Below are 144,179 nucleotides of genomic sequence, written 5' to 3' on the forward strand. Positions count from 1 at the left end.
AATGAAAGGCAGTGTAAAAATTCTTTATGGGGTTGTTATCTTGATTGCAGCACTTGGGGAAGTAAACTTCATCCCTTCACTCTCCATGGAATCAGGATGGAGATCATTTTCCATTGCTAAGGGCATTACAAAAAAGTTATGATTGGTGTCAATGAGAACACTTTTACTAACCTCTTTAGCCCTAAGAGAGATGGGCATTTCCATCCTAACAATGGCTGAGAAGGGAAGGGATAAACTTCCCCTCCACATGCATTTTAATAAGGATGACAACCCTCCCAGCACCTATACATGATTAAGGAAAAACAGAAGGCATAGCTGCATGCTACACATTAATTGTAACAGGTAGTTCGGTCCTTAGGAGATGGCCTTTGAACTCCTCCCTGAGACAGCTGGTATGTAGCTCAGTGTTTTTCAAGGAAGTTGGTACCGTATTTCTTCTGTTCTAAGACGCCATCGATTCTAAGACGCACCCCATTTTTAGAGATGTTTATTTGGGAAAAAAGGGCATCTTAGAATCAAAGAAATACTACTTCCCTCACCGCCCAGCCAACCTCCCTCCCTCCGCGCTTTCTTCTAATGGTTGTGTCCTTTTCTTTTTTCCCTCTGTGAGAGAAGAAACTGCCGTTTGCACGGGAAGAAGGGGGGCGTTGAAACAAAGAGTAAACTTAACTCTTCAGTCCCGCTCTTTACTTGTCTGTGCACCAGGGGACGACGACATGCGAGTAAGTCCCATGGAAATCGATGGGACTTACGAATAAATTCGCCTAACAAAAAACCAGGCGCTTACCCTCCCAGCTCCTCGCTCGCATGGCTCGAGGCTGCTGCAGGAGCTTCCTCTTTTCCTCTTACCGTATTGCTTCGATTCTAAGACGCCATCGGTTCTAAGACACAGTCCATTTTTAGAGCTGTTTATTTAGGGGAAAAGTGTGTCTTAGAATCGAAGAAATATGGTATATGAAGCTGTTGGGTGTGATCTTTCAGAGTTTTGGAAACTGAATGTCATTAATATGCTGATGACACCCAGTGCTGTGTTTCATCAACAAAGCATCCAGGAGCTGCCATCTCAGTCCAGAACCAATGCTTTGTAAGCTGTCATCAAATGGATCAGGATGAACAAACTATATCTGTGTTAACGTTAGACTGTAAGCCCTTCATGGCAGCGACTTTTCCTCTTGCACTTTGTAAATCACCATGTGCATGGATGGCACTACATAAATGATAAAATATACAAACATAGGAAGCTGCTTATCCTGGGTTAGATACTTGGTCCATCTAGCCTAGTATGGTCCGACAATGAGTGGCAACAGCAACCCAGGGCTTCAGGCAGGAGTTTTTCTTGTCCTACCTGGAATGCTGGGGATTGAACCTGGAACCTTCTGCATGCAAAGCAGATACTCTACCACTGAGCCACGACCCCTCCCATAAAATAAAGCTTAACAAAAGAAAAGGAGTAGTATTCTACAGCAAGATATGCATTGCATAGGTACATTGCAAATGCAAAGATGTGCAAAGTGAAACGCATTGGGACCAAACAGAAGTCTTGTAAGTATAATCTAAAATGATCTTGAATTTATATTCTTTTTTATCAAGTTTTATACATTAAATAGTCAGAATATAAATAATATGAAATGAAAGCAATGAAAGAAGAGAGAGAGAGAACATGCAAGCAAATGAGAAAGAAAGGCATGCACATAATTCCAGGAAGAACATTATCATATACAGTAGCCAGCCTCCCTAAGCCTAATGCCTTCTAGATGTTTTGGACTACAATTCCCATTATGCCCAGCTGGCCTGGCCACTGGCTAAGGAGGATGGGAGCTGTAGTCAACACATCTGGAGAGTATCAGGTTGGGAAAGGCTACCGGGTAGCCAATACTTAAGTTTAAGCTTCTCAAAAGATTTTACTCTGTTCCAGTAAATGATAAACAGTCTCCATTGTTCCCTAAGTAAGGAATGTGTATTTTCCCATGGTCTTTTAAAATATGCCATCTATTCCCATTGTTCGACATACTCTTCTTACTCAATCATCTGGAGTCCACAATGCCTGTCCCCCCACCACACCCAACACTATACAACGTGTATATGTACTGTAACCAGAACATCATTAAATCAAATTTGGGTGGTCTTTTTTATTGCTTGATTGAGATGTCCTATCAACAGCATCCTGGGTTCATACTGGTTCACAAACAGCATTATTTTAATGTAGTAACAGTGTCTTTCCTAATAGTTTATATATATCTACAACTCTACCATCTGTAGCAGCAGGCTGTAGTAAGGGAGAGGAGAGTGGGAAGCTGGGTCATTCTACCAGAGCTTCTGAAAGAATTTTTTTACTCTTCCTTCCCCACTCCTTTTCCTTGTCTTTCTAGACTCCAATTCTGCTGGCAGGGACAGTAAGCTGCTTCAGGAATCTTTTGGAGTGAGATAAAAATACTTCAAATGAATAAATAAATAAAAATCCACATTTATCTGTTTGCAAAGCCAGCAATTTTGAACTAAAAGAGCTATACATTCTTCTTATTTTAAATGACATGTTGCATCAGAAATAAAATATTTAAAAAGAATTTTTCCTTTGATTTGATATCCAATGCATATTTAGAAATTCCCATGCATCTGCATGAAAATTGCTTTATTAGAGTTAGCTAGAACTCTATTAAGGGCAATCCTATGCAAGGTTAGTAAAAAAAAAAGTCCTACATCTGGCTGACTGGGGCACAACTGGGTGTTGTAGGTCTTTTTTTCTGTCTAAACATGCATAGGATTGCATACTTAGTTTTTATGTCTGGGGTTGGATCCAGACATATTCACAGGATAAGAGCCTGTCCTGTTGATTTCCAATGGAAAGGAACTGGAGTGTGTGGTGAGGCAGAGCTGCACCTACTGTTAGGCAGGATGAAGCAGCTGGGGTAGCAGATATTGGGAGATGGCAGCAAAGTGTTGGACGAGAGACCAGTGTACCATGCAACCACCTCTAAGTTAGCCTGCTGCCTTCAGGTCCAGGGAAGGATAGTGTTGAAGAGAAGTTCATCAGTGTTGAAGTCAAGTTTGTCTCCCACTCCAGTTGGCTGCGAGCTTGTAGAGGGGTGAAGTGGGCGTACTGGTGGGTGGAAAGGGGAGGAGACGGGGACATAGGAATCTGAGTTATCCCCAGCCTACTTCCCTTCTGCCTCTGCTAGATGGGTGAAACCCCAAGTCTAGCTAAAATGGATACTCTGCAATGGAAACTTGTAAGCCTCTGAACTTGAGTTATGGGTACCCAGCACAGATCCAACAGATTTATTTATTTATTTATTTATTTATTATTTAGCCAAAAATGCCCTCAAAGAGGCTTACAAAAATATTTCTTAAGACAGTCCCTGCCCACAGGCTTACAATCTAAAAAACATGACACAAAAGGAAAGGGGATTGGGAGGGAAGAGGAAAAAAAGAAGCAGCAAATTCAGGCACTAGATTCTTAGTTGCAAAGTTCAGCAGCTGCTTCCTTTCTCTCTATTTGGCACAGATCCAATATAATTGCACCAAAACTGAGAAACAGGAAAGCTGAGTTCAATTCCTAATGCCAAAAGGTGTTGAGGATATCTCCTCTCCAAGGCAAAACCTACTTTTCTAATGTTATGCTAGCAACTATAATTTTGGATGGAAAAAAGAAAGCAGCAGCAGCAGGACCAGAGCCCATCTCTCCTACTTCAAAGAGAAAAGTCCTAACCATACCACCACAGGAGCAGGTAGGGGCAATGTATGTGAGGATGCGTCTGTTATTGTGTGTGTGTGTGTGTGAGGGAGGGAAAGGCTGTAGGAAAGCGAATGTATAACTTTCTGAAAAGGTACGATAGAGCAGCGGTCCCCAACCTTTTTGGCACCAGGGACCGGTTTCGTGGAAGACAATTTTTGCACGGACCGGGGGGTGGTGGTTGAGGGGATGGCTTTGGGAAGCCCCCCCTGCCCCCCCACTCCAGCGTCCTGGCTTCGCTTCAGCTGGGCAGGCGAGATGGCGCCCCGTGCTCAGGTACGCTGGGGTGGGTGAAAGCAGCTCACCTGCACGGCCCGGTTCCTAACAGGCCACGGACCGGTACAGGTCCGTGGCCCGGGGGTTGGGGACCCCTGCGATAGAGTGTCTGAGTGAATATATGGGATGAAGTGTGCAATCGATACAAGTTTTCTAGATGCCTCATTCATTGACTATGTAATGCATGCTGGGACTTGACCTGTGGTCTGTGATGATGCTGGCTCACTTCCTTGAGTGATGTGCCTTATTTTGGTCTTAAATTCACTTTGTGGATTCACCTGATCTATAGTTTCATCTGTACTCTGTGGTTTTGCTCACTTCCTTGAGTGATCTGTTTTGGCTCTGGTTTGAGTTCTCCGCCATAAATTCACTAATTGCCCTTCAAACTAGAGACTCTCAGACCCAGTGTTTTCTGCAATGTCCTCTAAATAAATATCTTAATTATATGCTGCATAGATATGTGTGAACACGTAATTTGAGATGGGAGCCTGCAGTTGGGGTCCCGGCTTTTGAACTTAACAGTTTTTGCTTTGTGCTTGTGACAAAGCTGACATGTGCGTTGGCCTGATACCTTGTATGGTTATACTGGTGGTGCACACAATGGATGTATAACTTAGATCAGCCTTCTCCAACCTGGTGCCCTCCAGATGTTTTGGACTACAACTCCATCAGTTCCAGGCAGTTTTAGCACTGCGTTCTATCCATAGGCGCTGCTACTTTACTGTGTGGGCTAAATCGTTGGATGCACCAATTCCACCCCTGGGTGCAAGACTACTCATGCCCCCCCCCCCTTATTGCTTTGCCCCAGAAACAAAACTCCACTCCTGTATCACTATGTGGTGCTCCTGACCCCATTTCATTTCATTTCATCTCATTGATTATAGTCCCATAGCCGAAGCTCTCTGGGTGGTTCACAAAAATTAAAACCCATTGCACAAGTACAAAAAAGACATTTGCATAAAAACATAGACAGATAACACACACATGGAGAACATATATCTAAAACCTATTTTTTTAAGCCAGACAGTCCTATGAGGGCAACATCCCATGCCTCAATCTACTGGGCTCTGCCTCTTGGTCTTACCAAGGTACTGCAATTGAATCTTTCAAGACCTGGAAACAGTACATCTGACCAAAGTAATATTTTAAAGGCCAGCAATAAAGGTTCTGATGGATGTCTTAGGGTGCAATCCTATGCATATTTAGCCAGAAAAAAAATCTATAAATCCTAGCTAGCTGGGAAATGCTGAGATAGTAGTGGTAGGCCTCCCCCACTTTTTTAAAATTTATCTAAAGGTGCATAGGATTGCACCCTTATAAAGAAATGGAAACACAAGCTGAGAGAAAACTGATATTTAATTCACGAATCACAGCAAGTATCTTTAAAACAGCAATAGACTAGAAATTGAAATAACTCCCTTCAATTTAATTCTGGATGGACAAATCCTAGTCATTTTTAATCGTATTTTAGGATGCAATCCTATGCATGTTTAGATAGAAAAAAGCCCTACAACTCCCAGCATTCCCAAGCCAGCCATGTTGGCTTGGGAATGCAGAGAATTTTATTTATTATTTATTTAGGGCACAATCCATGGCTGGCTGGGGAATGCTGGGAGTTGTAGGACCTCCCCCCTCCGTCAAAACATGCATAGGATTGCACCCTTAAACAGTCTTTTAAAATTAACATATTGTATTCAATACAAAGATAGAATGGTACAATCTGCAAGTACATTTGATCCCCTCCCCAGCAATGTATAGCATATCATGAAAATCATTATGGGTCTCAGTTTAAATGGTGGGAATATGTTTAACGGGAAGTAAGACATCTTTATTTTTTATATTCTTATGTGTGTTTTGCATAATTTTTTTTTAAAGGATTAGACAAAGGAAAGGAGAATCGGTCCTTTGGCCACTATCCACGCTTCATGACTAGTGGCCATCTACTTCTGTTTACCAGAGGCTGGCAGAAGGAAGAATAATGACCACGAAGAACCCTTGGCTTGAGTTGCCATGCGGGGGGAATTCGCCACTGCTGGAGCCCGAGTGCCAAACTGCATAGAGTACTAGACGATATCTCGTTTTTTCTCATCCAGCATGGCAATGCATATGCTGTTATGAAACTGCCAATCGACAAGCATGAAGTCTTGCAACGTGGTTTACACACCAGCTCTGCTAACCAATGCTTCTCTGCGGTCGCTGGATTACAGAGCAGAAAATTGCGAGCTGCCGTTTCCCATTCCCTGCTTACATTTTCACTCGCATCTCTGCCTCCCTCCCCATCAATTGTCTCCGAGTCGATGGCTCCGCCGCGTATCTTAATCCTCCCCTTCTCGAGCATCGAACAGATTCTCCTTAAAGAAGCCCCCGGTGGACGATTCGGAGGAACTACATTACCCAGAAAGCAACGCACTGTTCGTAGAAAGGACGTCTGCGCACTAAGACACTCGGATCCAAGTTTGGAGCTTTTAGCTGCCAGACCTGGCCCATCATGTAGGTGCAGCAGAGCCTTCCTTACCATTGCAATAGGAGGGGGGAAAGCCCACTTTGCAATCTGTTTTGCAAGGTGTGCAATTGCAGCTCCTTCCTCTGCAAGGAGATTTGCTGCAGGAAGTAAGAAAAACTCCAGTTGCATGAAGATTGAGCGCTTGCAGTTTGCATCTTTGTTGCAAAACTAGCTACAGAAGAGAGAAGGCAAAGTCTTTTGTGTTCCCCTCCCCCATCAAAGCAGAGGGGAAAATGTCTCAGCCGAGAGGTAAGGCTCCGACGTGTTTCTTGCAGATATGCAAAAAGTCGTCCATGCATTTTGAAATTGCATGCATGCAATTTTCGGGATGCAAATGCATTTTGAAGTTTGAGGCTTTGAATAGCTCTCAGTTGCATTTCCTGTTTAGTATATGCTTTTTTTTTTTTTTTTTTTGCAGACACACACTCGCGCGCGCACACACACGCACACACAGTTCCTGTAAGGCAGGGCTTGCAGTTCAGCTGTGCATTGACGTTATTTGCATTCTTCTGCTGGATTACTGAGCTCTTTTTGCCTTTTGCACAGTCAGGACAGATAAAGGGTGCTTGAGAGCTTATGCATGAGCTGCTGTACACTTTTTTTTTTTTTTTTTGCAAAAAAGAAAATGAGGCCAAATGCAGATAAATCTGCAGACAATTTGCAGTGCAAATTTAAATCAAACTTTTTCTTTTAAGTCGCTGGAGGAAATGAAAGGTGAAACTTGAGTGGACTTAATAAGAATTAAATATATGCCTCTGTTTCTATGGGAAAGTATTGTTCTGGTGCCAGTGCTGAGCTCATTTTCCACAGACACCCCCCCCCCCCCCGGTTCACAAGCAGTGTGTGTAGCTTTTCGGACTGGATTGGAGAAAGTTACGCAAGGGAGTCTTGCATTTTCTTATTGTGGAACATGGTTTTATTGGCTTTTGGTGTGTGTGGACTGACAGTAGATTTTTTAAAAAAAGTGTTGGAGAACGTTCTGTGTCAATTTAAGCCTGTGCATATATTTTAAGATTGGTAAACGTGGAAGGATAATATTTGGCATTCAATATCGCCGCTTGCAACGTCCCATTCAAACTTTAGAGAGGAATGGCTAAAGTAAGAACGGGTGAAGCCATCCTGAGGCTGTGCTTGGAGTTGGGACCTGGGGATCCATTCATGGTTTGGGGGTTAAATTCTTGATAGGGATGCAGCTTTCGGAGTTTGCATTTTTTTTCATTTCAAATGTACACTCCTGCATTATTCCATTCAAGCTGCAGGGTGATGGTGTGTGGCATTCGGATCTGTGCAGACTGCTGCAGACTGCCGTTGGGGAAGCCACTTGTAGGAGTTCCTGGATGAGTAAGAGGAGAGGATACCCTTTTGTGTGTGTCGAGGAAAAGGGGCGATAGGCAAACGTAGTAAACGTTATGAGAAACACAAAATAGTAATCCCAAACCTTTTTCCCCACCCCCACCCCCGCCTCTCCCACACAGTTGCACTTTGTGGCAGTTGAATTGCATAATTTATTCCCCACTTGCTGCAGTCCTCTCTCCCAGCCAAATGGAGGATTCCCACAGCAGAAAAAGTCCAGCCAGTTTTGCCAGCTGAAAAGGATGCCTACACACAATGTGGCACTCGGTTGGAGTTTCTCATCCAACATTTTGATCGAGTTAGCAGCCAAGAAGGGAATCCATCATTTGATACATGGAGGAAGAAAGAGGGAGGATGTAAGCCTGATTCTCCCTCCCCTCTAAATCCTTGGAAAAACTGATCAGGGCTGGAGCAGAATTGCAGTGAAAAAAAGATTCCTGTCTTGGACTGGGTTTGCCTAAATTAAAAGAAAAGTGCGGCCATTTATCCAGGTTAGATTTTGCTTTTACTTTTAATGCCTCTTCATTTGCCACCAAGCACAAATTACTTGCTCTGCCAATATACAGGAGAAGATTGCCTTAATCAGCCTAAAATTTTGTTTTTCTTGTTTCCTTTTCTTTCCAGCCCTCTTTCACCCCATCCATTTTCAGCTCTTCCCTATATTTAAATGTCTAATACCGCATTTTCAAATAGAGGATGTGGTTATTAAGGGACTCTAGAATGGAAATCAAACATGGGCTTTAAAAGTGTCTTGAGACTTTTCAATTCATAAAATGAAGGTGCGTGCATGTGTGTAAGTCTTATTGTAAGGCATGAAGTAAGTATGCTGCATTAATACAGCAGAAAGAAAAAGCCACATGCTGATTGTGAGATGACTCTTCTTATTTTCTGTTGTTTACTTAGTACCATCTGTGCACATGGAACTTTACAGAGTAACATTTGCAAAAGACAGATTCCTGTCCCGAGGACCTTACAATCCAAGGTTAGCGGGTGGGTTGGATAAGAGAGCAAGTGGAGTAAGGGAAAGGGAAAGGTTATAAGGATGGATATGAGTAGATCCCAGTTATGTTTACTTAGTCTTTATTTCTGCAGAAGATGAGAACTAAGGGATTTTGCAGAATTGTGAGCATTGGGATGCATTTAGAGATGCAATATTTTAAAAAGAGATTTTGGCAACTGTATTTTAGAGGATCGGCCAGTGTTTTTTTAAGCAAAGAAGATGATAAAAAGAGTGTGTAGTTTTGCCACCCAATAGTACAGTGTTGGTGTTACATAAATTACAGTGGGTGTAGTACTTCCCAAAGCATGTCTATAAATGAGGTTGTGGTCATGTTCCTTTATATCTTCTAGACCAAAATCATGGCACTTATTTTTGGTCTACAGCTTTTCTTTTCATAAAGTGAAGTTGTTAGTCTAGATTTATATAGGGATAGGAAAATTGCATGAAACCTCAGCCATGGCCTTGATTTCCCTTTATTTCAAGTCTTGCCCTCTTCCTTCACACTGTCCTATCTTAAATACCTCTGTTGTGAGAAACATCCTTTACTTCCAGAGTATGGGGTTGCCTGGAATGTCGAGGTTGTGGTCATGCAGTAAGTCCTTTGGGAATGCTAGTTTGCCATATGGATCAGTATCCTTCATGTTGATTTCTCTCAGTGCCACCTCATCCTATTAGCGTGGGTATTTGGCAGCAGCATGCAGACAGAACACATGATGGGGTGCTTTATTTATTAGATTCATATACCGCCCAACTAGCAAATGCCTTGGCACGGTTTACAATTATAAAACAAAACAATAAAAAATAACAAAAATGCAACAATTAAAAGCATCAAAATAATACAACATTAAACACTAAAAACATTAAACACTATTAAAAACATTGAGAAGCTAGCTAAAAATTGGAGCACCAGATGAAAGAATAAATAGCTGCTTAAAGAAGAAGATCTTCAAACTGATGACTAAGGATAAAATCCCATCTAAGTCTTACTTAGAGTAGGCCCACTGAAATGAGTTTGTTAGCCATGACTAACTTAAAACTCATTCTTTTCAGTGGGTCTACTCTAAGTAGGACTTTTATTGGATTTTACCCTAAATGTATACAATGAAGATGCCAGGCGCATCTCCCTTGGGAAGGACATTACGTAGACTGGGGCGGGTGGCTTATACCATTGTGGGTGATGCTACCCAGAGAAGAGCTTCTGAAGACTGTCTTTGCAACTGCGCAGGAACATATGAGATAAGACACTCCTTTAGGGTAATCTGTGAGCAAGCCTGTACTTGTAAAATGACTTTTCATGCTCAGCAGTTGGCATGCCGTGTGACCCCCACCTAGCTGATTTCAGTGGCAATTACTCACAACTAAGGTGGTTTTCATGTGTTTGCATCAGACATTGATTGTTGCAGATAAGACACCATCGACACAACTTTCACATCTTCTAACATCAAATCAGTCAATGCTTTCCAAATGAGAGTTCACATATTCAGCAGTGCGCTATCTAAGTAATCAAGTGATGAGCATTCAAGTGCCAGCTCCAGGTTTTTGAGGGCCCTTGGTTAAGGCCCTCAATGGGATCCCTCATTGAGTCAATCTTCTCACCACCCTTGTCCACCAGCTGCTGTTGCTCCTCATCCTTCCCCCCCCCCCCCCCCAGCATTGCTACGATTTATTTGCTTAATAGCAGAGAGTCAGCGAGCAAGCAGGCAGTGGCATTTTCTCACCATCACCTTGTCTGGGCCAGAGCGAGAGGCAGCTGAACAAGCATGATGCAGTGGTGAAGAGGAGGGGCAACTCCAAGGGGTCTTGCCAGTGGGCCCTTGCTGGGATTTCACCCTTGGTAGTTGCCCAACCTTGACACTGCTCCTGATGCCTATGTGTATCTGAAACTGCTGTGTGTTTCAGATTGCAGTGCTGAAGCTAGTTTACACATGCGAACTGCCTCTCTGTACTCCCTCCTGACTGGGCCTGAGTATGTTCTGTGAACAGCGTCTAAATGGATTTACTACAGTGGCACCCTTTCGAGGCTTTGTAATCACACTGCAGAGGAAGTTAACTTGTGGAGCGTGAATTCATACATGGTCGCTCTCTTTGCAAATCCTGATCTGGGGGTAGCTGGGAGAGGTTGTCCAAAGGCCATGTGTATTTAAGGTCTGATCCTTAGTCTGCGATTCTAAGCACTTACTTGGAAGTAAGTATTAAAATTCTCAGGCTTATTGCAGGTAAATATGCATGGCAGTAGGATGCCATATTGCAAGAGCCATGTCTGCTATGCCAGTTTTGTGTGCCAGATAACATTGTCTAAACACAATTATAGGTAAAGTATCTAGTTTTGTTGTCTACAATCTGAAAGATATCTCCTAAAACCCCTTTTAGTTTTCCAGGACCACAGGAGAGTGTGCCAGAGCCATAGGAGGTGTCAGAATCACTCTCCAGAGACTGTAGACACTCCTACAAACTCCGGAGGGGGGAATTTGACATTGGGCTGTTCTCCCTCCCCACAGCCACTGTGGAAAGCACCTCACTGGCTGCTTCTTTGAGGTCGCAGTAGTGACCTCGAAGAGATCAAGAAGGGGGCAGGATGATAGGTGGGGGAGGGGAGAGGGAAAGTCTCTGCCTGGTTATCTTTGCCATGACAAGGTAAGTCAGCTAGATGGTAAGTCATTTAGTGGCCTGTCTACCTGATTTTTTTATTTTTAAAGAGGGTCGGGAGGCGAAATAGCCTTCAACTGCACTTTCCGGCAGATCATAAGACAGACAAATGGCGCTGATCTCTGAGCCCTGTCTATCAACAGACCAATCCACAAGATAGTTGTCTTAATTAGAATGCTATTGATCCATTCACAACTCAGTCAATTTTTCCTGAAAGCCTTATTGAAACTTTTTGGAATATTTCGAAATGGAGTTCTTTAGATATTTGGTGGCCAGTTCTGAACTAACACTCAAACTGTGCCTAAGAATAACACTGTAAGACTTCTGAAATGTTGAAGATGGACTTTGAGACTTGGCTTGCTCTGTACGGAGAAAGGGGCGATGATGATGTTGGGTTTGGTTTAGCATGCAATGTTCATGTAGCTACTGAAATGGCAATATGAATTATTTACAGAGTTGGTAGAAAGAATATAAATGCTGAAGTAATACTTTCTATCGTTTTACCAAAGGATAATTAGTTCTTGGTGCTTACAAATTGGCACTTAGCTGGAATTAGTCACTTAAGAATTATTTTCAGGTAAAGAGTACAACAAAGACTAATATCCAAAGTGCCCTGTGCTGGAGTTGGGAGTGGAACGTCAGTCCTTTCCAATTGCAACTCTTCATGCTGAATAGAGTCCAGGGTGGATAAAAATCAATGATTTTTTAAAAAATAAAATAAAAAAATCAGATTTTTAAAATTTAAATCGATTTTTTGATTTAAGTTGATTTTTTTAATTTAAATTGGATTTTTTTAAATAAAATGCTTTTTGAGGAAAAATCTATCTAAAGATAGTCTCCTATTTAAAATACATTATAGTCCAAAGGTTATTCATCATGAAATAAGGATTAGTTTTTAATTATGTAGCATGACACTGTTTAAACTTTTTGGTAAATGAATTCCATTAATCCATTCACAATGTCATGCTCTTCCAGAGGTTTCTGTAAGATTATTTTTCTTCCAATAAAGTACAGCAGAAAAGTTGTCAAAATATGAATGATTAACCTATTAAACTGGAGATAGTTCACAATTATCTATCTATGATGTGTTTCTAATAGTATAACCAAATCAGTATTTTTTTTTATATAACTGTAAAGTTGCTATTCTAAAAATGAAACCTTCATCTGGTTGTAAATATTAAGATTATACCAGCAAGAATGAGTATTTGGTAACTCTGAGTTGTGTAAAATATAGCGAGGAAGAGTGCACTTTTGGCGGGCGGGGGGCGTCACATGATTAAATTGAGTCTTTCTGTGTAATGATTTAAATCAAATTGATTTAAATCAAATCCACCCTGATAGAGTCCCTTTCCAAAAGATCCTCTGACCTTCAGGAGTAGGTTTTTGAGGAAGAGAATGGAAGTAGTGAGAGACTGCAGTGGGAAATGTGGAGGGACAGGGACTAGAAATGTTCTGTTGTACACCTGGTATTCCCTGTGCATCCTGACCATTGCGTATAAAGGGCAGAAATCCCTGCCAGATAAAATTCCTTTGCCAATTTAAAGGTGTTCTCATTTCACAGCTCTAAATATAGTGATAGATGTCCATATTGGATTACTGTTCCACTCTGGATCAGAACTGAAACGAAACTGAAAAAAAGAAAATTAAATATAGGCTTAAAATAGTTAAACATCGTAAATCCTGTGTCTTATGGAACAACCACATGCTATTTTCATAGTTTATGACGTATGCTGTGTTTTTTGCCCTTATTTTGTGGTATTCTCTTGTTCCTAACTACCCTAGGGAATGCTGCTTAGCATGATTGTAGCAGCTCCTAATGATGTACCTTTGGCAGCTGCTTGTACAGTTGAGATATATTGATTTTAATTCATGCGGCATGAGGATGTGGGCAAGATCCTTGGTAGTGTGAGATCAACCATGTCTGCTCTTGATGCCTACTGTTCTTAGTGGATGAAGACAGCTAAAGGATGCTTGGTCAAATGGGTGGGTAGAGTGATGAATAGGTGAGTAGAGTGATAGGTTTGATTTCATCCAGACTTCAGATGGCTGTAGTAAGATGTCTATTGAAGCCCTCTCCAGGACTCCACTATGTTGGATCATTTCCAACCACTTCCATATTTGCCATTTTTGGACAAAGTACTTGAGCATCTAGTGTTGTGTCAACTCCTGTTTCATCCAAGAAACCCTTATTTACTAGACCCATTTCAATCTGGCTTCAGGCTCATTGAAACAATGTAGGCCACATTAATTGATGAGATATGCTGGAAACTAGATAGGGAAGTACATTTCTATTGGCTCCGCTGGACCTCAATGGCATTCAACAGTAGGGACCATGTTATCTTTCCTGTCTGTTGGGTGGCTATGGAACTGAGAGGCACTGTGGTTCTTGTCCTTCCTCAGTGGTCAGTTCCAGAAGGTGATGATGGGGGATTCTTGTTCAGCACACTGGCCATTGATGTGTCCCTTGGGGATTGATTCTGCCCCTGCCCCTATTATCTACATTTACATGGATCCATTGGGAGATGTCAGAGGGTTTGGAATGTGTTATTATCAATATGTGCAAGACAGACGTCTCTTTTTCTTCGGATGACATCATGTTTACATTTTGTGGGTGTCCCTGGAATCAGCTTCATTTTTGGAAGACCATGTGGTTGTAATGGCCAAGAGTTCCTTTGTTCAGGTTAGGCTGGTGCCCCAATAGCACCTATTCCTGAGGAAGTCATCCTAGCTGTGGTAACTCATGCCTTAGTTACATTAAGTTTGGAGTATTGTAATTTGCCATAGACATGGGGCTATCTTTTGATAATCATCTTTGGAAGCTGTAGTTGGTCTAGAATGTAGCAGCAAGGATGTTAGTGGATGTGTGCTCATGAGACCATGTCACACCTATATTGGAACATCTGCACTACTTACCAATTTGCTTCTGAGTACAATCTATTAAAGCCTTAAGCATCTTGGAATCACTTCTTCCCATACATCTGACTCTCTAAGACCAGAGATGGAGAACATGTAGTCCTCCAGAGGATGATTGAACTGCATCCATTCATTCATATATTACATTTCTATACAACCCAATAGCCAAACTTCAAGTGCAGCTCCTCAAATTGGCTATGGCTGATGGGAATTGCAATTCCCCAATATCTGGAGGGTCACGTGTCCCGTGTCTTAAGATGAGGAGGAAAGGTCTTCTCTCCGTCCCACCTAGGGTAGAGGAATGGTTGATGGCAACAAGTGATAGGGCCTTCAGGTATGGGTACAGACTTTGTGGATCACCTTGCTCCATGAAGCATGGATGGAATTTAGTGGAAGATGGCTAGCAGCTGTAATTGGGCATCTGCTGTATCAAAGGAGGTAGTATAAAAATTGTATACATGCCTTTACAATTTCATTGCAGCCGTTCGTCTTGTGATGTGTTTCTTTTGTAAACCACCATGGCGATATGCTTGAAGGGTGATATACAAATATTGAGAACATGGCTTTTCATGTTGAACATCCTTGATGTGTGGTTTATTAGATAACTTTCTACATAAGTTGGGTAGTGGGGTAGTGGTGGAGGATATGTTTTGTTTTACAACTTATCCAGTAGAATTTTAGGATATTTTAGTATGTTTTTAGTATATTTTTAAACAGTATATACCATGTTTTTAATCAGTGTTTTATGTATTTTATGCTTATTGTTGTTCCTCACCTCAATCCAATTGGAGAGGCGGGTAAGAAATAAATTATTATTATTATTATTATTATTATTACAACTTGGGGTGAAACCTGGTAGTGCATACTGCTGATTATGCACATCTTGTTCTGGGCAGCTGGTAGTTTTTAGACTCCAGGCACAGAGTGAACCAGTTACTCAGCTGCAAGGCTGTCAGTGCCAGTCTGTGGGCGGTTGTACCTGAATTTAGACCTTTGGTCCTTGCTGCCCATTACTGGCAGCTTGAACTGGAACCTGAAGTGCAGCAGCAGAAGATACTGCACTACTGATTAGGCAAGAACAGAAAGCCAGATTCTCTCATGCCTGATTCAGAGGCTTCATTTACATCTCAAAGGACTGGTGTACTTGCCTATTCTATTCTGTCCCTGAAGAGGGATCTGGTGCCTTGGGGCTCACTAGGCAAAGTCATGTTATCATCCCATAAAGTTTTGGGTTCAGTCAGGCCTGGATGCAAGTTTCAGGGTGCTATCTCCTATGACAGTGGACCAGTCCTGTAATGCAGAGTCCTCTGTGGTAGGCTTCCTGCTACTTTGCTGTGCTCTGGTGGATTTACTGGGCAGTGCTAGATATCTGGGAGACACCATTTAAAATCACTGCCCTGGAGTAATCCTTTATTGACATTGAAGGAAATTAAAATGGTGGCTCCCATCTGCTTTGGGCTGCCCAGCACCAAACCTGGACACTTCTTTTTTAAAAGGTGAGCCCAGGGCAGACCTTGGCCTGTGGGTAAGTGCCAGGCCTCCAAACTACCTAAGGATTTTGCATGCTGACTCTAGGCCCAGGTTCAAGCCTGGAATTCCCGACTAGGCAGTATCTTGGTATGCTGTATGGCTGAGTTACAGGTGAACTACCATGTGGGAAGTTTCTAAGCAGCTGTCATGTGGTAAAGTGATAATCCGTTTTCACTTTCAGTGGCGGGATTAAGGGAATATACCCTTTCCTAAGAATTATTTAAATATGTAGGAGTTACTTACAAAATACTGTACTGAATTTATATATTCCCTTTTTTGTTAGTTGCCATGGGCGTTTTAGGAAAGGCAGATATAAATATTTTCAGTAAATAGAACCTTGGGATGGGTGGAGGGAAGTGTTGCTACAAATCACCAATTTGATGTGGGCATAGATCATGCCTGCTAAACTTTGGTGTTTATTAGTGCATCACTGCACTTATTTCTACGCTTCTAAGAAAAAATAGATGCAAAAACCACCATGAGTTTGAGGATCTTGCAGCATTAAGACCTAGCACTTGAAAACAGAGTGACTCGAGTTGTCATTGCTGATAGTGATTTACAGAAAAAGGAAAATCCTTTTATTCCTTAATAAATTTATATGGTCTGACTTTCATGCGTTTAGTTAGTAATCTGAGCTAATATGTTTAGCAGAGCTTTGAACTTCATGGGTCTACTGTAGATGAATTATTGGAGTTTTCTGTAACTGTTTAAATCCTTCTGTATATAAAAACGACACCTTACGGATGCTAAATGCTTTTTAATGGGCTTCACTGAACAAATCTGATCAAAGCACAGCTTGCCAAATGTGGCGCTTAGTACAGAGTGAGAAAGTTCAAATTATATATATAGGGTATAGTTACATTTCAAAGCTTCAGTTCTATGACTAGATGTAATTATTGCCTTCTGTTTAATCATTTTGACACTGGAGAAAAAGTGTGCTGTTGTGCAGAACTGTTGTGATATCGCTAATACAATGCGCTTTGTGGAAATGTTATATAATGACAGTGTTGCAAAGATCATTATGGTGGATTTCTTGTGCGTCAGTGTTGGCAAAGCCCAATGTAGGGTGTGTACAGAGATGGTGCTGTCTAGCATCTGCCTTAAGTTTCTACTGGTAGGTATCCAGGGCAGACACTCAGTTATGTAATAGCTGGTTTGCCTAGTTGGTGCAGCTTCAGGATGTTTTACATTTAGCATCTTCTCCATTGCTGCTTGTGGCTATGTGAGAAACTGTAGGACGCTGCGTAGTGAAAATCTGGACAGCCAGAAGGTCACAGGATACAGAAGTTGAACATATTTTGCAAATGCAGGTGTGTATAGGATTCACTCCCTTCAAAATTGTAACTTTCTCTTCTGTTCTGCATCCGTTGGGCTAACTATTCCTTTTAGTGGAAGCATCGGTTTTGTCAACAGACTCACATGAGCCATCCTCATTGAAATAAAAGCACAACCCACATTGCAAGAGCTCCAGTGTACTCATTGGGTAGAATCCAACTATCATCCTCCTTAGAGTAGACCCCTTGAAATGAATGGAACTTAAGTTAGTTATGACTAACTTATGTCCCATTCATTTCAGTGGGTCTACTCTGAGTAGGACATTAGTTGGATTCTACCCACTTGTTATTCAAGTATGACTGGCTTCGAATTGGGGGAAGATTTTGCAGATCAAAGGCACTCTGTACCTTTCATTGTATATTAAGAAAGTTCTTGATTTTCAGGTTACCCCCCCCCCCCCAGTTTAGGTTTCTAGTCCTCATAACCTACACAGAAAATTGAGGGGAAACCTGTAACAGCAATCTCAGTGTCAGGCAAATGAAAAGATTCTGACATGATGCGCGTATGCATCATGCAAACCTCTTGTGAAAACATGAATAAAATGATATAGAATCATAGAATAGCAGAGTTGGAAGGGGCCTACAAGGCCATCGAGTCCAACCCCCTGCTCAATGCAGGAATCCACCCTAAAGCATCCCCGATAGATATCTCAATTAACTGTCTTGGTCTTACTAAGAATTGTCTCAGTAACCTTGATTATATTATCAGTACAGATTATTTCCACTTACCCCTAGCATATTTCTATGGCTGCAAGGCTCATTGAAAGCAACAGTTAAAATGGGCTGCACTGGAAACAGTAGGAACGCATAGCAGAAAAAGTTGAAAACGCCTGCTAACCAAGGCCCTATACTGGTCTGCAACTAGTTTTGATAGACCACCACTTTTGCCCACCTCCTGTGTCTTCACTCTTCATGGTTGGCTGCCATAAGTCCTGTAGCATGAGATGCTACTAATCAGTGTGGGGTGGGGTTGTCCAGTGGGGGACATAGCAGATGGTATCTCTTAGAGGGCTGGCTTTGGCCAAAAGGATATCAGCTGCTGACCCTAGGCTAGCGGCTGCCACTTTCATATGCATTGTAGAGTAATTGAGGTGAGCAGAGCAATCCTGTTGTAGGGAAATTCCATGGTGGAGCAACCCTGGCAGGTCGTTGTACCTAGGACAGGATATAGTGTGGTAGTTTCTTCTGTTTCTGCTTTCTTTTTCCCTCCCATTGAGGGAAATATCTATTCCTGCCCCTGGGCTGGTATAATGTGTTGGAGGAATGAGAGTTTTTAGGAATACGTGGCAGGACAGCAGTGGCAGCAAAGCTTGTAGCCACCACATCAGGGGAATCTCTGGTGGTAGATGTGCCATCCTGCCAGGATGCCTCCATCCGCTGGTGGAGCTTCACTTCTGCAATATCCTATGGTGTATTAACTGCTCTTCTGGGGAGCAAACCAGCTGGAACTTCCATAATATTTTCCATGGCTTCCATCACTGATACATAACTGTCTTTCCACTTGGATATAGTGGAATACTGTGTTTCAGAACTATACTTAAAAGAGCCAAATACGTTGCATGTTTTTAAAGAATATTTCTGGCCTTTAATGAGCAGAAAGGAAAAAATGCTCAGAGTTTTAAAACTAGAATATTAAGCTGAAGATTAAATGGTAAAAAAGTATCCTAAGCTATTCATTGCCTTTTGAATGCAGTGAGCACAAATAAAAAAGGTTGCTTTTGAGCTCATTCCTCCTATTAGCCTTCCCCATTGCTAAAGTCCACATCAAATTTTGATATTTTGCAAGAGAAGAAATGTCCTTTGTGCATGGTTATAGTCTGTTCTATGTAGCTAGCTCTGTATGTGCGGTGCTTTCTGTATTTCTTGGCACATGTCACAATTCAGCATGGAGGAGCTAGCAGGAAAAAAAAGGAGTCCAAAAGCTCCAGTGGGAAGAGACAGGCTGTGATGAACACAGCCAGTCACATTGGAAGTAGGTCATGAGCTGAAAAATGATGCTCGATTTTGTATAGCTTCTGTGAAGCAACAATAACCAAGAGGGGCCGAAAGCCTTTGTAGTCACCCCCAGGTACTGCTCTCCCAACTCTAGGGTTGGGGAAAAGGGCGAAGTAGAAAGATCTGCTTCCAGAAAGTGCTAAATAATGTACTGAAGTTGAGTAATATATTGGCATAATTTTATTTGGAAGAGTTTATTTACAAGCAAACACAGCTTCTAAGAATGACTTGACATGGCAATTGTTTCTGTAGCTGATGCAGTGTGAAGAATAGATGTACATATCCGGACACCCATGAATGTGCATTGAAGAGCAGAAGTCCAAATTGGGTCTTCTGAGGTGCATATTTATGTATACTTAAGGGTAAGGTCCACCATTTGCATTTGACATGTTTGCTGCAGGAGGCAGATGTGCAGCAGTGGTGATAACGATTACCACATCGGAAGTGGAGATGCCATTATAGGGGAAGAATATAGGGTATTTGGGTAGTATTTGGGTAGAATATAGGGTATTTGGGTAGAATATAGGGTAGCTTGAGCCATAGGACATCGCTAATAGTGGACAAAACTGAGAACAACTTGAAATTGTACTATTCTAAGATCTGCATTGGGATTGATACTGCCTTCAATTAAAAGCTATATATAGCATGAAAGCCATTTGGTTTCAAGATATTTATTTTCTTAATAAGTATGCTCAATATGTCGTGCTTCATTTGGAGTTTGACCATCTTGGTGGACTTATTTAATAGCTTGCAAGAAAAAAAACTTCAGTTCAAAGCAATGAATCATATCCCATAAAAACTTGGGGAAACATTTAAGGAATCCAGTTTTTGAATGCCTCTTGCATGTGCCCAAGCATAGGGAGGTCAATGAGAGGGTCAGCTAGAGAACTTTGTCCTGTAGCCACCTCCTGAAGAACAGAAAGTTGGAAATAACATTCTCTTGCACTTTATAGTTAGGCAACACCACAGTTTAGTTGTTTTAAGTCCGTCTTCCCCAAACTAGTGTCCTCCAGATGGTTTTGACTTTAACTCCCATCAGCTTCAGCCAGCATGGCCAATACTCAAGAATGCTGGGAGTTGTCATCCAAAACATCTGAAAGGCACCAGATTGGGGAAAGCTGTTTTAAGGTAACGGAGGCTGTATCTGTATATAAGCAAACAACATTGGGTACTTCTCCAGGTTCAAGAATAGGACTATAACAGCAATCATGTGGGAATTAATATCCCAGACTAATCCCCATCTTGTGTCAGTATCTAGGAGGCAGTGCTAGACGGCAGGTTCTTAATGTGTTCGGTACCAAATACGTGAACAAGGCTAGTGTAGGGGGACAGAAGTATCCGGGAAAGGAGCTAGCAGGCCACAGTTGTACTGGAACTGAGGAAACCGCATGTGGCAGGGTGCTTATGGAGACGGTAGCTGGCTGTCCTCACTGAGTATTAAGACAGTGAGCCAAAGACTTTTTTCAAAGTTGTGTGCATGTTGATGATTTCTTAAGGAAGCCGATGCCAAAATTTCAGTTTGAAGCAGGCTGCCAAAACCAAAAACAATTCAGCACATTTGGAGCTTCTACACGTGGATTCATAGTCTGAATTTTCATTTGGACCATCTTGCTTGCTGCTCATGCATGTTCCTTGGAAAGCAGCAGGACTTAGAGATTAAACATTAAATGCAGTTTCTCTTGCTTTCCAGTCCTGTTGAGTTACTCTCTGGAGACCATCTTAAAGGGGTGATTAGGGGATGGGGGAAGAAGAGGAGAAAAATGTGTGAGATATTTTCTGCCCATCTCTCCCCTTCTCAACCCTCAAGCTCTTCTATCTCCAGGCTGCCTGTGTGAAATTTGGGCTTTCCACGCTTCCAACGAGCCTCACAGATGAAACAGTTTGGTGTAGCTGACTGGGGAGGGAGAGAGGTTTTCTTCCCACACTCTATCCAAATTGAGTTGCTGGAGGGTCAAATGATACATTTTCATATGGAAATCTGTGATTAATCTCCAAAATTGTTTTCGTGGAGCTGTTCACACAACACATTTACCCACACTCAGTGGGGTTGTTTGCACAACACGCTAACCCTTACTCAGTGGTTGAGTGTGGGTTGATTTGGACCGTGGGTTGCTTGTCGAATACGCAGCCAGATGGCTTGTTAACCGTGCAGTGTTAACATCCTTCAATATGCGATTTGTCCACTTCCAATATCAAATTAGCAGCTCCCTGCAGGTGCATTTACTTAATGGCAGGAGATCATTTGCAGCTCTCCTTGTCATAACATGGAGCTGGACCAGCCCCAGCCCAAGGCAGGTTGCCGCCTGAAGCGGGGATGCGCCACCACCCACCCAATCTACCCACTCACTGCTGGTTTACTATTCTTGGTGTGTTTACGTGTACCTGCTGTGCTGTTCCAGGACCTCTTGCAATACTTTGCCCGACCTCATGCAGGCACGTGTGGCTCCTGAAGGTGGAAACACTTTACGGGCAGTGTGCTGGTGAGGCATGCGTGCATGCCCGCACCAAGAAAAGTAAACAGGCCAGCTGGTGGGTGGGTGGGTCCATTTGGGTTGGCTGGCCAAATGGGGTGGAAGGCAAGCGGGTGAGTGAGCAGCCGCTTCTTGGTCCTGCTGATTGGCCATGTTGCCAGCTAGCAGGACCAAGAAGCAGCAGACCTTTAGAGGGGGGGAGTGCCGCTCTTCCCATATTCCTCCGCCTGCAGTGCCCGCATCCTCCCGCTTCATGGTAGGGCTGGTCATGAGCTGGATCCTCATTTAGCTCTGATACAGCCCCAAAGAGCAGTAGTGGCCATAGGAAGCTGCCTAATACTGAGTCAGACCTTTGGTCTATCTATCCCAGTATAGTTAACACTGACTGGCAGAAGCGCTACAGGATATTTCCCACCCTTATCTGGAGATGACTGAGATTGAACCTGGGTCCTTGTGTATGCAGGGCATGTGCTTTCCTACTACCTTTCCCTGTGAATTAATAATTAACTACTGCTTATGACTGTAATAGGAGCAGAACCATCTCTCTCTCTCTCTCTCTCTCTCTCTCTCTCTCTCTCTCTCCTTTTAAACGAGCTTACTATTCATATGATGCACATTTCTTCATAAACATGTTTCTGATTTTCTTTTCTTCCTTAGTTTCCTAAATGAACAGAGGATCACTGTAGTTAGTCCTTTATATGTTTAAAAAGTTATGTTCTCTCTTCCACAACGCTATCTTAAGGCTGACCATAGCTGAAAATTTCCCTTTAATTTGCTTTAGGTTCTTTTTCTCGAAAAAGCTGTTTACTTCCTTCTGTATCCTCTAAATCAGGGATAGGGAACCACAACTCCTATCAGCCCTCACAATTGACTAATCTGGCTAGGGCTGATGGGAATTGCAGTCCAACAACATCTGGAGGGCCATGCTTTTCCCCACCATTGCTCTAAACATTTTGATGTTTGTCTTACCTCTTTGTTAAAATCTGGACACCAAAATGTCAGTGTACAATTTAACCTGCATGGTGCCTGTACGCTGGTGGAAGAGAAGGGAAACCACATTCTAGGAGAGTGGAACCCCCCTTCTTTTTTAGCAGAGCCATTAATGGGAGAAGGTTAGAATGCCATTCAGGAATCCATAACAAGTACACACATTGGGGACCAACAGGACACAAGGACTGGTGAAGGAACAGAGAGGGAAAGCTTATCAGCTGTGCTCTTTCTCACAGCAATTGCTGAATAGCATCCACAAACTTTCAAGCCTTTAAAGAGCTTTTGAAAGTTATTATTATTATTATTATTATTATTATTATTATTATTTATTTATATAGCACCATCGATGTACATGGTGCTGTACAGATAACACAGTAAATAGCAAGACCCTGCCGCATAGGCTTACAATCTAATAAAGTTGTAGTAAACAATAAGAAGGGAAAGAGAATGCAAACAGGCACAGGGAAGTGTAAACAGGCACCGGGAAGGGTGAAGCTAACAGTATAGAGTCAGAACAAACTCAAAGTTTAAAAGCTATAGGGAAAAGAAAAGTTTTTAGCTGTGTTTTAAAAGCTGTGATTGAGTTGGTAGTTCTCAGGTGTTCTGGAAGAGCATTCCAGGCATGAGGGGCAGCAGAGGAAAATGGACGAAGCCGAGCAAGGGAAGTAGAGACCCTTGGGCAGGCAAGAAGCATGGCATCAGAGGAGCGAAGAGCACGAGCGGGGCAATAGTGTGAGATGAGAGAGGAGAGATAGGCAGGAGCTAGACCGTGAAAAGCTTTGAAGGTCAACAGGAGAAGTTTATATTGGATTCTGGAATGAATTGGGAGCCAATGAAGAGATTTCAGAAGCGGAGTGACATGGTCAGAGCGGCGGGCCAGGAAGATGATCTTAGCGGCAGAGTGGTGGACAGAGACCAGCGGACTGATGTGAGATGAGGGGAGGCCAGAGAGGAGGAGGTTGCAGTAGTCCAACCGAGAGATAACCAGTGCGTGAACGAGAGTCTTGGCAGAAGAGACAGACAGTTTGCATGGTAAAGCAACAAATTCAGAAAATAATAGTGATTTGGTGATTTTTTTTAAAGCTTTCCTGAAAGATTCATGAAAAAACGTTTGATCTTTTCCTTGGTGTTTTTTTTCCACGAGTACTTGAAAAAAAATGTTTGTCTCCTCCATTCCCCTCCAAAGGTAAAAAAATATATATTTTGAGGAAAGGGAGGGATCGTAGCCTTCTTTTGCTCTGCTTTCTATGATAATTGTCTTGTTCAATCTCCTGCCAATTTCGTTGTTTTTGAGATATGAGTTTGAGTTCTTCGTATTTTAATATGTTCTGATTTAACTGATTTAATTTTGTTTTCTGCTTTATGTATTTTTATTCTTGGGCTGAAAAGATGTATAAAAATAAACTTACCCCAGATAAAAGAGGAAGAAAAATTGTGGTTACCCCCCTCTTTTCTTTTCTTTTCTTTTAATGTAAGAAAGCACTAGGTCACTATAGAAAGGGTGTCCAACTTGTGGCCCTCCAGATGTTTTGGCCTGCAACTCCCATGATCCCTTACCGCTGGCTGTGCTATGCTATCTAGAGCTGATGGGGGTCATGATCCCACCAGTGCACTGTAACATCACACCAGAAGCACAAGTATTCTCCCTGAAAAGGCAGGTAATTCTCCCCCCCCCCCCCCTTTTCCCCTCTGGACACAAGCAGAAATAGAAAATAGATTCTGCAGTGATTGTTGTCCACATTTTTTTTCCTTTTACTAAAACCTCGAAGTTCACCATCTAGAGCCAAGTGCCAAAGAATGGTTTAGCAGCACAGACCTCTGAGCTACATGCCCAGTCACAGGATTTTTTCCCAGTGTACAAAAATCCACTCTTTTTTATTCCAGCAGCCTAATTTAGAAAGAGAAAAAGAGATTTTTAGAGTGCAATGCTATGCCTGTTTAGACAGAAAATAGCTCCATAACACCTAGCATTTCCCAGCTGGGGAATGCTTTTTTTCTGTCTAAATGTGTGTAGGATTGCACGCTTTGTTGCTGCTATCATTAAACAATTGGGAGTTGGAACCCCTTCCAGATCTAAGACATATCATGTCCATGCCTGTACTTAGTGAACCAGCACGGGCAGTGTGTGTGTGAGAGTGTGTGTGCACTATGCAGTCTGAGTGCATCAAATCTTCATTGAAATGTACAATTTCCAGAAATTTTAAAGCCTGGGATAACACCCCCCCCCCCAACTCACCATTTTATTCCTAGAAAAAAAGCACATGTTGGGAAAAATTGAACTGTAAGCAATTGTTCTTTTTATCAAACCTGTGCTCATTTTACTGCCTTAAGAATAAAAATGCATAGTTGCTTAACATATAAATTGTAGTATTTGGCATATTAATGAAATTTACAAGGCAATTTTGTGAATTTATTTAAATATTTTTCTAAGGTGCCTTTTAGGGTAAAAATATAAAAGGAACCCTTAGGATGTTTACTCAGAATTACACCCCCCCCCTCTGTTTATTGGAACTTACTCCCAGGTAATTATGCACAGGATTAAAACCTCAAAAGTATAAATGTATTCATTCTGTACAAGTAAAATTATGAATATACCTCCAATGCTGCTGCATACTGTGCTACTGAAGCACATGTCACCTTAGTTATTGCTATCTGACAAGTACAAAAAATACACGTTCAAAATATAAACCACATTCTTTAAAGAAAACAGGAGACAGAAACAGTCACATACAGTCACACTAGTAGCATATTTGGATTTCAAGTTAAATTGGTTAACAGTGAAAATATCGAATGGTTCAGTATAGATATGAATTATCATGTAGATTAGGCTTGAGCAGCACTACAGGGTCTCAGACTGGACAAATTAGCTTATTTTCAGTCTGCAAGGTGTGACACTTTTTTCAGGTAAAAAGACGCACACAGTGGGGGCTGTTGCTCCCCAGTACAGGCCCCACTGTGTGCGTCTTTACCTGGAAAAAGTGTCACACCTTGCAGACTGAAAATAAGCTAAATTTGTCCAGTCTGAGACCCTGTAGTGTTTTGCTGCCAAATTTCAGCGGCAAACTGCGACTTTCCCTCCTGTTTTTGATGCACGGTAGTAGGAAGACAGCCTGTGGTTGGGGGTATTGGCCTCCAGATTGTTGAAAGTTGCCCACTCCTGCTGTAGATTGTCATATAATAATATTTATTCTATATTTTGAATGAGTAAAACTTTGTCTTGAAAAGTATTTTACTCATTCAAAAAGAGAAACTATTTACAGGGTTTTGTGTGTGTATGTGTGTGTTCCCCAAACCTTTTCCCTTAGAAAACCAGAAAATTAGTCCGAGGTGAGATTGGGGGGGGGGAAGCCCCCCTCTCCCTGGGCTTTTACCCATTTCCTCCCCAGGTATTCACATCTTTAGGTCTCACAAGGATGATGATGATGATGATGATGATAATAATAATAATAATAATATTTCTTACCTGCCTGTCTGTTTGGAGTGAGGCGGGGAACAACAGTAAGTATAAAATACATAAAATACTGATTAAAAACATAGCATACATTGTTAAAACATGCTAAAAACATCCTAAAAGTATACTAAAATTCCACTGGATAGGCCTGCTGGAAGAGATCAGTCTTTATAGCTTTCTTAAATGCTAAAAGTCTGTTAAGTTGACCAGTCTCCTCTGGCAGGCCATTCCACAGTCTGGGAGCACCTGCAGATATACAGTAAGGTGTGTACAGATTGAGTTCCTATGAACATACGTGTCCTACGTTTAGTTATAGGAGGCTGATTTATGGTAGCCAGTCAGATTGTAGGTCCCTGAGGATCTTTCCAACATCAGTGTCAGAGACAACTGTGAACACTGTTCAAGGACTAGTTTCCTGTGTGATGTTATCCTAATCATGGAGGGTCATGGGGATGTGTGTCTACTGGCCTCAGTCTTCCACCCATGACATTCTGAGTCTAAACAGAGGTTGTAAGTCTAAACTTAGTCTAAACAGAGCCTCCAGACCAATTGGGGGGGGGGCAAAGAGGGGAAGTTTAACTATTTCTTTCTTTGTCACAGTCACTACTCAAATCACCTTTTGAAGCTGCTGTTTTAATTTCAAGAGAAGCCTTCATTGAAAGCTGATTATAACTGTATTAGTTTGTAACTGGCATAAGAAGCTACTTTTCTCCTTTACTTTTCTCCTTCTGTGTGTGCATTTTGTGCTATGCTGCATTGCCAGCAGAGGGAGTGGGTGTTAATCTCAATCTAGGCCACCCAGATGAATCACTGATAATACTCTGCAGAATGGTCAAGTGCTTATTATATAGTTACCTGGACAAATTCAATTTTCTGAGACAACTTTTTTTTAATGTAGAATTCTGTACTTTATATGGCATAACTTAAACCCCTTGCCACTGTTAATCTAATAAATTTGTTTTTTTTAAAAAAACAAAGGTAGAAATTACTTAATACTATTAGGGCCCAATCCTGCAAACACTTCCTTACCATTTAAAGCAGGGGAGTTATCTTTAGGGATATGTTTCCCCTTAATTATGGCCTGTGTTTCTTTCTTTCTGTACTTGAGATGAAATCTTTGACTAAAGTGCACACACACAAAAGTTCTCTTATGAAATTTTCATTACATAAGTGGTGAAGTGGAAATTGCTGGCATTTTCTTAGGAAGATTCCTTTGCACTGAGGCTTTAATGCTACTACCTTGTACCCATATACCTGGGAGGAAGCCCTATTGAACTCAGTGTGATTTACTTCTGAGTAGAAGTACCACCACCCCACCGCCATGTCTGCAGATGATTAAACCTGCAGTTCTGCTTAATCTGAATCAGTAGGAATTTTCTATGGACTTTAGTAATAGCAAAGGTGGAATTCAGAGCCAATCCTGTGTAGTTATTTTAAAGTAGGGTGACCATATGAAAAGGAGGACAGGGCTCCTGTATTTTTAACAGTTGCATAGAAAAGGGAATTTCAGCAGGTATCATTTGTATATAAAGAGAACCTGGTGAAATCCCCTCTTCATCACAGCAGTTAAAGGTGCAGGAGCTATACTAGAGTGACCAGATTTAAAAGAGGGCAGAGCATCTGCAACTCTAACTGTTGTGATGAAGAAATTTCACCAGGTTTCCCATATATACAAATGACACCTGTTGAAATTTCCTTTTCAATAAACTGTTAAAGATACAGGATCCCTGTCCTCCTTTTCATATGGTCACCCTATTTAAAGGGTGGGCCCAGTCTGCTTTGTTATTTTTGGGTAAGAATTTAATCGGTTACTTGTTTTAAATTAACAGAAAACCAGAGAAATATTTAGAAAATTTCATTTCATTTTATTTTTATTTTAATAAAAAAGTTGTATTCCATAAATAAACCACAGCAGGCTCGAAAGCCATCAATTTTTTTAGGTGGCTTGTTTGGCTTGTCGATTGGTGGCTTAACAGTGAATGGTGGGCTGTGAGATGCCAGAGCTTGAGGAGCCCTAGTGACGAAGCGCCTCAGTTACGAAGTGTCAGCACACAAGCGAGTTAAGCACCCATGTGAGTTTAGCAATGGGTTGAGGAGGCTAGAGAAGTTGATTTCCCCCCTCCCTTCTCATAGTAAGTATAAATAAATAACTATAAATATAAATCAATAACTATAAATGCATTCCCCACCTTGTCCTAGTAAACAACTTAGTTTTTCAGGTGAACAAACCCAATAATAGCAATTAAAAAATAGTTGTGACGGTAGAAAGCCAGCAGGAGTGTGGGGATATCCAGAGTATTGCAGTGAGTGCCACGTCTATGACTATGTGCCTGCTGGACAGAAGCTGTAGTTATGTGCTCGGTGTAATGACCTCCTGGCATTCAGGGAAAGGTTTGTTCCCTTGAATGGTGAGGGAAAGCCATGTTATTTCGTATCCTCAGTGGGGAACTTTTTGAGATAGAATTCCTCCTTGAGTGAGAGTAGAAATGATTTATAATGCAGGGCAGAGATGGGAGAGCACAAATAGTGTGAGATAGAAACTGGTGGGTTTTGCTTGGTTACTGCTTGCATGTGATCTTATCCCACCCGGCAACAATAATGGACAACTACATAGAAAAGTTGGGAGGCCTCTCATAAAAGTGCTGCCAGACACAAGAAAAGTAACATGTTTCTTCATTTGAAATATTAACTAGTCATAGAATCTAAGCATGGCAAAGCAGCCTCTGTACTCTGCAGATATAATTTCCCCTGAGGATCTCTGGACATTGAAATGAAATGTCAGAAGCAGAAGCTTAAATGAGTTGCTGTGCTTCTGAAGTAAGAGGCAGCCGTTTTTTTAATAGAAATTTCTTTAATAGAAATTTGCATTGGAGTGGGAATGTGTAGCTCTTTTCCACAGCTGGAGCTTGTGCATACCTAACCTAGTGTGCAAACACACTTGTGCGCTTCATCACTTGTTGCTTAGCTAGAACTTCTAAAGCTACCCTAAGATAAGGCTTGTTCACACAGTTGGGATTCAGAGGTTGTCATCTCAGACTTGCTATTTTGTTGTTCCTCTTCTTTCTATAAACAAGTATTTCAGGACATTGTAAAACAATCCACAAATAATAGTCTCCAAATAATAGAATCTCTCTGAAAACTCCCCATTGGAAAGAGCAACCCTGAAAGCTTTTGTATAAATAATTGCTTACTCCAGGAAGAAAGAATAATCAGTGAGAGAGGTAGTTGTTTACTCTCTTACAACTTCTGATTCATAGAGCGTTCCTAAACCGTGGCCAGTCACAGACTCTCAGTCCAACCTACCTCACAGGGTTGTTGTTGTGAAGATAAATGGAGAAGAGGAGGATTATGTATGCTGCCTTGGGTTCCTTGGAAGAAAAAAGGTGGGAAATAAATAAATAAATAAATAGCCCGGTCACAGATAGGCTAGCAGAACGATGGCTGGGTGCATTCTATGCTCAGGCTGGCCTGGTGACATGGAGATGGATGCAACCATGTTGTGAGATGGATGCAGGCACAGATTTCACATTTCCACAGTAGATTAGATACTGTAACTTTAGAAAGCCAATTGTGATTTTCATGCTGGACGTTGTGAAATATTTGTTAAGAACTTTACATTGTTTTTTTGCATGGAAAATGCACTATAAAGCTAAAGCAATGCTTGCTAGCCTTGCATGTACCCTTGCATGTAGCCTTGTGAACCGCCCAGAGAGCTCTGGCTATTGGGCGGTATAGAAATGTAATAAATAAAATAAATAAATGTATTTGCTGTAGTTTTATAATTTCTGTATATATTCCTTATCTTACTGAGAGGACACAAACATTTGGAACCTGATGCTTTGTATCACATATGGTATGTTCTTAAGTTCTCAGGTTGACTGTACATCAGATTTTTCAGTGTCATAAATGAGTTTTGGTTACCTCAAAGCAGTGATGTGGGGCAAAATCATTTCTGGAAAAAATATCCAATGCTTTATTTTTCGGTAGAAATTGTTCTGTTTCTTAAGTTTATTAGTAACAATGAATGGATGCCAATTGCAAATAATATATGAGGCAAGCTTGGCAGTTTCAAAGATGTAATTAGTGTTTTTTCAGTCTATTTTTCCGAGCAAATATGTGAGAGAACGCATATATGTCATTGATTTGTGCTGGGGGATGGGAGGAATAAAAACGACAAATCAGGAATGATTATGTATTGTACCAGCTTTCAATGGTTGTAAAAGTTAAAATATATGAGTGGTTGTCAGCGTATCATGCCCAGTCCTCTTGGGCTGCTAATATCTATTAAAGTGTCTATTAACGCTTTTCAATTCCTTTGTTTTCCCTTTAGATTTAAGAAATGTAAGGGAAGTACATTCTATTGTCCTTAATTTTTTTTTATAAGTACTCCAGTACAATTTCTACATTCAAGTTACATTCACTGTGCTTTCATTTTTCCCTCAAATATTTTAGGTCAAATACTTGTGGTGTATTTGGGATGAAAAAAATAGCATGGGATACTTTTTTTTTAGCTTTGTTTACTATATACAAGAAAATAAACATGCTAAATTAAATCACTCTTTTGGCCTTAGAATCTAGGGCATCAATACATATGTCGGGGAACTCCTATGTGGGGTGGGAGGGAAGGGAAGTGATGGTTCTCTTTCTGCAAGAAAGAGCCATGTTTAAAAACAAAGGTCCTTCTTTAGGCCTGTGTTAATAACTAATGCTTACTTAAAACAAGCAGCCTTCTTTAAATATTTTGAGCACTATGTTAATTACTCTATACTGTTAGCAAATATATCTGGATCCGTGTGAAGGCAGTTGTATACTAAGTAGCCTTCAAAAGCAGTAGAGTTTGTTTAGTCTTCTTTAATTAAAGAAATGTAAGGTGCTCCCTCATTGTGGAGAAGCAAATTGATGCCTGCCTGCTGGGGAACAACAAACAGAGGTCACTTTCCCGGCTGGCCAGATTACTTCTGTAAAGTCGCTAGTGTGGCAGACAACAAGAGGCCTTTTCTATAGAGCTTCAAAGGGAGATCATGAGGACATGGATCTTGCATCTTGCTCTGTGCCCCGGGCCTCTGCCCTAACCCTGAAAGTATGCCAGATGCACTGCATTTCTTCCTAATATTAGGCATATTTGTAACTTAAGTTATTTTTGGAAAGCTTTAAAAGCACATTTTAAAAGTATGCCAAACAATGATGGGAGCGTTGAAATTAAACAATAATTATATTAGCAACCAAATAATGAAAACCAGTCTGTTTTTCAATGTTTTGTGATTTTCTCTCTCCCTGAATCCGCAGATATTTTTTGGAAGTCATTCAGAAATCTGTAAAGACCATTTTTGCAGTGTGTAACCAAGCCCCACAGTTGTGGTTGTAAATTGATGATGAAATCAGAATTGTTCAATTATTCCACTGAATCAAGAACTCTTTTGTGCAGGCAGAGGAGTGCTGTGCTAGATCCAGCACACAAACTTATGTGGCCGATCCCCCCATCTGAATCGAAAGCTGTGTAGGCAGCCCAGATCACATTGTTGGTCAGTGCTGATCACCTGCTCAGGGGATGGAGAGGCAAAATGCAGGCTTCTGGTACCTGGAAATTAGAACAGCCAGAGCTGACAGTGCTAACCTTTTGATGGGGCAGATAAGAGATGCACAATCTCTGTTCTAGAGATGAAATGTGTAATTCCATGCATGTCTACTCAGAATTAAGCACCATTGAGTTCAATGAGGCTTACTCACAGGTAAGCATACATAGGATTGCACCCTTCACAGGAGTCTCCAGACCATCATGCTCAAATGAGAATATAGCAGAGAGAGAGAGAAAGAAAAAAAATGCCAACAGCTATGAGGTGTAGTAGGTTAGTGTTCTCTAACCTGGTGCCCTCTAAATGTTTTGGACTACAATTCCGGCATCCCTGACCATTGGACATTCTGGATGGAGCTGATGGAAGTTGGAAGTCCAAAACATCTGGAGAGCACCAATTGGGAAATGCTGGAGTAGATGGTAGAAACTGCCCTGGACTTCTAAAAGCAACAGACTTTTAAAAGAAAATAATGGTACAGATAATCCTCCCCTTTCTCAAAATATGTTTACTTTGAGAGAATGAGATAAGTGGAAGCTGGTCTGACTATGCTGCATATTCAGATAGTCAGCCTGATATTTTAGTCTTCAGATTGGATATCTTGTTACAGTTTAATTTACTTTCCCCTGCTCCACCTTGAAGTGGGGATTGAGCTGGCGTTTAAATGTGGAACATAGAATTGTGTTTTATTGAATTTCGTTCTGACATCTGAATGTTCGAGGGAGATATGGTTACAAATAGGGAACATCAAACAGACGACTTAAATCAAAAGCTTTGCTTAGCTCAACCTGCTAACGATACTTCCAGCCTGCAGTTCCTTTCTTCCTGTTGTGCAGTTTATGTATGGCAGTTGCCTTGAGCAAATTATTTCTCAACGTAGGTTTGTCCGCATGCACACAACAGGGATAATTCTCCCCTCACTGCTCGATTCTTAGGACTGACGATGTTTTATTTGCCTTTTTGAAAAAACGTTTCGAAAGGCAACATGCAAAGAAAAAAAAAATCCCCTTGGAATCCAGTGACCTGAGAAGGGCTGGTCACAAGGATTAGAGAACGAAGCAACAGCTAAACTAAACAAAAAGGTCTCCAATGAAACTGAAAGGACTCAAAGCCTTTCACAGGCAGATTTTTTACAGCTTGAAATTCCTGTGGTTTTCCTAATTTGAGATAAGCAGGAAGGAAAACACTGTTTTGGGGATGAGAAGTCAGCGTGGCTACTGGACTTGGGTGGAAGGGAAATGCAAGTGTGATTTATGCGCCACATGGGGATACTAACATTGCTCCCCAGCTGCCCATGTCACAAGATTTTTATTGGTATTGGTTCAAGAGATAACTTATGACAGAGGTTATGAGGGCTTGTGAATTTTTTCTTAAGCTCAGTGCAACACTGATTCTCTCCTGCGAAGGATTTTCTTTTTGGTGGGTGTCTTGGTCTGTGAACAAACTCTGTACGTCTGGTGATAAGTGACCTGCTGTACTCCTCTTGAGTGGTTTTTCTAGATTGGCCATGCAGTTGACCCTCACTCACCTGTTTATATGAGAGGAGTAAGAGCTGCTTCCTAACAAGCACCTAAGTGGTCTCCACTGTGGAATAGTGCTGATTTATAGGGCTGATTTATGTTTAATGCCAGTGTAAAGCTCATGTCGCCATGGACGCTAGTGGTCTGAGCGTGAAATGTGCTGTTCGTTGGCTCTTGCTGTGTCAGTCCCCCAGAAGCTGTATGAAGGTTACTTTTCTTCAATGCAACCCTCGCTTCCTCACATCTGACTTTTGGCCCTCGCTTCCTCACATCTGTCACCACTGAACAAAATTTGCATCTTCCCCTCAGGCCTCAAGCTCACTTCCTTCCTTCCCCCCATTTTAAAACCCTCTTCCTCAGAGCATTTGCCACTGTCTCTACCATCATCCCTGCTGCCAATATGGCCGCTCCGAGAATGGGCTTGACTCAAAGCTGAAGGCCCTCTCTCCGTCCCCGCCTTTGTGCTTTTCTCACTGTGCCTGTGTGGCGTGGAGCTGTGTGGAAGCTATAGTTGCCCGACTGCCTCAGGCTCCTGGCCAGGGTGCCAAAACATATTGTTTGGCTATTAAAACTCACGCTTTGAACTTTTTCAAAGTTTCAGTTTTTTCAGCACATCTGCACTTTTCAAGCTTCCGTTAAAAATAAATAGCAAAATCAGTCTGGTAGATTTCTAGTAAAAAGCCTTACACTCCCAAATTCTTATATGTATATCCCCAAGAGTACCATGGAATGACAGCCTAGTATTTTTTTTAAAAAAAATTTCTGGATCATTGCAAATTTGGCATTGTGGTGGTGCACACTGTCTGATTGCTTCTGCTGAAAGCAGGAGCAGTTAAGCAACAGCATCCCCCTTGCTTGTTGGATATGATGTGCGAATTTAGAACCCTGGGTTCCAAGGCAGGATCTACACTACTGTTTTAAAGCGCTTTATAACAGTTTTGACAACTGTTGGGGCCCAGAACACACTCCATATACAGTTGTCAAAACTGTTATAAAGTGCTTTAAAGCAGTAGTGTAGATCCGGCTTAAGACTTTCTTGTGTCCTCCCTGACAAGCCAGATTTCCTGGTTTGCATATCATTTGAAACAACCCAGGGACACACTGTTCCTGGGTTGTTCAGCTGTTCCTGCTTGCAGCAGGAATGATTGGGCAATCATGCTCACTTGTTCCCAACAATCCAGGGGTTTAAAAAGCACTGAGTTCTGATGTGTGAACTGGCCCTCCTCTCTTCTCCTTTATTAATATGGTTAGTAACGCTCAAGGTTATCAAGAGAGTAGTGCAAAGATTTTTGTTTCGGGTCTATTGGACTCCACAATGCCTTTTCAGTAAGGGTTTGTCTAACTTGCATAACTGTTGGAGATACAATGCATCTAATGCTTCTTTAACTCATATATTTTGGCAATGCCCAGCAGTTGCCCCCTTTTGGGAGGAGGTTATAATAAGGATGAACTTTGTATTGAAACAATCTATAATATGGAATAATGTACATCTCCTCCTAAATTACCTACCAGCTTCTTGGAAGTTAACACATGGTCAGCGCAGATGGATCTTCAGAGCCCTTATGACAGCCAAAAGACTTATACTATCACATTGGAAGGACAAATTCACACTTCCCATAATGCAATGGATCGAGGACCTAATAACATTATTAACTTTTGAACGAGTGTTATATGGACACAACTTCCAAGTGGATAAATATACGGCTACCTGGTCTGCTTTTCTTGAAACCTTTGTATAACTCTCTTCCTTTTTACGATGGAAATGATGATAATTCTATATACACAATGTATGGGTTTTCCCCTGTTTTCACAATGTATTTTCTGTTCTGTTTGTTGATATTCACAATAAAAAAAAAATCAAGAGAGTAGTACATGGAGCTGTCATATAGCAGTGCAGCACCCTGTTCAGTGATGTAGGTGGGAAATTTGCCATGGAATTTCCCCCCTGCTGCTTTATTTTTCTTTGGAATTTTTTTCCATTTTATGGGTACGTTAGTAACAGCAAAAGGGTGCCAATTGCAAGTGCAATCTTAGGAAAGCTTTAAAGTTGTAATTAATGTTTTCCAGGTCATCATCCTAACAGGTATGTGAGGGGATACATATATTTCATTGAAATACATATATGTCTCAGTGTAAAATGGAACTAATGAGTAGTGACAGCCAAACTGAAGGTGCCCCCAACAACCTCGGTGGAAAAGAGTTGAATTCTGTTGAAACAGATGAATGGCTGTCAGCTAATCATGCAGAGTTCTTTGAGTTGATAAAATGAATTAATGCAGCATTCCACAGGCTGTCCTCCAGATGTGTTGGCCTACAACATCCCCAGCCAGCCATGTTGAGTAATGTTAAAATAATGTGTCAACAGGTCTTTCTTTTTTTCTTATAAACAAGGGAAGTGCATGTTATTGTCTTTAATTTTTTACAAGTATTCCAACAAAAGGTGTTCATAATTTACATTTAAATCATATTAAGTGTTCTTTAATTTCTCCCCTCAAATATTTTATGTCAAAAACTTGTGGTGTATTGGGGCAATACTAATAATATGGGGTACTTCTCTAGCTTGGTTGTTTATTTTACTTGTATTTAGTAAACATGCTAAATTGGATCACATCACTGACCATGTTATGGTAATGATAGGTATTTCTGGCTGTAGCTTTAGGCCTGGACAAATATATGGGTTTGCCCCGGAGTGGCAGGGGGGAATAGCCTTTGTTCAGTGATTTGTTCCTTATTTTGGCATATCACAGTATCATAGAATGGGGCAGGCAACCTTTGGGGGCATTTTGGGGCATTTGGCAATTTGAGGAACTGTCCTGGGCACCACCACAAAATGGCTGCTGTGGGAGGCATGGCAAAAGATGAGTAACCTGCCCAGAAGACTGAATACAAGACAGAGGTGGGGTCTGAGCCCCAACACACTAAACTGCTCCATTACACCACAGTTTTTGGCACCAACAGCAACCTATTTCACAGCAAATGCAGTTGTCAGCAATAAAATGTGTTATTTTTTTAATTTTTAAGAAAGAAGTAAGAATTGCAGAGCACAAAGAAAGGTGTCTTGGTTCGCATTGGTGCCCGCAAGGTCCACGTTGCCTGTGCCTGCCAAAGAATTAGTAGATGCTGTTTATTTTGTACGCATAGCAAATATGTTAATCATTTTCAGTTTTTTCTGTGGTGATCTTTTGTGTGGAGGCTCATGTTATTACAGCACATCCTTTGACGTGAATGAAAGAGTTCACCTTTGCTCCTGTCTGATAGATGAGTTCATCTGTTAGGAGATTTTCATGCTGCTCTTCTAGATTGGCTTTTATTCTTGAAACACTGTCTAGAAGAGGCAGGGATTTCTCATTACATGAGGTCAGAAGATGGCAGCTTCACACAGTTGTGTTACCAAGTGATACCTATAGAGAATGTAGTCCCAAGATTGCAGAATAAAGGTACCATAAATTTGATGGGTACTTTGCATCTATCAATTTGCATCATTTTCTCCTCCTCCTCTCACATTTTTTCAGCAGTGAATTAACTGCTCTTACCTTCTTCCTGAAGAGTTCCTAATTAAGTATTGCACTATATGTTTTTTGGGGGCGGGGTGGGTGGGGGGCGGCTTAGCAGAACAAAAATGGGAAGCTTCCAATTCCTCCTCCCTGCCTCATTGCTTCAACATTGAATTGTGATGTGAATTAACCTCAACGCAGAGTGGGTAATGAAAGTTCTTCAACTTTCTCTAAACACACAGTAGTAAAAATTCTGCAGCCTAGCTTTAAATGAGTATAGCAAATGTTAACACCTTCCACTGGTTCAAGTTAGAGGAGGGGTGCAACATCTCAGGCCTTGGGGCCAAAACTGACCCTCTTTGCTTTGCCAGTTGGCCATGCCCCCTTTCCCTGGCCCCAGCCTTCTTCTCCCTTTCCACTGATCACCAATTGTTTGGTAGTTTCACAGCATTTGTGCATTCCCCCCCTCATTCTAAAAGATTTAATAGCCTAAGGCTTAGTTACTGGCAGTAAGAGCTTTAAGTGAAAATACGCTGTTGTTGTTGTTTGTATTTTGTCCTTTTGCCTTTACCCCTGTCCGTCACTGGAATGCAGCCCCCAAGACCTTCTCCAAAATGAAAATCAGCCCTTGAGGTGAAAGAGTTTCATCATCCCTGGGTTAGAGCAACGCTGTTCACTGGCTGCCCGATAGTTTAGCATAACGAGCACCACTGGATAGGTATATTCTGTGCCTTACTCAGCAATTCTCCATGTCTTTCTGAGTAGCTGTATGGCGTCCTTTAGTTTCATTAGGATTGCTGCTGATGGAAGACTGCAAGCTAGATCTACTGTTAAAAATCTGTCATGGCATCACATCTATGAGCAATAGCGCATTCCTGGCACAGCAGGATTCTAAATGACACACACTTCTGTGTATCTGTCGCCAATCCTCTGCAGCCATTATGTTCTTTTCCCGTTTATTCCTGTATTACCCTGCGACTGATGGGACCAGGCTTGTACTATGCCTGTTCAGATATCTTTTTCCTGGTACAGGCGATGCTTTTCACGTGGCCATAGCATTGCAACAGTTTAGAAGAGCAGGTAATTTTCTCTATTGACATTTTTCAGCACCATCAAGGTGAAGAGCCCGATGTAACACAACTTGTCAGTTGAATATATAGAATGAATGCTTAGAAACGTTTAGTCTTATTTCCTGCACCAGATCAGGAAACTTTGTAACTAGCTGCCAGAATATATTAATCTGAATTAGTGTCGTCACTGAAGTTTGTAATTCTTTGATTACCAGAATATGAACTTCAGCAATTTGTCATGCTTGCTTTCATTACGAAGATGGATGTTATGACTACTAATTTCCTCTGCAAATCAGATTGTAACCTGATCCAGAGGAAAACTTTTCCTGCCCAGTCACTTACTTGGTGGTAGCTGCTGTGGAAATGATGGCAGGAGCAGGCAAGGAAGGAGGTTTTTCTCCTCTCCGGCCTCCTGGCACCTGTAAGGACCAAGACAGATGTTACTTTAAATCCATATCTAGCGGTTACAGCAGTTTTCTTTTTCTTTTCTTTTACTGTAGAATAGGGGCAAGGCCCCCAACCAGACCTGGATGGCTCCCTGTGTCTACTCTAGAGTAGTTTAAAAGTGTAGCTGCTAGATACAGATTTAAAGTAATGACTCAGTTCACACAACACTTTTCTCTACTCATTGGGAAAATTCCACTTAACAGAGGAGTTTGTAGGGGGTATTCACCACAACATGTTCCAGCTCCACCATTGTGTGGGTGTGGCCTCATGATGAGTGGAGTAAAAGTCAACGCAGCATTTGACATTTCCTCTCCCCTCTTTTCTCCCCCAGTCCTCCCAATGGTATCCCATCAGCCATTGCTACGAAAAAACAATCTCAGCGGCACTCCCTCTTTTTGCCGTTCTTGCCAGGGAACTCTATAGCCACTGGGAAACTCCATTCAACAGGAAACTCCACAAAGCCCTCCAAATAATATGCAACACAACAGTTGTGTAGGAACTCTCCTCTGCTCAGCGTGGAGATTCAGGGTAGAGTGTTCTTAAAAAAGAAAAGAAACCTCCACCTTGAGATGGAGTTTTCCTTCCAGACAACACTTCTCTCAATGGTGGTGTAAAAACTCCACCGTGGAGTTCTAAAACCACCGTTGAGAAAAGTTATGTGAACTGAACCAATGTCTGTTTTGACCCTAAAGTGAGGTGGTCGGGATTTTTGAGCAAATATTATTTCTTTTGAGATTGTATAAATATATGAGCACATTTGAAGTGTGTATATGAGACAGAGAGAGGGAGGGAAGGAGAGAGTGAGCTCTTTCACCAAGCATTTAGAGGAGCCCCAGCAGGTGCTGTGAAAAAGGCACATTCCAGGATCATTAGGAAAGAATTTTAACCCTAAAACTTCCAAGATCATCAGACCTCTATACAACTCTGTGATGTGACCACAATATTCTGTACAGTTCTGTTCACCACACCTAAAAAAGTATAATGTAGAGCTGGAAAAAGTGCAGAAAAGAGCAACCAAAACGATCAAAGGGCTGGAGCATCTCCCCTATGATAAAAGGTTACTATGTCTGGAGCTTTTTCGTTTGGAACAAAGGTGAATAAAGTGTGTGTGTGGGGTGCACATGATAGAGGTGTATAAAATTATGAATGATATGGATAAAGTAGATAGGATAATACTAGAATCCGGAGTCATCCAGTGAAGCTAAATGGTGGGAGATTCAGGACAGATAAAGGGAAGTACTTCATGCAGCGGGTAGTTGTGTGGACATATAGCCTTCTGAGTGTTATCCATACTCTGGTAGCCTTCTGGTTGGATTAATGCAATATGTTGTACATAGGGATACTGTTGAAAGGAGTTCAGAAATTACATTTAGTTCAAAACAGACCTGCTGGGATTGATTGATATGATTATGTGATGCCAGTGCTTTGTAAGCTGTAGTGGCTTCCAGCCCAATTCTGGGCCCAATTAAAAGTGTGTATTCAATGGAACATTTCCTCCTGTCTGGACTCTTAGGCCATTTTCAGAGGCTGTCCTCTGGATGTCCCCACCAATAGAGGGCCTTTTCAGTTGTGGTACTATGTTTAAGGAATGCTCTTGCCAAGGAGGTCAACCTGGCATCCATGCTATTATCTTTTTGGCGCCAGTCAAAGACATTTCTCCCAAGCATTTTAATTTTTTTAGATTTGTATTCCTGCACTTGTTCTTTTTAACCTGTCCTATATTGCAACGTGTCCCGAGAATGCTTTCTTATGGGGCGGCATATAAATATCACAAATAAAAACAACAGTTGAAAGTGTGGAATTCGCTACCACAACATGTAGTGAAGGCAACTGACATGGATGTCTTTAAAAACGAATTAGACAAATTCATGGAGAATACAATTATCAGTAGCTTCTTGATATGATGGCTATATATCAGCAAGATCAAGATGGCAGATATCTAAGATAGTATGTTTCTCAATCTCTGTTACTGGGGAACATGAGTTGGAGTTGCATTTACCTTCTGCTTGTGGGCTTCATAGGACCATCTAGTTGGCTAGTGAGGGAGTAGTACTGGACAAAAGAGGCCTTTGGTCCGATCCAGCATGGCTTTTCTTACACATTCTCTAATGTTGCTTGTAATTGTCAGTCCCTTTTCCAATCAAGCCTGCAGGAATTAACCCATCAGCAGTCTGTGTTAGCTAATCTCTAAAATGCTACAGGTGTCATCAGCCTCCAGCATGGCTTTGTTTTCAGAGTAGACTTGAGGACTCCTTCAAAGAGAAATTGAATATTATAAGGTTAATAATACAGCTTGAGATTTATTGACAATTTTAATAACTTCATTTAAATAAAAATAATATTAGCACACGGTACAAGATCTTGGAAGTATTAATCTCTTATATAATCTAAAGCTCCACAAAATCTTTTTATGATGACAAGTATTTTTCAGGGTGAGTAGAAAGTGTGTTCTTTAAGTGTGAAGAAGTGCAATCTGGTGAATTTGTTTTGAATATCATTACATAAATAAATTGCAGAAGAAATTACATCCTGGAACAGAACAAGAATACATGTGCATAAACACACACACACAATAAAACCTAAGAACACCTGCTTGCTTAAAACACACACATTAATCTAACATTCTTTCTAATGAAGAGACCCTCGTCGCCGTTTCAGAAACTCACCCTCCACAAGTAGAAGACAATGAAAACGATGGTGCCCTCGGTTTGTTTGTGTAGTCTCCCCAGTTTAGGAATGCCTGAAAAGGGCTATAGAGAAAGATAAAATTTGTGGAAATTAGTGTTTGCCACGTAAGGTGTTTAAGCATTGCACTACGGGAACAGCAAGGTAGGGGATTGGAAAACTATACGATCAAGGAAGCTCAGGTGCTGGTGACAATGTTGGGCCATGGGGGCATAAATGGATAAATATAGGAGGAATGAAGAAGAAATAGTACCTGTGCAGTTATACTTACCTGGCTTCAGAATGAAACGAACCCCAAAGGCTTCATTTCCTGGATGGTTGCAAGTAGTTAGCGAAAATATGATGGGCATAGGCTACCCTTGGGGTTTTCAGCTTTAGTTCTGAATTTAAAAATGGGGCACAAGCCCAAAGCTACTTAGGCACTACTGAGTACTGTGCTGTCTGGAAAGCGCAAAGGACAATGATTGGAAGGCCTAACGGAGTCTTAACTGTTAGGCACTGTGGAGCTACTACCATTTAGTAAACAATAGAATTTGGAGGCTGAATGTTAAAGATGGGGCTTCTCTTAGGAATTCCCAATAAGATTATAAATGGTTGTGCTCACCTTGAGACCTTTAGTAGCTACTTGCCAATGCTTTGGGTCCTCTACTTGTCCACCTCTCTTGGACTCTAAGACAGCAACTCAGATGGAGGATGAAGGCTCAACTTTTGTTTCTGCAATGTATGGAGCCTGGCTCTGGACTCAATGGGTGTTTAAGCAGGGGGTGAAGCTCTCACTCTGGATATATAAGATAAATAGATATGTCTGAGCAAACATGGAAATAAGTTGGTTCAGTAGGAAAAAGAGGGACTCTGGTGCTGGAAAAAAGAGTGGAGCAGAGAATTGTAGGAAAGAGTCCTGAGGGTATTGGAAACCAGTCAGACCCTGAGTTATTCTTAGGGTTAAGGCTTACATGTGTGAGTGATGTCCAAGCAGGAAGATGACTCAGAGACTGGACCCAAATGAGTCAAAAGAAAAAGAACAATAATTTGAAAAGCAAGTTCAGGGAGGTTTCTTGTCCCTTGATTAATTGAGATTTGGCTGGCTGCATAGGGCCATAATACTACCATAAAAGATAATTAGCAACAAGTATTGAGAACAAAAGGTATTATGAAAGTCTTCCAAATGATGTCTGAACCTGTTGACCTATCTGGTGGTGGAAATAGTTCAGGATTGGACCATATATCCTGCCAAAGATTGGGCAATACAAAGATACCATGGTTAGAAGAAGCACATCCATTTCATTTATTATATTTTTATCCCCCCCCCCCCCCCCCCCAATAGCCAATGCTCTCTGTTATTCTTTCCCTCTGGGGCCATCCAGAGTTTTATCAACATTCCTGGAAGTTTTCTCTGCTGCTGCTTCTGGAACAAAAATGGATCCTTCAGCCAAGGTGTCGGGGTACTGCTAATGAAATACATAGTACACAGTACTGGCTCCAGAGAGCCAGCACATCTGAAGCTGCTCTGCAGCACAGGCCAGAAGGGACATAGAAGCTTTACATTCAGGACTGGAGAGGGTAGTAATGGAAGAAACAGTAATTGAAGGAACTTATGGAATTTAAGCTCTTGCCTTTCTGGTCACAGGAATTCTTGCCACTTCTTCCCATTCTTCCACAGCACACCCCCATCTTGCATGTTTTCAAACTCTTCCCCTCAACTATGAAAAGCTTTTTTTGATGAAAATGTGTCTGCTGGAGACTCATTATTGTTTGCAAAATACCTGCATATAAATTCGAATGTTACTTGCTGTACTAAGTATTTATACTACCAAGCAAATAAAGCAGCATTGCAAATAGTAGAATTTGTCCAAGCGACTGAAGTTTCCTTTGTAACTTCAGCTTTTATTTATCTAAACACTTTTATTTACAGTGACACTAAGATTCATCAGGTTTTTAAAATGTTAAATTGGATAGTTCACAAGCAGATTTTATGCCTAAATCCTTGTAAAGCCACACCCTCCCTCCCCAGGAGAGGAGAATTATAATTTTCATGTTAGCTAAAATCTGTGTAGATCCTATTCGGATATGAGGAGCATCAGATGTGTGGTCTCAGGCCAGTATGTGTGTGTTAAACACATGAATGAGGTAACAACTCTAAGTGAGGCTTGATTGAAAAAGGAAGTCAAGTGGAATTACCGGGATGTGAGGCCTATTGAGGGGGGAGGAAAAATATGTGCCAGGATTTGTGCTCTTTAGAGATAGCCATTCCCTTCTGGGACTGAATGATTAATAGAAAAGTCATTTTTGCAGGATTTCCTGGCTTGCACTGGAGGGGTGGAGTTCTTATTTAGCCAACTCATGTTTGCAGGCTATTGATAGACGATTGGCTGTTGGAGGCCATACTGTAACATATGTTGGAGTGAGATTAGCTGAATGTCAGGAAGTAGTAAATGTGGCTTGCGGGGGGGGGGGGGGGCGGAAGTGGAGGGGATCTAGATTTGTTGACACATCGATACCTTGACATCTCTTAATTTTATAGAGCATCTTTGTCTTTGGACAATAGACTTTGCACAAGTCAGAGCACTTTAAAACAAATAGCCAAAATGGCAACAGGAAGGAAAACTTTATTTTTAAATAAATAAAGATCTTTTTTAAAAGAAAGAAAAGGAGTTAGATATGAGCAGAGACTTGCGCTTTGTATTTAGAGGGGGGGGGGGAGATTTTGATTAGACCATCTGAAGCCCCTTGGCTGCTTTCTTCCCTATCAGGTAGATTGGGATCTTTTGGTGATTTGCAGTAGATCAACAGTAGTTTCTGATGTCAGTCTAATAATAGACAACAAGTAAAAAAACTCCACCCCTACCCCCAAAATAGATTCAAAGAAAATGTAAGGGGGTGGGTGGGACCCAGTTGTGGGGTTTTTGTGTGTGTGAAAGGCTTTGTCATCTTTGTTCTGATACAAATCACAGATTCCTGAGCTGAGTGTGTGCTCAGAGGCAACATGTTCCTTAATTCTCAGCACATGTCTACCCACTTGAGCCACTTTTTTGCACCTGACTCTGGTTGGTAGATCTCTGGGTTTAGTAAAAGACAGAATGGATCCTGCAAGCTTGATGCTTGCCCATTCCATTCCACGTAAATGAGCTGCTTAAACTCCCACTGAAGAGAATTGCAATCTTTTCTCCTACTGTATATTTCTTCTGCAAGTAGTGAGTGGTCCTCATTAGGTGGGCTAGTGTTTTGAGGTGAAGGAAACCATGCCAAGAGCAGAACTGAGTCTATACAAAAATCTTCAATCTTTACATTTCTTTCAATACACTTCAGCCCTTACTACTCATGACCTTGTTATTTTAGTTTTGCCTCCTTCCCAAGCAGGTCCATCCTCTCAACACCTCCAGTCTACACTTTGTAGAATATAGCCATAAATGTATGCTGTGAACCATGGAACATTGCCACAGTGAAAACCCTGCAGGCAGCTGTTGCGCTGATAAACTGGGTACCGCTGTCTTTGCACAGAGAGAGAGAGAGAGAGCAGCAAATTGATTGAAATGCTTTATGACATCATTTTTTGCTCTATAATTTTCAGCCCAAGTGTCTATCTTGCAGTAGCTCCCTGGTAGAACTTTTGCTTAAACCCAGCCAAAGCTATGCACTTCATTGGTTCTGCCTTGTTAGTTAAGGCAGGGAACAAGACAGACTGAAGGAAAAGGAGCACAAGTAATTTGCCCACATGATGTACTCTGACTTCGGTGTTTCCTGAAAAGGTTATGAAATGAAGACTGGTTTGGTTGCCTGGACCAAACCAGTTAAAGCGGGAAATAAATCATGCCACTCAGTTTTCTCCAACATTCTAGTGAACATATGTTAAAATCTAAGAGTTTTACTAAGGCCTCAAAGCTCCACTTCTGTACAGAGATCCAGATAGTTGTTCACAAACCTCATGTAGTACAGCGCCTTTGGACTATACCAGTAGAGTGGAGGATGGCTTGTTTGAATACTCCCTCACATTATCGCCTCCTGATCTGTAGAAAGCTGGTAGATTAGGTAGAGGGGTTTTACCTGGGCCTTTTCCCTGGAGTGCTAGATTTCTGTGCACTGTTCTTTGGGGGTGTTTTTTTTACATAGTTGAGTATGAGCTCCCCACCTGCATTATGGTGATGTAGTCCAGGAAGAGCTGTATGTCATGCACAACCCCTAGTCCAACTTTCTAAATCTTTAGTTACAGGTAGTGAGACAGGGAAAGCTTTCTGCCTGAGAGGTCTTGTTGAGTTGCTACCAGTCACAGTAGACAATACTTGCGCTAGAGGCTCCAGTGGTCTGACTCACTCTATGAGTGTATGTAGGTAGCTCTTGGAAGCAGCATCCCAATGTATTTCATCCAGTATACCTGTATTAACAAAGGAGAATGGTATGAATAATGTAAGATTAGTCAGTGCCTCTATAATATAGCAGTAATGCTACATTCCGGAAGTTGCTAGGAGGGCCAATACCACCCAGGGTTAGCAAAGCAGAAATCTGGATTGAAAATGGACTGCAGCTTCTAAGGGTTTACTGTATAAACATCTAGGATTAGAGGATCTGCAAGCGGAAAGCCTTGGCAAGTCTCTCTTTGAAAGAATCAGTGCCTCCTCAGCGTTTTCAAGGCCTTCCCTTTGCCTTTCCTAGATACTCAAAGCTAGCTCATGCAGACAAAGGACTTTGTCTGATCTCTGGATTACATGGGCAGTCCTGTGGAGAAATACACTGTATGTCCTGACACTCCACAGGTACACTCCTGATATGGTTTCTGTGATAGTTGTGTGTTTTTTTTTTTTAAGGAAGAACTTTGCTTTTGGTTTATTGCCAGCTTTCTTTTTGGATTGAAAGGCTCCAGAATAACTGTAGGCAATACCATGGTTTTTGTCTGTCTCCCAGTAGCATGCATTTACAAAGCCAAAATCCAATAAGTACCATTCTCCTAAGAGCTCTCAACAACATACTGCTTTTCAGAATATCTTGAAATATGTATAAAGTCCTGTGGAGTGTGATGGGGCACCCCTGCTCTACAACTCAAATAACCAGTTTTGTATTATAATCCCAAGAGGACTTCACCTCTGCATTAACCATGGGTTTATTTATTTATTTATGATGATGATGCTGGCATGGTTTTTCCTTAAGGCATTCCATTAACCCTTTCCCCCTCTCTGATCCACCATGGATCTGTCCATGCCTGCCATCTTTTACTCCTCCTTTTCTCTCTGTTCCAGCATCTGGTAGTCCACAAATGCACTCATCAGGTTGCCAGTGGTGACCATATCTGGTAAACATGAAATGAAGAGCAGCTGGGAGAGAAGGGCAGGGAGGTCATTCTCAGAATTGCACCAGTCTTTCAGCCTTTCCAGCAGCTATTGAGCCAGAATAGCTGGATCCATACCACCAAAAGTGCACCAAAATCAGCTGTCACCTCCTTATTTCTCTCCTGCAGACTAACATTGCTTGTGCAAGCGAGCGACACGGCTGGTGATGTCGTTTGAGCCATGCTGATCACAGAAATTTGCTGCTTGATGTTTGACACTTCTACTTCACATAAAGGCCAGCTCTGCTTTCGCATCACGTTGGGCTTTTCCAAAAGCAAAAGCCCAGCATGAAGTGAAAGACTCCTCCCTCTTGAACATTCTGTAGTTCGTGGAAAACTTTATGCCAGATATCCTGAGCAGTCAGTAGAGTGAAAGGAGAGTCACCATTGGTGGCTGGATTTGTGGACCCCTGGTAGTGGCCTCAGCCTTGGAGGGTATGGACTATGCAGAAAGAGCTGTACTCTAGCCTTTCCACGCATGTGTACCAGCTCAGATTTTACATTGGCATGGGAAGGTTGGTCTTTGAAAGCTCCTCCATATTAAGGCATTCTGCTTCAGAGGGAAGACTAGGCTCGAATGAGCAACTTGCTACATGAAAGCAAGGTGATACAATGGTATGAGAGGACTGTACCATGCCAATGCCTGCATATTTAAATTAAGCTCAGGTATCTGGTGATGAAATGATGCCAGAGATTTATGCATGCATTTGCCCCTTGCTATTTGTTCTCTTTCAGAAATGTAGCTGGAGTTGCAATGAGTCTTTAGGAATAACACAGAGCAGGGAGAAACTCAGCAGGCTAAGAAGCACAGTAGTTCTGTGCCAGGTTCATCTGAGAGACAAATGGCTGTTTTGTCTCTCCGTTTATTTTATGTGTGTGTGGATCTGAAGATTTGGCCAGAAAGAGCCTTTCCTCAATGACTGCTGTTTAGTCTAAGGGTGGTAAATGTTTGCAAATGGAAGCTGAAGGAATGCAACAGGTCCTTATAGTCTTGGCTAATGTGAACATAAGAGCCTTGCTGGATCAGACCATCCAGGCCAGCATCCTGTTTCAAACTGTGGAAAGCCAGATTCTTCCGGAAAGCAAACCAAGTAGATTCTTACCCTCCACTCTTCTGCTCCTCTCCACCCAAACACGTATTTACAGATGCTATCACAGCTCACAGCCATTGGTATACCTATTTATTTTTATTTCTTGCACCATTCATGAATGATTCTCAAAGTGGCTGACTAGAGGTTGTAATAGTACAGACACCGCCTCCCCCCCAACCCCCAACCCCTCACTTCAACACAACTCAACAGCCATTAGCCTGCTGGCTAATGGATGGGACCAGACAGGTGTTCTCCTTGCCCTGACATTTTCCTGACCCTTGGCAAATTTGTCCAATTCCCATTTAAAACCAGTGGCCATCACCACACCTTGCAGCACTAAATTCACCAAGTTAATTATATTTTGCCTTAAGGAAAATGTTCCTCTGTCCTGATTCTAAAGACAACAAATATTGCTCTAATAGTTTCAGGAAAAGTAATGGACATGTTCCAGTATTATGAGAGAGGAGGTGTTACTTCTCTCTAATGGCTTTTTCCATAACACTCTATAAGCTTTAACACTCTATCACTGGGTATTATTTGAACATATCCCATTTGCAACCCTAAACACAAACGAGCTGGAGCACACTTTGGATTCCACCCCCCCCCCAAATTCCTGACCATATATACACAATCAAAAGTGACCACTTCTGAAAGTGTGCATATCCCCAAATCAGCATTTTCACGATTTTGCTTAAGAAGTGGGAAGTGCACATTTTGGGTGCACACTTTTGAAAATATGTGTTTCCCCCATCGACAATGTGCATTTCCCTTCATCTGGGTGGGGGGAGATGCTTGCATTTGGGAACACAAATGAAGCAAAAGACATTGCATGTTCGCCTATCCCCACATTTGAGACCTACTGACAGAGGCTAGGCAGCCACCAGGGAAGGAGGATGAAGATGTGGCAACTGGGGGCCAGGGGGAGGACAGAGAGACCTAGACATTGAGGGGAGAATGTAGACAGAAAAGGTGAAAATTCAAGCAACCAGGGGAGAGACAACAGAGGACAGTAACGGTACAGGGAGTACAAGTGACCAGGGTGCAGGGGAAGAAAGGAGCAATGGTGCACTAGGGGGGAGAGGGGAACAACTAGTGGGACCAGGGGGTAGTAGGGCAGAGCAACCAAGTGGGTGGTGGGTAGGAAGTGGGTTAGTGAAGGAGTCAGGAGAGAGAGAATGAAGTGTTAGAAAGAAAGAGTATGCGTGACGTGAGCAGATAACATGCACACAAACAGATAAAAGTGGGATCCAGAAAATGGATCCGTTTGAATTTACATGCTTTTTACATACATAGATTCTTATGACTCTTCTTGATTTTGACAAAGTATCCCCCCACCCCACCCCAAACTACTATCAAATCATAGTACAACTCTTTGCCCACCACTGTGTTCTGTGATGTGATGGTGGTTTTGTCAGCATACCATGTAGAAAAAAAAAAGACTATTCATCACGATCTGTGTTTTGGATCTATGGATTTGTACGATGGTAGTGCTGACAAGCTCTGTGCAGTCTATAGAGGCCAGTGCACACTTTACTTTGATGGAGATTTTGAAGTGAATCAGTGTAAAAAGAATGCATGTTCAGTGGTCCATTTCAGTTTTGCTGGATGTGATGTTTATGACTCCATGTGAGTATACTTTCTCTGTGTGCATGTGTGTGTGGGAGCAGCGGGAGGAGAGGAATGACTTGGGCTCCGAAAGGTTGGGGACCCCTGGTCTACTGTATCACTTTTATTTGCAAGTTCTTGATATTCTGAGAATGGTGCTTACATTCTTGCCTACTAGAAGAAAATATTGGTGTTATCAAGGATTCACAAATACAGCTCTTGCCAAATAACTCCATTTCTTTTTCCTTAGATGCCTAAGTAAATAAAATCATTAATACAGATTATTTCCCAAGACTGTTTGTTAATAATTCTAGCACAGCCAAGTTAAGGCCTGTTTTGGCCGTGCTGGAGTCATTAAGTAACAGCCCTGGAAAGTGATTTGTAATGATGGCCTTATTTTGAAGATAAGTCTCCTACCTGCAGGGCCTCCTACAATTTAGGATCTGCTCCACTTGTTTTCCAGTCCCTCTCTTTATGAAATACATTAGAGCATGTTGTTGGTTACGTTGCTTATTAAATATACAGAACCTTTAAGTCTGCACCACAAAATCTAAATCTGGCTGCCTAGATCAGAGTCCAAATAGCTCACCATAAGTCCTGGAACTCTGAAGGGCTTTGAAGTAGGTCAGATTATTTTTGCACAACCCCACCAGTCTTTCTAATAAGTTGACAACTGTTGAAATTGGGGAAGTGGGGTGAGAGGAAAGCCATGCCTGAAATCATTTATGATGATGATGATGATGATGATAATATATTTCTTACCTGCCTCTCCACTTGGATCAAGGCGAAGAAAAACAATCAATATAAAACACATTAAAAACTGATTAAAAACATAGCATACATGATTAAACATCCTTAAAACATTATAAAATTTCACTGGGTAGGCCTGCTGGAATAGATAAGTCTTTATTGCTTTTTTAAATTCTAAAAGACTATGAAGAGGGCTTTGGCTGTGGGGCGGTATATAAATGTAATAAATAAATAAAATAAATAAAAAGTTGCCGAATCTCCTCCGGCAGGCCATTCCACATTCTGGGAGCAGCAGAAGAGAAGGTCCTCTGGGTAACGGTTGTTAATCTAGTTCTTGCTAGCTGAAGTAGATTCTTCCCAGAGGACCTGAGTGTGCAGGGCGGATTGTATGGGAGAAGGCGATCCCGCAGGTAGCCTGGACCCAAACCATGTAGGGCTTTAAAGGTAATAACCAACACTTTGTGCTTCGCCCGGAAACTAATTGGCAGCCAGTGAAGAGATTTTAAAACTGGTGTAATGTGGTCACCCCTAGGTGTACCAGTAACCAGTCTGGCTGCCATATTTTGGACTAATTGAAGTTTCCGGACTAGGCACAAAGGTAGCCCCATGTAGAGCGCATTGCAGAAGTTGAGCCTCGAAGTTACCAGCACGTGCGCTACTTGGGGGGGATGTGGGAGCACTTGGGAATTTCAGAAACACCTGGGCAACACTACCAAATGGTTGCCAAAGCACAAGTAACCTGTCCAAAAGACTGAGTACAAGGCAGAGGTGGGCTCTGAGTCACTATGCACTAACCAACTCCTTTTTGGCACCAAAAGATACCTGTTTCACAGTGAATCCAGCTGTCAGCAAAAAAGGTGTTAATATTTATTTTAAAAAGTGGGAGCGATAAGAGCGTCTTGGCAGGCACCAAGAAAGGTGTCTTTCGGTGCATTGGTGCCCACAGGCATCATGTTGCCTACTCCTGTCTTAAATTTATCTCTATTAGGGCCAGCCTGTCCCTGCGCCTCCAACTCCAAACTTTGGATTGTTAGACTGCACTGCAAAGTTTCCTCTGGCCTAGCTTTTTAAATACTTTATTCCCCAATTCTCCTTTAAATCAATGTGACTTGGGCTTGTTAGTTACCCTAATTTGTAAAGATGCTAAGTCTTTGATTCAAACACTGTGGTACCTGGTTGAAGCAAATGATGGAGCCTAGCGCAGGCCTGGTGTTTGCGCTGGGGGTGTAGAGACCAGCTGTTTTTGGCAGTCTGGAAAGCAGTCCCAGGGCAGAGCCTGTCTGTTCACCAAAGGCAGCCTTCCCTAACTTGGTGCTCTCCAGATGTCTTGGACTTCAACTCCCATCAGCCCCCAGCCAGCATAGCAAATGGTCAGGGGTGATGAAAGTTGTGGTTAAAAATATCTGGAGAGCATGACGTGCCTACCTCTGACTGAAGGCGTACAAGTCAAAAAAGGAAAGGAAAGCAAAGGGGGGAAAACACATGAGGGGGAAAACCCTCAGCCTTGTTTTTCCAACAGTTGGCCCGTAACCAAATATTTTTTAAAAATTGCGTCTGCTAATATTTCCCATGCTTCTATCTGCTGGATTTCCTACTACAGTTAATCTTTGAGCATTTCACATTTTAATTAATTTTCATGCACAAACAGCACACATATTATTGCTTAGTACCTGAGATGGATGGATGGATTGGGCAGCTGACGCAAGTAGTGGCAAAAAATGGAGGCCCCATGTCTGGAAGTAAAAGTGACGCATGAAGCATTCCTTATGCCGAGTTCTAGCCCTACTAGCTCATGGAAGTTCACTGGGTGACTTTGGGCCAGTCACAGACTCTCAGCCCAACCTACGTCACAGAGTTGTTGTGAGGATAAAGCAGAGAGGCCGATTATGTACACCACCTTGGGTTCCTTAAGGAGGAAAAAAGGCGGGAGATAAATGTAGTAGTGATGATGATGATGATGATGATGATGATGATGATGATGATGATGTAGTAGTAGATGTAGATGTAGATGTATCTTCTATACCTCTGAATTGTTCGAACCTTTCCAACATCCTCTTAGTGGTCGCTAAGACGAATTGAAGCTTGGCTGAGCCAAGATCAGCTTGAACAAGCCTGAGGAATGTCTATCTGTCCTCTGTGGCTGTAATGCTGTGTGTGTGTCCGGTTGCCTTGTCAGTCACAGCTGGGCTGTCATACCATTGCAGTCTCTTGCTGAATTCATTAAGCAGGTCAAGCTGGTGTGTGTATGTGTGTATGTGTGTGTGTGCGGGGGCGAGGAGAGAAGGCTTCTTGTTGCTGCAGTGAAAAAGGCATTGAGCCAATACGCTACAGTTGTTAAGTGGAGGTCCTTGAGTTTGCTCAGAGGCTTGTATGCAGGTGTCAAGACATGTTGCCAGAGAAGGGGGATTTCTTTGAGTTTGGCAGTCTATCAGTGTTGCAAATCAAAACACGACCAAATGCTCTCTAGGGGATATCCTATGTCATATAATCACCTTGGATACCTCTTAAGGGGGAAAGAAAAACCCTGCCCCCGCTCCTCGGCATTTCATGGTATTGCCTGTTTTCTTTTTAAAGCAACAGTTTGCTCATTACTTGGTAGCCTCAAAAGAACCATAGGAAGCTGCCTAATTCTGAGTCACATCATGGGTCCATCTAGCCTAGTTTTGTGGGAACTGACTGGCAGAGGCCCTCCTTGGAAATACAAGGAGTTGAACCCGGGAACTTCTGCATGCAAAGCATAGGATCTTACCACTGTGCTGCAGCCCTTCCAGGAACATGCCAAGCATGACGGCTGAGGCGGAGAGCACCACATAGGTTATATATGGACTCACGCTCACAAAAGCCTTGGTATGGTATCTGGTACCAAATAATGCTTGCCCAAGTTGCTATTGAAAATCTCCCTGGAAAAAAGGTCCCACAGTCTGTTCAGAGCGGGCATTGATTTTTGTTCTTAGATCAGACTTCCCCAAACTGCTGTCCTCCAGATGTGTTGGACTGCATCTCCCATCATTCCCAGCTAGCATGGCCACTGCTGGCTGGGGATGATAGGAGTAGTCCTCCAGCTGTGTTGGGACTGCATCAGATTGGGGAAGGCTGACTTGATTGTAAGTCTCCAAGCAGGGTGTTCAATCGCCGTACAGTGGTTGTAAATAACAAGTGTAAATTTCACCTAGAAATAATTAGAGTTGAAACATAGATGCAGAGCCCTGCATGTGCATTGGGTTTCTGCATGGGCAGAAGCTTGCTGGTCTATTTTAACGGAGGCAGCAGCTCTAGCATAGAAAAGAACCATGCATGCCTCTGATGCTTTTGTTGTCAGGTGAGGAAACTGTATGTATGCACTGGAATGTCTGTGCAGATTAAAAAGAAAAAAAAATCTGAATCCTTGGCCGCCCTGCCATGCAGCAGGGTGAACCGAGTTGCCTTGGGCCACACCATGATAATGAAAGGTGTTGATAGATAAAGGCAGGAATTGGTGACCGACTGTTGCAGCATAACTGTCAGAAGTGTTGACCCCGGTGGTGTGGATGGGCAGGCACTATTTGGGTTCTGCTTCAGGAAGTGAAATGCCTTGGGCATGTTGTGATTTGTAGGAGGAAACAGACAAACAGACAGTGTCTTATTTTTTTATTTTTTAGGGTTTTTTTGGTCACGTTTTCAAATCTTTTGTCTGCAACCCTGAAAGCTAATAAACTAATAAAACAGGATCAAAGACTTGCTTCTCCCTCCTCCCCATAATGTCACGTCATTGCAGCCATGTTAGGAACATGTTGTTCTGCATTATTATTTCCCTCTTATTCCCATTGTTACAGTTAAACCTGGGTAGCTTTTTTAAAAAAAGGGTTTTCTTTTTCTTCTTCTGTGCATACTTTAAGCTTGTGCTCCCTAGCAACATGTAATTCTCAGCTAGTTGGGCAAATTAAGGAATGTGTTTATAGAGTGGCACCTTTGTTTTTCTCAACCCAGACATATTGCAATGGCTGGAAGCAACAGACTAAATATGACAGAGGCATTTTTAACAAGGAGAGTTAATTAATGTTGCAATAGATGCCTAAGAAGGTGGTGGATTTTCCATCATTTTGAAGTCATGAAAAAACAATTTTTTAAAAAACCTTGATATTTATAATTCAAAAGATGCTGCAGAAAAATAATAATGCTTTTTTATTTTGTTCAAAATGAAAACAAAAGTACATGATGGTGCTTTATAGACTTACATTGTGCAACTTGTATGAAATCTGTGCACATAGCCAAGGTGGGCAAGCATCTAGGATATAAGTAGTAGGCCTCAGTCCTCCAAGAAACTTGTTCACATCTTCAGAAAAGTATCCATAACAATAGCAGCAGATAATGTTCGAGTTGCATCTAACTCTGACTCAGTTAAAAATACGCTATATAAATGTGAATTACCATTACACTGTCATTGTTAATACTGGCAATCACATGTATGTTTTTCTGTTCCCTTACCACCACCACCAAAATGTGCTCCACTTCAGTGTTCATGTAGCCATCTTTGTAAAGTGGTAAGATTAGCCTTTGCCTCACAAAAGCTATGCTGGTTTTTACACCTGGTTGGTTAGTTAATTACTTCTATACTGCTTACCCGGCAGTTCAAGGCAGCTTATCTCAATTTGAAAAAACAAATATCGAAAACAAGAACAAAAGGCTCTTTTACTTAGTTTTGTTTATTTTCTGTTCTCTGTAGGTTGTGCTCTTTTGCAGTAGAGCACACGCATGTAGCCAGAGTTTCATGGTTGTTTGATGCTAAAATAGAGTCTTATGTTATGTTTGCCTGGCCTGGTTTGTTTACCCTTTTGGCTTATGCCTTATCTGTGTTCAAGCTTAAAATAGTGGGGGCTGATTTAGGAGCCTATTTTAACACAGTTCACGTTAAATGGATTTATAGAAGAGTTTGGCAGGTCAGTGTATAAACAATCACCATTGCATTTTAACCCATGTGCCTACTTATAGAAGCTCATGCCCTCTATCCAAACCACTGTATTTCTGTATTAACAAAGCTTTATCACACACACCCTTTTGGAATAAATTCTTCAGTTCATGTGATTTTTAAATAAAATGTTTAATTTGTCACCCTTACTCTATGTTGCTTCAGTTGTGACTTTGTACATTTCAAAATACTTTGAGAACAAAAAGGGCCAGGAAGGACCAGAGCAGAAGACTCTAAGCTATTACAAATGACAGATCCTACACAAAAGCTCCTTTGACTGGAAGATATGTCCAGGCATCCATTTTGGTCTCCCAAGTTTTGCACATAGACCCCCTGCACAATTTAAACTCTCCCCTCCCCCTGCCTGCCCTTTATATCCAGTAAAACTAGAGTCACAGTTTAAGTTGAGATGGTCATGACAGGAAGCCAGATCACTTGGGCCATGCTGAGCAGAGCATTGAGAATGTGCAGGCGTTTGCCTAAACCGTTTCCTGAATCAGTTAGAACATGAGATATAAACTGACTTTGAACAAAGGAACTCTATATTTTGAACTCTGCACTGTGAACATTCTGTGTGAGACCTATCTTGGTGTCTATGTCAAATTAGATCGGACACTACAAACGAGGCCCATGTTACAAGATGTGACCAAAACCTAATGAAAAGCCATTCTAAATATCTTTCTGTTCTTTTCTTTTGCAGGCAGGAGGAAAAACCCAGGGTTGAAAATTCCTAGAGAAGCATTTGAACAACCACAGACGAGCTCTACGTACGTGCATCTCGCAATTTCATTATGGTGGGATTGGTGTGGGAGAGGGGTTGAAGCTGGGGTCGACAAATATTGGTTTGGGTTATTAGCCAGTCCACCAATCCCCTCCACTCCCTTGAGTCCTCAGTCATATGCACAGAGGGCTTTGGAGAGAGGCAGGATCACCTATTTGTGCAGGGTACAGAGGAGCTAAGAAGCACGAGAAGTCTCTCCTGCTCAGGAGAACCGTCTTCTGATTCTTACCTGCTTGAACATTTCACTGTAAATGAGACTTCTAGGTTTTAGGGATCTAAGAGGTTCCTGATGTGTTGCTCATCAGAGGGCTTGGTGCACTTGTCCCTGGCAACCTGAAGAGTGGATTTGTGGGTGCCTGGGTTGAAGCAATTATGTAAAGGAAGTGATTGTTCATGGGGTTGACTTACTATAACACAACCACTGTTTTAGTTCACATTCAGAGTGGTGCAGGAATGTTGAAACCATGGATTATTTCTGTTTTTCCTGGTGTTGAACGATGGAACAGTCAGTAATTGTCCAAGCCCTTAAGGGCACAATCCTATGCATGTTTAGACAGAAATAAATCCTATAACTCTCAACATCTCTTAAACAGCCATGCTGTCTGGGGGATGCTGGAAGTTGTAGAATTTATTTTTCTCTAACATGCATAGGATTGTGGCCAAAATCAGTGGATCTAGACTGAGATCTTATTCTGGGATTTCAAAAGTACCTTCTTACTATTGTTTACTGTCACTGACGGTACTTAAAGAGTTTAAGCGTCAAGATTAAGGCATCTTGCAAATGCATACTCTGAACACGTTTATCATGATAATATGATATGGTGTTGGATTCAGATTGATTTGGTTAATTTGGAAAAAAAAGAGTGGTTATGTGAATGCTCCCCAACAATGACTAGAATCCAGGGATGGGCAACCCGGCTGTGGAATGAGCTCCCAAAGGAGGTTTGCTTGGCACCTACATTATATGCTTTTAGATGCCAGGTGAAGACCTTTTTATTCTCCTAGCATTTTAACAGTCTATAAATAAATTTTAACTTGGTGTTTTAAATTTGTAATTTTGCATTGCTGCTGTTTTTATCTGTATTTTATATTGTATTTTATAGTACGGTTTTATACTGTTGTTTTATACTTTGAATGTTTTTAATTTTTGTGAACCGCCCAGAGAGCTCCGTCTATTGGGTGGTATAGAAATGTAATAAATAAATAAATAAATAATAAATAAAACCTGGTGGTCCCCTCTAGATGTTTTCAACTACAACTCCCATAAACTGATCATTGCCTATGCTGTTTGGGACTCATGGGAGTTGTAGTCCAAAACATCTAGAGAGCCCCAGTTTGCCTATCCTGCAATCCATAGAACCAATTCTACATATGCAATGGGGCTTTTGACTAGCTTTCTCTAATGGCAAACTCAAAGGTGTGTTTAAAAGCAGTCTAAGATAATGAATCTAGGGTTGTCTTTTTAATGAGGAATCTGTGCTTGGGTGTGTGCTAGCTCTTGGATGCATCTAAGGTAGCTCTTCAGAGTGTGACCATAAAATGTTGCACTGAAGCAGCTATTCTCAGATTTCTGGCTTGTTAATGGGTTATCAAATAATCCATCACAATTGGCTCTTGCAATTTATGTAAAGGTGGTATACTGGGGGAATGGTACACAATAGCTTGTTGGTTCAACTGCAAAAATCATCAGGAGCAAAATTGATGGTTTTGTTTTGTTTTGTTGCCACTTTGTCCCTTGTTTTGTGAGTTTATTTATTTAAAACATTTTTATAGCGCCACCTCACCATTTCTGGCATCGTGGCGCTTTACAATCACATATAAAACAATTCCATTAAATCCCCTCAACCCACATTAAGACAATTCTATTAACCCTCATCCTCAATCCATTAAAAGCCCTCAACCCAGTTTAGACCACCCCCTCTTTTAAAAAAAGGCATTTAAAAGAATTGAGAGTGGGAGCCTGTCTACTTTCCAGTGGCACATTGTTCCATAACCGGGGGCCAGCCACTCAAAATGCCCTGGCCTCCACACATTCCAGTTTGTAGCGGGGGACAATCAGGGCACCCTGCTCCTGAGACCGAGTCTGCCAATGATGAGACACAGGAGAAAGGCGAGTACTCAGGAATCCAGGACCCAAGCAATGCAGGGCTTTATACATGGTTAACAAGACCTTGTAGTGTACCCTAGCAGCCACCGGCAGCCAATGGAGCTCCTGAAGCACCAAAGTGATAGAAGACCACTTCGGGAACCCCTTGACCAACCTGGCTGCTGCATTTTATACAGCCTGTAGGCATTGGATTTGCTTCAAAGGAAGCCCTAGATACAACAGGTTGCAGTAGTCCAGCCTGGAGGTAACCAGGACATGGACTGCGATTGTAAGATTATCTTCTGACAGAAAGGGGTGAACTTGGTGGAGCATATGTAGTTGATAAAAACAGCTCCAGACCACACACCCCACTTGTGATGACATAGTTAGGGACTGGTCAAGAATAACACCCATGTCCATCGCCTCAGTCACAATCCTTGGTTGGATTCCTGAAAATGACAGTTTTACGAGCTCCTGCATCAAATCTGCCAACCGCTGACCTCGGCCAATCACCATCAACTCAGTCTTCTCCGGATTGAGCTTTAACTTACTTCTGGACATCCAATTACAGTTCTCAGCCAGGCACAAAGACAGAGTAGCAACTGCCTCACCGAGGTCTGACCCCACAGAGATGTTGGGTATCATCAGCGTACGTATGGTACCTCCGCCCATGGGCTCTGATTAACTCTGCCAGTGGCCTCACATATACATTGAACATGAAAGGTGAGAGGATGGAACCCTGTCGAACTCAACAGGGGAGGGCTGTGGGGGTAGATGTACAGGTGCCCATGGTAACCACTTGAGCCCTTCCATCCAGGTAGGACTGGAACCAGGCAAGAGCCAGGCCCTCCAGTCCCACCTGAGTCTTCAACTGTCTAATCAACAATTCATGATCCACTGTGTTGAATGCCGCTGAGATGTCCAAAAACAGCAGGATGGACAGATGACCTTTGACCATTGCTAAGAGAAGATCGTCACAGACTGTGGCAAGAGCAGTCTCCGTGCTGTGGCCTGGTCTGAAACCAGATTGAAAAGGATCTAGAAATTCGGAGTCATGAAGAAACTATTGAACCTGCTCTAGTACTGCTTTCTCTACAACCTTACCAAGAAAAGGAAGGTTGGAGACCGGTCGGTAGTTTGTCAGCAGCGATGGATCAAGTGTTGTTTTCTTAAGGAGCGGTCGCACGCTAGCCAATTTTAGGCAGGTGGGCACCCAACCTCCATCAAGGATGCATTCACCACTGCCGTTAAAAGTGGATCCACCACCGACCAAGCAGGACGGATCAACCAAGTTGGACATGGATCCAGGCCACAGGTGGTTGGCTGGACCTGAATGTAAATCCTCTCCAGCTCAGCCAAAGATACTGAGCCAAAGCAATCAAACATAGGCCATATTCTCGATGGCTCCAGCGGCAGCTCAGCAGGTAGACCAGGAGGAAAACCAGCATAATCTTATCAACAAAAAATTGGGCGAACTCGTCACATCCATTGACTGTAGGTTCAGCTACCGTTGCTGCACAGTTAGGATTTATCAAGCTGCAGAGCATTGAAAAGAGGCCAGCTGGCCAGTTCTTTATTGCGTCTAAGCATGAGAAGAAAGATTTCTTCGTCCTCATCACATTTACGCTATGTCATACAACAGTTAATTTCTGAGTCTGTTCTTGACTTGGAAAGTACACTTACAATATCCTTGGAAGTGAAGTCTTGTTGCTTTCACATAAATAAATAAGTGTGCTTAGATTGTGCACACACACGCACACACAGAGTGCCTTGGATCCTTGAAATTTGCTGGTTTACCTGTTTCTTGAGAGTCCCTTGACAATTCATTAGGTGGTACAACAGGCCCTTAGCTTTTTTCATTGTGCCAAGCTAGAGATGGGTTATGTCAAGCAGGCCCCCCTCTCTCATTCATACTGTCTGGCGCTAGTCTTATTTTCTGTTTCGTGTGTTGTGTTTGCGGCATGCCATTCTTTCAGAAAGGTATCTCTTTTAGCTGATGAGTCTCCTTTGAATTCAGTACTCAGTACTCAGTACTCATCTGCGATGCCCCTCTCCCCTTCTTTCCACATCAGACAACCGAGCACCTACAGCAATGAAAAGAAGCTTGATCTCCACTAGAAAGCTGCTGCTGTCAATAGACGGACTTGCTAAGACTGACATTTTTTTTCTGGTGACTTTAATTTTCTTGTGAAAAGCAATTTCTCTTCTTTTTACCCCCTTTCTTTTCGATCTTCCAAAGGGCCTTGTCTGTATCATTAATTGATACTAGTGTCTGCAGTATTATGCCTGGACCACCTGAATAGTAATATGACAATAACAGAGGACTTTCTAGGACTGAGAGCGTGTTTCTTGAGTCAGGAAGGATTTTGACTTGAAATGACATAGTGGCAAATTCTGTAGAATTTTTTTTTTTTAAATATTATGTTTCTATACCACAAAATAGGTGAAGCTTTTTCAGCTTATTGAGTACCCAGGGTGGATCTCATAGGATTGTTCCTTTAACTATTTAAAACATACAGGAAGAAAAGGGCATCTTTAATGTTAAAATTGACAGTCGTAATTAAATATATAAAAAGAAAAATGTTTCAAGATGTTATTAAATACTGTAATAACAGGGAATGCCACACTGGTAGCATTCAACAGACCATTTCCCCCTGCGTATGTCTATGTAGCCTTAAAAGATTTCCACAAGATAAAGCCATTTGGATGGCTTTAAAAGTGGACTGGACATATTCCTGGAGGAGAAGGCTGTCAATGGCTACTAGTCCTGATGGCTACATGCTACCTCCAGTATCAGAGGCAGTATGCCTATGTACACCAGTTGCTTGGGAACATGGGCAAGAGGGTGCTGTTGTACTTGTATCCTGCTTGTGAGTTTACCATGGGCAGCTGGTTGGCCACTGTGAACAGAACCTGGACTACGTGGATGCTTGGTCGGATCCCGCATGGTTCTACTTATGTTCTTATGAGATACAGTAAGCGATACAAGTTAACTTATATATAAAATACATGGGGCACGCAAGCATTGGATTTACTTGGGCAATTCTGCTTAGCTTTGCTGTGTCAGTCCATAGCCAGGCTTATGTATTAGTTTAGGAGTCCTTAAAAAAAGAAGCATGACTGGCCCTTTATGTTCCACTATAAAGAAGGGATTTATGGCAAAGCTCAGCATTGCTCACTTTAGCTGTAGCTATTTCTGTCGTGGATTAATACCAGATAAATAAGGTCTTTTCCAGGCTGCCTATAAATAGGAGGGTATTTCTTATTTATGGAAGAGACGTAGGATATTATTCAGGGTTACCTGGATTAAATTCCTTTCTTGTTGCATCATGTAATCTTTTTGTAGATTTGTTTTCTCTTAGTAGGATCCTTGGGAAAACCCAGTTTTATTTTACTTGCCATCTTGTTGGGAAGTGGATCATAGAACCTACAAACTGCTGTATGGTATCAACATGGCACACTGTCCCATCAAGTAAGATAGTCTGAGGTTTAAAGAAAATTTGCCACTTTAGGGCAGTAATCCACATAGTTAGATAAAACACAAGCTAGCAGTCCTTTATATCGGATGTATGGTGCAACTGGTTACAGCAGGAGGCAGGCTAGCTTGTTTGTGTAATACAGCAGATCAGATTAAATCAAACCTGTATGTGCAGAATTGAAGGTTAACTGATATTCTTTGAAATGTAGAAGATAATTCTGTTTTGGATACACAGATTTTGTTAGTAATTCCTACCAACTCTGTGAAGTAGGGTAAGCTGAGAGCTGTATCCCAGGGCAGTGTTACAGTAAAAGAGCTTTATTGGTTGCCCATCTGGTTACTGGGCACTGATTATTTTCAGATATGGGTCAGGATGAACTCTACCCCTGCATGGATGATCAGAAAGTGCTTCTGCCTGCATGAACTGGCGACTCCATTTCCAGCTGGATCTCCTTTGTACCACATTACAAACAAATAGCCTAGTAGAACCTCAAAGACTAATGGATTTATTCTGGCATAAGCTTTAGTGGACACTGTCCACTTCTTTGGATGCTTGAACTGACATGTTCCACGATCAGTGATGATGTTGGGTATTGTCACAAATTGCGCTTGCTTATAACTTACCTTCCATGTACCCACCCTTTTCCTTGTTTAGGAAAGATAGGCCACATTTTCTTGGAACCCTCTTCTAGCCATAAGGGTAGAAGAGGGCTCCCTCTCCCTGTTTCACCTCACCTGCCAGCTACTGATGCTTCATTGGATGCTTGTAGTGTTGACCTCAAATTGGCCACCCGCAGTATGTGTATATAAATCTGAAAATTTGAGGCTAACACTTAATTCATCCGATGAAGTGGACAGTGTCCACAAAACCATATGCCAGAATAAATCTTTAAGGTGCCACAAAACTCTTAATTGTTTTTGCTGCAACAGACTAACATGCTTACCCTGCTAGAAAGTGTACCACATCGAATCTTGCTTCTAAGGGTCCCCAGGAGTGACTTTTCAGGCAGTATGAGGGCTGCAGGGGATAGCACACTCCCCCCCACCGCCCACAAAGATCCTGTGTGCACACTGTGTTTCACATGTGGTCTTTTGTGTCCCGGCCGTAGTAAACTAGGAAAAGGACACTAGGTGCAGTGCAAACAATTTACTCCATTCAGGAGAAGTTTGTCCTAAGTCGAGAGAATCCTTTCTAATAATTCAGCTATGTGCTATGTGTTGGTTTGGTGTACCTAGCGATATATGGTGGAAAATATTCTATGGAACGTTTTCCAGTGCTTTATTTTTCCACGGGGGAAAAAATATCAGTTTCTTAAGTTCATTAATAACAAAGAATGGGTGCTAATCGCAAATACAATATTAAGCAAGTTTGGCAGTTGCAAGGTTGTAATTAATGTTTTTAGGCACTTATTTAGGTGACAACATATGTATATGTCATTGAATTTCATATATGTCTCAGCATGAATGGAACCAAGTAATATGTAGTGACAGCAAAACTAAAGCTGCCCCCAAAACCTCAGTGGAAGAGAATTGAACTCTGTTGAAATAGTGGAATGGTTTTCAGTGTATCTGGTAGAGTACTTGGTGTTGCTATAATTTATTACTGTGCCAAAAAAAATGAGTACCTTTGTTTCTCCCCCCTTTAAATTTAACACATGCAAGAGAAATACATGCTATTGTCATTGCACTTTTGCAAGTATTTCAGTCAACATTTCTAACATGACATATCACTTACATTAAATGTACTTTAATTCCACCCCCTCAAATATTTCAGGTTAAATACTTGTATTGTTGGGACAAACAATTAGCATGGGATACTCCCCACCCCTATCGTTGTTAACTATGTATCAGTAAAACAAACATGCCGGGGCAGCTTTCACCAACCTGTTGCCCTCCCAGCATTTGCCAACCATTCATGCTGGTGAGCAGTGGACAAGGGCTCTTCTGCTGTGACATTGCATTGGTCTTTGGAGGCCCCAGCATGCAGTAGGAAGCCTTGCAATTTCTGAGTGACACCATGCTCCAGCATGATATTGGAGAGAAGCCCCATCCTTCACCCAAGCCTGAAGAAGGACAGGGCTTCTTCCTGACTTAGTGCTGACTTAAGGGTTCTTCCAAAGCAGTCCAAAGTAGGGATGTGAGAATCAGCAAAATTCGAGTTCCTCAAAATTCTGCAGATTCCATCTCAAAGTTCGTTTTGACTCAAATTCATATCAAATTGTAAGCTTTATTTTTTCTTCTTTTTGGCATGAAAATCCGTGCACATTTTCATATATATTTTCCAAATGAATGCATCAGTTGTGCACATCTTTTAAATGTACGCATCCTTCTCTCATTGATTGGAGAGTATTTGCGTGCATTTTTCAAAAGTACCGATTTTTTCATGCACAATTTTTTTGGTCTGCGAATTAAGTTGCAAGCTCAGAAATATAAGGACTTTGACTGCAGATTGTGTCTGATTCTGTATTTGGTCCAGAAGGTGTGCACTGGGTAAATCCCAATAAAAAATGAACTGAAATAGACTGGAGTAGGAATGTAATTTCTCATACATCCCTATTCCAAAGCAATACGATTTTCCACTGATTCCCTGGCTGGCTTGACTGACCAGTTAACAACAGAGCTTAGAGCAACATCAAAACTGAGAGCCTTTCACTTCCCAAGTCAGGGGGAGGGGTCAAGGTCAATGGCCACCACAAATTTGGATAGTTATCAAGGCCAACTATAATTTGTGGACCTATGGTGATGAGGGGAATGTACACTAAACACTTATTTACAGGAATTATTTATCATTCCAACCACAGTACCACAGGAAATCTTAACTAAACAAATGAAAGGATAGTTGCTTTCCATTAAAGTAAACCAGGAATTTTTAAAATGGAGGGACCAGTAACAGTTGATTTTATGCTGGTGTGAGGATGGGGGGGGGGGCAGAGGGAGGATTTTAGTGTGGCTAATTCTAAATGGGGGGCAGAGGGAGGATTTAGTGTGGCGATTTGTGAAATGAGGTTATGTCTAGATGGGAGACCTCATGGGGGACACTCTCTATGCCACCTTGAGCAGCTCCTTGAAGAAAGGAGGAATATAAAAGAAACGCTGTGGAATGAAATTATTGTGTTCAAGTAAGTTCTCAGATACTTGGACTAATGTTTTTTTTTCTATTTCATAGGCCACCTAGAGATTTGGACTCCAAAGCGTGCATCAACATTGGCGAGAAGGTATGGTAATAATAAAACAAACTTCTAAAGAGCTCCAATGCATAGAGCTGGGAAGCAAGTGAATTAAAACAATTGAAAGTCACTTGGCAGTCCCATTCCTTGACATGGAAGCCATTTTACTTCTATTTTCTCCATTTTCATATTCTTACTTCTTGAAACTTTCATTATAAAAAAGGTTTAAATGGGGAAGTTTTTTTTTTTTTCTGTTGAAGCTCTTCCTCAAGAAAGTGTGTGAATTCAATGTGCATTTCCAAATTACTTGCTGTACCCAGAGGAAGTAACTCTGTTTTACCTTTGAGTAAAACATATGTGGAGTATCTGGCATTCCTGTTGCATATGCATGCAGTCCATCCTTGGAAGCCATCTTGTATTATGCGTGTGCCCACAGTCTATCTGTGGATGTGCAGTCACACAATCCTAGCAGCAGTTTTTGCCCTCATGACTGCACTTTTCAAGCAGCTGTGCTAACGGAATTGCTTCCCGGTCACTGTGCCTGTAGGATAGAGACTCATGCACATTCTCTATGCAAATGTGTCTCTAGGCATCTCTCAGTCTACAGATCAAGATGCAGCTGATGTCTGACTTAAGCATTTCATGTTCCAGAGCGCCTGCTTCTGAATAAGAATATTGTACAAGTCCAACAATTAGTGCTTGGCGTCCACAAAAGTTTGGAAAATGATATGCAAATGATATCCAAATCATGTTTCAAGTCATCAAAGTGTGAACATCAAATTATGCCAGAAAAACATGGCTGGTCAATCAGAGAAGGCTTGTTTAGATAAAAATAACTTCAGTAGGTGCCGAAAACAAAGCAATGTCAGCGCTTGCCCAACATTGACAAGGTCATGCATGTACTCTTTCCATAGGTATCCCTTCATATAACTGGAGCAGATACAGGTTAAATTGTCACTAAGTTTAATGGCTTAGATCCAAGATGTGTGCAAGATGGCTGCAACAGCTGAAGCCAACTGTTTGCTTTCCAATAGAAACAAATCCAAACTGGATACTCAAAAGTTTGTTCCATGCGAATATCTAGATAGCATATGAGATCTGAATATCTGGCGAACTTGAGTTCTGATTCAACCCAAATTGCTTTCTTTTTAAAATATAAAGTTCTAGTCCTCAGGCTTATGGGGGCGGTGGGAGGCTTGTAAATAAATAAGCTGTATCACGGTACTTCCCCTGCTTCTACTCTGTTCTTCCTCAAATTCCAAACTTGTCAAACGCCAGAATACTGTTTTCCGAGTAGAGTACCTTTGTACCATTTAAACAAAATGGATGGGTCTTGTTTGACTACAGAATTTGTACTTGGTTCAGCTCCCCCCACCTGAAAGAATGAATAGCCATAGCTTTGGGAGAACTCCTTAAATGAAGAAACCTTGGGGTAACTAGGAGTAGATTTTTATGGGGAAAAGACTGAGAGTTCTGTTACCCAGGACAGGTTCATGGGCTCAGAATTCTGTAATTCTAAGTGTCCTTTGTACCAGTCTGTAATTGATGGAGCCCAGGGTTCTAGTAAAACAACAACAACAACAACTAAGTAGGTCTAGCAAGCCTGAAGTTTGCCTACCCCTGCTGTACTCAAATCCAATCTAAAAAATCAGATCGCCTCGTTCTGCGGTGACTCCTACTGCTCCTCCACGGAATAACCCAGATTAATAGGCCCGCTTTTCTTTCCCTGGAAGACATTGGCAGCACCCTTAACCCCCCCCCCCCAAGCTTTTTATGTAACATCCCTACAGGGGCACCTGCTTACTGATATTAATAGCAACGGTTGCTCAGTGGCAGTATGCTTATTGCTAAGCTCTGGCTAGCATTATCAGCTCTTTGCAAACGGTGTTTCTCTTGCTGCTGTAGCCAGCAAAGCTCAAAGGCTCCCAAGGCCTTAATGGCCAAGTCTGGCTACTTGCACTGCAGATGGACTAGCCACTAGTAATACACCCATCAAGATGTGCCAACAGGTCCCTGTACATTAGGAGGAATCCCATGAGTGTGTTGATATCTCTCTGATACATTTGCTTTGGCTATAATGACACAAGGGGGAATTTGGTAAAATTCAGACAAGGGAGGATCTGCATGGCAAACAAACATTCAGCTGTTGATGCAAATGTGATAGGAAGCCTCAGCTGCTGGATGTTAGGCACTCTAGCAAATAGAAAGCACAGATAGGAACCCTTCCAGGAAAAAAAAAAGTTGACACCTCCAAGAGTACTGGAGATGTCCACAGTTGGAGTAGAACAGCACATTGTCCTTGCTGAAGGAAACACTGTTGTCGCACATGTCTTCCATCACAAGACCATCAGAAGTGGCAGAAGTCCATTCTGATAGAAGCGTCTTCAGACTCATGAGTGCATGCATCTTGGACGTGTCACCCAGACCAGGTTTCCATGAACCTGGCCATTTGAAAATGCGAATCTGCTGTAGGTAGCACTGCTGTTTTCTGTGGCAATCATAATGTGTAGTTCTGCCTTTAAAGATGGAGTATTGGAGGAGAGGTGAGATGGAGGTGTGTTAGGTCACCGAGAAAAATATTCTCCTGGAGAAGCAAAGCGAGGGTTTGTCTTATGGTCAAAGGACTTGGAAGGAATGTTCCTTCAAGCAAGATTAGCAATGCTAATGCATTTCTGCCTTTTCCTTGTGGCTTGTTAACTTCAGCCAGTAGTCTCAGGTTGTTGAGCTATGTCTTGCTTCCAGGGATGTGCCATATTTGCTCCTGCTTTTTCTACCTGGGACATGCTGTAATTTTCAGGTTGTTTTTCTCTGCAGGGAGATTTTAGGGGCAAACTAGACATGATATTAAAGCCCTGAATGCTGTTCACATAAATGTTTTGGGTTATGTAAACATCAGCCTTGGGGAAACCTGGGCAGCTTTAAGATCGTGGGGTCGTGGGTGGGGAGTTTTAACACTTTCTCTCCTTGCCACAGCAAAAATCTTTTCTTTGAAGCGGCTACTTGCATTTCAAGGGAAGCTCCCATTGGCATTGATGAAATTAACATCACGTCTAGTTTGGCCCTTAGCTGAGAATTTTCTTGGCTTGGGGCGTGTGGGTGGACTGGATGATCTTGTTCCTCTCATCCTTGCGACTGAATTCTACTTCTCAGGCATTGTATTTCTTGGAGAGCAGTTCTTACCAGAAGTATTTGCTCTTATCAGAGCCATAGGAAACATGTAAGTGTGTGTGTGTGTGTGTGTTACTGTTTTTTTTATTGGAGCAGGGGGGTTGGCAGGCTTTAGGCTTACAGGATCTTTGTTTTCCGTTAGAACCCCAAGGCCTACCAACCGGAGCCAGTTATAAAATAATGGCTCAAGAAGGGAGATATAGAATTTGCAGAACAAGGTGCCTTCTGAGCACATGCTTGGAGCTTGCACACAGATCCTTTCAAACGCAAATCAACTCCTGTTCCCCACCCCCACCCCACCCCACCCCGAAGCAATCTAATTTCAGCAGCCTGTTGTAGGAGGGAAAAGGGCTTTTTCTTGTCAGTATTGGTGAACTATTGGAACTTGGAAAGCTTTACAGATCTCCTGCAAATCACTCACTAGACCAAGATCTGCCTTCTGACCATCCCTGGATTAGAAGAAATATGACAGCAGGATTAATTTAAAGAACACTACAGCTGGGCAATAAACCTGTTTGAGCGTTTCTCATCCACTCTTGCATCTAAGTTGCAGTGTGCTAATTTATTGGCAGTGTTGCAAATTCATTAGCATTTTATGAGTCTGCCTGTCAGAATTTTTATTTTCTCTCAAGCGTTTTGGGATGGGAGGGGTAAGAGAACCATCTGGAGCACCATGACCCAGCATTGAATCAAAGAAATGTCTGATGTAGAGTGCCTTTGTTCCAAGAAAAACGGTTTCCTTTCAGTCCCAAGGAAGAGGGGGAGAAAAATGTCCCCAAAGGCACTGTTTGTGGAGGCAACAAATTTTGGTGCACGAGCACCTGCCTTCGTAATCCCCTCTGTCTGTTTTATGGAGTTTCCTGTAGAATAGAGGGCTTGAGGCTTCATCTGCTGCTCTTCTTAGCAGCTTAAAGCCACAGAAGGAAAAGGGGTGTTCTCTTCTCAGGGCTCATGTGAAAACCCATAATGGAAAGTTAATAGCTGCCAAAAGCCAGGAAGTGAGGGAGGGAATTAAGGCATGATGGGGGTTGGAGAGAGTGTGCAAGCCAGAAGCTTGGGCTCCATGACCAAGCCAGTGTGGTGTAGTGGCTAAGGTGTTGGACTGGGAGTCAGGAGAGCTGGGTTCTAGTCCCTACGCAGCCATGAAAACCCACTGGGTGACTTTGGGCTAGTCACAGACTCTCAGCCCAACCTACCTCACAGGGTTGTTGTTGTGAGGATAACATAGAGAGGATGATGATTATGTACACTGCCTTGGGTTCCTTGGAGGAAAAAAGGCGGGATATAAATGTAATAAATAAACTGGAATGGGTAAAGTGGGAAAATGGGGACAGGTCATCATTGCCTATCAGGAGATCACGTTTCCTTTGTCAGTCACCTGCATTTCTGTAGATTGAAATGCAAGTGAAATGGCCTAATGGTCATGAAGTAGAGTTGAAAAAGGCAGCAAATAGTTAGTTGTTGTTGTTGTTGTTGTTCTTCTTCTTCTTCTATTATTATTATTATTATTATTATTATTATTATTATTATTATTATTATTGTTGTTGCATTTTTATTGGCAGAGAGAGAGAGAGAGAGAGGCACTTGTGGGATCTTCTACCTCGGGTGCCAAGATAACGTGGCTGGCCTTGGATACTATGCACCTTGACTACGAGGTGGCAGGGTGGGAAGAGGAAGGGCCATGTACTGCTCTGCTTCAGACAGCAAAATGGCTTTTGTCGGCCCTGTGGCCCAGGAAAGAAAGCATTGTATAAGGAAATAACACACACCTGCATCTGCCTTAATCTTTAAAAAAAAAAATAGTCATACAAATGTCTAAATTGGCCTTGCAGAAGGTGTGCGTATGAATACCTGCGTAGGAAAAATAATGTGAATTCCCTCAGAGGGAAAACTGTTAGAAACATTTGAATAAACAAACTGATTTTTTTTAAAAAAAACAAATCAATTAATTATTGATTAAAAACATAGTGATCTGGAAAGATACATTAAAATGCTGTTTAGTGGTAGGTATATTCCAAACAATGCCCTCCTTTAAGAAATCATTACCTCTGCAGGTAAGCAGGGTGCCCCCATAATGATTTTAAAAACACTAATGAAATTTTGTGAACATTATGAAATTGACTCCGCCAATTGCTCAGGGTGCAGTTCTATGCAACTTTAGACAGAAAACGTTCTGTGCCTTTTTTCTGCCTAAACATGCATAGGATTGCACTCTCAGAGGAGTAAGTTCAGCCATACAGATTTGGAAATTTCGGAGGTCTGCAATCAATCTGAGAACTCTTCGCTTTGGCTGCATGAGAGTGGATAGCTGCACTTTGGCTTCTGAAAACATTTCCTTCACTTTATTTCTTCGCAGAACTTTGAAGTCAAAGCTGATGACCTGGAGCCAATATCAGAACTTGGACGCGGTGCATACGGGGTGGTAGAGATGATGCGGCATGTGCCCAGTGGGCAAATTATGGCAGTGAAGGTAGAGTGAAGCTCTGTAGTTATTCTCCCTTTGTATATTTTAACAGTACACATTCATGCTGCCTCCCTGCCCCAGTAGATATTTATGTTTTGCAACGCTGATATATGATAATATATATGTGAAAGAAGCTTGAGTTTCAAACATTCATTAAAGGTTGAAGGTCCAAAATGATTCATTTATCAGAGGACCATTAACTGTGCTTAAATAAACAAAGCATCAATAAAATGGGATACATGACACGTATAAGCTGTCAGTCATCTGCTTGGACCAATTTACAAGATTGCATTCTGGCCTTGCTTTCCAGAGGTCATATTTCCATAGTAAAGAATCAAACCTTTCATTGTACTCTTTATCTCTTTTGGATATAGGAGTTCAAGGGTCAAATTATTTGGTCATCTCCCCCCCCCCCCCAACACATGCTTTGTGGGTTTCTAGAAGCATTTGGCTGGTTACTGTTAGAAATGGGACTAGATGAATCTTTGGCCTGACTCAAGGGCAGTTGGATCCTTAACTTATTCCTTTCAACATTCTCTCTCTCTCCATGATAGTGCTTCCAAAATGTGGGAATATACCCTTCAATATTGAGGGAAGCTTGTATGTGGCATGCTCATTATGATGAAAATGGGCTATTTGCATCCACTCTTAATTTATTTTGGGATGTAATTTGGTATATAAGAGATGAGACATACAAATGTGCATATGAATACATCTTTGGTCACTTTCGATGATCATATTACCTATACCAGGTAAGTTGAGATGTGAACAAACCTTATGCCTACTTGTGCAACCACTTCCCTCTTCCTTTTTGGCATGCCTGAATGCAGTTTGGAAGTCTCCAATCTGAAACAGGAAACTATGGTTATGAGCTTTGGAACATGCCAGGATCTTAAGCCAACTTCAAATGATGGTTTAAAAGTCAGATGTGCTGTGAAGGAAAGAGAGAAAGGGTTATTTGCAAAGAGGAAAGGTTTGTTCATTTCATGGTTTGTTAAGCTGAGATAAGATCATCCGTACTGGATCTTTGTCGTCTACTTACATGGACCCCAATCTATTTCTGCTTATTCACCAAAAATTTGGTTAGTTATGATATTTTGGTCTTACGGTTTATTATCAGTCAGCATAATCTTTGTTTCTATATTATGGAGAAAAGAAATGTCCATATTCTTTTGGACATTTTGTCCAAATATATTTTGTCCATATATATTATGGACAAAACAAAATAAGTGCATTGCCTTAATTTCAGTGAAAATACTGTAAATAGCAGCGCCAGCTTTATTTTCCTGTTAGATAATCACCCACATAATTCATATAAACAATTTTGTTTAGGTCTGTGATTATTATGATTTTTATATCAAGTATTGGCAAATATGTATCTTATACAATTCCTGTATTTATTTATTTATTTATTTCATTTATATCCCGCCTTTTTTTAAAGTTCTGTTAATAGGTGACATAAAATGACATTTCAAAAATTGATATTTTACATTAAATAAAGATTACGCAATATTTTAATTTTAAAATTTGAAATCAGAAAAAAGACAAAATAGTTTATTTTTTTTAAAAAAATCACATTTCTAGTGTGTTAAAACTCTTAGGAAAGAATTTCCTTCCTGCTTATATTGGCATTGTTCCACTGAAGTTGATCATTGACTTGCTCATTTCCTTTCTAAAAGCTGTGAGAAAAGTAACTTGGGCTTTGAGGCTAAGAGCAGGTTATAGTACCAGTATGAAGTAATCAATTACAAAAGCCCTCTGAAGAAGATTAGCCCATGATTAATCCTAGGAGTAAGCAGAGATTTATTGGCTTCATTCTTACCACTGTGCCAAGCTGTTTACATCCTAGCAAATTAGTACAGATTCCAGTGGCTTTGATATGCAACAAAGATCCCAGACAGTCCATTTAATCTCTGGTAGAGCTAACTATGGTTTGTTCCCTTTACCCAACCTGGTGCTCTCCAGATGTTTTGGATTATAACTCCCCACACTCCTGTTCATTGGCCATCCTGGTTGAAGCTAGTGGGAGTTGCAGTCCAAAATATCCCGAGGGCACTAAGTTGTGGGTGCTGTCTTAACCCTTGTTAAGATCCCAACTGCAGCAAAATCACAGTTGAACTTGTTAAGTTCTGCTTGTATGTGTAGGGAGACACCAGCAGGCCCTGGCTCTCACCATGCAAGCAGAGATGCTGGTGAAGCGTAGAAACCACCTTAACCATGTTTTACTTGGCACAGATGCAATAGTTAACCATGGTTAATGCAAACCATGTCATGGGAAAACCCGCTTTATGCCATGGTTGCACACCCTGATTTGCAGCCAGAGTTAAAATACTCTGGCGTAATGCTTAACCATGTTTAAGCATTATTCCTGTATAGGGCTAGTCAGTCTGAACTGAAACACTATACACTGATCTTTCCCATAACCAGGGGTATCCTGTTCCCTTTAGCATGGGGGGAGGGGCATCTATAAGCATATGGACCCTGTCCCTGACCTGACAGTGAATGAGAAAGACCTTGCTGAGTGCTTCAGAGGTGCCGCACATGAAAGGAGCCGCTGGACCAGGGCAGGTGAAGTGTGCATTGCTAAACCCGGGCCTCTTTCAGTAATCGCCCTCCGCTAAATGTTCTGCCATCATAGCTTTGGTAATGATGGAAGAACAGAGGAAGGGAAAAGAGAGAGAAGAGCGAAAGAGAGAAAGAAAGCACTTCTGTAATAACAATCATCCTTTGCCCTTCTATAGCACCTCACATCCGAGGATCTCACAGTGCTTCCCAGACATAAATTACGCCTGTGAGGTAGGTAAGCATTATTATCCCCGTTTCACATAGGCACAAAGAAAGAGGCTTTTTAAAAACAACAACAACAACAACAACCACACTTCTTCAAATGTGGCCTCTAATTTTGGGTGCCTGATATGAGACACTTACAACCTAAGCCTTTGTATGTCTACTCAGTAACTCTCACCGATTTCATTGGGACTTACCCACAGGTAAGTGTGCATTGGACTGCACCCTTATTGTCCAACGGCCACAAAAACATTTACGTTTTGTCAGAAGGGACTAGAACTTGGGAGTTAGGGCTTCCCAAGTCAATATCTCTGCTGGCTTGAACCTGTGTGGTTGCGATCAGTTTTTAGCTCTTGAAATGTACCTAGTTTGGAGGCTTCCTGCTTTTAACTGCCAGGCCTCAGCCGTTTGTTTTTCCTTGTCGGTTCAGAAAGGGCAATAAAAAGGTGGAAATGCCTTAGGAAGAAAAAGAAAAAGCACGTTTGAAAATTTCTTTGGTTAAAAAGAGCCAAAACGTCCTCACTCTCATAGCTTTTGTGATCAATGAGCTCTTGGATGAAACAATGCACGTGGCTGGGAATGAGAGGGATGCGAATTAAAACTGGGTCTGTTTTGCAGCGAATCCGAGCAACGGTGAACAGCCAGGAGCAGAAGAGGCTACTGATGGACCTAGACATTTCCATGAGGACAGTAGACTGTCACTTCACTGTCACTTTCTATGGCGCACTGTTTAGAGAGGTACGGCTCTATGGGTCCTGGCTTGTGTCCTCCATCATATCGCCTACCTTGAACCTAGGAAGCTGCTGTATACCAGATCACATTGTGTATCCATCTAGCCTGGTATATGACCTGTTGTGACTGGCCCTGTCACTCCGGGGTGTCCAGCCGTGCTCTTCCCCATTACCAGATCCCTTTTTTTGAACGGCAGATAAAAAGTACTTTTTAATTTATTTATTGGAAGGTTTTCATATTTCGCCCTTCTAATGTAATCACATTACTCAGGACGACTTACAACAATCAAAATACCACAGCCCATATCAAAGCAGCAGTATAAAACCCAGACAGTATAAAAATTATGCTCAGAGCGTATTAAAAATGGGCTCAGTAAATAAAAAGTCCTGTACAGGTTTCATCGTTTATTTATTTATTTTTAAAAAACTCGCTTACCCTGCAAGATGAAAAATTTGATGGAACGGAAAAGTTTTCACCAACAGATGGAGAGGGGCAGGGCAGAGAGCCAAACAATGCTTTCTGCCCCTGTGTTCTGGTCCTTCTCATGTACACTTAACCTTGGAATCACCCCGAAGTGATCATGGTTGGTGCTATATGTATATCTGTGAAACCTTCATGGTGGTTGTGTAGGCATACTGACGCTTGCTAGACCTTGATACGCCCACTCCAAATCCTGCACACAGTGCAGGAGTGCAAACGTTTAAGATGGTTTAGTGCCAGAATTCCAGGTTTCTTTTTAAATCAATAAGAATGGCTACAGAAATCGAGGACCTGCTTCTGTGTCCTTACTTGCACAAGTTGGAATTGATTCAGGATTCAATTCGCCTGGGCCAAATAATCCTTCAAGTTGTACTTCTGGCAGTTACAGTGTTTAGCAAACGTGTCGCCTTCCTCAAGGACGTTAGTTTTTTAGGCCTGGATATTTCTATGGTGGTGGGGGGAGTCAATTTTGACATGTGACTTAAAAAAACCATGATAGCCATGCATCTTAATTTTCAAGGCTCCCCACGCACCATATTTTAAAGCAAAATAACTTTTTTTTTGTCACGAATTTTGGAAGCGAACTGCCGCTTTTCCCCCTCTCCTGCCACTGTGCCCCTGAATTTCAGCAGTGGGGGCTGCCAAATAAAGCCAGAGGACAGACATATGTGAGCTGTGGGGCATAAGTTACCCATTCCTGAAGTAGATGGTTCATGCAATGGCAGAGATGACTTATTGCCTAGATTGTAATTTTAAAAAGAAAATGGGAAGCTACAGTAACTAAAGCCCTGTTCCTGGTCTTCTGAATCCTGCATTGTCCTGAGACTGGCACTTATTCAGGTTAAAGGCCAGGCTTCAATGTGTGGTAGAAGAGATAATAAAAAGCGAGTGGACCGAGAAGCTACGGAAGGCAAGACACAAATGCTTTGGTGGAAGCGGGGAGGTGTTAGTGAAAGCTGGTAGCCACTGTCTTTTCTCCTGCATTTCCCTAGGGAGATGTGTGGATTTGTATGGAACTGATGGACACTTCACTGGACAAGTTCTACAAGCAAGTCATTGACAAAGGTTTGACGATTCCTGAAGACATCCTAGGAAAAATAGCTGTCTCAGTGAGTGCTTCTGTTTCTTGTTTTTATTCATTTTGCTTCCAAAATGAATTTAGCACCCTTTCTGCCTTTGTAGTCCACAACTATCAATCAGCTTGTGATATATAAAGTTTCAAAAGGAAAAAAGGAACTGCTTCTCTTTAACGGCTCAAGTCTTGTTATTAATTATTAGAGAGGTGCATCAAACACACAGCTCAGATTGGTCCACAGTTTGGGTGGATTTTGACCCAAACTTTTTTGGGTGCAGCTCACTTCACCTCAGATACAAAGTGAAGCCTCACTTCAGAAAATCCAAAGCTTTGTATGTTTCTCCAATTTCTGACATAATTGGACAATATTTTCAAGTATAGTGCTCTTTTCTGAGTAATACCTGCCCAATCTGGATGAATAATAGATGCCCAATAGCTGCCAGAGAGGTGCAGGGATGTTGTGCAAGAGAAGTCTTCATGTTTTGGGCACTTTGAATGAAAATGATGTACATCATAGAGGAGACACTAGTGAAGTAACTTGTGAAATTCCAGAAAGAAAGTTGAGGAAGTTAGGGAGTTACAATGAATGGAAAACTGAGTCCTTGTTCTACATTCCTCCCAAAAGCACTGGGATTGAAAGTAAAAAAAAGCGAGCCCTAGTAAAGTTATTCCATGGTTGGACTCTAGAGCTGTTAGTCATAAACCTACACCCTCCCCCCCTCTACCTTCCCCATGCCTGCCATTTTCCTTTAATGGAAAGCTTGCCATTTTATGTGATCAGAATCCCTATTCCCCATCCTGTTCTTTGCCTATGTTTTTTTTTTCTGCAAAGAGTAACATCTTGTATTGCAAGTGGCAAGGAATTCCTTGGTCCCCTGGAATTTAGCCATCAAAACTGGGTGTACTCTGATTCTTGGAAGGCCATTGCATCGGTCTTGACTTGAGCGTGCTGCTAAAGGTGGCTGGAAGAGCAATGATGAATACCATGAATCATGTTTTATCACTCTGGTGCCAGACTGCAGGCTCAGCAGTAGCCTGCCTGTTAATTGCCAAGATGCCCAACCTAGACTGTCTCCACCCCAGTTAAGTGTTGAAAGGAGGGTGAACTTGTGGCCTGGCTCTGGAAAAGAGAGTGCAGTCTGTCTGCCTCAGCGAGATACGGCTCATTCTTGTCTGTGGTTGTGTTTTTCAGATTGTAAAAGCATTAGAACACCTACACAGTAAGCTCTCTGTAATTCACCGAGGTAAGTGTGAACAGTGTTGCAGGCCATAACAGTTTTTGATCCTAAAAGGGGTTGATGAGTATTGTGTAAGAAGAGCCCTGTTTAGCTCAGTTTTAAACCTACACAAAGCAATAGGATTTTATCTCCCTGGTTGCGGAGGACACATGACACCAACACCCTGGCAGGTGCAGTGGTTTTCTGTTTTCCAAGCACAGTACAAGGTGCTTGTTTTGAGCTCTTGGGTAGTATCAGATAGATACTGGAATGCTCATTTTGTCCTTTGCAAACTTACTGTTTTGGTACTTTTCTATCTCAGCTGCCCCACCTATGATATTGGGTATACCTACACTGTATTTTTAAGGATTACTGAGTTACAGTGGGTTGAATCCAAAGATGTGCAAAGGAAGGGCTGTTTGTGCAACATATATTTTGCATCCCCTTCTCCCCACCCTCCCACTCCTGCTCACTCTACATCCCACAAAAAAATCCAGTGGAGGGTCAGGGGACCTTCCTGCATAGTGGGAGCTTTGGCAGGTGGGCCATAATGGGAGGAGAGATAATCTAAAATCAGGCCGAGGCACCTTCTACCCATGCAACTTTAGGTCCCAAGCCGTCTATGTGCATTGAGCAGTCAATTAGGAAACACCACATCTAAAATGCTACATGTTGTTGTTATTATATAGCTTTGATACTAGGAATCCTACCTCATTGAATTTCTTAGGAAGGTATTTGGAGGTAGTCTCAGCATCTCCTGCTACAGTCAAGAAATATTGTTGCTAGTTACTGGCTGTTCAGAGTGGAGATAATTTCATTTCAGTAGCCTGGTGTGGACGTAATGCTGAGTTCCTAGTATCCGCAGTTAACAAATCAATTGCCAGCGCTGGGAACACACACTAAGGATCCTATGCAAGTTTAGACAGAAAAAGGTCTATCTCCCAGCATAACTGACTGGGGAATGCTGGAGTCGTAGGACTTTCCTCTGTCTAAACCTGCACAGGATTGCACCCTGAGTCTCTAAATCTCCTGCTTTCCCTAGAGAAAATTCCCTGCCTTAGTTCTCACCAGGGTTCTGTCATTTTAGGAATCTCTGGCCAGGCTTTGTCACCATAAGGTCAGTGTGGCTGAACATTGGGGCTTAAACATGGTCAAGAGAGGAGAGGACACTTTTGATTGTGGGAGGGGAGGGCCTGAGGGAAGGAGCACATGTTCCCAAGGTTGACTTCCAGTTCCTTCACCAGGGTTAGAAGGCAGCTAGAACAACATGAGCATTGTTGTTTGTCCTCTGTGTATTTTTTTTTTCTAAAACTGAATGTTGGTGTTTTAAATTTGTAATTTTGCATTGGTGCTCTTTTTATCTGGTTGAGCTTTTATAATGTATTTTATATTATGGTTTTATACTGTTGTTTTATACTTTGAATGGTTTTAATTTTTGTGAACCGCCTAGAGAGCTCCGTCTATTGGGCGGTATAGAAATGTAATAAATAAATAAATTCAACCACAAAATTCTACAGTTTCCTTTGCTTGGAATAAGTGCCATCCTTGGTCTAGAGCAGAGGTGGGAAACCAGTGGCCCTCCAGATATTGTAGGACTCCAAATCCCATCAGCCCCAGCCAGCATGGGCAGTTGTCAGGAATGATAGGTGTTGTAGTCCAACGACATCTGGAAGGGAAAACGGGTTTCCCCCTCCTGGCTTAGAGCTTGGGGAAAGAGATTATGTTCTTACCGTTGCCGATTTTGTGATTTTGATTTGACAAGCAAACCGTCTGCTGCTTCTGGTGCCCTCTGGTGGTAACAACGAAATTTTGTTGGCTTCCGTGACCTGGTACAAGCAACCTGCTTGCAAAGAATGACCATTTCTGTGCATTCCACCTTGCAGATGTCAAGCCCTCCAACGTGCTGATCAATACACTGGGACAGGTGAAAATGTGCGATTTTGGTATTAGTGGTTACCTCGTTGATTCTGTGGCCAAGACGATGGATGCTGGCTGCAAGCCATATATGGCAGTAAGTGCAAAGAATTGGTGCTATCAAACACAAATTCCTAAAACTGTTTCCTGAATATTTTTGTTCATAGTTTTATTTATTTTCAGCATTTAAATATCCCATTTTAACACATACTTAAGGTAGCTTGCCACCAAAATAAAAGCAATGGAAATAACAGTTGAAATACTGGTCAAAAAACAAAAGGCAGTAGCAGCATAAAAGACAGTCTGTAGATAGTACTCTGCAAAAGCTGTCTTTATTTGAGTGCTTTTGGGAAATTGTTGCACTCTTGGGTGCCACCGCTGGAAAGGCCCTATATTGAGTAACCGGCTCTCACAAGATTATCTGTTGGGTGCTTGTGGACCCTATGGCGAGCTATGCAGAGTTGCCCATGGCCCTAATTGCATGGCTGGGTGGGCAATCCATCGGGATCAGCAGTAGCAAAGCCACGAGGGGCCGTTGCTGCCAGACCCTGGTAAGTCCGCCCCTCCCTGGCAAGGCATGCTGGGAGTTGCGGGCGGTGCACAACATAGCGGCTTCTTTGTAAAATGGCCACCGAAGCCTTGGAATTCCGAGACCAAATCTTGTGCAGCCCTAATATTTAGGTGGAATGGTCAGGTATAAAAACAGACACACGCAACACAGATTTTTCATTATGGATGGGTATTCTTTGTTGACTGGCTCCCAAAAGCGTAAGTCAGTAACTAGTTTTGACCTATGCAACCCTAAATGGCTTGAGACCAAGATATCCAAGCAACCGCTTTGTCTCTAGTATCTCCTGTCATGAAGTTAAAAATTAATCAAACGCATCCTCTTAACAAAACCAGGTTAAGAGAGCCAAGGGCACATAGAGAAGCATTCTTGCTGGTTTCTCCTTGGAATCTTTTTGAAGCCCGAGAGTGTATCTGATTAGAGTACTGCTGCACACACCTTAATTTGCTTTCATGCTTATAAGAAATAGGTTTCTCTCCTCCCTCTCCCCTTTGTCCAAATGAGGGATTTAGAACATGGCAATCTATCTGTATTCTGTCTTTCCCCCTCCAGCCTGAAAGAATCAACCCAGAACTAAATCAAAAGGGATACAGCGTTAAATCTGATATTTGGAGTCTGGGAATCACAATGGTAAGAGAAAGCTCCTGTTGTGACCCTGAAATGTGTCTACTGAACAGAGATTAATTTGGGGGAGCATTCTGGTCTGTCCTATTCATGTGACTCAGTGGGATAAAGTCCTGTTCTGTTCTGTTTGGTGGGGTGGGTTCAGAAACTTCCTTTTGAGAGGAAGGGCTCCACTCACAGAAGGTTCCTCCACCTATTTTGGGGGAATCCTCCCTGCACCCCAGCTCACCCCATTCAGCAGGATCTCCTGATTCTGGATATAGCATTTTTAGGGGGGTGGAAGGGCTGTTGTGGGAAGGAGGCGGTGGGGAAGTCCACCTCTGCCAGTCCAGTTGATCCAAGTTAAATCTGGATCCAACCCCAAACGTTTTGCTGCCTGGGGCTGCCTGAGATGAATTTAAAACCAGTTCCAGCCTTTAGCCTTTGATACAGCAAAGACATCCAAGGTTCAAAACGTGTCACCATTTAAAAGCAGAACCTTCCGTAAGAGGAAAGATAACCATTTTGCTTTTACACTCATCAATCTCTTCACTGTTCTTGTTGAGCCTGATAGATTTACAGATGGTCAGAAATGGTCACGGGGTTAGATCAGAGGAGGAGAAACATCTTGGTACATCTTGAAACATCTTTCGACACCCAGGGTCCACTTTTAAGTCCAAACAGGCATTTTGAGACCCACTTCCTAACATTTTACATTATATTTGTATGGTGGTAGTGCTGGTGATATGACCCACCATAGTTTAGGGCACAGCCCAGTAGTGGGTCCAGACCAATGGTGTAGTATAATCTTCCCCAACCTGCTGCCCCTTTCCAAGATGGCTTGGAATTATGGGAGTTGTAGTCCAAGACATCTGCAGGGCAGCAGGTTAGGAAAGGCTGCTCTATTAGAATGGCAAAACGTGAGTGAGTGAAGGGTCACCATTAAGGACAATCTTTTATTGTATACATAAAGTTTTCAAACTTTCTCCCTTTGGAGAATTCTCTCTGCATCTACTGAGGGCAACAGGATTCTACAAAGTCCTGATATCATCCCCTCCTTTTTTTCATTTTTAACATTTTATTATTACACATATATCTTCCCTTCTTCCCTTCAAGGAATCTTCCCTTATACGGTGCTTCTCTTGTTTATGTTATACACACAACAACCCTGTGAGGTAGGTTAGACTGACAGTCAGTGACAGTCAGTGTCACCCAAATGGAGACTGGAACCCAGATCTCCCTAGTCCAACAGTCTAACCTGCTTCTGTCACATGAATTGCACATACACAGAATTCCCCTGTTTGTTGCCCATTATCAGGGAAGATCAGTCGTGGTACGCAAGCAGCCTTTCAAGGGAAGCTTTTCCTTCAAGATCTTCTTCTCATTGATTAGCTCCTGATATATTTATTTATTTATTACACTTATATACCGCCCCCATAGCTAGAGCTCTCTGGGCGGTTTACAGTTCTAGGAAAACCCATTATTGAGGATTCCTACTTCTTGTGCCCATCAGAATGAAGTTTGAAATGTTCTGGCATTAAAAGGGTGCTAAAAAGGAGTAGGGATGGGTAAGAAGTTAATTCAGTTCATAGTTTAATGCGAATTTACTTAATTTCGCACGTTGAAATCACTATGTGAACCAAAACCCAGTTATCCATCAACATTTGCATTTCTCCAAATTTTGCAATCAAAAATGTCTACAAGCCTTATTAGAGAAAAGCATTAAAATGGATTATAGTACAAAAAAATGCTTGCAAAGCTTTGTATACAAGTTTAAAAATGCATGTCTTTGGAAAATGTGCACAAACATGCTTTAAAACTGAATTGGGGTGGGGAAATAAGAAACTAAGAAAAACTGAAATTGACAGATCCACGAAAGGAATAGTTTGTTTGCTTCCTTTCCAGCTTCATTAATGGGTTGAAACCCAAAAACGCAGTGTTGTTTTAATGCTACCAAATAGTGGGTTTCATTGTCTTGTTCTGTTCCACTTAATTTTAATTTTGCAGCGGATTGCAGGGTTGAAGTGGCATTTTTCCAGTTTATTTGCAGGAGGATTTGACTGTGTGCCTAGCAGCCCTGCTTCTTTTAACAAGGGACATGTCCTAGAATTTTTAGACGTGTACTGATCAGAAGGAAAGCAAACTATTTGGAGATTCAGAAGTAGTAAAGAGCTATGTCAGCTGTAACAGCAGTCACCTGTTTCCTAAAGTAGTAGAGCTGGCTGGTTTGGCTTGGCCTAGAGTGGATTGATTTAAATTTGGGGCAGACTCCTTGTACCTTTTAAAAAAAACGTTGAGTAGACAGAAGAATTTTGGCAGGTACAGCTGTACATCACCACCATAGTCCTGCAGTATTTTTCAGGTCTCCTTTTTACAGCACTTCTGATAAATATCAGGAAACTGGTTAGCAATGTGCTTGTGTTCTTTATCTGTGAAGTGCAAGAAACGCAGTGCCCTGCAGCAGTAAACTATCTCAGCTCTTTCTCAACTGGCGCCAGGCCTGGGGTAGGGAATCTGCTTTCAGAACAAACCTGAGATTTCTGTTGGCATGTCGGAATAATTGTCTTGGGAATTATGAGTCCCCTCTTGTTGCAACAGCCCTGATGGGTGTGGTGTGGGGGAGAGGGCCCGTCCTCTCCTGGCGCACTCTGCATTCTCCAGGGAGGCTGTGGGTACAGGGCACAAACTAGCAGAACTGGCCTCACATGCGGCAGCGTTTAAACATTCCCAGAGACATGCTGTCTCCAGGGACTTGCACAGGCCGTGCCTCAGAGGCAACAAATGAGCCCAGCGTTTCCAAGGAGGGAACGGAAAGAGGGGTGGGGGTGGGAGGTGTTGCGGGGAAAGGCTGAGCTCGGAACGGCTGCTGTTTCAGAGGCTTGCCTGCAGATGGCAGCGTGTGCCAACATTGCGAACAACATCTGACAGTGTATTTGTGTGTTGCTCCGGACAGTGCCTTAGATATCTAAAAGAGCCTAAGGAAGCTGTCTTGCTGTCTTCTCCCCCACACCCAGATTGAACTGGCAATCTTGCGGTTTCCGTACGACTCCTGGGGGACGCCGTTCCAGCAACTCAAACAGGTGGTGGAAGAGCCATCGCCGCAGCTCCCGGTTGACAAGTTCTCCGCTGAGTTTGTCGATTTTACCTCACTGTGGTAAGCATGTTGTCCTTGAGCCGTGGAGAACTCGACGATGCCCGCCTTAAATGCTTGAGCCTGCTCCCATATTGAGTGCAACCTTCCCCAACCTGGTACCCTACAGATGTTGTGGACCAGTCCTAGCTAGCATGGCCAATGGACAGGAATGCTGGGCGTTGAAATCCAAAACATCTGGAGGGCACCAGGTTGGGGAAGGCCGGTGTTGTGTAATGTTGCTGGCATGTAGTAAGGGCTCTAACTTGCACTTTCTAGACATGTTGACAGCAGTGCTTGCCGTCTAAAATAAAACATCTTCTCTCAACATCTTCTTGGCCTGGAAAGGGCTTTCCATGTACATAAGATTGCTAGATGACTTCTTCAAAGGGTTGCTTTTAATGTGGGTAGGACTTTGGCAAGAACAAAGCGATTTTCTATGAACTGCTCCCTTCACACTTCCCCGAAAGCACCTCAATAAGCCCACAGGCACAGGCTAGCAACTTTAGTAGGTTGCTAATTGTTTTGTCTGGACTCCCCTCTAGTACTTGCTTTCAGTAATACAGAGCTCATCATTCGAATATGTGAAATATAAAGAATGCCTCTGGGCACAAACAGAATGCTTTTCCTTCTGTAGTGAAACCGAAGCCTAACTGAACCTAATCCTAGGTACATGTATATAAACTGAATTTACCCTTCCCTCTCTTGCTTCCACTTTTGGCAAATTTTGAATTGTAAGCTCCTTGGGGCAGGGTCCTTTCTTCTGGTTGTCTGTAAAGCACCATGCACATTGGTGGTGCTGTGAAAACTGGTAATAACTAGAGAGCAACCCAAATTAGGCCCCAGCACCTTTCTGTTTAGAAATAAAGCATGGGATGGAATTGGGCTCATTCCTTTCCCTGTTGTGCTTCCTTCTGTGTCAGTATTCCAGATGTGCCACTGCTCGGTTTCTTGTGCTCCAAGCCTGTGCCGGGGGCTGAGTTTCCCCCAGTGCCTCAAAGATGGAGGGGAGGGGGTTAACAATGCCCAAAGGTGTTGCTGCTGCTATAATCAGGGACACTGGATGAGCTTCCTCCCTGGCCCTTCCCCACTGTCCTTCCAAACAATCGTGACAAGTTGTGGAAACTCTTACAGGTATCTGGCAAGACATCTGGGGCTCAGGAAGCAATGTCATAGCAATGTGGCGGACGTTGGAGCCTCCCCAGCCACTGTCTCACTTTTATTCATTCATTCATTTATTTATTTATTTAGCACCATGAATGTACATGGTGCTGTACACAGTAAAACAATAAAATAGCAAGACCCTGCCACACAGGACAGTCCTGTTGCAGATGGAGGTGAGTGGGCACCATCACCTCCTTCCTTTACATCTGTTACCTGTTCCTACCAGGTAAGTGGCTTCCAGCGATTGGAGCCCAAGCGTTCTGTCTATAGGCTGCCGTTCAGTGTACAGTCTGTCTTGAGGGTTAGCTTGTCCATGTGCTGTTGACCTATTTAGCTGAATGCATATCAAATGTACATTTAATGGGTATACATCCTTGGCTGCCATTCTCAAATGGTGGGGTTGTTACCCTTATTAAGATGTTTTAATTAATTAATTAATTAATTAATTATAATATTCTTATTCTGTCCGATAGCCAAGGCTCTCTGGGCAGTTTGCAATGAAAACCATAACATACAAGGTGTATCTACCAGATGCTTATTCTAACAAATAATCAGCATGTCATTCGCCATATTGGGCTTTGCTGCTATAGATTTTTTAAAAGTGATAATTACAATGAGACGGACAAAAAAAATCTGTTTAGTAAGATCTGTAAATCGTTTCCAAGAAAATACGTCCATAAATAAGTGTTATTTCTGAGTTCATAAAAACTGCTTGTAAGTAATATTGCAAAAGCAGTGGGCTGGGAGTAGGGGTGCTAATCACTGTCTAGAGGTCTACAACCCGCTCCTAGCAGAGCAAGCTTCAAAATGCCTTCAACTCAGGATCGTATTTCATAGAATCATAGACCAGTAGAGTTGGAAGGGGCCTATAAGGCCATCAAATCCAGCCCCCTGCTCAATGCAGGAATCCACCTTAAAGCATCCCTGACAGATGTCCAGCTGCCTCTTAAAGGACTCTCATGTGGGAGAGCCCACCATTTACCATTGTCATACTGATTTAACAGTCTGGAAGTTTTTAATCTTCCATGACTTTGCTTGCCTGCTTAGAGCCCTACAAGGAGCCATAAGTCGACACAGAGTTTGGGATTGGTCGGCCTGGAGTTGATGGAGGAGGTGTTTGTAGGAATAGCAATTGAGTACCAAAATATGGTGCTTAATGAGCTATTTTCACTGCCAGGCAACTGCTGGTTTTGGGCTTTCCAGCTCTACCTATGCCTTCCTCCTGTTTTGCAACTCAAGTTTCCTTCCCAGAAAGATGATTTTATGCTCTAACTCAGGGAGTTGGGCGACTTGTGGACCGCCAGATTTTGATGGACTGCCACTCCCATCTGCTCTCATGAAACCCCATTGTGTTTGAATTGCTTGTCCCCTGGGCTAAGGTTAAAAGTGTGGCGTGCCTGCAGGGACAGTATTGCTGAGGAATCTTTAAATACCTAGCAGGCAAAAATAAAAGCATTGTAACCGGTTGGAGGGCCGGTGGCTGCTAGTGATGATTTCCTGCTAATACCGTGGGAAATTATTGAGTTGTTTGGAACGTCTGCCGTTGCAAGGGAAGAAGGTGATTGGTAAAAACAACCTTCTTAACCCCAGAGATCAGATTATCAGTTAAAATCTTTGCAGGATTGGGTTTATTGGACAGGTTGCCACAGCCTCATCCTCTCTTGTGAGATTAAGGAGTGGCAGCAGGTATGCATAAGGCGAAGGCTGGGTGAGAAAGAGAATTATTTCATTCCATTAATTAATGTTTGTGGGGGTGGAGTGGAAGGGTTCAAGTTGTTTGGCAGATGCTCACCTGTGGCTACTAAGCTATGACCACGAGGCTTGCTGTGGAAGTAACATCATCGTTTTGAAAACAAGCAGAAGCCCTCAAGGGAAACAAGGAAGGCACGTATGTCAGCCTGGCCTTTACGTCAGCCAGCTCAACTTCCACTGCCTTTTTCCTGAGCTGAGACACGTGTGTCTGAGTGAACAGTCTTAAGGATTGTTTCCAGGAAATGTCATGTTGACCCCCCAAGTGTCCTATGTAGGAAGTAATGCAGTGTGTCAGAGTTCTAGGCCTTATTGCTCATTTCTCTTGAAATGAGAATCCTGCCATCCTGTTAAATATCAGTGTATTGGGGAGGGAAAGGAGTCGAATTCAACACAGAGTTGTTGTTGTTGTTATGTGTAATAAGCTATTAAAGATAATGCCTCTCAGAGATAGTTTAGTCTCTCTCAGCTCTTTGAAAAAGTTAATATTTTTCCACCTGGGCCTTAAACAAGAGATAGCTGGCACATCAAGGAGGCTAATGCTTTTAGTCCTCAGCTCAATTAGTCTTTCAACGCTTGTCTGTCGTATGGCTTCACACGTAGGACTCCTTATTGCTTCCTCTGTCAGCCATTCTCTTCCTTCTGTACTTGGTCCTTTTGTGGCTTGGGGTCATTAGCTGCATGTGACAGGCAGCTCCCAGCTCCTTCGGGAATGCTGCAATTACTTTCAGGTGGTGTATTTTATTTATTTATTTATTTATTTATTTATTTATTTATTTATTTATTGCATTTATATACCGCCCCATAGCTGAAGTTCTCTGGGCAGTTTACAAAAGTAGCGAGGCAAGGCCAAATTTCCATCTATACATGGCCTCTCACATTTTGTTGTTGTTATTATTAGTCTCTTTTTAGTCCAAATAGGGCCCCCAAGGCTACTTAAAATTGAAACATGCCACAATTTAAAAACATTAAAGAAAAACTTTAAAAGAAGTTGAACTCTTTAAAACACCTTCAGAAATAGACGGAATGTCAGGAAAAGCATTAGGACAGAGCACTGCAACTCTTTGGACAATAAAATGGCTCTGCTTTAGTTTCTTGGTGGATGATGCTGTGAAGACATTTAGAGCAATTTTAGGAGCATTCTTGCATCAGGCACTGCAGTGCTGCCGTCACCTTGACAAGCGGAAAGGAGGAAGATGGTTTGTGTGCCAGCCAAATAAGTCCTGAGGGATAATAAATATTAATGAATAGCAGGAGTATCAGGGTCTGAAGGCCAATGCAGTGCCACAGGCCATGTGAAGGTGGTGTAACGTCGGCGCCAGATGGGCCTCGCTGGGAAAGCATTCTACAGTCCATTGCTCATTAATTAGGGATAGTTTCTGTCCTTGCAGAGCACTTACTCTGCCATCTAATCTTCCAGCTATGTTTCCCCAGTAGCCTTGCTGCATCTTCAAATTGCCCATATCCTTCCTCCTTCCTGCCTGTTGTTGCTTCTCTGCTCCCACCCATATACTGTGTGTAAAATGCATATAAATTCTACAAAAATGCAGTCATAATATAGCAAGTTACGGGAAATGAACAAACATACATTTATATAATTTGAATTTCCTTCATGGCGGACTTGGATAGGTTTTTTCAGTGCAGGTTTTTTATATTAAAAATCAATTTTAGACATGCACACTCTCTCCTGTCAGTTTCGATAAGCAAAGGCAGTGTGTGTGTGTGACTTTGTTATTATACAGCATAAGAGTTTCCGTAAACCTGAGCTCTGAGATGATGCAGCAAGAGATGGGCAGGAAATAACACTTCCGTAAGCATCCTTAACTTCCCCTGGGCTTGGCAAATCCCACAAGAGGGTGTATTTACTATAGCTGATTATCACACTTTTATTTGCCTCAGTGTGACACTTTACACCTCCTTCCCCTCTCCGCCAAAGCGTGTACGTGTCAGAATCTTTTTCAAGTCACTCCAAGCATCTTCCCCATAAATACCCTGCCAGGAAGAGAGTTGCTATTACATCCTGTCTTCAAAGCTATTTTCTGCTAGAGGGAGACCGAAATAAATGAACGTTTACCCATTCATCCCTCCCTCCCATCATAGACAAACTTTCCCAGCCATCCGTTGTAGTAAAGGTATTTGCGGGAAGAGTGACGATCCTTAAAAACATTAATAATGCCCTGTTCTGACAGTGGGCTAATCAGATCAATGATGAAGAGAAAGTAAATCAACTCACAGTGTTCTTTACAGTCAGTGAATGAATGCTAGATACATCTGCTTGCCCCAAGGAAAAACAGGGCAACGTGTCTGCACTATAATCATATATCCACTTCCCTTACTCGGCTCCGTCCTTTTTCTTCTGCTGCCCCTTACGCCTGGAACGCTCTTCCAGATCACTTGAGAACTACAAACTCAATCACTGCTTTTAAAACTCAGCTAAAAACTTTTCTTTTCCCTATAGCCTTCAAATATTGAGTTTGTTCTGACTCTATACTGTTAGCTTCACCCTACCCGGTGCCTGTTTACACTTCCCTGTGCCTGTTTGCATTCTCCTTCCCTCTTTATTGTTTACTACAACTTATTAGATTGTAAGCCTATGCGGCAGGGTCTTGCTATTTACTGTGTTATCTGTACAGCACCATGTACATTGATGGTGCTATATAAATAAATAATAATAATAATAATAATAATAATAATAATAATAATATATCAGTTTAACTGCCCAGGTGTCCTGCAAAGAATACTGGGAATTGTAGTTTGGTGAGGGTACTAAGAGTGCTCCGTCACCTTCCATACAGGTTACAATTTTTATGGTTTTCCTTCCTCAGAATAGACTGCAATCCTAAACACCATTAAGCCTCCTGCGATTACTGGAAAGTGGGACTACACAGCTGACGCCACCCTCATAGTTGTGTAGCTTTCCTCTGATGTCCACATTTTTAGGCATGAATGTCTGCAATGGGAAAGCCTACTTGTATAGATCTTCACCCATTCCTTAGGAGCAGGAACCTTGTGCTATCACGATTTCAGCTGTTGGGGAAATTTCTGTGCATAACAAAATCTATTTATGTAGGCTTCCCCCCTGCAAAATCCTGTGCCTCAAATGGACATTGGTGGTGGGCGAAGCTGCATGACTTTGGAAGCAGGGCCAGTGGTGCAGCTCCCACTCTCTGGTAATCGCGGGAGGGACCCTTTCACATGCATAATGTAAAAAGGGAGCTGTATCAAAGAGTTCATCCATTTGAACTTAATGGGATTTATGAGGATGAGAACTTAATTTGACTTGCGAGTTGAAGTTCATCTCCTAGGATCCCAAGCATAAGGAGACACAGAGCATCAAGATGCTGCAAGCAGCTTTTTCAGCTTTCTGAAAGTAGTGTGGGAGAAAGGAGAGTCCAGGTGAGCCTCTAACATCCAAGAAGATGCTACTTGACTCCCAAATTAGCATCACCCCATGGTGGTCAAATGGACTGTAGCCGCTAAGGGCTGCACAAGCAGAATTGGAGCAAAAAGGCCTGCTCAAAATGTGCTGTGCTCCCTGTTCCAATTTTTCTTTCAGAAACCAAGCAAAGCTTTTCACTTATCTTAAGTGTTCCTACTCCACTTTAACTCTTGTTCAGCAAGTGTGTTCAAGTGTGTACCTTGACACAGCTGAAAAAAAATCATAAAATGTGTGCATCAGTCACTGACAGGTCCATATTTCAGGTTGTCCTCAACTATGACTAGGTGTGAATTGTTATGTAGTCTTCTAGTGCCCCTCCTCCTTAATTTAGTAACAGCAAAAAAGTGTTCTTTCTTGGACTGACTGGGGACAACTGAAGAATCATGCACACAAACGGTGCTAAGTATCCAAGTGACCCAATCAGATGCTATTTAAATTATTAGTTTTTTCATCATGTCGACAAATGCATAGTTCAGAACTTGGTCTATTTTGTACGACAAATGAGTGTGAATAATTTTATCTATTTACATAGTAGACCAATTATTCACTTTCATTATCACCACCACAAATGGGATCAGGAGTCAGGAGTCCTCCACAGGTTTACAAAAATCTGAATTAAAAAAAAAATCTAATCTGGCTTTAGGAGTCATTTGGCCTCAACTGTAAGACTGTCTCACAATGCTACAATTGATGAACAATTAGTGTAATTCAGTGGAAAGTGCCCAATATTTGCCATCCAGTTATGCTAAGTATAGGATAAAATTCTGGCTATGTTGCAATTCCCAAACATCATATGTTTGTGATGATGACATATGTAATGGTGCCCAGCAGCTTGAAATCTAGTCCAGAGAGTGATGGATAACTAATGCCACACCTGCAGGGAGCCAGGTGGACTGTAACAACTGATAACACTTACACCAGTGTGTCACTTGCCAGGGAATTAGCTAAGAAAAACTAGTTGGGTCTGTTTGGCGCTTTCAGAAAAACAAAAACCAGAAATATTTCCCCAGCGTTTCTTGTACACAAATCCAGATGTGTGAACAGCAGTAATTTTGGTTTTCAAAAAAAGTTTTACCACTTGTTATGTATGTTCCAAAGAAATGACAGTGATTCTCCTTTTTTTAAACTATTTTTACTCAAACGTGAGATCTTCATAACAAAAGAACACAATAAAATATTCACTAAGTACATAAAGTATAAAGCAGGGACTAGCACTATTAGAAGTTTTCATATTAATTTATAATGGGGTAAAGAAAACATATAGTCAGATATTATTTGAAACTTTCATTTCAAAAATGGATAAATAACCTTTCGTGTATAAATTTATCATTTTTTGGATTACATTGACCTCTAGTGAAATGTCAATTTTGAAGGCAGAGCTATATCCCAAAATTTTCTGTTCCATTCTGTTATTTAAGGAGGTTCAGCCAATTTCCAGGGTTGAGCAACTCAGAACATTGCTGCTATTAATAAATTCAGGATAAGTTGGTAATCTACCAGTTTGATTTCTTCTTTTATGTAACAGAGTAGAACTGTTTTAGGAGTTGCGGGTAGCTGGTTTCCTATAATTTGCTGAATTATGTTTAAAATTTAATTCCAGAGCAGTTTGATATTTGGACAGGACTAAAAAAATATGTGAAAAGTCTGCCTTTAAAGCTTGACTTCTCCAGCACAAATCCAGAATAGTTTATGGTAGATCTTACTTAGTTTATATAGAACTAGGTACCACTGTAAATAATTTGGAAGACATCTTCATTTTGATTACTGCTTATCAGATTAGATTGTATATTATTAAAGACCCAGAGCATTCTTGAATTTGTAAATCCAAATCTTTGTCCTACTTCTGCTTGAAGGAGATATAAGTTCCAGCAGTCAAGCATAATTTTACTAATCGAATTCCAAAATGTTATTTGTTAACGTGATTCAAATTTTGTCACTTTGTGTAATTGTTGACTTAAAATATGTCAGGCCTGAAAATATTGAAGGATTGGTAGACAATATCCTTCCATGAGTATAGTCACTTAATCGTAGGATATTATTTAATTATTAATAATCAGAGTTTGAATATGTTTGGCTTCCAAACTGAAAGTCTCCTGATAGATTGGGTTATATTTCTGTTTAGCTCATTGTTGTATTAAAGAAGTAATAGATCTGGACTTAAACATTGTTGGTATTTACATCAAAGATTGAAAGAAGCTTTCAGTGACAACAGAAAATGAACATCATGTTGAAGATATAGTTGATACCAAAGTAAATCTTAACGTTTGTATGTTTCTATTTACAGGTTTTAACTGTATATGTTTTAATTTTGTAAAGCTGCCTTGAGGCCCAGCATTATGGAGTATTATTGACCCTGATGATTTGCATGCAACTATATTGTTTAATTGGAAAAGGAAAGGTCTTAAGAACTGCATGGTTTTGTTTTGTTTTAAATTGCAAATGGCATCATACTAAATAATTTCCATCAGGTATTTCCTTTGTATGGCTTTCATGGGGTACATTTGACCATGATACCAGATTGGTACAATTGATGGAAAACTAAATTTATGCCCTGCTTTTTTGATCAGCAGGTTCCCAAAGCGACTAGCAATATAAAAATCAGAACAAACTCAATATAAAATTAAATCAACAATAAAATAACTTAAAAGCAGGAGACTATATTAGCTCTTGCACCGTTTCCTCAAGGTCCTTAAATCTAATGTTTGATCAACCAAAGCAGGCAATGTGCTCCCAAAGACAAGATCCAGGACTGTTTATTAAGAACATTCTAAAATAACCTAGCTGCCATTGTTGGTATTTGTTGTTTACATTATTAAGTCTTTGTTTATGTTGGTGAGTCTGGTTGGTGTTGATCAAATCCTCCACCCTGCCTTACCTAAATATTTTGTTGTGTTTAATTTGGGGATTACAGCTATTTGCTTATATTGAACAAATGTATATTTTTCCTTTCCTCTTTAAAGCTTGAAGAAGAATTCCAAAGAAAGGCCAACATACCCCGAGCTAATGGTGAGTTTCTCTCAATAAAGGCAGGTGTAACTTGAACCTTATCCATATATTTGGGTGAAAATGTGAGGATTTAATGTGGGGCTTGGATGCTGGCTCCACTTCCGACTTCGGTGTATTCAGCATAAATGTCAGACATGAATATGGCTTGTGCAGGGGTGTTGGGGGCGGGGCTTCTGTGCACGTCCTTGGCCTCTTCCGCATTATTATACGCCCACACACGTTCACCTGAGCAGGGCTGTAAGCAGAGAATGACCACTAGGGATGGGTGAATTATCAATTTCCTGTCCATATTATTGTTCACCCCTGAGCCTGTTCCATTCCATTTCCACATTAATCTGTTCTTTTAAAAGAAAAATTCTCATGTAAATGCACATTGAAATATTTTCTCTCAAGATATGCATGTTAAATGTATTTTGATACGGTTTTTGAGCCGAGAACATCGGGAAGTGTGAATCTGGTGGGTAACTTAAGTTCAAATCCACTCATTAGTCAGAGAGTTACAGAACAAGTCAGTTATTTATTTATTACTTACATTTTTAGACCATCCAATGGTTAAAGCTCTCGGGGCGTTTCACAACACCAAAATTAAGGTCATAAAATACAGTAACATGGAAAAACATAATATGCATTTGTATCGGAATTCACAAAGACAGAACTTGTTAAGCATCCCCAATCAACACTTTCTACTTCTTACAGATAGAAGCTTAAGAAACATTGCATCCTAATTTTTATCCTGGCATTCAGTAGGTGATGAAGACAATACTTTTCTCATCTAACAGCTTGTTCTGCAGTTTGGAGTGTGCTTAGGGTGAGATGAGTGTAGCCAGTATCTGTAGGGGCTTTCAAGACTTTGGGTTGGCTCCAGATTTAGTCATGCTTAGAGTAGTAATGTGTGTTTAAAGTGTTGTGTTTTTAAGCATTTTTCAAAAGAACCCATATTTCATGTGCATTTTTCAAATGTACGCATGCTGTCAAACGCAATTTTTGGCTTTGCGTATGGAATTGCAAGCTCAGAAAGGTATGGAATTTGACTGCAGATTGCATCCGAGTCTGTGTTCAGTCCAGAAGGTGTGAAAAGGGTAAATCTTGTTCAAAAACAAACAAAATAATTTCTTATCCGTACACCTGTTCTAGGGCTGCCATAGATCTGCAGCTGATTTGGGGGCATGTCTTGGGAGCAGGAAAGCTCCAGATCCAGTGGATCACCAGCTTCTGTTGGAATGCTCCTGGCACTCCTCTCCCTCCCACTGCAGATGTTGGGGTCCTGATGTCAAAGAACTGGTCTTATAGTTTTCAGTAGTGACTAGTCAGATTGCACCCTTAAAGGATGGACCTTTTTTCCTTGGATGGGGAATTCCAACATACCCTATGCTTCCTGGGATGCCCTCCCAAGGATCTTATAATTGCAGCATTAATATATGGCATCCTAGACAATGCATTTTTTTATGCACATTTTTCAAAAGTACACATGCTGTGGGAAGGCATTTCTTTTTGTCTGCAAATAACATTGCAATCTCAGAAATGTACAAAATTCAACTACAGATTGCATTCAAATCCATTTTTGACCCAGAAGGTATGAACTGGGTAAATCCTGATCAAAAATGACATGAAACAAATTTCTCATACATCTCAAGCTTAGAGTAGACCTATTGAAACCTGTGAAACAAGTGAGTCATGACTTAATTAAGGCCCATTGAGTTCAACGGATTACAACAAGATGTGTGTGAAGTGCTTTGAAACCTTGTATCTGGTTGGCCGCTGTATGAACAGAATGCTGGGTTAGATGGGCTTTTGGTCTCATTCACCATGGCTCTCTCTTTTTGTTCTTATGAATAGTCTGCCGTACCAATGCTGTTGTTTCTGGCTAAGTCTGTTGTCCCTTGCCACCACCCGCTGCACCCAACCAGCCTTATGAGACTGCACACTAGAAAAGAAGATGGGCAGTAATGGGCAATCTGGGTGTGGTGGCGGCGGCTTAAGTCTGGCCAATTGTTTTCATTGAAGAACCCTTACAATCTTCTGAAGAAATCCAGGATCGCCCAGAACGAACTTTGAAAACAAATGTTTCACACGAAAAACGTGCCCCATAGTTATTTCCAAAACCTATGTGATGGCAACCACTGTGTCCTACTCACCTTTTTGATGTGATTGCAAATTAGCAAGAGTAACAAGCTTTCCCTCTGTCCTTGGTGTTCATATATGTTTTCCTTATACTCATCCCTCAGTTTATTAAATGTCTCTGAGATTCTCCAAGCCAGCCATCTTCTCTTGGTTCTTGTTAAGCGGTGGTTTTGATACCTGTTGTGTATAATTCTCCTTAACAATTTATTGAAACTTTCTGAATAACCTTTTGTAAAATAAATAGCAACATATTACGTAATTCCTATGGCATTTTTGCGAAAAGAGGGACTGTAATACAAATACAATGGACGATACTTAGCATTTATGAGTAGATTTGTAGGCCCAGTTTTATTGCTTTTTCTTTAAAAACGTACTGTGTACATATAGATAGAATATCTCTTTGTCCCCCCTCCAAATCATATAACAGTGTTTTACCACGCAGCTTTTTTAGTACACAGGAGGGTTCACTAGGGTAGATATGAGGAAATGCATGTGCTCTGGCCAAACTCTGGTTGGCAGCCCTGAGCATTTCTATTGAATTAGGATGTTGGATCACCTTTCAAATGTATCTCAGCCTTGTGGTATTTTATGGCTGACATTAATGTTGTAAGGTCCTGTGGTTTGGATTTTTTCTCTCCCCCTTTTCACTTTCCCATGGCAGTAGACGTTGCGGTACTGGAATGGGCTTGCCTTTTTAGGCTGAGACTGTTCCCTTGCTTTCCTGTGTAGTTGAGGTTTCAAATGGAAAATGAGAGGATGACATGGGCAAGGAGAAAGCTAATTTTCTTATTTAAACTCTGCTCTCTACTATTGCCGTGGTTTTCAAAATGCATTCTGGGGAACCCTGGGGTTCCTTGGAAGCTGCTGATATTTTGTCCTGTGAGAATATCATTCGTGATGGATGAGCTGCCTTTAAAGACTTATTGTCCAAAAGGGTATTGGATGTGTGGGATGACAGGCCCAAGAGTTTAAGCCTGTGATTGCCATGAACTTACAAGGCTTCCTAACACATTCCAGAATTCTTAAGAAGATAACAAAAGCCCTGCTGGATCAGACCAGAAGCCTAACTAGTCCAATATAATGTTTTCCATTGTGACCAACCAGATGTCTCTGGGAAGCCCACAAGCAGGACATGAGGGCCATAGCCCTCTCTTGCTGTAATATAAGTGGAGTCTATGGTAACAGGGGACCAGGTCCACAACAGATTGTATGGAAGTAGTTTCTAAAAATAGAAAATATTAAAATGAGTAATTTGTGTGTGTGTGTTTTCCAACAGAGATGGCCAGATTTTTCTCTGACTTGCTTCTGTTATTATCAGGGCTAGATTTAGGGGTAGGTGACCCAGGTGACTACCTGGGACACCAGACTTAAGAGGGACTCTACATAATAGCTGAAACAAAGAGTACAAAGGGGTCATCTTCATTTGAAAACCGTTCAACGCTGACTTGCATGGCTGGCATTTTGTTAAAATTCTATCAGTACAGTTCATTAAAATATATCTTTGATTTGATGATTGCTGACAGGGGACTTACATTGCTAGCTATTTTACCGATTTGAAATGCCATGGCCAATCTTTGGATCTCTGATGCTTTACTTCAAACTATGCACTAACGTTCTATGGCTGTCACCTGCTGTGATGCTATTTGATACTGGTCTACTAGTGTTGGTGGAGGGTTGCGGTTCTTAATGTTAGTACATTGCTAGCTGTTCTTAAAATTAGAAGCTCCTATGAGCTTAGAGGAAGCATGAGCACATGTGGTTTTAAAGATCCACGTGAGCAAATTTGTCATTTTATATGAAAGGGATAAATTCTGCGTGAAAATTTTGTATTGCTGCTCTGAAATTTGCACTCCATGAAATTAATAGAGTGCCATTAATAACTATCAGTGAGAAAAGATTTAATAATTCATGTGTGTGTTGCTGGAGCTTTAAGTGGAGCCCACTTCATAGGCTCGCTATAACAATTAATAACAATTAATGAGAGGGAGTAGAAAAGCACTTTCCATATACTTAAAGTACTGTAGACATGGAAGGTACTTCATTTTTAAAAGTCTTAACAGAAGTTATTGTAAATGAGTTGTACCCAATTCAGTGGTTATTTATTTTATACAAAGCTCTTAGCTGCTTTTTATGGTAGACATTTTTATGATGGCCATGGTAGAGGTTTGATCACCATTTCTGCAATAATATTGTATCCATTTTATCTCTGTTTGGCCAAAAGCGAGGAGGGCATTTGTATTTTGCTGCAGCGACATTGTCCGGATGAATGTGATTCTGCAATGAGTCCCATTGGAAGAGTACTGCTGGGTAAGGGCAGCCACCATTACCAACATACTTGGGAATTACTGCAGTATTTTTCAAGGTCGATGCAGAAAAATATGAGGATGAACATAAAGGTTTGAATGGAAACTTTTAACATGAGTTCTGTTTCCTTGTCCTCTCACCGCTTTTCCGTTTTCTTTTTCAGCAACACCGTTTCTTCACCCTGCATGAATCCAAAGAGACAGACGTGGCATCTTTTGTCAAACTCATCCTGGGAAACTGAGAAATGGACTTGTATATGAGTTTTTCCCTTCTGTGGACTGGTGGGTTTAGGAGGAGGGGGTACCTGGCGGGGACAGCCTTCGTCACATGAGAGAACCAGTAGGAGAAACTGCCACTGGTCACTTTTGGGGTGTGTGTGTGTGTGTAAAATCTTAGCCCTCTCCTCTTCGAGGCTTTTTTAAAGGGTTCTTTGGTATCCATAGTGACATAGAATGAACTGGTTAGTGAAATGAATTTTAATAAGGTTGCCAACCATAAAAAAAATACACAAAACATTTAATGATTGATTTAAATAATGACAGTCAAGAGTTCTCTAACCGTCTTCTCTGCTCCCCCATATCTTGTTCCCTGTCAATCCTTGATTTGCTTTTGTTTATGGTAATAGGTGCTACGGTAGTTATGAAGTTCTATGTAGAGTTATATTTTGTCCCTACCATTATTTTAATATTTATGTTAAGTGCTTGATTTTAATAGAATCTTTTGTTTTGTTTTTATGTGAGAGTTGAGTGTGGACGATAATAACAGCTATAACAGCTGAAGCTACAAAGATGAGTATTTATAGGGCTTTGCTGGGAGGAGGAGGAGATGGTGTGGGCCATATAGATATATTGTGGTTGGAGGACTAATTTAAATTTAAGAAAGAGTTTGGCTTACATGTCAGCCCAGCAATACCTGAAGTGGTCTGCATCATTCTTTTTGGAGATGCCTGGAGATGGTATTATTTTTGCAAGAACATCAAGCGGATGCAAAAACCTGGTTATTTGTGGTGACTTAGTATGCCGTTGGTTTAATTTATATCTGCGGTCTCCAATGAAGGGCGAGATCCCTTCTGTGGATTTGGGATTAAAAGAATGGAAATACACATGATGTATGGAAGAACAAGAGCAGCATTAGCCATTTGACCATTGGCTAAGTAATGGTGAACCATCATCCCATGACCTACAATCAAGCAAGAGTCCTTTCCATATTGTCTGTAGGCCATGGGTAGTTCATTGTATTTAACTGGAGAGGAGATTCCCTGTCAGAGAATGGAACCAGGAGGGACTACAGATACAGATTTAAATAAGGGGGTAAAATCAAGTAGCACAAGAGTATCACTTTTATTTTGCTAGTTTTATATTAATAAGAGTATACTAAGCTTGTCTTGGATACTTCAGCTTCACAGATCCATCCAGATTTGCCTCTCCCAACCTCACTCCTTTTTCTCTTTCAAGATGTTTACCTGAGCATGGATTGTGCATATCCGGCACTGATTAAAACAGTCTCCATCTGAAAAGCCAAGTAGAACCAAATGAACAGGAGTTACACCATAAGTGTTGCATTCCTCATCTTAATTTTTTAAAATAATATGACTTGATTTTTACATACAATCTGGTGGGAGTTGCACAGAGCATGTGTTTTGCCTTAATGCCCCCTTACTCGTAGCCATATTGTGATGATGGCAGTTGGCCTGGACCTCTTGTTTTATCATACACACCTACTCTTCATTCAGGATATTATATAATAAGGCCAGGGTCCTACCTAATGGAAGATAGTGCAGTTTTGCCACATCTGCTTTTACTTGTGAAATATTTCCATTTCCTGAATATGAACCGTGGCAATATTAATTCATCACATATTCATATTAATTCAGCCAAAGTTTGGTGCAGAGGGAGAATGTTGGTCCTCTTGCTACCACAAGAGACTTAAGACACACAATTCCGCCCCCAAGACAGGGCATGGCAGCAGTGTGAAGGAGCTTAGGGTTGAGAGAATGGCCATCCCAGTGATGGTCCAGAGCATCAGTATTCATAACAGATTTGTCAGAAGTGGTCATCCTGTTCTCCTGCAGTCCACATTTTACAACGTAACTGGTCCTTTGTGCGTATATCCATTGGAAACCATTCAGGAGACATTTCGCTGCAGACAAAACACTAAGTGGGTTCACATTTCATTGCAATCTTAAAGACCTAGAATGGCTTGTAACCTGCCCCTAGTTTTCCATTTTATTTGCATGGTTTCCCCCTTCAATCCCCCCCTCATTGATTCTGAGCTCCTTTGATTGATTGTCTTCAGCTGCAGCTAAAGCGCAGCCAGCCAGTTTTTAGAACTAGTTCCAGCATCAATTCTCACTTTGAAAAACATGACATTTAAAACCCGCTTTTTGGTTTTCCTACATATGGATCTGATGCTTTCTGTAGAGATTGTTTTTGCTGCTTTTCTTTGGAATAGTGAGACTCATTTGGACACCACATCCTCTTGACCTCAGAACACCTTTATTTGAGTGCTGTGGTAACAGACAGGCTGGATTTATGAGATAGGATCAGTGTTAATAGCAGATATTAATACTCCCATTGGTTTCCAATAGTAGAAGGACGCCAGTGCTGTCTGCAATAAGTCAGTCTAGAAAGATTACTGCTCTGTGAATCAACACTACATGCCTCGGGCTTTGTTTTAGGAATTAAAATGTGGAATCTAAGTTCCTTAATCACTTATGTGCTTTTGAGTTCTTTCATCAAATCTGACTTAGTAATAATTTATTTTGGCAGGTTTATAGATCCTTACACAGTCCTAGAATAAAGCACACCCAAGTTATCTGTCCCTTTCAATCAAAACTTAAAATGTGTGTTTTCTTATTATTTTAAAGTTCACATACCATGATAGCGAGCACCATTTCCATGACTACTTTCAAGTGGTGAAGGTGCCATCTCAATTCCTATTCTAAAGGATGGTCAGGAAAAGCAAGGAGAACAAGTAGTTGATCACATAGTCCATTGATGCCAGGGCAGGAAATAATAGGTTTAAATTGCACCAGTCTTCCCCAACCTGGTTTCTCCAGATATTTTGGACTTTAACTCCCATCAGCCCTGACCAGCACGATCAATGGCCAGGAATGCTGGGAATTGTAGTCCAAAACATCTGGAAGGCACTAGGTTGGGGAAGGCTGAATTACAAGAAGCACGTTTAAACATTAGATGAAACCAATTGATACATGCATATGCATGAACACGCACACACACAAATACACATGTATTGTTATGCAATGGAACATGTTACCTGAGGAGATTGTAGAATCTTCATTCCTGGAGGTTGTCAAGAAAAATCTGAACAGGCATCCATCAGGGATATATTTTGTGTAGATTATGATGTCTCTTGTTAAGGGATTAGACACAATTACTCCTTGGCTTCATCCACTTGTAAACAAAGTGGAGGTTGAAAGAAATTAAGGAATGATCACTGCAGTGTTTGAAATTGATTCTAGTTGTGCTCAACCTGGGGACACAGCTGGGGCTACATTTCTGAGACTCAACTGTTCTAGTAGGTGTTGTGGAGCTTAAATTCATTGCTATTGTTAATTTCAAAGTGCCTAACCCATCATAGATTATTTAAATGACTTTGAATAGATTTTAAGTTATGTAGATTCCTGATTCCCACCCTTTTGGTGTAGCTACTTTGGCCAAACCAGTGATCTTTTGTTTCATCCTCTATAAAACGACACTACTTTACTTGCCACATAAGATAAATAGTCACACAGGCTCTTGAGAGCAGTATCTCATTGTTTTAATATTGCTAATTTCTGAGCGAGAAGGAGCCAGGCAAAGCCCATGCATGGAATCCTATTACTGACACCAGCATATTTGGCCATGCATGATAGCAAACTAATAAACACTGCATTCTCAGTGTACAGGGCACTCACGTTATTGCTAACCATTGCACTTTGGGTTGCATATCCTAGAGGTTTGTGAAGCAGTAACATTGTTTATGAGTACTCTTTGGAACTGTGAAGGAAAGGGGATAACTTTGACGCTTGTGCACATACTCTGTTTTGCCCTCTTTCTTGCTGAAACGAGGTAATTGTTGCATTCTGTCATCTCATGCCACACTACTTGATGATTTTCCTACTTTCAAATGTAGACCATGATAGCATAACTCTTTCCTCCATTAAAAAACAAACAAACACAAATTGCAATGCTTCTTCCCAGACTCTTAATTTCTTTGGGATTCTTTTTCTTTGAATTCTGCTACTGAGTTTCCTGGTCGCACACATCTTCTTAGCTATTGAATCTAATTGGAAGTGGGGAGAGGTGGGTGATATGTTGTGCATTTATTAGGGAAGGAAGGAAGCGCTTTCATGGACTCCAGTTTTCACGTAGTCTATAAGCAAATCTCAGGAAAGGCCTTAGAAATTATGTTTGCACAATTTTCTGTTGTAATGTGGAAAGTGGTGTGTGTGGAAAGTGGTGTGTGTGTGTGTGTGTTTTCAAGGAACATTTCCTTAACCAGAAAATCTGTCTTTCCGCTGCAGGGAATAATATATAGATAAATTAAAGCAGTCTTCATGTTTCCGAAATTAATTAATTTATAGGCAGGTGTTTTCCTAAAAAAATAATGAAGTGTCTTTTTAACATACTTATGTCACAAAACTATTTTTCTACGCCATAAAAGCAGTAACAGAGCTGTTGGAGTTAGTCCAAAATCAATGAAATACAGAGATTGGTTTGGATCTAGATTTAATAATGCTTGAAATCAATGGGACTTAATTTAGTCATGACTAATGAGTCTTATTGATAACAATGGAGCTATTCGAAGGATGACTACATCTGGATCTAACCCACTGTATTTTTGTTGACATCTTTTTTTGGGATGGCAATGTATACTTAAAGTAAACATTGTAACATTTTCTACACCATCAAACTTTATGCTGCTCTGAATCTTGGTTTGAGGCTCTTGCACAAACAAATGTCCTGCAGTTCATTGACATCCAGAGGTTTTGATATCCAAACACTCCGCTATAAGGCTTTTTGTTGTTCTTAGAAGAGGCAACAGCATGACCTGGTCGATGTGCCATCCTCTTTAAGTTGGACTGTGAGTTTGTGGATTTGTCACTGTTGCATTTTGCCAAATTAAGTCTTAGCAGTGGACTTGGCAGATGTGCCAAAGAAATACATCTTGTGTTGTTGGCAGTTTTTCCTGTTTGCACTTCTTTCATTTTCTGAATTGAGCATGGTGCAGAGTGTGAACTGAATTTGTCCCCGTTGTCGGTCCATACAATCTACACACAATTTCCTCTGTTGTGGCCAGCATCTGGTGTATGAGATTCTCCAGACAGAGGAGATGGGGAGTTTCACAGACATTCTTCCAAGCAGACTTTTTAGAAATGCCTGCAAGCTAGCTTGTAGTATCACACCCTGAGAGGGCATAAAAACAGGTGACGCTCTGCCATGTGCAGGGCAATATATGGTTGAATATGTTAACATGCCTGCTTTCATCCACAGCTTACTGCAGAGACAAGGCCAGAATGCAATCAGCAGCAATAGGACAGCTGTATCACTGCTTCTCTCAATGACTCTGTCATATCCTTCTGATTGTGCCTCAGAGAACGGCAAAATCATTCGGGGCTGGGGTGGGGGGAGGCTTTTTCCTGCATGGAATTGAGGTGGCTTGTCTTTCTTCCAACTGAGGAGGCAACATAACCATCATTACTACCACTGATGATCACTTCTTGGTCTCTGTGTGATGCTTGCTGTAAGAGTTCCCTTTTAAAGAACGTAATGAATGCTGACTTGCTTTCCTTTGGAGTGCTGTACCATGCACATTACATTGCCTGCATATTGATTCATTTTGGAAGTACAATATATAGTATCCTCAGATGGCGGTAAATCACGATTCCCTACCATCACTTCTCTCCCCTGCATCAGTCACACAATACTTCTTCTTTCTCATGGAGAAGAAGGAGGAAGTGGCCTGTTCAGTGGGCATTTTTATCGTGGTGCTTTTCCTGCACCCAGCAGGAGATTGCAGCAAGTTTTGCTTTTAACTATAAGTCAGACTTAACGTGGTTTCATTTTGTGTCCATCATCAAAAGGACCCTCGAAAAACTGTGAGCGGGCAGTAACAATCATGAGATAAAACACTCATCTGATGACACTCATAGTTTATTTTTCTTTACACAATGGGTTTGTTGGCTTTACAGCGTGGGCGTTCTAAAGCTTTGGAGGATATAGCAGTCCATTAGGACAGTTCAAACTTGATGAAGGTCCTTACATAGGCATCATTGCTGCTGGGCTTGCCACGGGTTAATGCCCATCCAAAGGTGGCATTTTTTTATTATTGAAATACAAGAAATACAAGTACCAAATGTCTAGGAAAATATAATTAGGGGAATATTTCCAAAATGATTTTTAAATATGGCCACCACACTAATGTGATACAACATTGAATACATAGAATGCTATCGTGCATCTGTTACTTTCACATTCCATAATTTTACCTTTGCCTTTGACGGAAAATACATAAGTTGATTAATAGCCTCTAAAGATACCATGAAAATGTGCTCAGATCATTGTTAGTTATGAGCTTTGTCTTAAAATATATATTTCTACATTATATCATTGGGGAAAAGGTATACATAAGTTAAGATTCTATTAACTTATAATGGTATTAAAAGTAGATGTGATAATGAAAACCCATTATGGCTTGAGCATTTCTATAAGAGATTTTGTCAGTTGGTATTACATCTGTCCAATATTAAACAGGATTGATCCCCCTTCTATTCAAGGCCAAACAAAAGTTTCTTTTACTTTGTTTCCTGCAATAGAAAGAAAATGAGCAAGATAGAAACAGAATATGTATGAAATAAGTATAATTATGAAATTAAAACAGTGTCTTTTATAACTCAGCAGACGTTCTTTTAGATGTGTTGCTGTGTGCTATCCCTACCAGATTTTCATGGTATTTTTCTAATTGTATTTTACAGTATCCTCACATATCAGTATTTAATTCTGCTTTTAATTTTGATTTAGTAGTAATATTGATTTCAGTTTTCCTGTTGCTGTAATCAGACTTCCTCTGTCAAAGCATTCTGGAATCCACTTTTGCTACTTTCTATTTGGACTTCAAGGGTTTGGATTCCTGATGATATAACCAACAATCTATTCACATTTGCTAATTGGGTTTACTTTTTCTTTTTGTACAACTGTACCTCCAGCAGACATGATGGAAAGTTTTCTATCAGGTCTGTACAAACAGAACATAAGAAGACCCATGTTAGATCAGAGCAATGGTCTCTCTAGAACAACATCCTGTTCCCACAGAGGTCAACCAGATGCCTCTGGGAAGCCCACAAACAGTACATAGCACAATAGTCCCCTCTGGCTTGTGTTGTCCAGAAACTAGTATTGAGAGGCATACAACCTCCGATACTGGAACCATTAATAGCCTTCTCATCATGAACCATACTTCTAGATGACTTCTTACTTGTCCCTGTTGACTTCCCTCAGTTTCTCTTTCGGACATTCTTTGCTTTCCTGAAGATTCCTAATCTCGGATTCCAGTTTCTCTTGCTCATCCTCTAGATTATATATGGCCACTTTTTAGCTCATTCAGATTCTGACACACACACCCCTGCAATTTCCATTCTCTTGCAAAACACTAATTTTCTACCTGTATCCTTGGTTGCATTCCCCCCCCCCCCCCAGCTCTTGAATATCTTGAGACAACTCCTTGAACTTCTTGTTGATCTGCAGGGATAGTATACACTTCAATGATGGATTGCTGTTATGCTTTATATGTGATAGGTGATGTATATGTGTTTTGGATTTCCAGGTAGACTCATGGCACACATCATAGAAGAAAATAAAATAAAGAATGCCACTCAAAAAAACAAGCTGTCCTTTGAATTTGGACCAATGACATCACCAATCTGGAAGTCATTGCCACAATTTGGCAAAATTGCTCCATGTTAATAAATAGATTCACTATGAGTAGGAAGCCTTTAAAAATCTGAGAATATGCAGTTTCAAACATCACTCGCATCCTGTAAGCTTAGGCCATAAAAGCCTAAGATATTTCTTTCTTGCAAGGAGGATTGCATTTCCTGATTAATATTTCATCTGGGTCTGGACCGGGAGCACTTAGACAGATCTAAGCTGTAACATATGTTCTGGTAGCTTATACCCCCTGTAGGGAAATACAGGCAATCAAACTTGAAGTCATACACCTTGAGGTGGGAAGAAACCATCTCTGTGGTATTTAAAAATGACAAACAGATGTGTTTCTAGATGAAGGCAGCTTCATAGTCCCCAATGCTTTCTCATCTCATCACCTTGATTTTCTCCCCCACAGACTAATCCCTCTCGTTTTTCCTTCTAGAGAGGCTCCTTGGTTTAATTTAATTATCTTTTTGCCCCTCAGGCCTTGGCAAGTTTATCAGGAGTGGCTGAATAGAGGCCCTTGGAAAGAGCAAGTTGAAAATGTCAAGGTTGCAGCTCTGAAAGTACTTGGCATCCCAGAAGTGACAGTGTGCACATAGGATGCTTGTAAATGTAACACCTCCCATATTGGTTTCAGTGGAGGGGCCAGTTGTGCATTGATGTATGATGGTCCCCAAGTGTGCATCCAAGTCTACAAGGAGCAATCTTAAGAAGTTTTTTTAAAAAATGGTTTGAAGTATATATGTTTATATCATTTGACTCCAACTCCAGTGCCAGTAATCCTTTGCCTTATTTTTTTCCTACAACTAGGGTGAGTTTACACATGCATAATTATCACTGAAAGACTGCAACTTCTGGCTTAAATATGTGCAACTGCTAGCACAGATGGGGCTTTCAGGAGGATATAATTTAGGGTGACCATATGAAAAGAAGGACAGGGCTCCTGTATCTTTAACAGTTGCATAGAAAAGGAAATTTCAGCAAGTGTCATTTGTATATATAGAGAACCTGGTGACAACAGTTAAAGCTGCAGGAGCTATACTAGGATGACCAGGTTTAAAAGACGGCAGGGCACCTGCAGCTTTAACTGTTGTGATGAAGAGGGAATTTGACCAGGTTCTCTGTATATACAAATGACACCTACTGAAATTCCCTTTTCAATACAACTGTTAAAGTTACAGGAGCCCTGTCCTCCTTTTCATATGGTCACCCTAGTGGCAGTAGCTGCCAGTCATCAGGTGATGTATACTTTGATGTGCCAGTCAGTCCTAAAGCAAAGAGGATTCTGATTGGAGTGGAGAATCTTCGGAAGCGTTCAGTGGAGGGAGTCTTTGAACGCATACAGATGATCAGCAATCCTGTGCTGTTAACTCAGAAATAAGTCTCATTGAGTTTAGTGAAATTCCCAGGTAATTTACCTGACTTATTCCCAGATAAATGGATATAGAATTGCAGCCTAAGCCAGGATGTGCACAAGTGGTGTACACTTATATGCCAGCCCCTTATTTTGAGTGGGAAAACAAGCCAGGAAGCTGGACTTAATCATATAGAAATGGTTAATAGCAGCAGCAGTTGTTCACATCATTGCTGCTTGTTTCACTTGTATGACATCCTTCCCCAGCATTTGACACAGTCAGAAGAAAAGCAGATCAGAACTAAGCTTAACATGTGGGACTCCCTGCAGTGAAAACTATTCTACAGATGGATTTTACTGGAAGGCCTGATTCGGGTGTCATAGTAAGCCATCAATGCTGGCTTACTAAACCTGGATATGGATGAGTTGTGTGCACCTGCATGTAGCTCCTTCATATGAGTGAACGAACAAGCCAGGAACCTGGAACAAATTATAGCTTCCCATTATATGCAACCCAAAAACTTTGCTTAAAAGCTTCCAGAGAAGCAAGAATTCATAAGCCAGAACAGAGGAGAGTCCTAAAGTGGGAGGTGCACTGGAATATACTGAGAGAAGAATAGACACCCACAAAAGATACAATGTCTTGATGACCAATTGGAAACCTGATGGAACAATTTTTGCACCCTGAGCTAATATGCGGCTGCATATATAATATCGGCCTAGCCCCAAATATGTAGAAATGCTCAGTAAGTTTTCCCTCTTCCCTGAAGGTTTTATGCTAATGACTTTCTCTTCTAAAGATGTTTTACATCAAGAGTCACTGAAATCTCATTTTCTTTGATGTCGGTATCCCCACCCCACAGTTCATTAATAATTCAATAAATATTAAACTTGATGGCAAATGATGGTCAAAAAGCCTACCTGTATTGATAAAGGCTCTAAATGAGAGTTTAGAGACCAAAATCATTGGTTTGCCTGGTGGAAGGTAAATGTCCTTGTGTATTTTACATTAAATGTGGAAAATCAATGACTATCAACTAGTATTTCTTTATTCACCTATATGCTATTCACCAAAGAATTTGGTTCAGACTATGGCCTGATTTACACATAATGCTAACCCATGGTTTATTTAACCCATGTGTTGTTGAATTCCTGATTGTCATAATGTGCTAACCCAACCATATTAACAAACTATGAACAACCCAGAAAGATAACCTTTTTTGGGGTTGTGAACTCTGGGTTGTTTAAACCATAGGTTATTAACATCTGAACACAGAACCGTGAATTGTTCATGGATAATTCCACCAGGCTACAAAGGTAGCGGGCAAGAGTGGTAAAAAAGAAAAAGAAAGAAAGAAACCAGCCGCTCTACATGCCAGTACTACCACAATGCAAAGCGTTTGGAATATAGTGAGGAAGCAGACAAAGGAAGAGGGGAACAAACAACCTAGGGTTTGAGAGAACAAACCATGGTTTGTTCAAATGTCTGCCAGATGAACCATCAGTATGCAGATGGTTGAACAAACTGGCTGAATACAAGTCGAAAGAGCAAATGAGTTAAATAAACCATGGGTTAGTTAATGAAACAGGTCTATATAATCATGGCTGCAGCCCCATGGGGAGCAGAGGATCTGGTTTTAAGAACAGCTGATCGATGGTGGTGAGGAGTGCAATACCTTCTGCTCCCCCTTGCTTCCCCACAGTCTTTTTCTCCCAGATGGGCCTACTTATACAGGGAGGGGAAAGTTAAAATAGAAACAAATTGTGCAGAAGATAGGTGCTGGGTGGAGGGAATGTGCATACCCTGCCTGCTTCTTTTGCTCTTAAAATCAGGCCACTGATTGGAGGCAGACCCATCTTCAATTCAGTCTTGTATCATTTTAAGAAGATTCCATAGGCTTCCCTGGGCTGCTTTACTCTAGCAATAGACCTGCATTATGTCCTTCCTCAGGTATTCTCTTAGCCATTCTGCTCTTGGTTGTAAAAAGCCCATGACAAAGGCTTGGATGTCTCAAAATTGAAGCTAAGCAAATGTGGAAGGAAGCTAAATAGTAGTGTAGGAGGCAAATATCAACTTCGTGATTCTTATAGAAACATTCCACTCTTGGGGGAGGATCTACACTACTGCTTTAAAGCGCTTTATAACAGTTTTGACAAGTGTTGGGGCCCGGGACACACTGCATATATAGTTTTCAAAATGTTTTTAAAGTGCTTTAAAAGCAGTAGTGTAGATCCCCCCTTGAAGATCTAACAAAACCAGGCCTGACAGAGTACATATAATATTGACCACTACATTATTTTAACTAATCTTCCTTTAATTTAATTCTTATACTTAACACATGGTTTGATTTGAATATTGAGTTTCTTGCTTGGGGGTTACAAAACAACGTCAGTGAAGCATAATTTGTGGAGTTGCCCGTTGTACCAGTTTGAGAGAAAAGGCTTTTGGGATTTTGTAGCAATTTGATTATAATGTAGCACAATTTGGTGATGATATTTAAGAGCACACTGACTCTTGGCAGTAGGTCTGACTGCGTGTGGAAGCTTTGGAAGGGAGGCTGGAATTTGCTGTTATTCTGGCCTTTCTTAGTCTTTCCCAGAAAATACAGTTTCACTAAGAGCTGGCTTACGCAGCTAGAAAAGCAGACATCTTCTATACGTGGTGGAGCATGTGTCCATCATATTCATTCATATATAGAGAGAGAGATTGCATGTGGTCCAAAATAGACATTACTTTAAACCTATATATAGCAGCCATGTAATTTTTTAAAAATATATATTTTACTCTAGTAGGTGCCGTGAGCCTTACTCCAAACATTTAAAAGTCACCCTATACATCCCACGCTAAGGTCCTGATCTGGATTGGGGGCCTGGCACCTACTTTAGAGTAAAAATGAAAAAGGAAGACACAGGTGCAAGATATGGATTTAAACTAATTGTGTTTTGACCTTGTGATGCAAGTAATAGAGAGCCAGTGTGGTGTAGTGGCTAAAGTGTCGGACTGGGAGTTGGGAGATCCGGGTTCTAGTCCCCATTCAGCCATGGAAACCCACTGGGTGACTTTGGGCCAGTCACAGACTCTCAGCCCAACCTACCTCACAGGGTGGTTGTTGTGAGGATAAAATGGAGAAGAGGAGGAGGATTATGTATGCTGCCTTGGGTTCCTTGGAGGAAAAAAGGCAAGATATAAAATAAATAAATAATATTTTCATTTCTCTGAACAGTCCTTTCACCTCTAGAAAGGGGTGGAGGATTGCAGAATATATGAAGATACCTAGTTCAATGGTGGGTGTTGGTTTGGAAGCCTTAACTCATTATTTGTTCTCTGTTGCCCTGTTTTGCCCAGGAATTCTAGCCAGTTAGATCCAGAGTTGCCATTAACTGGTTAATCACTCAGCACATGTGGAGGCAAGAGATTCCAAATAGTGACTGGTATGGCACTATTTCCACGGCATAGTCATGAGTTTCTGTGAATACTTTCCATAAAAAGGGGATAAGATCACCACATTGGGTTTATGTATTGCTTTTGGAAATTAGCTCAAGACAGCCCCCTCCAAACATGGATTTCCATTATTGCAGCAAGGTTCTGAATGTGTCTCGGTTTGGCATACACATACAAGATCTACTTCCTAGAAAGATTTGAGATTCATTTTTGAAACACATCAAGGCCAAAGATGAGGGTTCACAGATTTCTACAAGGATTCGGAAGCATCTCTCAACTTTAAAGTCTCTGGGAATATGCATGGAAATATCACACAAGATAATGCATCAATTGGATATTTCCAGTATTTTTTGTGGCTTTGGCTAGGCCAGAGATACCATGAATTATGTATTTTTTCATGGTATTAATGGTTACATTTGCTTCCATTTCTGGGTCTGGAGGGATATTAACCAAGACCTTTTTGGAGCTTGGCTGAAGGTTTCTTTTTGGTTAACAACTAGATTTCTTTTTGGTTAACAGCTACGGGAGCTTGAGATTCTTCCAATTTCCATTGCTGTTGCTTCTCTCTTCTGTTTGCTGTTCCTGAAGGAGAAACAGAGAAGCTAATCTGAATGGCCAAAAATCTGATACTTTTGGCCTAGCCCACCCAAATCTTGGTATGCAAATGTTGTATTATGTAGCTCTTCACTAAGATACTGATCTATTTCTAGGGTTACCATATGAAAAGGAGGACAGGGCTCCTGTATCTTTAACAGTTGCAAAGAACACGGAATATCTGCAGGGGGCATTTGTATATATGGAGAACCTGGTGAAATTCTCTCTTCATCACAAAAGTTAAAGCTGCAGGAGCTATACTAGAGTGACTAGATTTAAAAGAGGGCAGAGCACCTGCAGCTTTAACTGTTGCGATGAAGAGGGAATTTCAACAGGTTCCCCATATAAACAAATGACACCTGCTGAAATTTCCTTTTCACTACAACTATTAAAGATACAGGACCCCTGTCCTCCTTTTCATATGGTCACCCTATTTCGGATCCAGAGAAGATGTTCACTCCCTTCAGGATTGACAACCCCACCCCGTGCATAATTCACCAAGGTTCAGACAACCAACAGTTACTATGACGTTAACAAAGAAAGATTGTTAATGCTGAGTCCCACCCAATTTATAAATGTAGATCTCCTTGCAATCTGTGGGGAAACTTTCAAGGTCTTCTGTATTCCACTTGTAGAGAGATGATTGATGGAAAAAAAGAAGTTTTAATAATACACTTGAGGCCCACAGCCAATGTATTGGCTGGATATTTCAAATTAAGTATGTGAACTTTAGCCTTCCTCATCTCTGGATCTCCTGGCCAAGTGCAGCTGTTTGCCAATTCTTTCTCCATTTCCCTTTCACACCCAGCCTTGTCTCTCTGGCCCTGTTTTCCTCTGCTCGTTCATTAAACACCCCTAAAACTTTATTTTGTTAGCTCCCACCCATCCCCATTTCCTCAGGCCTGGTACCTTCACAGGGCAGTGCCTTCTTCCTTTCTTTTACCCTGCTTCTTTTACCCATCTTTCCTTAGGCCAGGCTTCTCCAACCTGGTGCCCTCTAGATGTGTAGTCCAATACTTCTGGAAAGTGCAGGTTGGTGAATGTTGCCTTAAGACCTTCTATTCTGTCTGCTTGTCTGTTCTGTGACATTAGGGTAGCTCTGCTCATCACGGTCAGAGATTTTCTCACCTCCACAAAACCCATTAATGTGATTAAGCGTTGATTTCTTTTTTCCTCCCCCTCTTTTATTTTTAAAGAAAGGATCACTAATAGCATTTCACTCTCCCTTCACAGACATCACACAACACTTACTCCTTCCCCCATTGTTTCTCAATCTTCAAAAATACCCCTTGGGGCCTTTTAGACCAGACTAATGTGCAAACAACCACTTATCAAGTTGACTTTTTTCTCAGCTCACTTCAGCTCAGTTTGTGTGGCCAAGAGTTGGGAGAGGATGTATCCACCTTAAATCATCTTTATTTTGGAGCAACTGTGGAATTTCTAGGGAGCCATATCTGACTCTTGATGCTTGATGCAGCCACTTCATTACACTGCTACCATTTATTTGTACAGCATCACCCCCATTAAGTATTAGGCAAGGTATCTTACAGAATTTGCCACAATACCAGTTTTCCATACAGGAAGTGTCCAGTTGACCTCATTTTATCCCAGTTGTCCAGATAGTAGCTGTTTCTCAGTCCAAATATAAAATATGCTGAGGCAGGGCTGTGTGTGCAACAACAAAAACAACAATTTCTTCTTAGGATGCCTTCTATCGGAGGTGAGCTATAATTACAGCAATTTTTGTTTTTGATGCCGCTGCTTTAAATAATTGTGTAGAAGTACAGCTATACCATTTGCTCAAGTCCTTTAGTCTTGATGTTCATCTTCACACTGACATATTTCTTTCAATTTCCCCTTGCAAAATAAGTTGGAGTATGGTGTATTTTTCTCCTCAAAATATATGACCAAGATAATGCCATTTTCTTCTTTTGACAGTTATTATTAATTCTGTTGGTTTGTTTATTCTACGTAGTATGTCCTCATTTGATATTCGGTCGGTCCAACATATATCAGTATATCCACATTTCAAAAGATTTGATTTTGCTCAAATTGTTTTTGTTAAGAAATAACAACAAAAATCAAAATTCTGTACCAGTGCAATCTGTAGAAAACAGATGTGTTCTTCAATCTGTAAATGTGAGGCAATATGAACTCACATCCAGGTATTTTGCACAACTTTGTTTCTGTTAGGGCCAAGTCATTCCGTAGAGCCCCGACATCCACAGCCGGGAATTCATTCCCAAACTCGTCTCTCTGGCCCTGTTTGCTTTCCCTTGTTCTTCAAACTGTTTTGGCTTCTGAGAGGTCATTGGGCATTGCCCACAGACTTTAAAGTATGTCTGTGCTGCCATTACAGCTAGGAACATGCCCTTTGTGGAGCCCAGGTCTCCACTTCAGCCAGAGGTCCCTGTATGAGCCTGGCGCAGGAAGAGGCAGGAAGCGGGAAGATGATCAGGCCTGGCCCATCTGACAGCATGCATGATGCATTGCTATTACCATTCCTGGAACAATTGGTACAGGCCAGTTGGCCTAGTGGACTGGGATTTGGAAGGAGAGCTCATTGGAAGCTCTTTCTCTTTGGTTTCCCCCATGCCCATAAATTAGAGCCAAATACAGGCACAGGTCAGAGTTTTCCTTATGTGGGGGCAGGTGGGGGGGACACTGGTGGCAGGTGGTCTGCCAGGGTTATTGAAGACCCCTGGCCATGCCAAATCTGCTTGGAGCTACAATCATTGAAGTTTGTGGCCTGGTCTTGGGAACCCCCGTTAGGAACATAGGTAGCTGCTTTCATACAGAGGTCAGACCCTTGGTCCATCTAGCCCAATATTGTTGACAATGACTGGTAGCAGATCTCCAGGGGTTCAGGTAGGAATTTTTCCAGCCCTATCTGGAGATGCCAGGGATTGAACCTGGGACCTTCTGCATGCAAAGCCTGGCTCTACCCTGGCACTCCTTCACATCCTTCACCAGCTTGCTGTGGACACAATGAAAACCGAGTTCAGGATTCTGCTGCCAAAACTAAATTTCTTCTTAAAACGGAATAATGGCATGCACACAATGCTGGCATGAGGCTGGGTTGCAGTTAGTCATGAGTAGCTCTTGTTTATAGGAATGGGTGCTGCGACTGTTGAGATTTGAATGGAATTCCACTATATCCTAAATTATCACTTACTAACCAGATGTGCCACTGATTATTTGAAAAGATGTTTAGAAAACCTTTTTTAAGCCTGTAATTTCACCTTAAAAATAAAGTATTTGATTTATGATGAATTTAAAATTCTTCAATCCATGTGTCATTTTGGTTACTCCAAAATCCTCATTCACCTCCAGTCCCATCATTCATTTGAGCCAAAGTTCTCCATGGCATGGAATGCAGTTAGATTACAGGCTAATGCAAGTCAAGAGAAGTCAAGTGCTAGAATCTGCCTCTCTGAACATGATCAGATTTTGCTTCATGATCACACAGAAAATACATGTATCCAAGGGGTTCATCACGCGAGGCTGAAATTGTCAACCTTTACTGGGGGTTTCTGCTTCTGGTTTTTTTCCCAGTATTACAAAGGGCTTCTTTACATGGCGGACACATGATTTGATTTGAATTGCGAACTTCCATTTTCTACCTTTTCCATTACACAGTGCCATCTAGTGGCTGAATTATAGCGCAACGCTGGTATTTCACACAACCGATTGAATGGAATAATGCCCCATATTGCCTCATCACCAATCTTTTGAAAGCAGAATATATGTCATAAACGACAGGAGGGGCTCCAGAGGTTGACAACATTGTGTAAAGGACCCACAAACTTCTATGAGCAGTCAATCTTCATTGCATGATATAAACCCCGTGCAAAACAGCTCCAAGATTAGAACTTGTTGCTGCAGTGAAAAAGATGGGAAACAGCTTCTTTTTACAAAAACAGTGAATTTTAGGGGCACTGGGCAAATACTATCAAATTTTGTCTTTACAGACTCTAAGGAGATGGTTTCTTGCCTGTTCATAAAAGGAATGGTGGTGATCTGAGAATGTCAATGTTTTAGGGTCATCTGAAGTAGCAGCTTTAGAACACATCAATTCTATATTAGTGGGATTTGGAGAGTGGACAAAAATGAAAATAAAAGGAAAGTTACTTGCAAATACTGTATATTGGTCACATTTATATTATTTGATATGAAGCTACATGCTGATACCACACTTGCTATTGAGCCAATATTCAATACTGTATTTGCTTATCTATTTATTCATTTATTACATTTCTAAACCATCAGATCAGTAATATCATGTTTTCACCCACATCCACCAACCCACCCACATGTCCCTATAGGTCTGCACTAACAGCTGGAACTGACTTTGTTTCTTAGATGAGTTGCATCAGAGCCCCAGATCTTTGAGCAGGCCCACAGAAAGTTGTGCACCTCCTGGATCATTTCTGGGACTCTCCAAGCTATTGGGATTGCCATCAGAACCCTTTCGCAGCCCCAATATGGTCACAAGACTTGGGGGGGGGGAAATGGTGTGACTAAGAGAGCCAGTGTGGTGTAGTGGCTAGCGTGTTGGACTGGGAGTCGGGAGATCTGGGTTCTCGTTCCCAGTCAGCCATGGAAGCTCACTGGGTGATTTTGGGCCAGTCACAGACTCTCAGCCTAACCTACCTCACAGGGTTGTTGTGAGCATAAAATGGAGAGGAGGAGGATATTAATGTGTTCCTTGGAGGAAAAAAGGCAGGCTGTAAATGTAATAAAGAAAAAATAAGAGAAGGAGCCCCCTCTCCTTCCTGTTTCATATCAGGCCAGTGAAAGGATTCTGAGCACAGATCACTTATTGGGAGGGTGCACTCATGATCACACCCCAATTTATACAGGGGTCTCAGTTAACTGATCCAATAATAGAAATGGATCTGCCAACACTGGATATAGATTTGTGCGACTTTTAAAAAGTATATTTTGGTGCAGCAGTTTTGCCCAACTCCCTATTAGAGCAGAACCCTACAGAAGCTATTCGTCTTGCATCAGGGCATTTGAAAGACACAAGCTTGTGATTTAACCCTTTTCAAAATGAATCTCCTCCCCCTTTCATCAAAATAACATTCAGTTGGCAACATTCAAAAAAAGCATTTCTTTTTCCAAAGGGAAAATTACAACTGTCATTTTATTGTTGGAAGGGTTTTACTAAAAATCATACCAAACAGTTCAATATTGATTGATGGACACAGTTTTAACATATATAATTATTTTGCCATTGGAGCATGATATCAAAAGTGATCCCTGCTAATCTGCACAGCAGAGTAGGATCAGTAAGGGTGGTGGTGTCCTAGTAGGAAGTGTTTGAGGCTTGCTATCAACAGATACTGTACTTGGACGCTAGCATTAATGCTGTTAAATCAGTACTGGCTGGGGCGGGGGTTCTGGCTGAATGCAACCTAAAACATATCAGAGACAGAAGATTTGAGTGAAGCTGCTCTCATCCGTGGCAGAAAATGTGTTTCTTGTAGATTAGCTAGTTAATCTCGTGATCACGATCTGCTCTTTATTTGAGGTGGATGCAGAACTTCCAGTTATGATTAGAAAGTGTGCGCGTGTGTTTAAGTAGTGGGAGGGCATCAATAATCTGTCAGAGGTGCCTTACATAAGAGGGCCATCCAACACACACACACACACACACACACACACAGAAGCTTTGCATAAAATAACACTGTCACTGTCAACAGACACATGGTCTTTTGTTTCTGCAAAAAAGAAAATCCTAATCAAATTGCTAACTGTTAAAATACATCTAGTTAGTAATTTATTTATTTACTTTTTTTAAAAAAACATTTCCATAAAACATGTTACCTCCTCATCAATGCTATGTGTACTTTTAGGGGGAAAGTCTCTTCAGATGATTCTTTCCTAAAGCATTTCTGATTATGTCAGGTTTTATCACTCTGATTCCGCCTCAAAAAGTGTGAGACAAAGGCCAAGATCACCTGATGAAGATCAGATGGAAAATCTGGATTGATTCAGTTGGAAGGACCAAGTCCAAGTGTCTGGAATTCCACAGATCTCTCTTTTCATGCACGCACACCATACATGCATGTACACACACATACATCACCTCTATTGTGAATTAGACAATCCCATCTGTCTGGGCTGTGCATGTTCCCCCCATGTCATTTGTATATGAGGTTAGAAACATGCATTTGCAGCATTACTTATCTGGTCCTTACTGAAAGCCTAGATGTTCTGACTGACAGATAATAAAGCTAATGATGAAATTAGATCTATGTGGCTCCTTATATTCTACCTAATAGCTGAATTACTAGCCCTACCTTTTGACTCCTGTTGATCTTGGTTTAGCCTAAAAAAATAAATAAAGTACAGATGTCATTTCCAGACCTGGAATCATCCCTACATCATTGCTGGTGGGTTTTGTAGGGCACAATTTGGCACATGCACACCCCAGCATGCTTCGCTTGGGAGCCCGTGGTAAAGGGCTGTGAACTACACCAAAACATTTCACTGATTAATACTGTAAAACCACAGCGAAAGCTACATGACATCTAACCTGTTTGGACACATGTTGCGAATGCAGCACATAAAAATTTAAAATAAGTATAATCAGTAGCCTGGTATCAGGTTCCTCTTTGCCTTAAGGCAGTGCCCAGTCACAAAATAGTAGAATTGGCTAGGTGTCTCTTTAAAACAAAAGTAAAAAGAAAACAAAAAACAAAGAAGTGGTTGGGGAAGGATTAGTCCCTAGCTTTCAACTCTAAAAAATAACTAAATATATGTATGTGCTTAAGTAATTTGAAATCAATAACATTTAAACATGCTTAATTTCAGTTGATTAATGCCCATTGATTTTTTTAAAGGCTGGTGTCAAAAAATACGGCTTCCCATTGGAGCATCTGATTGGCCACTGTGCAAACAGAATACCGGACTAGATTGGCCTTTGGTCTTGTCCAGCACAGCTCGTCTTCTTATGTTCTTAAGGCTACTATAATTTAAAGTTACTAGTCCCTAACTTTTTTTTTACACCAAGTATAGTGAAATTTCACTTACAGTGCAATGTTGTGCACATCTCCCCTGGGGTAACTCCCATTGAGTTCAATACTCCAGCTATATGTGCATAGGACTGTAGTCTTGGGGTCTTACAGTTAATTATTTTCTGTCACAAGTGCTCAGCAGATTCGGATTTAGAAGCAAGGCCCAGTTTATGTCACGGCTCTATACTTCTGCTTTCTCCCTCATATAATATCTTCTTATAAACACAATTACAATGGTTGCTGATGATGCAATATTGCTTTATTATTCACTCCATGAGTGGATTCTGAAATGTAATCGTATTTGTCTTATGAGTCTGGAAGCAATCGCGTATGAAACAGCATTTTGCTAACAGGGGCTGCATAATTATTTGGCTTTATGAAAAGAGAGAGAAGTCTGAATTAATTATGAACAAAACAAGCTTTATAAAAACTGCAGAAATCTAGCAGTGGAAATTACTTTATCCCACTCCTTTCCATAGTGTATTCTGATATTAGCCTAAATGTTGTACTGAAAGAAACTTATTTAAAATTTAATACACAAAACTAAGAAGAGGTGTTTCAGACAATCATAGAATCGTAGAATAGAGTTGGAAGGGGCCTACAAGGCCATCAAGTCCAACCCTACTAGACTAATTAGTGTACAGTTTGAATCACTTTTAGGTGCCTTCCTTTGCTTTGAAAATGCCTCCTATGTCAGTGTGGGATGTAAGGATGAGATCCAGACAAGCACTTGACTTGTTCTGGTATGCCTAAGGGGGATTTGGGTTTAGCTTTTTAAATAACAGTTCATCATCATGCCATATGACAAAACTAGGGTGACCATATGAAAAGGAGGACAGGGCTCCTGACTTCACCAAAGCTTTTGATAAAGTATTACATGACATTCTGATTAACAAACTAGCTAAAAGTGGGCTAGATGGAACAACTATTAGGTGGATTCACAGTTGGCTACAGAATTGGACTCAAAGAGTGCTTATCAATGGAACCTTCTCAAACTGGGGAGAGGTAACAAGTGGGGTACCGCAGGGCTCAGTCCTGGGCCCAGTGCTCTTCAACATTTTTATTAATGTTTTGGACAAGGAGGTGCAGGGAACGCTTATCAAATTTGCAGATTACACAAAATTGGGTGGGATAACTAATACCCTGGAAGACAGAAACAAACTTCAAAGTGATCTTGATAGGCTGGAGTGCTGAGCTGAAAACAACAGAATGAAATTTAATAGGGATAAATGCCAAGCTCTACATTTAGAAAATAGAAACCAAATGCACAGTTACAAGATGGGGGTTACTTGGCTCAGCAATACTACAAACGAGAAGGCTCTTGGAATTATTGTAGATCACAAGCTGAATATGAGCCAACAGTGTGATATGGCTGTAAGAAAGGCAAATGCTATTTTGGGCTGCATTAATAGAAGTATTGCTTCCAGATCATGTGAGGTACTGGTTCCTCTCTATTCGGCCCTGGTCAGGCCTTATCTAGAATATTGCGTCCAGTTCTGGGCTCAGCAATTCAAGAAGGACGCAGACAAGCTGGAGCATGTTCAGAGGAGGGCAACCAGGATGATCAGGGGTCTGGAAACAAAGCCCTATGAAGAGAGACTGAAAGAACTGGGCATGTTTAGCCTGGAGAAGAGAAGATTGAGGGGAGACAGGATACCACTCTTCAAATACTTAAAAGGTTGTCACACAGAGGAGGGCCAGGAATTCTTCTTGATCCTCCCAGAGTGCAGGACACAGAATAACGGGCTCAAGTTACAGAAAGCCAGATTCCGGCTGGATATCAGGAAAAACTTCCTGACTGTTAGAGCAGTACGACAATGGAACCAGTTACCTAGGGAGGTTGTGGGCTCTCCCACACTAGAGGCATTCAAGAGGCAGCTGGACAAGCATCTGTCAGGGATGCTTTAGGGTGGATTCCTGCATTGAGCAGGGGGTTGGACTCGATGGCCTTATAGGCCCCTTCCAACTCTGCTATTCGATGATTCTATGATTCCATGAAAAGGGGATTTCAGCTGGGGTCATTTGTATATATGGAGAACCTGGTTAAATTCTCTTCATCACAACAGAATAATAATAATAATAATAATAATAATAATAATAATGTGAAATAATTTATTTGTAATCCACCTCTCCCTCTGTATCGAGGTGGGGAACAACAACAAGCATAAAATACATAAAATACTGATTAAAATATGGCATACACTGTTTAAAAACATACTAAAAGCATCCTAAAAACATACTAAAATATCCTAAAATTCTACTGGATAGGCCTGCCGGAAGAGATCAGTCTTGATAGCTTTCTTGAATGCTAAAAGACTGTCAAACTGACGAGTCTCCTCCAGCAGGCTATTCCACAGTCTGGGAGCAGCAGAAGAGAAGGTCTTCTGGTTAACAGTTGTTAATCTAGTTCTTGCTAGATTCTTCCCAGAGGACTTGAGTGTGCAGGGTGGATTGTACAGGAGAAGGCAATCCTGCAGGTAGCCTGGACCCAAACCATGTAGGGCTTTAAAAGTGATAACCAACACTTTATACTTCGCCCGGAAACTAATTGGCAGCCAGTGAAGGGATTTTAGGACTGGTGTGATGTGATCACCCCTAGATGTTCCACTGACCAACCTGGCTGCCATATTTAGAACTAGTTGAAGTTTCCAGACTAGGCACAAAGATAGACCTATGTAGAGCGCATTGAAGAAGTCAAGCCTCGAAGTTACCAGCGCATGCAGTACCATCTTTAGGTCTTCTAACTCTAGGAAGGGGCAGAGCTGACATATCAGCCAAAGCTGATAGTATGCACTCCTGGCCATTGCATCTATCTGGGCTGTCATTTGGAGCGACAGGTCCAGAAGCATCCCCCAAGCTGTGAACACAGTCTTTCAGGGGCAGTGTAACCCCATCCAGAACCGGTTGACACACCTCCAAACCCAGGTTGCAGCCTTTGACAGCGAGCACCTCCGTCTTGTCTGGATTCAGCTTCAGTTTGTTTTTCCTCATCCAGCCCATTACCGCTTCCAAGCATTCATTCAGAGGAGACACACTATCCTTAGCTGACCCTGTTGTCGAAGCCATAGAGAAATATATTTGGGTGTCATCAGCATACTGATAGCACCCCGCCCCATGCCTCCAGATGATTTCTCCCAGCGGTTTCATGTAAATATTAAATAGCATTGGGGAAAGGATAGCACCTTGTGGTACACCACATGGCAGCTCCTTTTTTGAAGAGCAGCTGTCCCCAAGCATCACCATCTGGAACCTGCCCAAGAGGTAGGACCAGAACCACTGAAGCACAGTCCCCCCGATTCCCAATCCCCTCAGGTGTTCCAGAAGGATACCATGGTCGATGGTATCGAAAGCTGCTGAGAGGTCCAAAACCACCAGCAGGGGCACACTCCCCCTGTCAATGCTTACCAGATTTAAAAGAGGGCAGGGCACCTGCAGCTTTAACTGGTGTGATGAAGAGGGAATTTCAACATATATACAAATGATACCTGCAGAAATTCCCTTTTTAATACAACTGTTAAAGATACAGGAGCCCTGTCCTCCTTTTCATAGGGTCACCCTAAACAAAACACTTTTGAATTGAGGGAATGTCCATAAGCAGATTGTGATATGGCAGCGGGAATCTGCTTTTCAAAGGCATGCCCTAAGCCTTGACTGTTCCTGAAGTAACTCTTTGGATCCAAGATGTAGCTACTAATTGCTGACTCTTCCCCAAATGGTGCATGTTTACAAGCAGGGCTCCCATGTCAACGCAGCCTAGTTGCGTTGTGTAAAACAGACTTCTGAAAACATCAGTGGCATTTTGATATATTTTTATCTGTTCTATTGTTATTATTCCACTTTTCTGAAAATATTACACAAAGCACTGTTCAAAATTAAAAACACAGAAACAACCCATAAAATTATAGTTCACCTATCTAAAAACACAACAAGCATCAGCATAAAAAATTAAGAATATTTCAAAGCAGTCGACTAAAATCCTATCCTTATCTACTCAGAAGTAAGTCCAATTGAGTGCAATGGGACTTACTCCCCATTATGTGTGTATAGGATTGCAGCGTAAATGTCCATTGAAACAGGAAGCTTATTAAAAGACAATGAGGGTGTCTGGTGGACCTCTAAAAACAGGGCATTCTACAACTTTCGCACCACTGCTGAGAAGTCCCTGACTCTTACACTTAACCCATCTAATTTCACATGTTGACAAGATGGTGAGAAGGGCTTCTGAATTTGATCTTCATTATTGGGCATATTCATATGCGAGAACGCCTGCTTGTTGTCACGTGTATGTATGAATAAGTTTAATACCAATGTTTTTGTTTTTCCTTCTTGTCCTCCAAATGGTTAGTGAAAAAGTACATAAACCCTTTGAGAACACTGCATCACGTCAGCAAATTCCCAAATTAATGTAACATCATAAATGTCTTCTGTGATAAACCTCTAAATAACGTATAACTTCACTGCAATGCAATGTGTTGCTTTGTAATTGAGTTAACATAATGCCAGTTCTAATAGTGTCCATAAAATCCCCAAATTTAAAATTTAGGCCCAATCCAGACCCTTCTGGATGTGCTCCAGTGCTTATGTGCAGCTTTCCATATGTGCAGGAAAGGGGTCAGTAGGGATCCCCCCACTTTAATTTTAAACATAATTTAATAGGAAACAACAAACCAGACATTTGACTTAGCTTTATTCAAGTTTTTTTTGGGGTTAGTTTTTTTTTTACACACCATAATTTTCCGTTGATAAATCTGAAATGTCAGGGTTTTAATAAAAATTAAATTGGAAGCTATATTTGAAGAAAGATAATAAGTTTATCCATTTGCTAGAAACCTGAAACCTAGATTTAAGATACCAAGTAACCCGAGAGTAGAAAGCTGAGTAACAGCTGGAAGTAGGTAGACAAGAACGACAGCCAGCTGTTTTCTAGGATAAAGTTGTTTTGATGTTGTACCTACAAAGTTGTACCTTGCTGTTAAGAAGTGAATTAATTGGGTTCAAGCTGATAATAGGATGGGAGGCACTGCATCTCGGTGGAATATCTCCAGGGCTCACTTCTGAGGAGTCCAGATTAAGAAGTCAACTGTCCCAAGATCAACATAGGGTAGTTTAATATAAGTTCATAAGATGAAGAAGATGGCCCTGGCAATTTTGAATAAAGGAAACCAGTGCTCTGTTCACTGTTGAGTGTGGAAATGGCACGTTGTAGGTCAAGAGGAGATACTTCAATCTACACTTTTGCTGGTAACTTCTAACGCGTATAGTGCATGTAATCACGATAAGGATATTGTTGGACTTTTTCTCTGAACAATTACTCCATTTCCAGCAAAAACTAAACTTGTTGGGAATAGTTCCCCATTTATTCCATGTTGCGTGAGACACCTGATGCAAGGATTAAGTGCTAAAATGTTTGATTAATCAAGATGACAAATTGATATTAAATGTTATTGAAGTTTTTGTCTGAGGCCAAGGAGGGAACCATCCAAAAGTGTTGTAAGCTGAGCCTCACGCAGTACTGTTCGGCAAAGTTTTTGGCAGCCCCAATGGAAATTTCAGAAGCAGATGTTAATATTTTGAGATGTATGAGTTTGCAACAGCTACTTCATTTTCCAAGCAGGAGAGAAGATTGTGGTTTTATACTGCCTTTAGGGCTTTTAAAAAAATTGTTAGATGTTTGGGGAAATTAGAAGGAAATGGCCAAGTTATGCACACCACAGTTTCCTGTAGATGCTACCCATTTGGTTAGCTCTTGTGGTCTGTCTCTCAAATTGAACTCCTACTAAAGCAAAGATAAGGTGTGTCAGAGTTTGTTCATAGCTAGGTAACAAGACCATGGTCACTATCTCTATTAAACTAATAAAGACCACTCTGAATGTCTAGGCTTTGGCATGGCTATGATCAGGGCTGAGCACACCCAGCTATTTGAGTGGTGAGGGTAATGAGAGCAGGTTGTCATGTTTGGAGGTAGCCATCTTACCATGAGAGGGTTAATTCATATTGTTGGTTTAATACAGGTGAGGGCAACTTGTGGCCCTGCAAATATTGTTGAACTGCAATTCCCATCTGCCCCAGCCAGCATAGCCAATGGTAAGGGATGATGGGACTTGCAGTCAACAACACCTGGAGAACCACAAGCTGCCCATACTTGGTTTAATAGCTTGTTGCAAGTCACCTTGGAGGCCCATATGGCTGGAAAGCAAGCATGTAAATGTTTCAACTCAACCAAGAATAATTCCTTATTGTGTTCCTGCACCTCCAGTTACTCCTCCCAGCCATCTATTTCCACATTATTTTGGTGCTGAATGGACAGCTCCAGATAACCTGTGGACCTCTTTTCTCCCCCCATGTCTTCCCTCCATCCCAGCCCCCACATAAGTCAAACTATTTTTGTGTTTTTGTCACTTTAAGCTATCAGAATCACATGTATTCTTATTCTTAACATGAAACAACAATTTCACTTTGCATGTGTATGGGAACAATGGCACTAAAATAAGCTGGCCTTCATGTATTGGTTCACCTACCCTACGTTTTTTGCTGGAGATTTTGTCATGTTAGAATTGGCCTCTAAGTACAGGGGTTAACAGTTTGTGCCCGTAAACTGTGCCGAATGTCTCCCCTGCCTGCCTGTCACACCAGAAGGTATGAAAGCCATATGTTTATTGTGCAGGCATACCTTTTTCTCAAATTTACAACCAAGTCCTATGAGTGCCTGAAAAGAGCCTGTGTTTCATCAGGAGTTAAGCAAATGCAAACTAGTTAGTGTTTCGTAGTCTGAAAGCTGCTGTGCAGGCTATATACCTGCAATCTCTGAGCCCATTCACCCCCTGCCATTGCCTAAGCTGTTGAGAAATCATAGAATATTCATAAACATTTTAACTACTTAGATGGAGCAGCAGTGGCTTGGAGTGGGTCATGGAGCTAAGGAGGCCCTGGAGCAAAGGTAGGGGTGAGGGAGGTTGAATTTCATGTTGCTTTGAACTGACCAGATTTACTTCACACATATTTATCCTCTGCATTATAGCTGAAGTTACTGTCATTGGTTTGAATAGAAACTAAGAACTGTAGCAGTTCAGAAATAGATATGAATGGTCCAGAGTGCTAAAGAGATGGATGTTCATGAAGGTTTCCCAAATGCTACCAAAGGCAGCTGAAAAGAAGGAACTAGGCTTCCAGCAGTCTGTTCATTTCCAAAACAAACCGCATGGAGGCAGCAAATCACACATTTCCACATTATACAGAGAGGTAACTTGACAAGACAGATTATTTGAGAGCCTGATTCAAGCAGAATTTTATTAGCAGGGAAAAGTAAAATCTTTTGGAACTGGCTGGATATTGGCTCCAAGTCAAACACTTGTCCTGCTGTTAAAAATGGGGGAGGTCTGGAAAACTGTGACCTGCTGGGGAGACAGACCTATCCTTTCAATATTCCCCCTGGTAGTCAGGTAATAGGAACCATCTTGCTGTTGGAAAAAAGGTGTGTGTGTGTGTGTGTGTGTGTGTGTGTGTGTGTGTGTGTGTGTGTGTGTAAAATGTGTGGGGGGAACTGTGATTTTTTTTGTGGGTTTCTTTTTGGCTAGGAATTGTGGAGCTGAGATTCACCGTGCTCCCTTCTACATCCACATTAAACACACACACACACACACCACAAAAACATAGGAGATAATATAAAACAGGGGAACAGGGGATGATGCCAAGTGTTCATGGCTGCACCATCCCAACCCAATCTTTCATCCTATGCAATCTACTGGAGCAGTTGATTTGCATTCCAGGAAGCTGTGATCATAGGTTTGTCTAATACTTTTGCATAAGGCTGTGGAAGGGTTGCAGGACTCCTGGGGCTTGCCTGTGGGGTAGGGATGACCGTCACTGGTAAATCCAGCTGTTTTTCATTTTGACAGAGTTACCTGGCATGTATGGCTTGCTTTGCTTCTGCAACCCGAGCTGTAGGCCATTCCCCAACCTCTGGAAACTTTTGCAGATTTTAAAGAGTTCTGCAATTTGTGCAAATTTCTGGACTATTTGTACAGGTTTCTGAGCAATTTGCACAAATTACAGTTGAATTTGGCCATAATTTGATCACATTTTGCCTAATTTGTTCAAATTCGGCCTAATTCATGCAAATTTTTCAGAAATTTGCGAATATGGCAGAACCTTCCATATGGGCACCATAGCAGGAACTGAAATGAAGTCAGGGGGTCACATCTAGGAAAATTCATTGAACCCCCCCCCCAGATGGATTTCTCCAATGAGGTTGCAGTTGATTTATGTGAGCATATTGGAAGCCACCTTATACCAGGTCAGACTGGTGTGTCCCCCTTCGCTGCCATTTAGCCCTGTGCTGTCTACTCTTACTGCCTGTCTCATGCACACATCTTTCTTACCATCAGCTACCTGATCTTTTTCAACCGGAGACACCAGGGGCTGAACAGGAGACCTCCTGCATGCAAAAAGTAGGTGCTCTACCACTGAGCTATGATTCAGCCAAGGTTCTGCCATTCTTAAGTCAAATTGGATACAGTGGTAAATGTATTTAAGCATGTACTTAAATAACTCAAATTGAAATCCATGGGGCTTATAATGTGCTTTACTTTGGCAGGGCCATGCCCTTTATTTGTATTTTAAAATTTATTAATCACTTTTCTATATATTCAAGGCAACGTGTAACAGAGTAAAGATTTTGCATCAAATGTAAAACAAGGATAAAAACAACAGTAGAGAAAGAAATAGTTACAGTGAAGATTCCAGGATTCACATACTCCGTACTATATTATTGGAGCCACAGTTGTGCCTCTATTAGATAAGGGTGACCAGTAAAATAACAATTCTGTAAGGCTAATGAAAATCAGCGGTGGTGAGTTGTTATAACCTTAATAAAGGGTTTCACCAATTTTCCTCAAAATTGCACATGCCAGAAAGAAATGTTTATTTTACATAACCTGAAGAGAGTCTCCTCTTCCTCTCCCTCCCTCCCTCTCTCTCTCTCTCTCTCTCTCTCTCTCTCACACACACACACACACTGCTTTGTACTGTTTTTATCTTGTATGTTATCTTGTATAACATAGGATGAAGCAAATTATCTAGATTAATTTCAGTCTGGGGTTAGATCAGGTTTTGGGATAGAAACCACTTAAGTATATCAAGGGCTACTAGTCCTGGTGGACCACTTCATAGAAAGTCTCTTCCAATGGTTGTAACAGACAGCCTAGATACTTCCCTGAGATCTACTTATGTCAACAATGTATATAGTAAGAAAAATAAGACATGTCATTTGCAGTCCAGATGGCTATATGCTACCTCCAGTATGAGTGGCAGTTTCCCTTTGCATGCATACAGACATACTCACTAAATATATATAAAAGGGCACCATATATGTACTTTGCACAAAGGAATATGCTGAGTAGCTTTTCCATTGTCCAGGATAATTCAAGCTGGCATGATGGAATTTGTTAAGCAAATGCAGGCAATCGGCTCAAAGCAAACACACAAGGCCTTTAGGTGGCAAATCGACAAAGTTCAGGCTGGCAAAACAAAGCTGATATAGTGAGCTCTTGCGCTTTGACTTATTAGAAACGACAGAACTTAAAACACTGTCTGGAAAAAGACTTGTAACTGATACCAACCTCGCTGCATTGGGATTATCTTCAAGAGATCTTGAAAACTAAATAATTTCTTTATATATATATATCAAGAGTCTCTCCAGCAAGAAAACAGCATGAGCTTGTGCAACTCAGTATCCCCAGAGGAAGGATTAAAGCTTAAAACATGGGAAAAGAGAAGTCCAGCCGGAATAACAGGCTGCAGTCATCAACTCAGATTGCTAGTGCTGGGAAAATGTTTGGAGCTGGTTTCAAAGAGGGATGCCATAGACGGTAAAAGAGCTGAGACCTAGTAGAGCAGCTACAGACATGCGGGAAGCCACTGCCAAACTGTTAGCGAGCACTTCAGCCTCCCACTTGAGGGCTAGATGTTATCCCTCCACACTGTTAGCAGATCCCCCTGTCCAAAGCTAAGCATGTTGCACGCCTGAAGGTGGTATTTTGAGCAGATGGCCAGACTTCCATCAGAGATACTTGCATTTTGAATTCCAGGCCATCCATGGCCTTCTTGGATGTCTGTGAACAAGTCTGTCTCTCAACCTCAGTTTCCCATCAGGAAATGGGAATAATGGCAATTTCACAGTTGTTTTAAGGATGTGAAGGTATTGATAATAAAGGACTTTGGATACTGGACAAGCACTATCCATCGCAACCCTTGATAAATCCGTGGGAAGCATACTTTACTTGCACATGTGATATGTACTCACATCCTTGCGAATCTGAAGTCCAACTTCACACAAATTGTTTTTTATTCTTACAAAAGGAAGGTGGTTTAATTTAAGGGGGAGGATGCAGTCAGATTCCATGATGGCTTCCTGACAGGTAATAGCTTGGTTTGTAACCTGTGCAATCTTTCAATAGCCTCTTTGAGGGTCAGGTGTTTGAAAATGACAAAATATCCCCAAAAGGTAGCTTGCAGTAATCTCTTATTATAATATTATCAATGCTCATGATGCTTGACATAGTGACAGGCTTCTAATCTGAGTCATTTACAATCTGCATTTCAACAATGAAGGAGAGAAACCAGGGATGACAACCATGACACCCTTTAAAATGTGTCTGTCAGGATCATGTAAGGTGTGTTTTTCTTTTAACCCATTTGGATGAATGTAGATGATCCACCTTTTAATCCATTTTTGCTTGAACAAAATTACATCCAATTTTCCTTTAAGTTTTTATTTTCACCCCTGATAAATCTGGTAGGTTGAATGGGATAGCTTGTCGATTTAAGGAGATGGCATCATACTTGGGTGTGTGTGAAAGGTTGTTTAAAATGTGACCGTGAAATGACCATGGAAAATATTGTTCAGTGCTTGTACCCCATTCAAGTGGCATGCAATTAAAATGGCTTCCCAGGACTTGGGGCCTAAAAATATATCCTACATGTCAGGGGCAAATGGTATGGCTAAATTTAGAAGCTCACCAGGCTTCTGTCAATAGACCTTTGACCTACACTTATTTAGAAGAACCTGGTAGCATATTATATAGTAAGGTCTAACAAAAATTGTTTCCCTTTCTGGCAGCTCCCATAGTTTTAGACTACTTGCAGAAGAATGTTGACCATTCATCTGGGAACCTGTATAGTTTTGTTTTTTTAACTGAGTTTTTAAGGATTTTTTAAAAAGGAATTTTAAGAGGCACAGAGTATATGGATAGGTGGCCATATTTTGTTCAGTTTGGGAAAATAGGTATGGGAATCAGAGGCTTGAAATGTTTTTGTTTCATTAATTATTTGTATCATAATTATTTGTATCATAATTATTGTTCTTTTTTCTTTATTAAGATTTATTAAATTTATTGTGTATGGATGTGCTTCATGTTCTTATTTCCGTCTGTTTCTTCTTCTTTTTTTCTGCTTCTCTATTAGGGGCTTCCCCTTTTGCTTGTGCTTGTTATTGTTATAGTTGCAAATTAAAAATTAAAATTAAAAAAGCATCATAGTCACATAGGTAGAAAGACAACTTTAATATTATATAGCATATCAAAGGGTGTTTTTAATTGCAAAGGGTCAGTTCACATAATATTGTTCTTACCTACCATAAATAAATAAATAAATATAGAAATAGAAATATTTATTTATTTATTACATTTATATACCTCCCCATAGCTGAAGCTCCCTGGGCGGTTTACAAAAGTTAAAAACAGTAAACATTAAAAAGTATACAAAATTTAAAAGCCATCAGAAACATAAAAACAACAGTATAAAAACAACAGTATCCATTTAAAAACAACAGTTCTGGGGTCCGTTAAAAACAAACTTAGCATTGTTAAATGCTGTTAAATGCCTGGGAGAAGAGAAAAGTCTTGACCTGGCGCCGAAAAGATAACAACGTTGGCGCCAGGCGAGCCTCATCAGGGAGATCATTCCAAGTTGGGGGGCCACCACCGAAAAGGCCCTCTCCCTTGTTGCCATCATCCAAGCTTCCCTCGGAGTAGGTATTCGTGGAGGACCTTAGATGTTGAGCGCAGTGTATGGGTAGGTTCATGTCGGGAGAGGCGTTCCATCAGGTATTGCCAATAAAGAAATGGCCTAACCATCTGAAGAACTTTGAGGGGAACCACAAACAATTTTTAAAAAGTCTAGTGAAATTTCCCAGGAATAATCTGGACAACCCTACATGGTTGCTGGATTTTGCCTCACATAAAATAAAACATTAATTTGGTGGGTTGCTCTCCCAAGGAATTTTGAGGAAAACCCAAAGGAGTTTTTATAAGGCTCAAAAGTGATCCCAACTTCCTCCAGCCTCACTACGTTTTCCTGGCCTTTGCCCATGGTAAAGGAATGAACTCTCCTCAAGTCCTGGGAGCGTTCACTTAGAACTCACATGATTGGCAATATCACAACGAGTAAAATGCAGGCAGAACGTTATCGGGGCTGTGCAACTAACCTGCACATTAAAGGCAACAGAGATGTGGAAGGTGGGCCTTAAATATCCAGTTAAAGTGTTTCATGGGCTGAAATACTGCACTGTAATACTGGTGCTGTTCTAATAATGGCAACAATTTACGTCCAACAAATAACTGAGGTGAATTATATTGTTTGCTATACTTGTTTGATACATTTCCTTAAATCAAAAGCTATGTATAAACTGCCCTAAACACTGAGGGCAACTCCAATTAAAATCTTATTAATGATGAGTAAATCTTAAGCAGACATTACAATTTCAGTTTTTGTGGGTGTACAATGGGTCTGATTTTCATGCCATTACTGAAATTGGTAAAATAATAACTTGTTTAATTGCAAAGCTTTCTCAGTTTAACATTCTGCAGTACAAGCTCAGTTCACTTGCAACAGGCACTCCAATTCCCTTATGGAACTCCTAAATTGTCATCCAAGGGATCAAGGCCTCTCTGCGACACTAGGTTCTGCCAGACAACTCACCATCAGAAATGTGTGACTATGGTGTAGTTTCAAGTCCGGCCCATGGTGCATTTGACTTAAGTGCCTTTCCTGCAAAGGATAATGTCATATGAGAGCCAGTGTGGTGTAGTGGCTAAAGTGTCAGACTGGGAGTCAAGAGATCCGGGTTCTAGTCCCCACTCAGCCATGAAAGCTCACTGGGTGACTTTGGGCCAGTCACAGACTCTCAGCCCAACCCACCTCACAGGGTTGTTGTTGTGAGGATAAAATGGAGAGGAGGAGGATTATGGATGTCGCCTTGGGTTCGTTGGAGGAAAAAAGGTGGGATATAAATGCAATAAATAATAATAATAATAATAATAATAATAATAATAATTAATAATAATAATATATGCCTTGCAATGTGACATTCTAGGCTGTTCACAACTTACAACACTGTACGGTACTTAAATATGAGTTGGCTCATGAGGACCAACACATTTTAGAAAGAACAAAGAGAGTGAATCCTCTTCTAGAGCATTTCCATGTGGGAACTGTAAATTCTGTAAAATAGACTCATAAAAAATTACTCAGTTTGTAAAAGCAGCTGAGGAAAAGGAAAGAAAATACAGTCCTCAAGAATTACATGTGGTACAACTTCGATAATTTATGCCACTGATAATAAAGTAAAGATTTGTAATATATTATTTATAAATATTATAAATTATACCTTATAAGAAATTATGGATAGGGAAAGAATCTTCTCTCTCTCTCTCTCTCTCTCTCTCTCTCTCTCTCTCTGTGTGTGTGTGTGTGTGTGTGTGTGTGTGTGTGTGTGCACATTTAGCGAAATGTATCAGGGAGAAAGGGTTAAAGGCCCTTCCCCCAGTGCTCCTGCTAAATCAAAATCAGAGGCTCAGCCCTGCTCTGAGGTGCTTTAGGCTTGCGAGATGGAATGGTCGGGGTGGGTGGGTGGGGGTCGTCCACCTCAATACAACATGAACGTGAGAAAAAAACATACAGTTTCTGACACGAAATTCTGGGCAGTGGTAAGGGGCTGTGAAAATGAAAAAAAATTTTTTTAAAAAAGAAAAGAAATCATGTGAATTCTGAAATTGGGTCATTTATCTCTGGGGCAGGATCTACAGTACTACTTTAAAACAGATTATAACAGTAGTGACAACTGTTGGGGCCCAGGACACACGCCATATACAGTTTTCAAACCGTTTTCGAAGGTTTGGAATGGAATGAGGAGTTACAATTTATTGCTGTGTCATGAGTCCCCCGCCCCCACAACTCTCTTTTCTGTTTTATTAGTTGTTGTCTATATAAATGATATTTATAAAAATTCCCTGAGAAGCTGTGTGTGAATAATTTGGTGGTTTGACTTTTGAGATGTGCTGTAGCTGTTGGTTATATGCACCTGTGGGGGTGAGATATAAAGCCAAATTATTGAATTGATATCCGCTTCTTAAAAATATATTCTTGTTTTTGCCCAGCAATGATCATTTGATGATTTCCCTACCTTCTGCTTCCATCAAAATATCCAGACCCAGAATCTTTGATATCTAAAATCAGAAGTGTTAGGCCCAAGACTGCTGAAAAGTGTTGTCAACTGGAGCTCATCATTCTTAACTCCAGGTGTTGTTGCTGGCTCCATTTGTATCAGAACGATGCTCTGTCCAGAGGCACTTTGATCTTTGTTGATTTATATGATCCATCCTAGAGTTTTTGGAATTATAATGAATATATAATGAGTTATATATTCATTATAATTATAATGAATTATAATGAATTATAATGAGTAAATTCTTGAAGCCAGGCTTGGGAAGCATTATCAGAGGGGAAACAGACCATGGGGCAGGCAGGAACATCTAGACGTTCACCCAGTGGGAATCTACACTGGTGTTATTCTAACATTTTGAATGGGTTACTGTGATGCACAGCGTCACGTGACCCTGGGTCTCCAACGTTGTAAATGAGTTGTACTTACAGGTTCTATTTCTTAGTTCCAGCGTGGCTACAGATTCATGTGCCTCGTTCTACCGGTAATTTTCCTCTCCCAACCCAGAGCTGCTGGGTTTGCTCCGCCCACTTCCTGTTCTCCTTCCTTCGCCCCGTTTGCTATCTTATCTGCTACAGCAGATAAATCACACCAGCGTTGTACTGTGCAATCACTGACAATTGCATGCAAAGGACTCAGAAGTTTTCCACCTTAGAATCTGCTTTTATTTTTGAAGTACTCCTATGCATCCTGCCTTAAAATTTGAATCAAATTGGGTCATCGGTTGATTTTTTATGATTTTTTTTTAACATTTCCCCCCTCTTTGCAAAGGAGCTGAGGAGCGCTCAAAGGATTGCTGTAGCTCCGTGCAGGAAAATTAACAAGGGTCTCTTGGTCCCAGTCCAAAACTCATGACCAGCGGGGCTTAAATGCGGCTGATGCTAAAACTTTTCAATTTGGTCTCCCATCTAAACCCTGACCAAACCCAACCCTGCTTAGCTTTAGCAAAGTGGCTGGTTCCTATGTGTTCAGGCAATTCCCTGGGACTTGTGTTAAGATGTTTTGGGAGGGGGGTTGTGTGTGTGCTTATGACTATTGCCCTGCACTGCTGGCTAGGAATGAGGCAGGCAGTGGGCGGAGCAAACCCAGCAGCTCTGCTACGCTCAGAGGGAGAACAACGAAAGGATTTAACAATGTGCCCTGCGGTAACATTACAGCTAAACGTAAGTCACGCTAGTGTGCCCCGTGATACAGAGAACCGATACAGAGAACCATGTTAGAAAGGGACACTAGCAACGGTATAAGACTAGTGTAGATCCGGCCCCAGTGTGACCTAATGCATAGTCAGGGCCAGATTAGTAGTTCTACTAGGCACCTTGCCGAGCTAGGTGCCAGCCAAACAGTAGCCATGTTGTCATTTAATTACTTAAAGCTTCCCATTCTGAAAAGTGTCCCTGTCTTGCTCCCAGCAGACGGTTTCCTGAGAATGCCCCACAACGCAAAACATGGAGCCAACAGCAACTTCAAGACTGTCCGTCAGAACGCAGAAGAGCATTGCCTAAGTTTCGAATTTTATTTGCCCTAAAATATAAGAGCCTAATCAGCATGAAAAGCAAAGTTGCCAATTCAGGGTTGACCATCTCCTTCACTGTGAATCTATAACCGGAGCTTGCCCTGCTGAAGTCTGTCTTAGTTCATATGCAAGCACCTGCTTCCACATCTCATTTCCTCTTACGGAGTAACTGCGGTCAGAGGCACCTGTTCAAGATGCTACAGCATCAACCCCCTCCCGACATTCGGGTCTTATTTTTGTCTCCTTCCACCTCTGTTTGTGTTGTTAAATGCCCCCTCCCCTCTTCCACCAAAAGGAGGTATATTTTTAGATGCGTGTCACCTTGTTTTTTTCCCATCACCTCTTGACCTGGGAAAGCTGGAAATAAGCTCTGATTTCCATAAAGCTGAGAAAGTTGCATCTTCCTTCCTTCCTGCGGCCATGAAAAGCTGACTGAAGAATAATTTCATGCATTGCTTGGGCCTTTGATCTTGGCCTATGAATGGATGTCACTTCATCGACCTCCTCCTCTTTCCATTGCTTGGATGTTTCCACTGCTTGCACATTTCACATGGATTGGCCGCCTGTTGTGCTAAGATGTTCATGAAACCTCACAGGTTTCAGTGCATGGATACCACCCTGAGCAAACTGTGTTGCACAACATGAAGTTACTGTCTGCCTGGGATAAAGGAGGTGTTCCCTTCCTCAGACCTTCTCTATACTTATTTTATTTATTTATTTATTTATTTATTTATTTATTTATTTATTTATTTATTTATTACATTTTTATACTGCCCAATAGCCTAAGCTCTCTGGGCTGTTCAAGCAGAAGACCAGTGTGGTGTAGTGGCTCGAGTGTTGGACTGGGACTCGGGAGATCCTGGTTCTAGTCTCCACTTGGCCATGGAAGCCCACTGGGTGACTTTGGGCCAGTCACTAACTCTCAGCCCAATCAACCTCACAAGGTTGTTGTTGTTGTTGTGAGGATAAAAATGGAGAGGAGGAGGATTATGCATGCTGCCTTGGATTCCTTGGAGGAAAAAAAGTGGGATATTAATAATAATAATAATAATAATAATAATAATAATAATAATAATAGTAATGTATATGCTACTTACCATTTATATATAAAAATCTCTAATTGGTTGATTAGACTCAGCAGGGAACAGCTTCCACATTTATATATCTTCTGCTGTAGAGAAAGGGACAGACTCACTCACTGTAAGCCTCATACCTGTTCAGGCTCTAGCTATCTCAGCCTAGATATGGGCGGGGGGGGGGCAAAGATCACCCCTCCGTCCAAAGCACCCCCGTCCCCAGCCAAATTCAGGAACAGAGCAGATAACACTGTCTGGGTCTGGTGAGATATGATACTTTGGCAGGGTGACCAAGTGTAAACAGCGGCTCATAAAAGTTTTCTTTATATTCTTGGCAAGGTAGGACCTGAAGCCTTCTTTTGTTTTCAAGACTTGCCAAAACCTGCGCCCAGGTAAACCTTGTCCCAGTATACTCCTGCACTTGCAATAATCTTCCTGTTTATTTCCCCCCTCCCCCACCACCAATACTTGATTTTCTATAGAGAACTTTTGCGCTTCTGTTGTCATCCTGAACGTCCATATGACCCCAAGCAAAGTATTGCTATGATGCTTTGGCACCAACCATTTCCCACAGACAGGCTGTGGGTTAAATTGCACACATTACCGTTTACATGTCCTGGTTTGAATGAAGATTTTGTTTCGTTTTTTTTTTTTTTTTTTTGCTTCTGTTGCTTACTGGCTCCTTCACATGAGTTTGCTCAAACTTTTGATTGCTGGAGAGAAAATATCCTTTCCTGAATCCTGCCGACTTCAGCTAAGAGCTCTGGATGTAGCCATGCTAGCAGGAAAAACAGAGAAACATATGGTGCCTTTCCATGACCTTTCCGAGGTTTCTTATTACTCCAATTTTCTGCCACTATCAATCATACTGTTCAAAGCTCCTAATAAGCTTGGTTAGCCAATGTCGCATAGTTACAGCTTTCTGGATTTTCCAAAGGAGACAAACTTGCTGGAAAGATAACACGCATTAAGATTAATGTGAGTTGGGAGAACTCTGGCTATATATTCAACCCTCTTTGTTACCCTGTTCTTTGTTGGTCTGAAATGTCAAGGCCAGTTTTGATCTCTTATACTTCGACGGACAGCAAAACAACTGAGTTCCTGAAGTCAAGCGAATAGGAATAATTGTTAAACGTGGCCATTGACAATGGGATCCCTTCTTAGATTGCAAAGCTATGGAACTTCTTCGGCAGTATAACTTACCATGTACTCAAAGACGCCCTGATCCATTAAGGAGACTCTGTGCACACGGTCGATGCCAATGCTTCTTTAGATATTCATGGCAATACTCTTCCATTGAGCGGAATGGATAATGGGGATGCTCATCTTCTTCCAGGACTACAATTTTCTTGTAACAAAGCCTGATTAAAACAGGCCTAAGGCCAAACGTTGGGGAGGAGAGGGTATTTGGTGGAACTGTAAGTAAATATGTTGCTGCCAGCAGAGCAAAGAAGGGAAAGTGGATCAGGAACACAGGCAGTTTGAACCTTTCCTTCAACTTCTTCTTGAACTAGTGCCAAACCTATTTTTTCCCTCTTTAAATATAAACAACCCAAAATTGACTCTGGGCTACTTTAATTTTCCCATAGTTGGCAACTACTTAAATGTAGAAGAGTGCCATAAAATTCCTTCCATGCCTCAGAACTGGCCATGGATCTAGAACAAAGTGTCAGAAAGGGAGATTCATTCCAAATTCTTCCTGTTTGTGTCACTTGGAGGGTTTTGGATGCAGGATGTCATTTAAAGGCCGCCTTTATATTTCATTTTATTTTTAAGTAGCTGCTAAGTTTCTAAGTGACCTCAGCATGCATGAGCCACCTTAACCAACGAACTGTTCCCTGCCCCCTCCTGATCCTTAGACGTCAGATTGCTTCCTCTTGACACCTCTGGAAGTCCGTTTTATTTTTATTTTTATTTTTATTTGGAAGTGTTCTCTTCCTGAGAGGTTTTGATTCTTTTCTTCTACTCCCCCGCCCCATCTTCTCCACTATTATTGCCAGTAAGGTCTTTCATTCTTGTTGTTATGTTATAATTAGTAAATTCCTTTACAACCTAAACTAAAATGCAGAAGGTCACTGTCAAAACAAGAAGCCAGTCGAACCGCCAGAGAGATGATTAGCTCCCTGATCCTAAATTCTAGTATCATTTGGGACCTAAATGTTCTGCTCTGAATTCAATGGCTATATGCTAGATAGTCACTGATGCTTAAAAGCATGCCAAGGTAGGTGTCTGTGTGTGTGTGTAGGGTGGGGGAGCTTTAACCATAGGGTTGCCCGTCACCTGTATGTTCTGGCCACACAGCGAGATGAGCCACATGAGCAAATGTGGGGAAGAGGTGCAGGATGGCTAGTTCAAGTGTGGCTACTGCAACAGCAAAGGCAAATCCGCGGTGCAGATGTCTACTTCAGACAAGGAAGAATAACATGGAGTTCAGGAAAAGTATGATTTCATTTGTGCTGTGTTTTTGCTACACACTCTACCTAGCATTTCATGGGTTTGGGGGCGGTAGAGAGAGTTGATCTTGCCCAGTTGTCTTTTCCTATGCCCTGCCAGGCTGCACGTTTTGAAAGGCTATGTTGAAAAGATGTACCTCTATGCCCTTTCTAAAGGCCAAAAGAGTGGGGGCCCATCACAGTTCTTGGGGGAATGCATTCTAGAGTTTGGGGGGGGGGCAATCCCGGAGAAAGCCCTTTCATGTGTGCCCAACAAACTGGCCTCCCCAGGTAATATTGAGTCTTATTTGTTCATTGTTGTGAACTGCCCAGAGGGCTTTGGTTGTTGGGTTGTATAGAAATTAAATAAATCATCGTCATCGTCATCATCATGGTGCCCTGCAAAGGGCCCTTCCCTGCAGATCTTAGTACTCAGACAGATTCATAGCAAGACAAACACAGGACCTTAGATAGTGAGGTCCTATGCCATTTAGGGGTTTAAAGGTTAAAACCTACATCTTGAGTTGCACCCAGAAAGCAATAGGCAAGCAGTGCTGGTTTTCAGGACAGGTCTAATATGGTTCCAATATCATGCACTGGTTAGCAGCCTGTCCAGAACAGGCTGCACTGATGATAGCTTCTGGAGACTTTTTGTGCAACCCCATTTAGAGCATCTTTCCCAAGACTGCCCTAGACAAAACACTAGGCAACAGATTGGCAAGGCTTGCAGATGTTTCTGCACTTGCAATGGAGAGGTTTGCAAAGGCAGACCTCCTTCTCTAAGTGCACACCTCCCTCTCTGATGGAAATCAGCTCTGACGTACGGCCCCTGGGGTACTCTCCTAGGGACCATAAGACTGTAGCCTTAAGCAGATGGATAAGTCTTCCATCGAAATCAAATAAAGCAAAACAGCAATGTTAAAAATTAAGATGATAAACTGTTAAAATACAGGAAATAAAAAGGTCTTCACCTGGCATCGAAAAGAGGATAACGCAGGTGCCAGGTGAACCTCTTTCTAGAGAGCTCATTCCACAGCCAGGGTGCCACAACAGAGAAGGCTCTCCTCCTGGTAGTAGTTACCTGCCTCATTTCCTTTCGCAGATGCTCATGAAGAAGGACCCCTGAGGATCATCTTAGGGTCCAGGCAGGCACATATGGGAGGAGGCGTTCCTTCAGATAACCTGGCCCCAAGCCATTTAGGGCTTTGAATGTTAAAAGCAGCACTTTGAATTGAGCCCAGACCTGGACTGGCAGGCAGTGAAGCTGAAAAAGGACTGACGTGATGTGGTCTCGTTGGCCAGTCTGTGTTAACAAACGTAAATTAGGCAGGCAAGGAACGGTTTGGTTTGTGTTCCTTTCCTTGGTCGCCTTGTGCACTGATGGTCTGATGTGGAGAATAACCAATAACAACAGTGTACTATGCACATGGTCTGCTGTATACATTTTATAACTGTGTCCATCCGACTACTGTGTTGTTTTTATGTAGAGGAACCCAAGAGCAATGTTTTGGCGCAATCCAAAACAACAATAAATGTGTCTGAACATTTTGCCTCTCCTGTGAGACCGGGGTTGCCTGATGCAGGGGACAATTTGAAGCTGATTCCTGGTCAGCTTTTAAAGTGTGTGAAGGAAGCAAAGGGTCGGGAGGAAATTCTTGTGACGGGTGAGAAGGAAACAAGAGATGTTAAAAAAGACATGATGTCTTTTCCGCTGGCCATCCTCCTCCCGCCCTGCTCCAAAGGCATATGCTGTGTTTTTATTGACATAAACCTGTAACAAGAGGATGTGGGCTTTATTTATTTATATGGCACAAGGAGAGTCCTGTCCTCATTCGACTTTCTCAGGCTGCCAGATGGCTGGATCGGGCAATTCTCTTTATTAGTGTTTCAAAGTATCTCTGGGAAAAAGTCATATGGCCTTGGGAAGCGTGATGTCCCAAAAGTCATGCTCCCTCCCTTGATATTGAATTACAACAACACAGCATTGAAATCATTTCATTTTTGAGCTCTCAAGGCTTATATTGCCCTCACCCAACACACCATGACTGTGCCGACATTTTGCAATTTTTGTCTGAAATTTCAGTTTTCTTTAAGGTATGGGATGAGTTACTTGGATTGCTGAACAAGTTAACTACTCTAGGGAAGAAGCAATGCACATTTTGAAGCTCTGGAGCCCTCTTGTGTACTGTTGCTTCTGCCTCCCCATCGTCAGGATAAGTAGGGCTGTCAGAGAAATCTGCAATGGATTCAATTGAATTTGGATTGCTGTGAATCTGACCTGTGGGTTCTGCAGCAGATTTTGTCATTGTCAAGAAATGCAGATTCTGCAGACTTTCAGACTGGTTTGTCCCTTTTGGAGGGGATTTACACTACTCTGCATTACTGCTAATTTGCATTGGTACGTTAGAGCAAGAGAACATTTCTCACTAACATGCACTTGCACTAATTTGCTTTAGTTAATATGAATGAGCATTAATGCATATTAACTGATGCAGATGGTGCATTTGCACAAGAGCACAAATGTGCATTAAGGCCAATGTGAATTAGTGCAAGTAGATCAAAATTCTGGTAAAAAATAAAATCAAATTCCTTCCATGAATGGATGATGGAACAGAAGATGGATGACAATCCACAAAACACAGACGGAATGGATTTACCAAAATCCCTACATCTCTTAGCATAAGCTTTGTTGGCTATCTGATACCATATTAAAAATGAATTGGCATTATATCATAAGTGTTTTTATGTAAACTGCTTTGGGGGTCCTTTTTAGATTTGAAAAGTGGCATATAAATATATTTTTATAGAAATAAAGGCAGAAATTATATCCTTGCACTTCAGGAAATCATACTGCATGCATCCAACTGCACAGCTGATGCTCTCATGCAGCAGATGAAATAACCTTAGAGTCTGATGCACAAAGGACTACAGAATTCAAACTGATGAATATCAAGAAGAAGTGCTCCAAATTTGACAGGATATGAGAGACTTCTTGTAATAGAATTTAGTACATTTTATATTGAGTTGATTTATTTAGCCAATCAAGTGAACTGATGTTACTGGCAAATCCAAAGTTTGCGTGTCGAATTTTGAGGCCGATCCACAAATCTGAATTGTAAAATCTGAAAATTTCTTGAAGTTTGAAATGTTGTGAAATATTGCTAGGACCAATATAAGTGTTGATTGGGAAGAAAACTTCCTGTATTCCTATGTAGCTGCTCTCTTCCATCTACTCCTGAACCTAGTGCCCTCCAGATGTTTTGGACTACAGCTCCCATCAGCTCAAGAAATTTATTTATTTATTTATTTTATCATACTTATACCCCGCTCCAGGAATGCTGGGATCTGTAGTCCACAGTGTCTGGAAACCACCTCATTTGAGAAGGCTGATCTATAGTATGTGGGACAGGTATTTGCTTATTTGAAATGTTTCTAGGTTGGCTTTCAGGACAAGAGCACTAACAGGTACGTGAGAAGCTCCCAGACAATGGCCTCTCTGTGCCCTTCACAGTGACAACTTTCAAAGTCCGTCACTTGTGAAGCAGAAGAGGCCTCAAGACGCTGCTTGAGTCACATAATGCGGATGACCTCTAGCAGACAACAGTGACCCTTTTTACGTCTGAGAGTTGCAACGCAGGTGGGAAGATAACCTTTGCCAGGCATGCTGCATTCTCACTCTCCTCCCAGCAGTTTGGTTTTCACACACGAGAGGCAGGAAGCCGCCCCGGTTTCTCCGCATGCATGCTGGCTTCTGTGGGAGAAGCACCTGGTAGGGGGAAGCATTTTGCTCAAGGAAGAAAACAGGATCCAACATATAAACAACATCCTCCCTGAACTAGTTCATGAGTCGCTGTTTCCAGAGTTTGTTTTTGAGCTATTCTTATAAGGCTTGCCCCTCCCTCACATCCCTAGTGAGAAGCTTGACTGAATCAAGGGGATGGTAAGAGATGACTCAGGGCTCAAGGCATTTGCACGGACAGTCTCATAACCCGCTGTCTTAATTCAGAGGCACTGCTGGCAATTTTCTGCCCGTGTCCCTCGAAACAGGAGGCCACTCAGCTGGATCAGCTTGTAGTAATGCCTAGAATTCCTGCTTAGGTTTTGAAATGCCTTTCAACGCCCCAACGAACAGTGAGGATCAAGCAGAACAATCGTCCCAGTTTTCAAGCTGCAAATTGAGGATGAGCAATATGTTTACTTCTTGCCCTTATATAATTCAGACTTCCCTGGGGCCACCTATTTATTAATTTATTAATTTATTTATTTATTGCATTTCTATACCGCCCAATAGCAGAAGCTCTCTCGGCGGATTACAAAATTAAGACAATTCAAAACAAAACAACAGTGTAAAACCATAATATAAAATACAACATAAAAGCACAACCAAGATAAAAACAGCAGCAATGCAAAAATACAAATTTAAAATACAAATGTAAAACAGCAAAGTGGGTTGCTTGATATTAAAAAAAAAGGATGTATATAGACCACAAAATACAAATCATCTGAAATAAGGAAACTCTATTATGTTCAGTGTGGTTGTTTGAAATCAGGAAGATGGCACCTGGCCACCACATGGGCATCATTCACAATAGTGCGCTCATGCCCGTTATAAAGATGAGAAGTAATCCTGAGTATACTCATATCATTTTGGGGGGAGCCGTGTCTCCATTTCTATATCCAACATCTCTGTGGTTTGTTTGTGTTTCTAATCCCACAAACTGTAGTAAACAAAGGTTCCCATCAGAGGATAGGACGACTACCAATATACAAGTGGCACCTGACTGCCATTAAAACATATCCTGTTTTTAGTGTCATTTCCAAATGAATGTTTCGAACGTCTGTGCTCCTTCTACTTTTAGAAGATTTTCCATGCCCTACCCATTCACACCCATGTGGACTGGCAGAGGTCATTGCCCCATTCAGAAAAGAGATGGCTCTGAAAAGCCATTTTTCTCTGGGGAGACAAATAGATACATTCTTTAAGGAGTTAAATGAAAGATATGCTTATGCCTGGTGCAGGAAATCTGTATCCAAAACCAGAACTCTGGGGAGGAAACATTAAGTTTATCGTGGGAGAAAAAGAAAGCGAAGTGTTAAAGTTATTAACACGAACAGAGGATACTGGCACATCCTGCAGAAAACTTCCTGTTTAACCTTCAAGCTAGAAAACAACAACTGGAGGGAAAATGATGAAATCTCAGCTTCGTTCATTTTTGGTACAAGCATTTATTTTTACACTTTCATTATCTTGAGGTTTCAAGTCATTGGTGCTGGTAATGCCAACAATTCTAGCACAACCCATGCAACACACACACACACACACACACACACACACACACACACACACACACACACCAGATCTTTGTACTCTGTGAATTAATTTAGCATTAAATTTAGCCATCAACATGGGGTTCCTTACTCACTATCAAGAAAGCGGATTTGAATTTATGCTTCATCTGTAAGTATGCGTTGGAACAATGGGGAAAATGTTCCTTGTTTTAACTGTCCTGATTTTGAATACAACAGGTTGATTAGGTGTTAAGAGCTATCTAATCCTCCTAGTTTTTGAGCATATATACTACACATTCATTTAATCAAAAGTTAAGGTATTTTCTTCTTTAATGTTTATCTGGAATGTTTGATCTCTATCTGATACACATTTCAATAACTAGATAGAAGAGGCAGCTTGTCACATACCAGCTAGTCACTTTTCTGCACAGCTTTTGTATCTGGTCACCTTGAAACTACTATTCTTCTACAAGTTGCTAAATCCCCAAGGGATAAGATCAAAGAAACTACATTGCAGGCCCTGTTCAGGAGACATTAAAGAGAGGTTAATTTTTTAGAAGATTGTGGCTCAAAACCTGTATTCTTCATTTATTTGTTTATATCATTTATAGGCTCCACCGTACAAAGAGTTCTCTGAGAAGCTCACAAAATAAAATAACAAAAATAAACAACAATATAATAATAATACTAACATGCAGCATTAAAACAACATCAGGTAAGATCAGGAGTAGAAAGCAGAGAAAAAAAATCAAGCAACGCTAAAACAAGGCTAAAAGTTGCAGCATAATTTAAAAGAGAAAATAAAAAGGTTTGTTTGGCACCTAAATCTGAGCTCACCTGTACGATGGCCAGATCTACACCAAGCAGGCTAAAACACTTTCAAAATGTTTTGAAAACTGCCTGTGGAGTGTGTCCTGGGCCCCAACAGTTGCCAAAACTGTTTCAAACTGTTTCAAAGCAGTAATGTAGATCCTGCCTATGTGTGAAGACTGCTTGGGCATGTGCGAAGTCCCTTTCCTTAACATTTAGCATCCAGAACAAATCTGTATTGGATGCTTGCTGGATCCTTGGTATTTTTTTTTCTTTTTAGAAATTAACTGCTGCCTATGACAGATGTGTATTGGTGTGCTTCAGGTTTGAAGGTACTCTGTACATCTGAACTGCAGGGATTGGAAATATTGAAAAGATATTCCTGACCCCTGAGGTTAATTCCTTCTGTTTATTAAGAGGATTTATATCCTGCCTATATGTCAAGTATCTTGACTCAAGACAGTTTACATCAGTTTAAAAAATATACAGAAAAGTGCACCAAAACAACAAGCATGAGGGGGAAAGTACTAAACCAAGAAAAACAGGAGATGGTTTGCACAGATTATAAAAGCAGCCTTTCAAATCAAGGGGGCAAAAAATGAAAGCCATTCAACCCAGCAGATTATGGCTACAATCCCAAAGGCCATAGGATTTGTCAAAACTTCCATAATTCCCAAACATTGGCCATGGTGGTGACTGTTGATGGGAGTTGTAGTTTAAAAAACCTGGAAGATACCAGGTTGCCAACTAGTGTTTTACAGCATTAGCTGCCACTGGTAGGGGAACTGGGAAACAAAGAACATTGTTATTTCCAGAGACAGAGCTGCTAAGAAAGGGAAATTTATCTAAGTCCGTCATAGAATGAAGGTGGGGAAGTACATAACATCTTGACATGAAAATATGAAGTAAGTTCTTCTAGTTATGGAGGGGAAATGGCAAGCTAATGCTCAGGAGCCAGTTTTGGTGGCAGTTGTAGGCTCTATTCTGTTTATTAATTCCATTTCTTTGCTGCCCAATGGCTGAAGCTCTTTGGGAAATCGACACAAGTGTCTAGTTGGGCCACTTGGCAAATAGCGTCTGCTCTGTGTCTGCTGCTTCAGTTGACAGCAAGCATCCTCCATTGAGCAGAGCGTGCAATTTGTGTGGCAATTAGCATTGCTACACTAAATTGAAATCTTATGGCACACTTTGCAGTTACATAAAATGCCAATTAGCACGTAGTCTTAGTTGCTGCACATACATGGCTTTCATTAGATTTTACTGGCAGCAGACGCTGGTCTTCAGCTAGTTTCCAGCCTTATATGGGCTCCACAGGGAGTTCCAGAAATGCTTCCTCTTGATGCCTCTCTCTTCACTAAGGATGCCTACTTCTCACATGCAAGCAATAGAACTTGAAACATCATGTTATATGCTGGGACACAAGGCTAGAATTTCATTTACATCCCTAATGTCCTGCTGGTGAGCTTCCCATTGGGGCATCTGGTTGGCTGCTGTGGCCACAGAATGCTGGACCAAATAGGTCTTTGGTCTGATTATTATTATTATTATTATTATTATTATTATTATTATTATTATTATTAATTTATATAGCACCATCAATGTACATGGTGCTGTACAGAGTAAAACAGAAAATCGCAGGACCCTGCCGCATAGGCTTACAATCTCAGCATTACTCTTCTTATGGGTGATTCAGCACTGTCCAAACCAGTGATTTGAACTAAACTGTAGTGTTTAAGGACACTATAGCTTTCCAAGGGAATTCACAGCACCCCTACAGAACTGCTCTGCCTAGAGTTTATGGGAAATGCCGTGTAGGTTAAAATGATTTAAAATGTGTGGCAAACCGTAAATAGATAACTCAACTACCATAATTTCCAAACTGAATTGCATTGTCTTTTGGAAACAAGGATTGGCTCCAGCAAAAGCCTCCCATGGACTTCTTAGCAGGTTTCCTTCTGTCAGGAGGCTTTTGGTCTAGTGGAGCTTTTCTGACCCTAAACCTATGTCTCCTGAAACACTGGTCAAGGGAGGTGGTGCTAGGGAGGTGGTGCTAGAAAGGAAATCAGCAAGAATACCCTTTCCACTGCTTTTTGCCAG

The 144,179-nt window shown here is 41.4% G+C and overlaps 1 protein-coding gene across 2 annotated transcripts; it reads left to right on the forward strand.

Moving 5' to 3' along the window:
• Positions 1-6,466: 6,466 nt before the first annotated feature.
• On the forward strand, positions 6,467-100,302 carry MAP2K6 (mitogen-activated protein kinase kinase 6). 2 transcript variants are annotated; one of them, XM_063120053.1, is made up of 12 exons: positions 6,467-6,758; positions 55,387-55,453; positions 64,198-64,246; positions 69,723-69,836; positions 73,236-73,355; positions 74,822-74,938; positions 76,097-76,148; positions 78,005-78,132; positions 79,156-79,233; positions 82,221-82,360; positions 91,649-91,694; positions 96,283-100,302. In XM_063120053.1, exons 1-12 carry the CDS (start codon positions 6,743-6,745, stop codon positions 96,358-96,360), a joined length of 1,005 nt encoding a protein of 334 aa, XP_062976123.1. In that variant the 5' UTR covers positions 6,467-6,742; the 3' UTR covers positions 96,361-100,302. The 2 variants fall into 2 exon arrangements, with proteins under 2 accessions (XP_062976123.1, XP_062976124.1); XM_063120054.1 differs by lacking the exons at positions 6,467-6,758; positions 55,387-55,453; positions 64,198-64,246; positions 69,723-69,836 and adding an exon at positions 72,443-72,626.
• The last annotated feature ends 43,877 nt before the right edge of the window (positions 100,303-144,179 follow it).

The sequence above is a fragment of the Elgaria multicarinata genome, chromosome 3 (genome assembly GCF_023053635.1).
Source record: "Elgaria multicarinata webbii isolate HBS135686 ecotype San Diego chromosome 3, rElgMul1.1.pri, whole genome shotgun sequence".
In the NCBI taxonomy this organism is placed as follows: domain Eukaryota; kingdom Metazoa; phylum Chordata; class Lepidosauria; order Squamata; family Anguidae; genus Elgaria; species Elgaria multicarinata.

Bases quoted from the DNA above. Each gene is read 5' to 3' on its own strand.
- MAP2K6 (XM_063120053.1), top strand. The intron at 64,247-69,722 runs GTATGGTAATAA...ATTTCTTCGCAG, and splicing joins GCATCAACATTGGCGAGAAG to AACTTTGAAGTCAAAGCTGA. The intron at 76,149-78,004 runs GTAAGTGTGAAC...TCCACCTTGCAG, and splicing joins GCTCTCTGTAATTCACCGAG to ATGTCAAGCCCTCCAACGTG.